At 41.1% G+C, this 144,179-nt stretch overlaps 1 protein-coding gene across 1 annotated transcript; it reads right to left on the minus strand.

The window, feature by feature from the left end:
• Nucleotides 1–55,981: 55,981 nt before the first annotated feature.
• On the minus strand, nt 55,982–120,917 carry htr1d (5-hydroxytryptamine (serotonin) receptor 1D, G protein-coupled). The gene is made up of 2 exons (XM_051646992.1): nt 120,661–120,917; nt 55,982–58,336 (listed from the first exon to the last, which is right to left on the minus strand). The coding sequence occupies exon 2, from the start codon at nt 57,604–57,606 to the stop codon at nt 56,458–56,460; it is 1,149 nt and encodes a 382-aa protein (XP_051502952.1). The 5' UTR covers nt 57,607–58,336; nt 120,661–120,917; the 3' UTR covers nt 55,982–56,457.
• Nucleotides 120,918–144,179: the final 23,262 nt, after the last annotated feature.

Here is a 144,179-nt window from a genome sequence, read left to right on the forward strand (position 1 = left end):
ACTTGTTGCCAGCCAACGTTACAGAATACCTGACCACAAAATGAACCCAGCAGTTCAGCTTCTTCATTTACCTCAGGGGAATCGTCCCCTGGAGGAATATGTAGAGGAGTTTTGTGCTCTGGCCAGCAGGGTTGATTTTAATGAGATTTCCTTCAAGGACTGTTTTCGCTTTGGGCTGAATGAGCTAATCTGCTCCTTAATGCCAGGCAGCCGGTGTAACTACAGCCTGACTCAGTTTATCAACCTTGCCCTACTGATATGTGGTTCATCGTTCACTGTGGGGGAGGTGGACGCCATGCCAGAGTCCCACATCATTGCCGCCGAGCCAGAGTTCCAAGTCATGGCTGCCGAGCCAGAGTCCCATGTCATTGTCGCAGAGCTTGCACCACCTTCTGCCCCTGATCCTGAGTCAGCTCCATGCCATGTCACAGCAATGCCTCGGCCTGCTCCATGCCATGTCACAGTAACACCTCGGCCTGCTCCATGCCATGTCACAGCAACACCTGAGCCCGTCACATTAACGCCTCAGTCTGCTTCACGCCATGTCACAGTATGCTCAGTATGTTCCATGCCATGTCACAGCCAAGCTTCAGTCTGCTCCATGCCATGTCTCAGCCAAACCCCAGACTGCTCCATACCATGTCACAAGCAAGCTTTTGCTCCATGGACCAGGCCTGCCTCTGCTACACAGACCAGGCCCACCTATGCTCCACGGTCCAGGCCCGCCTCTGCTCCACGGTCCAGGCCCGCCTCTGCTCCACGATCCAGGACCGCCTCTGCTCCATGGTTCAGGCCCGTCTCCGCTTTCCGAGCCAGCGCTCATGTCTGCCATGGCCAACAAGTCAGCATCCACGCCTACCATGGCCAAGTCAGGATACTGCCGTATCATGTTACCACATCATGCCATGTAGCCAAGTCAAGTCGCCACGCCCCCCACCCCCCAAGCTCCCTCTTGTGTTTTTGTTTTGGGGCATCGGGAGCCACCCCTAGAGGGGGGATATGTCATGTCTATATGTGTTTTGTTCTTGTTTTCATGTCTTTTTTTTGAAGTTTAGTTCCTGTTCAGGTCATGTGGTTCCATGTCATGTTATTTCCTGTTTCCCTGCCATGTCACGTAATTCCCTGTTTCTATGTCAAGTCATGTGATCATCCTGTTTCCCTCCATGTTCATGTGTCTTGTTTTCATTGGTTTATTATCAGTTTGTCATTGGTTTAAGGTTATTAGTCTTGTTATCTTGTTTATAGTGCTGTCTGTTCATTGGTTGTCTTGTTACCCTTGTCCATGTATTTATACCCTCATGTTTGCCATGGTGCTTTGTCAGGTATTGTGTTAATGTAATGTTTTTTTGTAATCAAGTCAAGTTTATGTTTTGTTCACGTTTGAGGTACGGGTTTTTGGATTTCACTATTGTTAATAAAACTGCACTTGGGTTCATCACACATCATCGTCTCTTCGTTTACCTTGTTGCCAGCCAACGTTACAGTGTTTTAGGAAACTTTACACCACACAGGAGACAGAATAGTAGATCTTTACTATATATGTTTACTGAAGAAGACAATTATTGCAGGGCAACCAGACTTCCCTGCTTTTGGTTGTCTGAAACTGTCCATTTAAGTTTCCCAATTTTTACTATGCCATGCCATCAACACAGTCTGCCATGTGAAATTATGCATCATGTGCTATATATTGCACATGCTTGTAAAAATAAATAAATACCACCATTGCATACCCCCCCCCCCCCGCCCCCAATATATATATATATATATAGGCCTCTATATACATATTTACGTTTACCAAGGAAATCAGTTTACAGCGCAAATTCTTGTTACTCCAGGGATGCTTGTGCATCTGATGCTAGAAATGTCCCGCCCCTTACTGAAACGGAAAATGTGATTGGTTAGCAAATATCCAATCGTGTCTGAAATGAACGTTCTGATTGGTGGATCAGCTTAGACGGACTGTCTGTCTTGCCAGTGCCATCGGTTGCGCTCCAGCCTCCCGCAGCTCCATGAGCGTTTAGAGCGAAGCTCTGTACACTTTAAAAAACACAATTCACTCAACGGTGCTGCGGCATCGCAGTAGTAGATTGAAAAATTCTACTTGTTGTTCTCTTGGCCATATGTATCATCACTTATTTTATGTGGGCATATGCAAAATCCTAAGAAAGATAGGTGTGAAGTCCAGGTGAGGCAGTGGTCAGGGTTTAGTGAGGAGAAGCAGAAATGTGCTAGTGTGGTCTTCTGAGCAGATTTTATGGCTGTCGTCAGACTTGTCTGGAAACTAGAAGCATCAGTATGATATAATTCAAGGTCCATACATTTTAAAACATCCATGGCACATGCATTTATTATATATCTCAGTGTGTGTGTGTGTGTGTGTGAGAGAGCGAGACAGAGAGAGAGAGAGTGAGTGTGAGTGCATGTGTCTGTCTGTGTACTCTCTTATATTTTCACCAAAAATCTGTCCCTGTTTTTCCCTGTCAGGATAATCATACCAGCTTTTGATAGCATATGCGGGTGTAGTCCTAAAAGCTGGCAAAATAAGTTTTAAGTAGATACACTTAAAGCAGGAAAATGGACCATACCATCTGTATGCACATTTTTTTATTTTTTTCAATGAAATGCTCTCTACAATACAAATGTCCAATACATCAATACCACCTGCAACAAACTAGCATTAGCAAAGTTAACAAATAATGTGTTTTTTTTTTTTTTTTTTTTGCAGCAACCACTAAACACCAACTATTCTGTCAAATCTCAGTTTCTCTGCCCCTTGATCTGCCCAGCAGCAGTGACACTAGCAAGTTTGCATAACACCAACACAACAACAGCACTATCAAACCAGCAACCTCTAAAACATTTCAGAATTTCACACTTTTACCTGATAATCTATCAACAACGCTCCTCTTTTAGCTGCCCAATCATGAAGCAGCCCAGGCACATGGACATCATTAGAAGGTAGGTACCACTAAACTGGTTTTAGACAGGCTACTAAGGCAGCATAATGTCACATCATTGCTAGCATACCAGCAACTGATTAACACCATCTGGTGTCCACTAAAGTTAATGTGTCAGCTTCATTTAATCCAACCACGCCGAAACTGTACTTGCTGCGGACTGTAGCGCGATGACGTATTGGATTTAAACCACTACGTAGTCGATTTCCGTGATGTATTGGATGTTTTTAATGTGCACGCCCACAGCTACATTACATTCTCTTTACAATATTATGTTATTTAGTGTTGTCAGTACTAGTGGCGGACAAATCGGCCGATATTCTGACTTTTTTAATTATCGGCTGCGGCAAAAAAAAATTCCCGTTTCGCCGATTTGTTTCTTGAGGGTGCCAGAAATCACCTGCTTGCATATGAAGTGACTGAGACATGTAAATGACCAGTCACATTTTATTGTTACATGACATTGTGTTACTACAATAATAGACCAGTGTGCAACACAGTCTCATTTAAATGGTCCACATATCAGAGCCGCGGCAGACACATTTGAGCTCATAATGTTAAAGTGCTCGTCTGTTTCATTCTCCCTCTCTCTCCTCAACAGTTCCCTGTAACATTTAACTGCCTTATCTAATGATAAAAAGGCAAATATCAATAAAACTTCTATTATATACTGTTTGCAAATATGCAGATATCTCGTTTAAACAGATGTATTTCATGAACCTCACGAAAATCCAGCGTTTTCTTCCCGTTGAGCACTCATCTAATATCTTCCTCTGAAGCGCGTATTCTATCAGTCAGAATCAAAACTTCAGGATCAGGATCAAAAGTTCCTCTGATTCACAAACCATGGCTGTCACTCCGTGACAACCCAAGCAAGCGATCCAGGCCGTTTAAACTGTCAGGTGATTGCGGCTTGTGCTGGATCCGCACAAGCATGTGAGTGCAACTTCTAAGTAAAAGCGCTTCATGTGTGCTATAAGTAAATGTCATATTCACTATGCATTGTATGTACAGTTGGTTTGATTCTGTATTTTTTTCGAGAGAGAATGCGATTGCTAACATGGACATGCCATCCATGGTTGCTGGACTGCTGTGTGTACTGTTATTTCCTTCTCCTAATTTATTAACAATTTCTTCATGTGCAAATAAATAAAAAAAGGTTTGATGACTAAACAGAAATCATAAGAAACTGCTATCTATTTCCGTCTTCCTAATATATTAACAATTTCTTTGTGCAAATAAATTACTAAAATTTTATGACTAAACAGAAATCAGAAAAAACTGCTATCTACCATTGAAAATACAATATAATTTTTCTCAAAAACTTTTTTTTGCAAAGTTAAAGTTTTGTGTTAAATTGAGTATACTTCGTGCTTAAGAAGCGTTTATTATTTAATTTTTTTGCAAATTTATGTTTATGTTATTTACTATATTAAACTGTGTGATGTATCATTGCATTGTATCAGCCTATCGGCCACCCTGCTCTCTGGGTATCAGCATCGACATCGGCCATTAAAAAACCCATATCGGTTGACCACTAGTCAGTATGGCATATAGCCTGTATGCAGTTTTGTTTGACAGGTTATATTAGCCTAGTGGCTAACTAAAAGTTAGTAGTTTAACTTCTGCATAGACATCTGTGTCTATATAAGCTTATTGTATAGCTTTAATGTTTAAATTCATCCATATAATAAATGTTATTTTCTCTCTGGCAGCTTCAGAGTTTGATGTTTATTTTAAAGACTGGATATATGCATTGTTTTGTATTTTATCTCCACGAAACTGCTCTACTTGTGCCTTATCGACCATTGCAGGATACATAAAGATTCTTTTTATTCTTGTCATCTTAAGTCATATTTTTTAGCAATATACTGTATGTGTTATCCATAATCCACATAATTTAAAAATCTACTAGCCTACACATTTTTATTTGTCCATCATGTTTTGCTGTCCAAAACGTAAGGTTTAGAGCATTGGTTCTCAACCTGTGGCCTGTCACGCATGGAAGTGCAACCCACGATATGCCACCCACATTGAAATAGTAACTTTCAGTTTTACAATTCCTTTTCATTTTTAAATTAATAAAAAAATGTATTAAATGTTTTTTCGTCATATAAAATAATTTGGGTGATCATATATTATTTTCAGACATGCACAGACCTACTATGTGAGCACATAACTCACACAATTACGCAGTTAATGAGCACATGCAAGCGCGCGCTTTGGCATAATTCAAACAGTCATCAGCAGCCATTAGTTTGGTAAAATTAGGGATCAAAATGGACAAATTTGTTATTAGGGGAGAGAAACGAAATGAGGAAAATGCCAATGCAGGAACACATGCAAACAAGAAGAGTCGAAGCATCAGCAGAGAAGGTAGGAGAGTGCTGGCAGAAGGGAAGAACCAGTTTGCTGTCACTGATCGAGATGGGCAGCCTTTCTATTTGCTCTGTAGCAAAGTACTGGGTGTATGCAAAACCTACAATGTCAAAAAACATTTTGATACCACCCATGCAACATTTGACAAGAAATACCTGCCTGGATCTCAGGACAGAGCTCTTAAGAAAACTAATTTAGAAGAAAATGCGATTGCTGAACTGAATATAATGTGAGCTAGTTTAAAAGTGTCCCAGGCAATGACATTAGCAACGTTCAAAATTTCATGGCTGCTTACCAAACACGGCAAACCATTCAGTGATGGGGAACTAGTTAAAAACTGTTTTCTGGTGTCACAATGTCTATTTTATGATCTGAGCAACAAGAGCGAGATAATCTGCCGGATAAAACGTTTACAGCTGTGTAATGACACAGTTACATGTCAAATTTCAGAAATGTCTAAGAACTTGACAGAACAACTAAAAACTAAGCTAGCCACTGCTTCAGCACTCAGTTTGGCAGCAGAAAAATTAACAGACATCGGAGACGTTGCTCAGCTTTGCATTTAGGTGAGATGTGTGAATTCAGGAATGTTTGAGTTTACGGAAGATTTATTGGCATTGAAATCGCTTCATGAATGAACAAGGGGTGAAGACATTCATAGAGCACTTAGTGAAGCATGCAAAGACATGAACATACCAGTAACCTCCGTCGTCTTCATCACTACTGATGGTGCACCCTCAATGACGGGAAAACACAAGGGTCTTGTTGCTGAAATGCAAAAAATCTCCCCTGAATTGTTGGCATTTCACTGTATTGTGCGCCAGCAAGCACTCTTCAGCAAGTTGGACACTGTGGTCAAGGTGGTCAACTTCATTCGAGCACATCTTCTGCACCGCCGGTTTGTTGGACGAATTGGACGGTGCATACGGAGACCTCGTTCTGCACATCGAAGTGAGATGGCTAAGTCGGGGAAAGGTCTTAAATCGCTTTCTGGCTTTACTCACAGAGATAGTTCACTTTCTTGAAGACATTGGCGAGGGAGAGAGATTTTCAGTCTTGAGAGACAAGGAGTGGAGAACCAATCTTGCCTCTCTTGAAGACATCACAGTTCACCTAAACAAGCTGAATCTGCAACTCCCAGGTGACGGAAAACACATTGATGACCTGTAGTGCTGTGTTGAGCGTTTCAAAATGAAGCTAGGACTGTACACTGCACGACTCAAAGATGGTGATTTAACTCATTTCCCAAAACTGAATGACACGAGTGAGGGTGTGTTGGACACAACAGAGAGAAAGATTTGTTGCAACTGTCAATCAAATGCAAGAAAAATGTATCTCTCATTTTTCAGATTTTGAGATACTTCAATTTGCTGGACATTTCATCAGAGAACCATTCACTTTCCCTGTGGAAATAATCAAAGACTTGGCTGCCACTTTCGGTTTTCCCTGCCACCCACTTGAAAATTAATTGATGGATGTTCAGGCAAGAGGAAACACCCACACAGTGCAGCAAGCATCCTCAATTACAGAATTGTGGTGAAACATCCCTGGACAGAACCTCAGATTATTACGTTCGAAAGTGCTTTCCATATTTGGATCAACATACATTTGCGAATGCACATATTCTGCAATGTCGCGCATCAAGTCACGCTACCATGCACGTCTTACAGACTGCAACTTAAGGTTGCAACTTCATTGTGCTGTGACTCCTTTCAAGCTGAATTTCACCAAATTGGTCAGCTCACGACAACATCAGGTGTCTCATTAATGGTGAGTGTTGTGTTTTTTACAAGTAATTATTGCTCACAAGATGGCACTGTGGTTCCATATGCTAGTGCCTATAAAAGATGAAGAACAAGAGTGTGTAGAGTAGAGGCTGCCTGTAATGTTACACGCTTGCATTGTTTGCTTGTCCTCCTTGACGTATTATTCAAATCTCTGAAACTTACAAGTGACTCTTCATGCTTACCAGGACTATACATAACAATGAGTAATATTATACACTCTGTTTAAATGTAATTGTCTAGGTATCATAATATTCATTCATAATATTAACTGCTAATACCATAATATTAAATCCGGTTGGTTTGCATTGATGACGTCATATGTAAATGATATGCGGCCCCTGAGACTTGCACTTGGACCATAGTGCGGCCCAGTGGAAAACAAAAGTTGAGAACCACTGGTTTAGAGACTGAACATATCTATCTGTAACTTTATAAGTATTCTCTTGTCTTATAAAGACTTTGTTTCATAGATGTGTAGAATCAGTAATCGGCATGTAATAATCATTAATGTATGAATCAAAAGGCTATATATTTCTCGGTTCCTCTGTGATGTATGTGACAGAGTATAGTACATGTTATATTAAAATAAGATTTGAATCCCAAATAAAATTAAAGAAGAAATTGGACTGTATATGTTCTCAAAACAGAATCAAACAAATAAAAATAAAAAACATATAATAGTCATCATCCATACCAAACAAATTCACTACAAATACTCAGCAACCTCTCATATTCTTTAGAAGACTAAAATCCCAGATGCTCAAAAGTTATTAGTATGCTATACTATACTTCAAATATATATATATATATAAAAAGTTTAAGGAAATACAATCATTTGTGCACTCTCTCACTTTTTATTTACACATAACGCAACATCCTGTACACGCTGAATAAAATGTTTGCATTAAAAACATCCAGTATAACATGGCTCCGAATGTTTTATATCCATAAAAACATGGATTTAATCCACTATGTACTGGATGTCCATGACGAAGTAGATGAGATTCACTATTTCATCGTGCTACAGTCCGCAGCGAGGACCTCAGTGACAGAACTCCAATGGTCTAATAATCTAGATCAAAATCAAGAGAGTTTTGGTGATAACCAAAGTGTATATTTAATAACTACAATACTACTTTCTCTACAAAACTTTTTTCTGGAAAAAGTTAATAAAAACGTACATTTATACACAAATTGTCTATCAACTGCCTCTTGGCCGGCTTTTTTTCAGCTTAACCGCTGTGTAATGGCATGCATAGGATTATGGAATTTCATAGGCAGCGAATGATACATCTATGCTGCCTTCAAAAATCAATCAGATGAAGGTATCTTAGTAGACAGGATGTGACACAAATACTGGATTCGGACGTGCCTTGATCCCTTCCTACCTCCGTATACAGCCTCCAGAGGCAGCATTTTCCTGGTTTCGGACGCAGCTGGAATTTCCAGCTTCCTACATGAAAAAATGCAATAGATTGCCACTTGAAGTCAGACATCAAACTTGGAAACTCATGAGGAATCCACAGCTCCGGTTTCACCAAGATTCAGGTGCATGACATCATGAAAACATGTCAGCAACCAGGAAGATTTACAAAGTTAACTAAGTTAATGAAGATAAAAAACAAAGCCAATAAAAAGCATTGATGAGTCACACTACTTGATAATAAAACTAGTTTATCAAACTTTTACAGGCGTTTAATATATGGTACTTTATACTCTGTTTTGATACTTATATTGATAGTTTGCTTATATTAAATATTTGGTTTCTAGGAGACATCTCTGTCATCAAGCAAACACCTGCTAAGCTATTGGGAGCATTGCAGTTTTGATTTTTATATGCCATTGTCCGAGCGTTAGGCATTGGAATGCCTTTATTTACCGGAGATCGGAGAGATCAAGTAGGAATATTCCACATCCATGTCGATCAGCATATCATTCCCAAACACAATCACCCCTGATCCAAGCCCTGCATAGTATTCAACAGAGGAAATTACCCTGTAGAAATCTCTGATTATGTGATCAAATAGGACATCAAAAGAAATTGAGAGTCCCTTTCATGTAAAAGGTAGATGTTTCTAAAAAATGTAAAGCAGATGACATCTAAAAAGTGTAAAATATTATGGTGAAAGAAAATCTGCATATCATAATCTTGCTTGATCTGTCGTAAAGAGCACAAGGTGACTGATTCACACTTGATGTCTGGCAACAAAGCCTTACTGTTGATGCATAAATGTCATCCACATATGCCAAACAGGTCAGAATTTGGCCAGAGGTATTCAAGAATTGCAGATGTGACTCTGATACCATGTGGTCTTACTTACTGACATTCGCCTGTGGCCCCCTACAAGAGTTCTCCAGGCATCTCGATCCTGGTCCAGTAGCTCCAGCTGTCCCCAAGTGAGTCTCATTTTCTTGGTGTAATCCTCCAGATCGTGGCACCAGGTGTTCCTTGGCCGACCTTTTCCCATGTGAGATAGCCTTGCTGTGCTGGATGCGGATCTGTGGAGGGTGTGGCCAATCCATCGCCAGCGCATTTGTAGGATCTCTTCGTCTACAGGCTGCTGTACTGTTCGCTGCCAAAAGTTTTGGTTACTGATGGTGTCAGGCCAGAGGATCCGAAGGAACTATCTGAGGGCAGGTGTTGATGAACGTCTGGATTCTCTTCATGGTTCTCCAGGTCTTGGCTCCATAGAGTAGCACAGACTTCACGATGGAGTTAAAAATCTTTATCTTAATGTTGATGGTCAGTTCATGAAGCCCCAGACATTCTTCAGCTGATGGAAAGCTGAAGATACCCTGTGGTCATTGGTGGAAAATTGGTGAACTACACATTGGATAAAGGTTGACTAGCCCTCGTTTTATAATAAAATCACAACTACTTAAATTAAAATTAAAGATAAATATGTTAAAAATGCTGACCTGATCACTACTCTGTTATAAAAGACATGTAAGACATATCCAAAGCAGATCAGCTGAGCCCAGTGCATAATTACATCACCATCACAAAGGATCATAATGAAACACCAATGTAGATCAAAAATAATGAGAGCTTGTCAAGTTTTCTTGCAGTACATGACCACTCTGTAGTGACTATGTCCACTGGGAAATGATGCAATTTGCTCATTGTGGTTTCGCTCTGTGAAGGTTTTGCAAGCGTTCCGTTAATCACAGTTCTCTTTTAAAAAACCTGGTAAGTATGCAGAGGTTAGGAGTTTTAAAAAAGCAATGGAGAAGTTTTAATTTGTCCCCATGACAGTAGTAGAGAGCGAAATACTGGAGAGGCTGTCCAAGGTAAGAATATCATACTGGCAAGCAAATTTCTAGGGAAAGCATAACAGCCTCCCCGAACTAAGAGGGAAGTTTGAAAGCCTAAGGGCCCCTGCATACTTCCTACGAAATCGAAGAACTAACAGATGTGATATCATTTAGAACAAAATCAGGCCAAAAAGGTGTTTATGCATTTGTTTCGGTGGTTTGTAACAGCTTGTCAGGGCGAACTTTTAAGAAAATTTCGAACCAGCTGATGAAGACCTTACTGCCATTAGGCCACGTCATCTGTAGGTGTGACCTGAAGCTCCACCTACTTTTAGGCCAACAGCTAATTCCTGTTCAGTCAAGCAGTTAAGATTAGTTAACATGAATACACCGTGTTTTTCAGAATTATTGGCGAGCTGGTGCAAATTTACCTACATCTTTACGATCATTCGCTTAGAGACATTTACCAAGACCATGTCATACTTTTTGGTTTAATTAGTCTACAAAAGGTATCAAATCTACTCAAATACTCTTAAGTGCCCATTCACTCATGTGCCGTCTGCAGCAAAAGCCATTCACACATCTTCCCAAAGAAATGATGCCTTTCATGATTCTTTTGTCTGTACTCTGCCAATTAACAGTCTTTTATACACCCATTTTTGCAGTAGTATCAGTGTCATAATAAAATAAAATAACATAGGGTAACAGGTGCATATTATGTGTATAGCGTGTTAGCGCTATGGTGTAATAGTGCATATAGCATGTTACCATGTATAGAGTGCTAGGGCATTAGCTCCATGAATTCAGAATGTAAACAAGACAAATGACACATTATCTACTGCATATATATTACTTCAAATCATCATTGAGTGGTTAAAACAGGTTCTTTTATTGATCTCATGTGAATTCTACTCATAAAAGTATAAAACGAGGCATGAAGTCATTGATAGCACATTTTAATGTCATACTTATGTTTTACATGTAGTCTTGAGTGTCCTCCTATTCAAATTTACCTCTAAATGCCTCCCCCAGCAGTGTGGCCGGTGTCTGAATGTTCAAAAACAGTATGTCGTTGCTTAGGTGTTTAAACTTCTTTTTACCTCTGAACGAAGAACTTCTTTGTAAGTATGTTGGGACCTTAAAGGCCACAACAGAGGCTTTGGCAGAATCGTGGGTCATTAGGACTTAGGACTTGTGCAGAGAACATTTGTAAAATATACAGAGGAAAAATACAGAGGAGCATTTTAGGGTGTCCATCTTCTAATTGTAGAACAAAACTAAAACATGGGTTTAGGAATAAACGTGGTGGCAAAGTCCTCTGGGTTTTCGTGTCCTAGGCCACTGCTGTGCTTTAACTGATGACAAACTCTTCCAAATGGCAAAGGCTTTAGCAGATTAATACACTGATACTTTGTTACCAGACTTGCAGTCTTTCAAAAATGCATTAATGCCTGCAGAACAGGTAAATGAGTGTCCAAGTAATTTCTCAGGAGAACAATGTAACAGAAAAGACTGACCAGCTTAGCTCTTCTGAGTACTGAGGAAAACATGCCCTTAAAATCGATATAAAGCTACAGTAAAGGATTTTCCAAAACTCTTGGAGAGAGAAAATTATTCTATTAAAACGACCACTTTATTTGTAGTTTCTTGCTCCTACATTTGTCTACAGTGTGGATTTAATGACTTTAGCTAGTAATCAACTGATGTACATTGGGACAAATGTGTAATATATTTTTTGTGTTTAGTTTATCCAGTGGAATACAATGCTTTTGTCTGACTGCAACAAATGTCCATTCTCAGTTCGGTACACCTCATGTTGATGCTGGGATACTGTCACGATGACCATTTGATAAATATGGTTGGTTGAAAAATAGAATGCATAGATATTAAGTAGGCTAAGTCCTCTCCAATGTCATCTGGTAATTTGAAAGTGCAAGAAAGGGGAATGTGAAGATGTGCATTGACCTGGAATGAATCAAGACATTGCAACAGTAGTCCCAAAATGGCCAACATGCATCAAATACTAATCCAATAATCCCAAGCAGCCACTCTAACCATATCCATTGCCATAGGCCATATCAGAAGGTGCAGACACATGCCAGATATGTCACTGTAAAATCTAACAGTGACAGACTACTACTCTATATACGGACATGTGTGTTTTGAGCACAACCACAGCGGAAAATGTATCATCATGTATGAAATCCATCTTTTCTAGACCAAGTTTGCCAGCTGAAGTGTTGACACACAGTGGCTTTTGCTGATGCAAGCTTCAGAGTCTTTGCAAAAAGTCAGTTGGTATTATGAAAACACTGATGCAAAAAGTGAAATATGGTGGAAGAGGTTTTTGCATGAGGCTGCTTCCTCAAGCCTGATTTATGCCTGATGTGTCCACACAATTTCAAGGGTGCACTGGCCAAAAGTGGCATCATCACAGTTTCTTCGGCAGTGAATATAACTCCACAGAGCTCCACTTTATGCAGCCGTACACATCCTAATTGTTGTTGAGCATACGCTGCTTAAATCTCAGTGTTTAAATTTGAGGACAGCCACTTTTAGCCACTTCTCTGGTATGTTAGTGCCCTCATGTGTACTTGATGTAAATGAGATCAGTTGACTGGTTGTTAATATGAATTATTACTTCTCTGGAATACTTGATTCTGATTGGTCAATTGTGCCATCTAGTGGTCTGATATTGCTCAGTAACAACTGCACATCCATGAATCAGAACGCTCATCAGGGTAGTGTGAGCCATCCTTCCTGCTTCTAGGATTACTTTGCAATCCATAAGTAAGCTAATAAAATCATTTCAGCACAAATCAATGTTTCATGTGCATTTATTTGTTTATTTGGCAAGTTGTCTTTAGTGGTGGTGATTTTGATTAATTTTAGTGACTTGATTCTTTTGATTCCGTTCACCAAAAAGATTAGTTCAGATTTGTTCATTGATTCGTTCACTGACCAGATCTTCAAGTTACGCATTTGCGCCTGCAGATGGCACCAAATGACCATCTTTTAAGTAACTGCATTGAACCAAAAGCAATAATTCTCAACCAGAACAAGTCTAATTATCCTTTATTAAAATTCTACTAAGAGACTTCACCACTGCAGTGTGTTAAAGCATCATAAACATTTCCCCACAAATGACAACAAAGCATATCTATCATACTGTGAACTGCTGAGCACGACTCTGTAATCAAGCTATACAAAAAAGACAGCAGTACCAGCCTAAAAAATTATTATGAGTTTCAATAACGTCCTCATTGTAATGTGTGATCATCACTTCCTTTTATTCATAACTCGTCTGGCCCCTTTTCTTGTTGAACAAGACTGACGATAAGAATGAACAATATGTAACTCTTCCCAGAGGAGGACTGGCCATTGGGAGAACCAGGACTTTTCTTTTTTGGATGAACTATCCCTTTAAGTAGGCAATTTTACTCAATGATGTTACTAATACAAATTATTTATAATACATTAGTTTTTAAAGTTGTGTTAGTATTTTTGAATTAGACTTAATGAATTGTGTAGCTAACTGTGATGAACATTTACAAAAAATCTGAATTTCATAAACTTATGTATCAGCAACAATGCTAAATGCAGTCGACTAGTAGACTGCAGGGGCAGGGCCAGAATTGTGGCACGGGGTGGCAGCTGCCACCCTAAATATGAGCTTCGCCACCCCACTTGCCACCCCAACTCGGACCCCATTTGTGTACTGGAGATGGTGCGCAACGACTTAACCTGTCTGTGCCATGCATGGTCCATGACAGCGTTCCACCCCCCATGAATACCTTGACACAGGGATGTTAGAATTACATACTAGTGACTTCATTACATGATGAAGACTGCTGAATCATTGTTCATTTAAACGAACAGTCCAAAAGAACCGGTTCACAGAAATGAATCGGACTTCCAGTCACTAAATTGGTGACACTATTAGTAAAAAAAAATGACACACTTTAGCTTTAAATCAGTAATATGTAATGACTGTCTTTGTTTATTTTTAAAGGCTGTGTCTTATTATGCATAATGCGCACTAAAAGTTATTTTCTGGTGATAGGTTCATACTTTTGTGTGTTTAATCCTTCAGCAGTATTTGTACATAATTTCAAATCAATGGGATGAGACTCAGTACTCAGGACTCTGGTCATCTTCTATGGCTGTCCATATTTCATTTATATGAATGCCAGTGAAATACCTGACAGACATATATCAGCTTTTGACAGACCCACTAAGGCAGGTCATGGTAGAAAGGAAAATCGTATTATCTCAGAATTGCTTTATGTATTATAGATCCAATGTGATGGCAGGGTTCAGCAAAAGTTTACAGAAAAGGTCCTTCAACTCAAAATATCACATATGCCTTACAGACAGCAACGATCCAGGTGAATTATGGGCTAACTGTCAACACGACATGTTCCTGTAAATAGCAAGTATTGGCATGGCAACATTGAAGATGGGTTGGTGCGGCTATCCTTATGAGGACTCTCCATAGACATAATGATTTTTATACTGTACAAACTATAGATTCTATCCCCTAATCCTACCCCTAAACCTAGCCCTCACAAAAAAAACTTTCTGCATTTTTACATTTTCAAAAAAACATTGTTTAGTATGTTTTTTAAGCAATTTGCGATTTTCCTCATAAACCACCCAAACCCGTCCACACACACACACACGCACACACAAACATATTTCACATATATGTACTTTCACATGTATTGCACATGTAAATTAAGTCTTGAGTTAAGGGAATAATTTAAAACTATGTGATTAATTTTCACTGTTCAGAATCAGTTTTAGCAGGGGAAGTTCTTAAATTGCTTGTTGCACATCTTTTGAGATTTGCACCCCAAACATAATTATTTACTAACCCTCATTTCTTTCCAAACTCATATGCCTTTCTGTCTTTTGTGGAACACACAAGGGATATTTTGTAATGAGTTATCTTCTAGCTAAAATTGGTTCGCGTGTGTCACATGACCAGTCACAACATCACAAATCTGAATATGCGGACGTGCAAATAAGATGAAAACTACCATGAATAGGAAGGTAATCAGTTAACAGCTTCAATTTTTATCTGTTTCCTTCATACCTGCCAACACTCCCGATTTTACCAGGTTTCTCCTGTTTTTCCACCCCTCAGTACTCCTGATTTACAATTTCTCCCGATAATCTCCCGATTTTCTGCATCTACATTTTGCTCATGAGAATGTATTAGACCTCCAGGTAGGGTTGCCACCCATCCCATAAAATATAGGATCATATTGAAATGATGCGTCCCGTATCGAATCAATAGGGGACGCGATTTGTCCTGTAAGCTAGTCAGATGGCGTAACGGAAAAATCGTTCCAGATCATTCATTTAACCTTAATAGAAGTTGGACATTTTTCATACAGTGGGTAAGGGGTCATCTGAAAACTCCACACATTGTGCTAAAACTGTGGATTTTTTTTAGGCAGATGCTATTTGCACACTGGTGCAAATAATGGTATATGCCATTTACACCCCAGTGGAAATAGTGGCAGATATTATTTGCACGCCAGCCCTGGTGCAAATAATGGTAGATACTAATTGCACCCTGGTGCAAATAATGTCAGATAATACTGTATTTGCACCCATATTTAAATACTAACATACCGTATAGGCATCACAGCAATGTGTTTATTGTGTTTACAGTCCCACAGACACACTACATTAACCCCTACCACTAAACCTAACCTTAACCAGGGTTGGGAGGGTTACTTTTTAAATGTATTCCACTACAGATTACAGAATACATACTGTAAAATGTAATTTGTAATGTATTCCATTAGATTACTCAAGGTCAGATTACGTATTCTAAATACTTTGGATTACTTCTTCAGCACTGGTATATTTTTTCACTTGTACTGACTATAGAAACTCTGCAGTACAGTAAGACAAAATACACATGTTAAAAATACATTCTCTGAAAAACCTAAATATCTTATGTGTAATGAGGTAAGAAATATACATTTTTATTGAAAGCAGATCCCCCCCCCCCCCACACTTTTTTGTGGTTAAAAGGAACTCTACTAATAGAATTTAACATGTGAGTATATCGCCACACCAGTAGGTGGCGCTTGAGTGCTCCTATGAACAGAAAAGAGACCCATTTCCCTTGTTGCAGTCTCAGTATTAAACTGAAGCACTCAGGGAAAGACGTTAACTTTGTCCGTCTCCTTTACTGTTCATCAGGTACACAGTGTTCCACTACTTGTGGACCCTTGCTGCTGGCACAGATTCCCCTAGGTCTGAGGCCGGTAACAACTGGGGGCTCGTCTGGGATCCATCCACACATATTCAGGGTGGGTAGTCATTGCACCGCTGACATCCAACATCTGAAGTGTCAGGGAAACTGCTGTATCCAGTGTCATCCAGCCGACGACAGCCACGGGTGATAGATCAAGATGACTACTGTAACGCCACATTGGACGCTAATCGTCCAGATCCAGAAGAAGCTCTACGATTTGAGTCTTCGTCAGCTGCAGACCACTGCAAGTTCAATCGATGATTGCCAAGAGACTTACCATGTTGAAGATGTGAGTGAACCAGAACTGTATGACCTCATTGTAGAATATGTTAGAAGCGATAAGCTTAAAGCTATGGATGATAAGGGCATGACGCAACTCCTCCTCCTCCTCGACCTGCTCCAGGATGTGTCATCAGCCTCAGATGTCCGAACCGCTGAACATGTGAGTTCCACACCTGCTTTGACAGGAGAACCACCACCACACTTGTCCCACATGGACCAAGACACTCATGCACTCCCCACATGCAGGAGCAGGGACTCAGAGCATACGCTTACCAGAAGGATTCACTCATCAGCGCTAGCTCCACCCAACTCCATCAGCATTGCCACGGCGGGTAGGGTGCACTCATCTGATTTTCCTGACCATGTTGTAAGATTGTCTGATGTTTCAGCTTTGTTACCACATAGAGAATTTAAACTATATGGGGGTCAAATCTCTGATTCAGGTTCTGATATCTCTTACACCAGTCTGAGTAAACAGATTGAGGTAGGGTTGCAGGAAGGCTTTAGTGAGTCTGAAATCATTAGGACTGTTCTTAAGATCACAAAACCTGGTACTTTCAGAGAAATACTGAGTAATAAAGAAGATCTGACAGTAGATGGTTTAAAGAGGTTTCTCCAATCACATATCAGAGATAAGAATGTAACTGAACTTTTTCTGGATCTGACTAATGCCCGACAACAAGATAAAGAAAGCCCACAGCAATTTTTGTACAGAGTTATGGGGCTAAAGCAACGGGTTCTTTTTGAATCCCAGCAACCAGGTGTAGACTTCAGTTATGATCAAAAGCTGGTTCAGGGCACATTCTTACATACTATCTACCAGGGGTTGAATGAGAAAAACAGCCATGTAAGATGTGATCTAAAATCTTTCCTTTCAGACATGCAGGTGACTGATGACTTTCTTTTAGAACAAATGACTAGGTCTACCACGGAGGAAAAGGGACGATTAAAGCGACTTGGTACCGTAGCTAAGACCAGACCAGTGACTGTGGGTTCAGCTCAACATGACCTAGGTGAACTAAATGACCGGACTAGTAAGACCAATGTTGACTCTGAGTTGCAGGCTAACCATGACACTATTAGGGAACTGACAGCCCAAGTGTCCTTGTTAACTAAGTATCTAGCTTACCTGATGACAAACCCTGAGTCTATGAAAAATGCTGACACAAATCCCCCTGTCACTCGTCCCCAACTAATGACTCAGACAAAAGGGAAATGCCATGACTGTGTACAAAAGGGCCAGTCAAGTTGGTTGTCTTCAACGGAAGCTGTCAAGAAATGAGAAGAGGTTGCTGGGGAGGGGCAATCAGTAACCTCAGACAGCGCAAGGCCCCAGGTAAAAGACAACGTATCAAAGCCTCCCCCGTCAAACTCTCTGTGTCTCACGAGTAACTCAACTCATTGGCAAATGATGTATGGTTTCTAGTTCGATCAACATGTACCCCTCCAGATGCTGTTGGATTCTGGTGCACAAGTGACAATGGCAGGAAAGGCCTGGATAGAGAAAAAACTGCCTAGTGTTAAAATCCAGCCACTTAAAACTCTCTTCACCAATCAGTCTCTGGAAATATCCGCAGTCAATGGCACTAAGGTACCACTTGCTGAATGGGCAGAAATTGACCTACAGCTTTGTAGTCAGAATCATGGACATGTTTCGACTAGGGTCCCCATTCTAATCAGTCACCACTGTAGCTGTCCCATTTTAGGTAGCAATGTTATAGCCGAGATCATCAAAGAAAATGCTGATTAGAGTGAAAAAGTTGATGTCTCTGCTATACTGAAAGAAGCTGGACAGATTTGGGAAGTCAAGTGCTGGATCTGAGGGTGGCCAGGTGGGGGAACAATGTTGTTTCAACCCAAGGCAGAGAATGACTGCCCCGAAAGCCTAGAGCTGTTCCTGACTTTAGTAGGTGTTCCTCGGGGTATGTAAAAATGTGTTCAGATCCCTGTTCAGAATCCAACTAAGCATGATATCTATCTTCCGCTAAGAACAGTTCTGGGCACCCTCGAAGACATGGCCGACCTTTACCTGGTTCAACAGCCCATTGCACGTCCTGGACCCAGGAACCAGGATATTGTCAAACTATGCTCAACTCAGTTGAATACAGATGAACAAACTAGCACAAGGAGAGTCAGAGACAAGCATGTCAAATGGCACCCTCCAGTTGACTTGTCACATTTGGAAGAAGATGAACAACAAATGGTCAGGGAGATGTTATTTGAACAGTCGGATGTATTTGCAAAGGATGATGCAGATATTGGTAGCATCCCCGACTTACAACTCAAAAAAAGACGATACACCTGTTCAAAAGTCTTACAATGCAATCCCCAGGCCCTTGTATAGGGAGGTCAAGGATTATGTTCAGAATCTGCTTGATCACGGATGGATTAGAAAGTCCAAGTCACCATATTCCTCTCCAGTGGTTTGTGTTAGGAAGAAAGACATGAGCCTTCATCTTTGTGTGGACTTCCAGGGACTAAACAGAAAGTTTTGTTGAGGAGAGCTCTCGACACTTGACGGCTTTTAGTACGCCCTGGGGATTATATGAGTGAATCTGTCTTCCCTTTGGCCTGATGAATGCTCCAGCAGCATTCCAAAGATGCATGGAAGGAGTACTGGGTGGTCTGAGGGATGAATGTTGCTTTCCATACTTAGATGATGTGCTCTGTTTTTCAAAATCCTTTCCAGATCATGTCAGGGACCTGAAAAGAGTGTTTTGCTGTTTACGGGAACATGGTATAAAGTTTCGCCAAAAGAACTGCAAACTATTTAAACGTCAAGTGAGGTACGTGGGTCGCTTAGTTACCAGTGAAGGTGTCAGAGTTGATCCGAAAGACCTGGAATTTGAATTTGTGAATCCAAGACACCAGTCCAGTGGACCCATGAACACAGTGCTGTCGTGGCTCGCCTGGTCGACATGTTGACCAGCTCTCCCATTTTGGCTTACCCCAACTTCAATTTGCCTTTTATTCTCCACACTGACATGTCTATTGAAGGCTTGGGAGCGGTGCTCTATCAGGAACAGGGAGGTAGTCTGCGTGTCATCGCTTAGGGCTCCAGAAAAATCACACCGGCTGAGAAGAATTTTTATCTCCATTCCAGCAAGCTGGAGTTCCTAGCCTTAAAGTGGGCCATCTGCGATACATTTTGTGACTACCTCTACTACGCACCCACCTTCACCGTGTTCACAGATAACAACCCTCTTACTTATGTCCTGAGCACAGGCAAGTTGAATGCAGTAGGACATCGCTGGGTAGGTGAGCTGGCTGACCTTCATTTCACCATCACATATAGGCCAGGCGAGACCAACACTGATGCTGACACTCTGTCGCGGTTTCCCGTGGCATTTCAGGATCACATCAGAGAGTATTCTGAGACTTTACCTCCAGATGTGATATCTGCTTTATGGCAGGGAGATAAAGCCAAGGACCAAGAGGAAGTACCTTGGGCTGCAGCTCTCCAGTTGTGTTCCAGTGATGTAGATCTGCCATCTAACAATACACTTGTGTTCACTCCAGAAGACATTCAAGCTGCCCAGAAAGGAAATGCATTGATCAGCGAAGTGATGACATTGAAAAAGAGAGGATGGAACCCCAAAGACAAAAGACAAATGGGATTAACTACATGACGATTGATACATGAATGGAACAAATTGAAACTTGACAAGGGAATCTGTACAGACAGACAAGATAACACAGACAACTGGTTCTCCCTAACATGCTGAAGTCTGTTGTGCTAAAACACTTTCACGACAACATGAGACATGTTGGGGCCGACAAAGTCATCCACCTTGCGAGGCAAAGGTTCTACTGGCCTTTTATGCAGCGTGACATAGAAGACTATGTCATCCGGCAGTGCCACTGTATTAAACAAAAGCAACCTAATATCCCTGAAAAAGCACCAATGGGCTCAATCACAGCCAGTGTTCCATTTGAATTACTGTCTGTTGACTTCCTGCATCTTGAAGCAAGTAAAGGAGGCTACGAGTACATTTTAGTCCTGGTAGATCATTTTACCCGCTTCACGCAGGCCTACCCAACGTGAAACAAATCTGTCAAAATGGTGGTGGAGAAGATTTTCTATGACTTGATACCACGCTTTGGGTATCCACAAAAACTCCACCATGACAAGGGTCAGGAGTTCAAGAATAACTTGTTCCAACACCTTCAACAGCTTGCTGGCATTGCTCATTCTCGGACCTCCCCCTGTCACCCACAAGGGAACCCTGTTGAATGTCTAAATAGAACACTACTCCAGATGCTCCGAACACTGTCAGAGGAAAAGATTTCTGAGTGGAAAGACCATTTACCACACATAGTACATGCTTATAACTGTACGAGACACGAAGCCACAGGCTATTCCCCATTCTTCTCCTCTTTGGAAGAACTCCACGGCTGCCCATTGATTTGTTGTTTGACTTTGAGCCTGAGCCACAGACTGAAACCCATCAGGAATATGCGCAGAAATGGGCTTCACGGATGCAGGAGGCATACAATAATGCCTTTGAAAACAGTAAAAAATGTTTTGCAAAAGGGAAAAAAAATATTACGATCGTGGTGTCAGAGGAATGGTGCTTAAGCCAGGTGACATCGTGCTCCTTCGCATTCTATCAGAGAGAGGCGGACCGGGAAAACTCAGTAATTATTGGGAGGACAAGGTTCACCGTGTTGTTGAAAAATTGGGAGATGGACCTGTGTATCGAATCCAAGCAGAAACAGGCAACCGTACTCTTTTTGTAATACACTGTAATCTCCTCTTGCCAGTGAATGACTTGCCACTTATACATGAGGTACCAAACAATCAGATGCAGAGACCACAAAGACGAGAACGACATCACACAACCGTCAACAACTAATTTCCGAAATGAAAGAGCAGGATTCTCAAGATTCGACAGATGAGGAAGAATATGTGTGTAACCCCATGTCATTGCCAGTGTTTGAAAGAAAAACAGTCACCTTTAGACAGTCCCAGACTGAGCCACACGGTGATCTCCGAGTTGCGGCACCAGAGTTTCACCCTGTAAGTCACAGGACCCCATTAGAGGACATACACCAGGACAGACAACACCTCCAGGGGAGTACACCAGAACCAGTGCAAACACCTGCGTATAGTCTGTCTATATCTGCAGAACCTCAGGAACTGCCAGATGACTGTATAGATGATGAAAGTCAGTAAGAGTCGGGAGTGGAAGCTGAGACGCCTCCAGAGCTACCAAGTGAAGGATTAGCTCTGCGGAAGTCTGCACGTACAACAAAGCCCAGTAATGTGTTCACCTATAGCCAGCTGGAACAACCCACATACCAACCGTGGGGACCAGGAATAAATGCAATGCATTTATGTGTACTGTATCCTATTCCTACGTGCCCTGCACAAACTGATATCCGCCATTATCCTTCACCAGTTGTGTGGGCATATTAGACTTAAGACATGACATAATAAACAATGCCAGACTCTTGACATTCAAATACGTAGTTGTGCTATAGCAAGTCTTTTTGCTGCTTCTCTTTTTTTTCTTTTTTTCCCAACAGACTTTAACTTATGTTTGCCATTCCATGAGCTTAGTTCCTGATGTCTGGAGACATCTAAACAAAAGCAGGGGAGAGTGTATAATAAAAATAAATTTTTATTGAAAGCAGATACCCCCTTATTTTTTTGTGGTTAAAAGGAACTCTACTAATAGAATTTAACATGTGAGTATATCGCCACGCCAGTAGGTGGCGCTTGAGCGCTCCTATGAACAGAAAAGAGACCCATTTCCCTGGATACAGTCTCAGTATTAAACTGAAGCGCTCAAGGAAAGACATTAACTTTGTCTGTCTCTTTTATTGTTCATCAGGTACACAGTGTTCCACTACCCGTGTGCCCTTGCTGCTGGCCCTGATTCAACCTAGGTCTGAGGCTGGTAACAACTTATGCAGTGTTGTTTCTAAAACAAGATAAATCAAACTGATCTAATTTTAAGGGTTTTTAGATATTTTTACAGGAAAACAATACAAAAATTATTATCAAGAATAAGATTTTTGCCCTAATATCAAAGATCTTACTAGAAAAAATAAATAAATTATGATCTAATGTGAATAAAAAAATATGATCGTGCCTGGTAATGTGCATGTAAAATTGCTAGAAATAGCATTTTAGCTTAGCGTAAAGCTGACAGTTTACACAAGGTTTATTTCTATTTCTTCTGCTCCAAACTTACTTCAAACTGACTTCTCTGTCTGCTTGTATGAATGTACAGTAATGAACAGTATCTACAAAATTAACCATGGTAACTATATTACCACCATATTACTGTACTAACATCATGGTTAATTGCATTAAAACTATGGTATCTGGCAAAAAAAAAAACAAAAAAAACAAAAAACAAAAACAAAACATGGTTATTACAATATTTGTAATACAGTGATGCAATCTACACCCAATCTATGCCAAGCCGCCAGATCAAACCCTTCTATTGTTTAATTTGTTGTATATTTATGTGGTTCCACCAGACCATTGGGGTGCAAATAGCTACACTGTTTGGCAGATGATAAAGAAGATAATCAAATAATAAAAAATAAAATAAAATTATATTTTTTTTTGTCAGGGGTCAGGAAAGTTCTCAGCATATCAGAATCAGAATCAGAATGAGCTTTATTGCCAAGTATCAAATCAAATCAAATCAAATCACTTTATTGTCACACAGCCATATACACAAGTGCAATGGTGTGTGAAATTCTTGGGTGCAGTTCCGATCAACATAGCAGTCGTGACAGTGATGAGACATATACCAATTTACAATAACATCAAATTAACACAACACAATTTAAACATCTGATATACACATAATTACACTCAACAATATACAAATAATAACATACAATAACAAAAAAGTATGCTTACACATACAAGGAATTTGTCTTGGTGACAGGAGCTTCCAGTACACAACAATACAAAACAGCAACAAGAATTTTAAAAAATAATAAAAAATTGAATTAAAAAAATATTGAAAAAAAAAAAGTATATATAGAATACACAATAGACAAATATATATATATATATATATATATATATATATATATATATATATATATATATATATATATATATCACACACACACACACACACACACACACACACACACACACATACTAGGGGTGTAACGGTACACGTATTCATCCCGAACCGTCAGGGTACTGACGTCACGGTTCGGTGCATGCAGTCAGACCAAGACTACGTCTGAGTCAGTAACAGGCGATCCACTCCAATCCAGAAAGGGGCACACGTGGTAATGCAACGCTGTTTGCTAACCACCACAACAGGAAAAAGAGCAGCAGAAGAAGAGACCATCTATGCACCAACCCAAAACAAGAATGGCTTGTCCTAATGCACAAGTTTTATTTTGCATTATTCTTTTCATTTTGTACTTTTATAACACAAGAGATGCTTTTTCAGTTTTGTAGCTGATTGTGACCAAATACCTTTTGTTTTTTATCAACCCTACAAAACAATATGGCCTATGCAAGAGTGCATTCTGTTTACTGCTTAGTGCTTAATACACTAAAGGAGGCTGTTATTGTATATCTTGGCACAGCATTTGGACATTACCATATAAATATGTTATTTCTAATAAAGTAAAAATAAATAATATACAAAATTATTCATAGATGTTATCCTGTAAATGCAGCAATTAGTAGATATATTCATACTGTTTGTGATAAATGTACTTTTTGTAACACATCATTTGAAGATATTGAACATTTATTTTTTATTGCCCTTTTTCTATTTCTTTTTGGCCTAACTTTAAAATAGATATGACAAAAAAAAAAAAAAAAAAATTAAGCAAAACTCTTAATTTAGAACTTTATTTTACTTTGTTTTCAAAACCCATATTTTTCTGAAAAAAAAAAAAAAAAAAATTACATTATGAATCTTTTATTTTGGCAAAGTTTTATATTCATAAGACAAAAATAACTCAAAAGAAACCCTCATATATTACCTTTTGTAATACTGATCTCACAATATACTTTGAAACCCTTTCAAACATGAGATCACAAAACAAAAAGCTTATAAAAACAATAAAAATGTTAAAGCTTTTCAAATTCATGTAACTGCCCTAATATTATATAGCACTTTTTTATCCCAGTATTTACATTTTTTTTAATTATTATTTTTACACACACACACACACACACACACAGATATATATATATATATATATATATATATATATATATATATATATATATATATATATATATATATATATATGTTTTAGTTGTTGTTGTTGTTCTCTGTTTCACATACTCTGAACTGTACCACAATGCCTTATATTTGCCTTGTACTTTTTGCATTGAACTTGTCTGTAATTGAACTAAATAAAAAAATAAAGGAGGCTGTACTGTACCAACTACCTCAGGGGGTACTAAATGCCACTAGGTGGAACAAACTGTAATTTGCACTATTGTCTGTTCAAAATAAATGAAAAGAAACCTAGCATTTGGGATTTGTTGATTTTTCCTGTTGTACCGAACTCGTATCGAACCGTGACCCCAAAACCGAGGTACGTACCGAACCGTGACTTCTGTGTACTGTTACACTCCTAATACATACACACACACATATATATATACATACATACACACACACACATACACACATACATACATACACACATACATACACACATACACAAACGTAGTGCAAATCTAAATACAAATCGGTTATATACAATGCAAGGGAATGTAATGGCAGAAGAGGTTGGATGTGTTGGATAATATAAAAAGACTAAGCTGTGTATTGCACATTAATTATTGCTCAATGGGGCAGTTTTAACTGTTCATGAGATGTATGGCCTGAGGGAAAAAACTGTTCCTGTGCCTGACGGTTCTGGTGCTCAGAGCTCTGAAGTGTCGGCCAGAAGGCAACAGTTCAAAAAGGTAGTGGGCAGGGTGAGTGTGGTCCAGAGTGATTTTTCCAGCCTTTTTCCTCACTCTGCAAGTGTATAGTTCTTGAAGGGAGGGCAGCGGGCAACCAATAATCCTCTCAGCAGTCCGAACTGTCCTTTGTAGTCTTCTGATATCCGATTTCATAGCTGAACCAAACCAGACAGATATTGAAGTGCAGAGGACAGACTCAATGACTGCTGAGTAGAACTGTATCAGCAGCCCCTGTGGCAGGTTGAACTTCCTCAACTTGCATAGGAAGTACAACCTCTGCTGGGCCTTTTTCACAATGGAGTCAATGCGGGTCTCCCACTTCAGGTCCTGTGAGATGGTAGTGCTCAGGAACCTGAATGACAGTGCTGTTTAGAATGGTGAGGGGGGACAGTGTTGGGGTGTTCCTCCTAAAGTCCACAATCATCTCCACCGTTCTGAGCATGTTCAGCTCAAGGTTAATTTGACTGCACCAGACAGCCATCTGTTTAACCTCCCTTCTGTATGCAGACTCATCGTCATCTCGGAAGAAGCCGATGGCAGTGGTGTCGTCTGCAAACTTCAGGAGCTTGACAGAGGGGTCCTTGGCGATGCAGTCGTTGGTGTAGAGGGAGAAGAGTAGTGGGGAGAGCACACATCCCTGGGGGGCACCAGTGCTCATTGTACAGGTGCTGGAAGTGAATTTCCCCTGTCTCACAAGCTGCTGCCTGTCTGTCAGAAAGCTCATAATCCACTGACAGATAGACGTGGGAACAGAGAGTTGGTGTAATTTAGTCCGGAGAATAGCTGGGATGATGGTGTTGAAAGCCAAACTGAAGTTCACAAAAAGGATCCTTGCATATGTCCCTGGTCTGTCCAGATGTTGCAGGATATGACGCAATCCCATGACTGCATCATCCACAGACCTGTTTGCTCGATAAGCAAATTGAAGGGGATCTAGAAAGGGTGCAGTGATGTCCTTCAGGTGGGCCAACACCAGTCTCTCAAATGACTTCATGACCACAGACGTCAGGGCGACAGGTCTGTAGTCATTAAGTCCTGTGATTTTTGGTTTCTTTGGGATGGGGATGATAGTGGAGCATTTGAAGCAGCATGGGACTTCACACTGCTCCAGTGAACTACTGAAGATCTGTGTGAAGATGGGGGCCAGTTGGTTAGCACAGGATCTAAGACATGCAGGTGAAACGCCATCTGGGCCCTGTACTTTCCTTATATAAGAAAGGATATACACTTTTTATTATTAATAACTCCAAAAGCATTTATTGCTAAAACTGGGAAGGATGTGTAAGGGACCATCTGAATACACGGTCAATTTCTTGGTATTATTCATACTCCCTACGGGGGCACCATCTTCACCAGCTGCTGTTCCTCGCACATACAAACCATGGTTTCCTTACACCCCCCGTCATACATTTTTGCATCAATTCAAGCATGAACACATTTCCCTCTAGCACAACCTCAGAGTCACAGGTACTGGTCCCGTGGAAACCAGAGACTAATCTCATTCACATAAACAATAGTAAGCATGATCCAGATGTTGCATTTTCACCCTAAACTTACACTTTTACTCCACTGATGGTTAGGTATAGGGTTGGGGTTAGGAGGGTAGAGTTAATAAAATATGCAGTCCTGTTGAGTGCTGTATATTATACCATACAGAACAACAAATACAAGTTATGTCACCACTCTGTGAACATTTTAACCATAAACTGGAGCTCACACATGCCCATATGTTCAACAACACTTGTGGAGTTTCATAGCAAAGTTCGTGAGGAGCATGTGCATTTAATCAGACCAATCACATTGCCAGAGTAAGTGTGTATAAACAGCGGCTTACATCCATGCTGTGACGATTTCTCCAGCATTTGGCGCCACCCACTTACCCACGACAGATCCATGCGACAGTTTGGATGACACTCTACTCTGCGCAATGCATTTGCCCTTATCAGATAAGCTCTTCCGTCGCAGTCATTACGTTATTCACCAAGCTGCCACAGTAGCCACTATTTATATTTTGTGGCAATGCTGGCAATCAATTTAACCATTGTTTTTGCACTGTCTTTCTTTTATTGTCATCTTTCCTCACCGAAGCAGACCTGGAATCCAGGCTGCCTCCGCACAGGCCACTGCTTCGTTGTAAATCTGTCGTACAGCCCCTTATAGCTGTACACAGGTCCTCACATCCTATTTTTCTGCCTGGAGCGGTCCCTATAGCGTGAGGCTGCCTCTGCAAATGGGCGCTGCGCCTGCTTCATGCCACTTGAGCTCTATTACAGCTTTAATTTAACACAAGGGAAACAAAAGATTAACAATTTAATTCAAACAGTATTCCAATGCACTCCAGCATTTCAATCAGGTTCTCCCACACAGGTGATTCCTGTCAGCCTGATTACCTCTCTGTGCAGCTCGTTTAGGGCATGTTCCATTCAGTGATCGTTCCTATGCCCTATTCCCTTTGAAGACTTTACCATCAACTGTGAGATATTTGGAGGGCTAAGAAGTGGGGGGGAGGGAGGGCTTAAAAACTTCGGAACTCAATTTTAAGCCATTGTTATCAGAAATTCCGTTTGGACTTATCTTCCAACATGAGTATAATGATTGTTCTCCCTTCAAAGTGCCCTTCGGAGTGTGATTTATTCCATTTGGAACACAGGGGTTATCATGCAACAAGCAAACATCCTTTCAAATGACTGCTACTCTATTTAAAGACATCTTTCCAAATCAGTGCAGACATTTTAGCGCGAGCTTGCTGCTGCAGCACCATCTGCTCTACAGCTCATGCTACAGCTCACTATGGCTATATACTGCTTCTGTCCAAACAGACACGAGCCAAACTCGGCTCCGCGAGCGGCGGGTTGAACTCCATGTCACAACTCGTTCATGAATCATTCCACAAAGCTCACCTCGCCGCTCCAATAACTATGAAGCAAGTGCTTCTACAAACTTCTATTCATCTCTAGACTATAACATGACTTTCTCTCCTCCTGCCTAGAACAAATGTTTCATGCAAGTGAAATCAATCCATCGTTTTAATTTTACAGACAAGTCTTCTCTACTTTTGCCCGAATCATTGGATTACAAACTCTTAACAAGCTTGAACATAGAACCTAATTTCTGTATGACTTTAAAGTGTTTCAACAATCTATCATAATCTTGCGCTCTACTCAAGCTTAAAGTAACGAGTTGAAATCAGTGCGAGATGATTCGGCTTTGCATTTTGCTTCATCCTCACAATATTTCAGTTTGCGATATGTGTCCGACCGCTTCAGGTTCCTTTGGCCACATTCACTAATGGCTCTAATACCAATCCACTGCAACTGCAAGTCCCTTTCTCCTCTAACTCATACGTACCACCATGTACCTCACCACAAATCCTCTCCTCGGGCAGTGCGCACAAGCTTGGTGACACTGTAACCGCGGTGCCCCTGTTATTGGCGCAATACTTCTCTGAAGCAGCGCAAACCAATCGGGCTGCATCTCTGCATCAATCAATTTCATTCTAATATAGCCTACCAAACGACCTCCCGTCAAATGCCATGCTTGATGACTCAGCCCATTCGTATCGCAGTGTGAGTTCTCATTTATATGCAGCGTAAACTTTTCACACAAAAACACGGGCTCTTCCTGTTAAATGCCATGTGGTCCCGTGCTCGAGGATTCAGCCTGTTCGTTTCGCATAAGGAGTTCTTTTAAAATGCAGCATATACTGTATCACTTTCACAAGAATCAAGTGTTCTACCGTCAAATGCTGTGTGGGCCCATGCCTGTGGATTCAGCCGCTCGCAGCACTGAGCGAGCTCAGTAAAATAAAGCATAAACCATTCTCACATGAATCATATGCTCTCCCACTGAACGCAGTGCAGCCCTGCTCTCGAGGATTCAGCCTGTTCATATCGCAAAGAGGGGGAGGGCTCTCGTTTTAAAGCAACTTTAATAACTTCATTTGAATGCAGCATGGGCTCCAACCACTCCAAACAGCCTCGTCTGTACACATGGAGAGCCCTCCCATTCGGATGCTGCGAGGGCCCCCTTGGCTAGACTGGAAGCCCTCCCGTTCATACCACTGTGAAGGCCCTCCCACTTACAGTACATGCATTTAAAGTCTCTCCCATTCGAATTGCAGTGAGGGTTCTCCCGTGTGAATGCTGTGTGAGCTAACTCAAGTTTATTTATATTGTGGGCTCTCCCATTTTACCGCTGTGAGGACTCCCCCTTTCGATCGCAGGATGAACTCGCCCGCACGAGCGGCAGCCGAGCCCCACACCTGTTATTCCCTGCGCTGGCCCCTCCTGTTGAATGACTTGTGTCAAGAGGTGGCATAATGTCAAGTCCAGGATGGGGCGGGCCCACCTATGGTGGCAGGGGACCGCTCTCACTACATTCAGACCTGCCCAAGCAGTGGGAGGTTTACCCCCTTTCCTCCAGAGAGGCTGGGGGAGTGGCCTTCCAGTCATGGGCATTGCGGAGTCCTCCAGTTCAACAGCAGCTCCTGTGAGACCTAATTTCCATGCGGCAGCAACCGCCACTGTTTATTCAGTGTTTCCACCTATTTTCACTCTACTCATTCTCTACCTATCATGTAGCTCTCAGTTTCTTATCCCCCAAGCAGAACCTAGCGTGAGGTTGCCTCAGCAAGCGGTAACTGCTTGTTCTATCATCTGTGGCACTTCTGGCCCTCTCACACACAGGCTCATCAGCCCCCCCCCCCACCGAATACCGAAAAAGAAATGAAGAATACTGCACACCGTTTCAAGGGTACAGCTCTTAGCGAAGCACAAGCTGAAGTCATTAGCTTGGATCACATCAAATTGTTTTCTTCATTGTTATAACTAACAGCTCTACCCAAGAATGAAATAGCCTATATGAAGCAGCAATTTAATAGTGACAGAAGACATTTGGAGCAATATGCACATCCTGCAATGCTTGTTATTCCTGTGGTCTACGTAATTCCACTCATCAGTGAAATTTTTTTTATGTCTGACTGCCTTAAACTTTTGTTCAATAATTATCTCCATCTCTGAATCAATGGCTACTGATCATCACAAGGTTCTCCCACTCAGTTCTGTGTGCTGGTGAAATATTTCTGTTGTCTTCATTTGCGACCCCCCCCCCCCCCTTCATCTTTATTTTTATATTTGCTGCCTAATCAAGTAATTTGTCAAGATAACATTGCCAGGCTCATGTGGTGTCCCCCTGATTGTTTGTAATAACTGAAAATGAGAGGGAGTCTTATTAGAAGCAACTCCAACCGAGAACCTCCCATCTGTCAGCCAACCTTCCTCAGCAGGATGACTCCATGATATGACAGATTTTAGACAATACCATCAACGCTGATCATCGGCTTTCTTGCACTTGATAATTAGCTGTTGTTTTGTTAGGATAGTTCATGTAAAATGCTTTCCTTGTCTCACAAATTCATTTCCCACTTTAAATCATAGCACAAGTTACTTTAAATGTAAAGTATGTGTTTTTTTTATGTAAAAATACCTTTGCCTATCCCAGCTTAAAATGTAAGGACAACTTTAAAGCTGAAGTGTGTAATTATTGCACTGTTAGCGTCACCAAATTGAAATGCCCATTGTACAAAGGTGTCATGGTTTGTTCCTAGCAGGCAGCCGATGTTGCTGTGTTGGGCTGGGTGGGCTGGGCGGGCTGCTAAAACAAACAGAGTGATGTTTTGATAGTGACAAAGAGCCATGCTGTTACACTTTTAGGTTATATTAACCTACAAATAGCTTGCTTAAGGCCCCTACACACTTCATACAAAATCGAAGAACGAACATTTCTGACATAATTTAGATCAAAATCTGGCCAAAACAAAGGTGTTTTTGGGTTAGTTTCGGTGGTCCGTAACAGCTCATCAGCACGAACTATCAGGAAAACTTTTCACCGGCTGCTAAAAACCTTCTTACTGCCATTGGTCCACATCATCAGTAGGTGTGATCTAGAGCTCCATCTACTTTGAGGCCGACAGCTATTTATTTTTTTTATCCCCTTTTCTCCCGATGTTGGAATGCCCTATTCCCACTACTTTAGTCGGTCCTAGTGGTGGTGCGGTTACTCACCTCAATCCAGATGGCGGAGGACAAGTCTCAGTTGCCTCCGCTTCTGAGACCGTCAGTCCGTGCATTTTATCACGTGGCTCGTCATGCATGAGATTCACAGCATTTGGAGGCTCATGCTAAACTCCACGATCCACACACAACTTATCACATGCCCCATTTAGAGTGAGAACCACTAATCGTGACCACGAGGAGGTTACAGCATGTGACTCTACCCTCCCTAGCAACCGGGCCAATTTGGTTGCTTAGGAGACCTGGCTGGAGTCACTCAGCACAGGCCAACAGCTATTTTACTTTCAGTCAAACAGTTAAGATCAGTCCATAGGTGGGTAGAGTAGCCAAAAACTTTACTCAAGTAAAAGTACAAAAATAAATATATAAAAAATGTATTACTCAAGTAGAAGTAAAAGTAATAATGTTATAAATTACTCGAGTAAGAGTAAGAAAGTATCCAATAAAAAGAATACTGAAGTAGTGAGTAACTAATTACTTTCACATATAACGTAATGGATGTTTACTCTCCAATATTCCAGTACATGATACACATTTAACATGCATTACAGAATGAATATTATTATTAATAATAATAATAATAATGCTGTTAATATTATTGTTAATAATGGAAATTGTCATCATTCACCACCATGTTGTTCCAAACCCATATGACTTATTTCTTCCATGCATCAAATTAAAAGGATAGTTCACCAAAAAATTATTTCTTCTGCAGAACACAAATGAAGATTTTTAGAAGAATATCTCAGCTCTGTTGGTCCATACAATGCAAGTGAATGGTGACCAGAACTTTGAAGCTCCAAAAAGCACATAGAGGCGGCATAAAAGTAATTCATATGACCCCAGTGATTTTCAGAAGCAATATGATAGGTGTGGGTGAGAAACAGATAAATATATATAACTTTATAATATATAAAGTCATTTTTTTTTACTATTAATTCTCCTCCCTGCCCAGTAGGTGGCAATATACACAAATAATTGAATCACCAAAAACACAAGAAGAATGTGAAAGTGCAGATTTATTAATAAAAAAGGATTTAAATATTGATCTGTTTCTCACCCACACTTATCAGATCCCTTCTGAAGACATAGATTGAACCAGCACCATTTGAATTCCTTTAATGCTGCTTTTATGTGCTTTCTAAACTTCAAAGATTTGGTACCCATTCACTTGCATTCTAGTATAAACTTACAGGGCTGAGATATTCTTCTAAAAATCTTGGTGTTCAGAAGAAGAAGAAGAAGAAGATGAAAAAAAAAAACAAAAACATGAGGGTGAGTAAATGATGTGAGAATTTTCAATTTTGGAAAAATTTATTCCTATAAGATGTTAGACAGAATGCTAACTGTAATCACCATTTACTTTCACTGCATGTTTTTTTTTTTTTTTTTCCTCCACATTTTGAAAGGGAGTGGTGACTGAGACTGTCAGTCCCTAACATTCTGTCTAACATCTTTTGGGTTCCACAGAATATAGAAAGTTTCACAGGGTTGGAAGAACATGAGGGCAGGGAAATTATGATATAATATTAATGAAAGGCTGAACTATCACTTTAAGGACGCTTCTCAGATTTGGACGAATCTGTCATTAGAAGAGAAGTTTGGAAACAAGTTTTCTAGTATTTATTATAGTGAAAAATGCGAACAATGTCAGACAGTCCCGAGTTATATATAATGTTTAATTATGCACTGGGGCAAGATCATTCTTTATTCATGCCTTCTGTCATTATTTCATAGCTTTTTACATCCTGCGTGAATATAGTTCAGTGACGGTCCAGCATTGTCAGTGTCTAAAAAATTTAGATAATTAATTCAGTACACTAAGTGTAAATTGCACTTTATCTCTGTGTTTGGAAGCTTGTTTTTCATAAGACAAAGCCACCCGCATCTGTCAAACGCTGTGCACGTGCCAACCTTGCACGTGCAGAAATGCTCACAGTCGTGGTAGGCAGGGCAATACATTTGCATTTAACATGGATGTTTAAAAGGATTTATACAGTGGGCACTGATATGTTGCAGTGCTTAAATAAAAAATGCAAACTTAGAAACTGAGGTCATAAGAGCCCACAGTTACAGATTCACCCTAAAAATGAACGAGTATCACCATGACACAGACAAGCCCACACTGTCGCAATCTCTAAAACTTACCTCATTGTGTTTTCTTAAGTTTTAATTTTTAAATATATCCTTGTCTTGGTGTAAAATGAAGGCATTGTGTGGAGTGAAGATATGTTTGTTTTGTGCTCTTGCTGCTGTAGTGTTGAATGCAACTCGAGTGACAGCGTGCAGCAGCTGTGGAGTTCTGCTGTCGTAAGAGTCCCATTCAAAAATCGCAATAAATTATGCATATATTAACACTTATTAAATTAAAACCAGTAATGTAACAACAGGACCGCTACCCACTGTAATGAAGTAAAAGTTAAAAATAAAATCATCAGAAATTTACTTGAGTAAGAGTGAGAAGTGCCCACCATGAAACATACTCATAAAAGTAAATTTTCCAAAAAGTTAGTCAAGTAAATGTAACGGAGTAAACATCAGTCAATATGAACACACTGGCATGCAGAGTTATTAGCGAGCTGATGCAAACTTACCTACAGTCAGAGACTATTTAGCAGAGATGGGCCACTTCTATTTAAATGAATGGGAGAAATTGGAACGCCCAACCAAGAAGCTCTAGCGCCCAACTGTTAATGAATGTAGAAAGGAAGTCCCGCCTTACAGGTAAAAGAACCAATCACCTTTTAGATACAGACATCACCTGTCAATCAACTTGCTAACGTGCATGCGCATTAGCTATACAAGCCTGGAAAATTGTGTATTTTAGCGTAATATGAGGTAAAGAAGCACAATTTATGATTCCAATATTATCAAATTTAATTGCTGATTTGAAATATGTTCTTTGATCGTAATCATGACCAACCATTTTTGAGATTAAGGTCTTTCCCCATTCAAGTAGATAGGAGCTGCACCGGCGGCGGTGTATTAGGTGTGTTCACACTTGTAGTTCGTTTCTCTTGGTCCAGACTAAAAGAGAAAATGATACATTTAGTCCTGGTTCGCTTAGTGTTCACACTGGCATTTTTAACACCGAACCTAACGATACAAAACAAAAGGCATCAGGAAAAAGTCACAACCTGATTGGACAGCTTTTATGATGTATATTTTGCGACGGAACTTGCCGAACATCCAAAACAATGCTGGCTGCTGGGCGAAATGCGCTCATTAGATTGATATATGTATATATGGTGGTATTTTTACCAGCTGAGAACAAACAAAGAGCTAATAAAATGTGTAACGGAGTCAAAACAGCACCAGGAATTCCTTTGTTGCACACACAAACAAAGATATGCTGCAAGGACGGCTGACGGAGGTTCTGACGCCTGTAACGAACTGTAATGGGCAACATAGCTCCTATGATGAGAAGAACCAGGTATGCTTGAGGTCAGTATTAGGCAAATTACTTCCTGTTTTTGGTCCGTTTAGATGTCTTTGGTCCATGTTGCATTCATATATCAATCGAACCGCACCAGAGTTCGTTTGGAAGCGGACCGAGACCCACTATTCAGGCGGTCTCGGCCCGCTTGCAGCGTTCCCACTTGTTCAAATGAACCGCACTAACAGAGCAATCGTACCAGAGTTCGTTTTAATCAAACCAAACCTGTCAAGTGTGAACACACCCTTAGTGTCCTCCACCTTGTAAATGTGATGCCAATGTTCACTCTTGTTTTACTCCGTTCTCTGTCTGTGTCTTTTAGCAAGTCTTCGAATTTTGGCTTTAACATCTGTAGACGAAGCTAAATTCCTTTTCCTCTGTACAAGTCTACCATGGTTGTTTATATTGAACAGCTAGTTCAAGTATCCAGGCCCCAAACTTACGCAATAGGCTGAGTTAGAAAGGGATGGGTGGAGCTGTGCGTGCCGCTCAAAATATAAACATCAATGTTTTGATAGTGCCTGGGAGGCTTAGTGTTTATACTTTTGGGGGAGGTAAACCCACAAATGGCTTACTTTATAGTTGTAAATGAACAATAAACCGGGAAAGTAGAACGTATTTTGACATCAAAAGATTCAATAGTATCCAGCTGCAGCCCTGCAGCGCCACACATGTTTCAGGACACACAATCCAGGCCACACGTCTCAGGCCGGAAGTGAGGGGAGGAGTTATTTAAACATAACAACATGGCAGAGAGCAAGGCGAGTTGTCTGTAATGTGTCTGTAATTATGTGGATAACAATTGACATATATTAAGTTAAGTGTTTATCTTCTAAATACCGATTATGTGCATGTCTTTCACATTTTATTATTGCAGCTTAAAATTGTTGTATATTATTTTCAGTATATTTCTGCAGACAGTTCGATTACTTTTTAGATTTAGTGTTGTAAATGGGCTTTGCGATGAAGCCACTTTATGTTTTGTATTTGTTATTTTTAATATATGTAATACTTCGTTCTTATTTTATTATATTTATTGTTTATGGGTTTATGGTACGTTACTCTAGTCCGCTTTAAATTGGTCAAAGTTGAGATAATATTCGTGTTATGCATTTTTCATTTCATCCTTTGTAGAGACATACTACAATTCAGAGAGGTAAAGAATTACCTCAACTGCAACCGTGCAAAACCTGTTGCAGCCTTTACCACTGCCCTTATTGCAATATATTTAAGCCAACCAGACTGGACCAATTAAAATTACATTTCCAGAGCCATTCCAGCAAGGCAGTTGTCCATGAAGGTATGAATATCTTAAGTTGTTTGTTTAATATATGTATTGTAGCATAATACTTGACTAATGTAATGATTATTTGTTTTAGATTTCACCACACATAGATGTGGACTAGCCTGTAGACCAGCACTTCATTATTACTGTCCATACTGTGCAACTACAGTTTTAAGGAGAAGGGATTTTGAAAACCATTTACAAATTTGCAAACATAAACGGTTTCCCACTTCAGACAAAAAAAAGTGAGAAAAATCCCAATAACATCCAGTGAAACGGTGACCACACCAGCTGTGAAAGAAGCCCCAAAACCAACCAATGAAACGGTGACCACACCAGCTGTGAAAGAAGCCCCAATAACAACCAGTGAAACAGTGACCACACCAGCAAACTTACCAGCTACTATTGTTTCTTCAGGCAGGGTTCGTGTGCAGCCCGTCATTAAAAAAAGATGCCCTATTTGCAGCATCCTTATAAATAAAAAAAGCTTAAAAAACACATTGACTGGAAACACACAGAACAACCAATGCAGGATATTAATGCCACATTCCATCTTACAAGCCAGTGTGTTGACAAGACCAATGGCATATTTACCTTTCTGAAAGTTACTAAAGGTCACAGTGTTCCTCTTCACATTCAGAACAAAACATGGGGAGAGGAACATAAGGTCCTTTTTTAATCAAATGAGTGTCAAGTCAACATGGCAGTTGCACGGAGAAGTGGGCTGTAATCATACCAGTGCAAGCATATTAGATCAGTAAGCTACTGCACATCATCTGCAGAACCAGTCTCTTTGAAAGAGGAGGTTTTAACAGATATGGTGAGAGCGAAGTGGTTCAGTGGTGAAAAGAAAAAAATATGTCTTACTCGGCAGCAGCTTGCTGACAGTCGCAGTACACCACTGTCTGTCCAAACTTCAACTGGCATTCCTCACACAAAAAAAAAAATATTTCAGTATTTGAACCCAATGTATCCTATTACAGCCAGTTAGGACATGTCATGGTTGTCTACGACACTAAAATAAATACATGGCACTGCCCCTGTGCCAAATCGAAATGTTCATGTGTGCACAAATATGTTGCAAAGTCGCACCTATTTTAAACAAAGCGTGAGCTATTTCGGACAGTCTTCAGCACAGAAAATTCACCAAACAAAAGGCCACATCCCCAGTCAGAAGAGGAGGATGACTCCACAAACGAGAGTCCTGTTTATCCACTGAAAGGTTTGGGACTAAAGAATATGATATCTTACATTCTTCAGAACATAAAGATACCCGCTCTCCTGCCAGATGATGTTCATGTACCATCACTGGAAAAAGATTACCCAAGAAACCTCTGTCCATATGAAACAATGTGCCAAAGATGTCCAGGTGTTGTCCCCCTCAGTGATCCTATTTTAATAACAAGGAGGGCTAAAATACTTTCAAACTGGTGCATAATTGAAGGTATGATGTTATTCTATGTTTGTGTGCTATGTGATTCTGAGTTTCTGTGTGTGTGTGTGCTAGCAAGCTATGTTGTCCTCTGATGTATTACTTATTTGCATTTTAGATGTTGCCACTTACAGTAAGCAGTGCCCACTGTGTGGTATGTTTTATCACTATCAAGAATGGAAAGATGGCTTGCATAATTTTAATGACCACATCATACTTGACATACCCTTATGCCTGACACTGAGAGGCCTTCTCCAGGTAACTTTCAACTTTATATGAGTTTATGATTTTGTAAAGAACATTGTGCATATAGTATGTGCATATAGTGTGTATGTTATTTTAAACACATTTTGTTTATTTCAGGTCCATACTGCTGTGAGCAGAGCAGTTGATTTTTTACAAGATTTGACAGGTTTGAAGTTTCCACCAGCAGACACAGTACTACATGCCTATTTACACTTTGAGGCCCTTACAGAACTTGAGTACAAGTATTCATGTGCTATCTGTGGTGATAATGGATCTACACAAAAAGGGTGTTTTCCAGTTTTCTGGTATGTTTATTGTAATCAGTTACTTTTTTAAATCTTCTTTTGACATGCTGTTATTGTCCGAGTGGAATATGCTTTTTTTGTTTTTTAGTAAGTGACATAGAAGAACCTCCAGAGAGCTTTCAAAGGGAGGTGAATCTGGAAACGTTCTGGGAGGCGTTGTCCAAAGAGATGATATGTCGAGGATTTGTTGCAAGTATGTGCAAACATATTGTGTTTAATACACTATCCCTCAGTTTCACAGACAAGGCTTAAGCCTAGTCCCAGACTAAAATGCATGTTTGAGCTGTTATAACTGAAAGTAACTTGCACTAACATATCTGAAAATATGTCAGTGCCATTGTTTTGTCTCAAGATGCACACCAGTAATGTTTTTTTCCAAGGCATGTTTATAAAAGCTACTTAAATGTCCTAATTGAACTCAGGCCTAATCCTGGCTTAATCTAAGCCCTGTCTGTGAAACCAGGACTATATTGCAAAGAAAGCAAAATAGTGCAACACCTGTTCTTTTAATGCTGCTGTTTTAGGTGGTGCACATAATCCATTTGCAGTTCCACCAGCATATCACTTCTGGGCTCCTTGGATTGGCAAGAACACACGTCATTCAAACATTGTGCTAAACACAGAGCTTGAAAAATGTCATGCTTCAAAATCTTCATCAGAGGTCTCAGAAATTATCATTACAGAGGAGAGACTCAAGGAAGAACTTCACAAACAAAAGGTTGGTTAGTTGAACCTTTATTTTGTTAAATATTTTTACAATATTTGTTATATGTATGATGTTCTTTTTGGTAGGTTAATGTCATTAGAAAATTATGCAAAGAATGTGGTTTGGACTCCACTGGATCTCACAATGACCTCCTCCTCAGATTGTCTAATGAGATGAAATCCAGGCAGACATAGGATAAAATCTTTGAAAAAATCTGGGGTGCCTCTGGTGAGCTTAATTTCTAATACAGCTTTGCTTGAAATTGCCAATATATGACATTGTCAATACATTACCTTTTAAACCCTTTTTGGGATGTTTTGTATTTGTTTTTATTGAATGATATTTTGAATGTAGTTTTGAATCGTCTGTCCTGTATTAGGAGGCTGAGGAGTGGTCATGTGCCCATGTGGAATAGTTTACAGTCTAAAATTCAATCTTCGAGCTGAGAGCCCTCAAGACTTTGCTGACTTGCTGTTATCATGGTTCCCTATCTGTCACTCACTCGACGTTGTGTCGATTTAGTGACACTAGGGGTCACTCTTGGGAGCCCAAAACACCTCTGATCTTTTTGAAAAAAGGCCAATGAGAATTGGCGAGTGGAATTTGCATGCCACTCCCCCAGACATATGGGTATAAAAGGAGCTGGTATGCAACCACTCATTCAGATTTTCTCTTCAGAGCCGAGCGGTTGCATTCAGTGCACTGAATACAATTCCTCTTAAAAGAACTCACCTCGCTAAAGACTGCTGGATTTGATGGCGCATTTCAGCGGCTTCTCCCCTCTGTGCCTGTGCAATGCAGAGAACGCCCCTGGGCGCTTCGGCAGAGCAAAAAAAAGAGTATATTCTGAAAAGAGTATATTTTCCATTCATAAAAGAGCGGCACACATGGAACGTCTTTTTAAAGATGCCTTTCCGTTTGTGTGTTATTCCTGGTTGCAGTCGCTATCTCTCCGCTTCTGATGGCCACGATCGCTGTCTTACGTGTCTGGGCGCTGCTCACACGGAGACATGATTCGTGGAACATGACCATGGCAACGTTGCGGTCGCGGCTTACATTCGTGAGAAAGCAAGCCACCCCAGCGGCTCCCTGCCTTGGTCCTTCTACCTACGGGTATGAGGCTGTGCCGGTTAGTACTGGGGGCGATTTGGGGACCTCAATGGGACAACCTCCGCCGGGTATCCCCCCATGGACCTCTCATTCCCCAGCATGCTTGCTTGCCCCAATCGGGCTCTCAGGCGAGATCGCCGGCTCGTCTCTGGGTGGGTTCGACATTTCATCCGGCGAAGATGATGAGTTATCAAGCGCAGCATCGGAGAGCGGGCTTGTCCGGTCTGACGCTGAGGCTAAGGCTGAGGCTTCGGCTGAGGCTTCGACTGGGCTTTCTCCTTCGGGAACGGTCGCCAAGTCTCAGGCCGACACGGAAATGACGGACATGCTTTCCGGCCGCGAGGTCGGGCTAGAGTGGAACCCTCCGCTCTCCTCTCGATGATTGGTTCCTGGGCTTGGGGCGCCGCCCACAGCCGCACCCCGCCCTGGTTCCTTTCTTCCCGGAAGTGCATGAGGAGCTGACAAGATCGAGGGAGGCACCTTTTACTGCCCGGTCCCGATCTTTCAGCTCCCCCGCTCTCGTTACCCTCGATGGTGGAGTGGCCAGGGGGTATTCGGTGATCCCCCAGGTGGAAAAGGCACTCGCGGTGCACTTATGTCCGCAGAGCGCTGGCGCGGGCGCCCAAAGCTCCCATCAAAGGGCTGTAGGTTTAGGTCGTCTCTGACGACTAAGGCCTACGGTGCCGCTGGACAAGCCGCCTCCACCCTGCACGCCAAATACACCAAGCCAAGGAGCTAAAAGAACTGCACGAGGGTAGTTCTGACTCGGGATTGATGCAGGAACTGCGCTCGGTGACCGACCTCTCTTGGACAGGCGATGTCTACCCTTGTGGTCCAGGAGCGCCACCTCCGGCTCAACTTGGTAGAGATGCAAAAGGCTGACAAGGCACGGTTCCTTGACGCCCCCATCTCCCAGGTTGGCCTGTTTGGCGACACTGTCAAGGACTTTGCCCAGCAGTTCTCGACGGTGAAGAAGCAGACGGAAGCAATAAAGCATATCCTGCCCCGGCGTGGCTCAAGATCCCTCACCCCATCTGCTCGTCGCCAAGGGCATCTCCCTGCAGCAACATCTCCAGCTCCGCTGCAACCCGCCCCCGTGGCCCGACCCCAGCGTGCAGCCAACCGCAGGAAGCAGACGCCACCCGTCTCACGGCCGGCCACCAAGAATCTGAGGAAGGCTTCGAAGCGCCCCTGAGACGGGTGACCCAGGGGCAAGGAGACCCATTCCTCTGGAGCTGGTGCACAGACCACTCCATCCCCCGGTGGAGGGCCGGGAGGAGAATCTTTTGTTTCTTTTTTCACCACATGCTCCAGAGGCTGTGGTACCCAAAGGTTCAGCAAAAGAGCAATTTTCTTGTTTCCTGGGTCACATGTCCGGTGTGCACAGCCGTCATCATGACTGCCGTCCACTGTTCCTTTTTAGCAGGGTTGGCACTCCAGCGGCGGACCCCCCGCCCCTGGGCGCCCAGCTGTGGCATGAATATCCCCACACGGGATTAGTGCCGATGGACCTCGGGGACGAGACTCCTCCTCCCCTCTCCTCGGCCAATCTCATGGTGGGCGGCAGGAGCCAGGAAAGTGCTTCGATGTCCCTCGACTCAGCATGGCCATGGGGCTCGAGTCCCCTTGACGTGCCACTTCGAGCTCTGCCCCACCGCGAGGCCCCACTCGCCAGTATGTACGACACGATTATCCCCTTGGTCCCCCTCGCCCGGAGTTTGGACACGTGGTTCGCGCTTTCAAACACGTCGTGATGGCTGATGCGGACCGTCCGACACGGCTACGCGATTCAGTTCGCCAGGTGCCTGCCCAGGTTCAGCGGTGTCCATTTCACCTCAGTGAAGGACGAGAACGCCGATACCTTGCATGTGGAGATCGCGACCCTCCTGAGCAAGGGCGCGACAGAGCCTGTCCCTCCAGCCGAGATGAGGAAAGGGTTCTACAGCCCTTACTTCATTGTACCAAAGAAAGGAGGTGGGTTGTGACCAATCTTGGACCTGCGAGTACTGAACCGGGCTTTGCACAGACTCCCGTTCAAGATGCTGACGCAAAAACGTATTCTAGCGAGCATCCGACATCTAGATTGGTTCACGGCGGTAGACCTGAAAGCCACTCACATCCTGGGCGACCTCAACACTGCAGCGGACATGCTGTCACGTCAGGTTACCCTCAGGGGAGAGTGGAGACTCCACCCTCAGGTGGTCCAGCTGATTTGGAGTCGATTCGGTCGAGCACAGGTAGACCTGTTTGCTTCCCGGGAATTCTCCCACCGTCCGCTTTGGTACGCCCTGACCGAGGCATCTCTCAGTATAGACGAGTTGGCACACAGCTGGCCCCCTGGACTACACAAGTATGCGTTTCCCCCAGTGAGCCTACTTGCACAGACCCTGTGCAAGGTCAGGGAGGACGGGGAGCAAGTCATCCTAGTAGCACCCTACTGGCCCACCCAGACATGGCTCTCAGATCTCATGCTCCTCGTGACTATTTGGATTGCACGCAAAGCTTTAGAAGCTCCGAGCAGCTCTTTCTCTGCTTTGGTGGACAGCGGAAATGAAGCGCTGTCTCCAAACAGAGGATCACCCACTGGGTCATTGACGCCATCAAGATGGCATATCACGCTCAGGACGTGCCGCCCCCCATAGGGTTATGAGCCCACTCTACTAGGAGTGTAGCGGCCTCCTGGGCCCTGACCAGTGGCGCCTCTTTGGCAGACATCTGCAGAGCAGTGGGCTGGGCAACACCCAACACCTTTGCGAGGTTCTATAATCTCCGGGTTGAGCCGGTTTCGTCCCGTGTATTGTCAGGTACGAGCAGGTAAGTTCCAGGACAGCTGGCCGGGTGAACCATTTGCGCATAGCACCTTTCCCCTCCCTTGAGGTGAAGACGTGCACTTTTGACCCCCAGTCACGTTCACAAGCTGTGATCCCTGGATGACTTTCCTCCTTAGCCCTGTTGCAGACGAGTTTGTGGAGAAACTCGCTGCTGGCCCAGTACGTGTGCTAATTAGGCCCTGTACTGGGGTAGGTGCTCCACATGTGCTGGTTCCCCGTAGGTGACCCCATGTGATATCTTCCACTAAATCGTTTCCCTGTCGGTAAACTGCTCTTCCTTGGGCAGAGGCCCCTCTGCCTCTGGTCACCATGTTTGTAGAAACTCCTCCCCCCTCGGGTAGGACCTACCATGCGACTTCTCCACATGACATACTTCCGACAAGACTCGGTAAGACCATGTGATGTATTTCCACTCAAAATACCCCCCCCCCTTCTCTGGGCAGGGTGTGGTCTCTGCGGTGTCTTCCCCTTGGGAGTGACACCCACCCTGACGTAGACATTTATGGCCCCCAGTCGGTTAACAAATTCCACTCTTTTTGGGGAGGAAAAAGTGGAAAAGAGGCCATGGCTGGGCTAGCCTGTCCCTATTTGTTGGGCAGTCGACTTGTTCCCAATGGACCGTTCGACGCTCATAAGAGCATTGGGGGAGGTTACGTGACGGCCTGGTATGCTGGCTACGAGGCACACAGTGGTCTGCCCGTCTCGCACCGCCAGTTCACGTATCACAGTTCAGCTAGTTGTGGCGTTTTGTATAGGGACCCCTAGTGTCACTACATCGACACAACATCGAGTGAGTGACAGATTGGGAATGTCCTGGTTACTTTTGTAACCTCCATTCCCTGATGGGGGGAATGAGATGTTGTGTCCCTCTTGCCACAACACTGAACTACCTGCTGAAATGGCCAGGACCTTGTCTCGGCTCCTCAGCACAAAACCTGAATGAGTGGTTGCATACCAGCTCTTTTTATACCCGTATGTTCGGGGGAGTGGCATGCAAATTCCACTCGCCAATTCCCATTGGCCTTTTTTCAAAAAGCAGAGGTGTTTGGGGCTCCCAAGAGTGACCCCTAGTGTCACTACATTGACACAACGTCTCGTTCCCTCCATCAGGGAACGGAGGTTACGAAAGTAACCAGGACGATAGCTGTCCAGTTCAATGTATTGACTGTATCAATTTGTTTCTCCTGGGATTCCAAAACATTGGCATTACCATCTTTCTTGCTCTTTTCTCTGAGTAAAAAAACAAACAAACCATTAAAAAATAAAATAATAATTTGCCCCATTTTAACTATGCATTTACTTTTTCTTGAATTTTTTTGTTTTTCAGTATGCTCTACACGTTGTCTTGGGAGCCCCCTTTGATTTTACATGTGTAAGTAATTACCAGCTCAAGTAATTGGAGTTCATGCTGTTTTTGCAGTTGATATTTAAAGATTTCTCTATATTTCTTTCTTAAAGCATGACCTGCCGAATATAAGGTGATGGTGGGCACTAATTCTCCTGGAGAACTTTGTGGTTTTCTCTGAAAGTTATCTCCTTATTTCCCTCCAGCTCGCACTACATTGCACCCTATTCCAACCAATACTAATTAAACCAAAAAAAAAATTATGTTACAGGACAGAAAACCTCCAAAAGACTACAAGCTATGACCAAGGAGAGCAACCTGGAGAACAAGCTACACCAAGCAGCTGTGAGGTATTTTTCAGTATATATGTGTTGTTGCAAATATTACATTTATATAAAATATAAAAATGTTTATTATTCTTTACCTTTTTCTAAAGAATGAACTCTGCATAATCAGACAATCAAAATTGGCTGTAAAATGGATTCATGCCAACAGACATGTGTTCAGGGGCCCCGTGGAAGAGCTCCTTTTCCTCCATATGGAAGAGGAGGACAAGGAAATGGCCTTCTAAAATCTCCTGAAACAAGTGGAAGGTTACAGAGAGGCATTTACATTTTGCTTTACATTCAGGGAAGACATGGAGTCTTTTTTGTCTGAATGCCATGACAAAATGAGACTGAGAGTAAACTGTTCTTTTAAAGAATATTAAGTTGATAATTTGCAATTTATTAGTTCTGTTAAAAATGTACTTCTGTTTAAGTTTTAAATTATAATTTTAGTTATATTTTTGTTGTTGAAATGACTTTTTATATGAGTACATGTTGCACTTTTTTCTTTAATGTTTATTTTGAATTTCAAAATATAAAGTATATTTGACATTAAATGTCCAATCTCTGTGTCTTTAAGTGTTTCAAAATGAACAAACTAAATATCTCAGAATAGCCTACAGTCAAATGGAATATACTGTGCAATATTACATTAGTTAAATACATTGATCAAAATTTATATAAATAAATAGTCAGATTATGTATTTTTAGTCATTCAGGTATTGTTATTAAATATTGTACATATAAATTCGATCAAAATCCATGTTAAAATAGCTCGTATTACATCTAACAAAAGAAAATTACGCTACAAAACTGTAGGTGGCACGACTCAAATAAGACCAGATCCACCATAAACCATATATGGTTCGCCTTCACTTCTGGCCTGAGACGTGTGGCCTGGATTGCGCTGCAGGGCTGCAGTTGGATATATCTCAAAGATTTGGCACTTCACCTTTAAGTGTTCATTCACACTTTTGTTTTATATGCTACTTCACTTATTTGCCATTTGCAGCCAAAAGCCATTAAAACATTTGCCCATGCAAAGTAAGATATACCCAGTGGCATCTCTACATTAAAGGGTTAGTTCACCCAAAAATGAAAATTCTCTCATCATTTACTCACTCTTATGCCATCCTAGCTGTGTATGACTTTCTTTCTTTTGCTGAACAAAATTTAAGATTTTTAGAAGAATTTCTCAGCTCTTTAGGTCCATATAATGTAAGTGAATAGGTTCCAAAATTTTGAAGATCCAAAATCCACAAATGGGGAAAATAAAAGTACTCCAGATGATTCTGGTGGTTAAATCCACATATTCTGAAGTGATTTGATAGGTATGGGTGAGAAACAGATCAATATTTAAGTCCTTTTTTTTTTTTTTACTATAAATTCTCCTCCATGCTCAGTCAATTTCCACTTTACTTTTACTTTCTCATTCTCCTTCTTCTATTTTTGGTGATTCACATCCTTCTTGCATATCACCCCTAAATGGCAGGGTGGAGAATTTATGACAAAAAATTACTTAAATATCTGTTTCTTACCCACACCTATCATATCATGTCTGAAAACATGGATTTAACCATTTGAGTCATATGGATTACTTTCATGATGCCTTTATGTGGATTTTGGAGTTTAAAAATGTTGGCACCCATTCACTTACATTGTGAGGACCTACAGAGCTGAAATATTCTTCTAAATATCTTAATTTGTGTTCTGCAGAACAAACAAATTCAGACATATCTGGAATGGCATGAGGGTGGGTAAATCATGAGAGAATTTTCATTTTTGGGTGAACTATCCCTTTAATGGCAAGTGTGGCTAAGCCCCACCAGATGTGGCGCTGTTGTGTAAAATGTGGCATAATCATCCATTTATTTCAGAAATAATGTAATTTCTACATCTTAAACTTGTTAAATGTCTATAATACCAGACAACAGTAGATATTCTTTTAAGAAATTATATAATTATTAAGGTCTGTTGCATTAAAGCCATTTAATTATTCTCTTTTGCTATGCGTGGGGCTAGCCTGTCATCCTCCATGTTAATCAACAGAGGTTTGGAGAACGTCATGCGCATGTGCAATGAGTGTTCAGTAATAGCCTGAGGGACAAGTTTGCCTTTGCCCCATAGCCAGTCAAAAGCTTTGATCAAATGTCAAGCTGACATGGTCGTCGTAAATGATCGCTCTCGACTGCAGACCTGCGTAGTGAAATTCATTGATAAGTTTTAAAAGCTAATTTTATTCTAATATGTTACTGGTTGGCTTAGTTAAAATGCATCATTTATCATTTTAATGAATTGTATGCAATTGCTTTGAAGTGTTTGTATTAAATAACAATAATAACAGCAGAATATTCAGACTTTAGTTTTTATTTATTTTTTAATTTTTTTATGCAAGTTAGTGAGATATTATGCTTGCACAGCCTCTGACAATGTGTTTATATCTGATTTGCTTTCACGGTCATTTGAGCTTTTTGACCTGGATGTGCACGTTTTGTGCTAAAAATTAAATTATTAGGTTTTATTAGGTATTAGGTATTATTATGTTTGTGCATGGCATCATGTTCAGAGCTTACACTAGAAAAAAACATGTATTCGTCACTCTGATGTACTGAGTTGTAAAATATCCATTGTGGTCTATTTTTATCCTTTATACTTGTTTTCATTTTATATGTACTAGGTCTACATTCAGCGGTGTAGCATCCATTATATTGGCAAATACATTTCAGTGGATAGGCTTATATAATAGATTTTTGACTCCTCATGCTTGACAGTTGTGAAACCAATGATTTCTAGAGTAAAAGTTGTAACCGCTGTGCTAAAAAATGTTTTTTAACTTTGCCGGTAACGTGCGGCTAATACAAAAAGCACATATATACAGTTGAACTCAGAAGTTTACACACACCTTAGCCAAATATATTTAAACTCAGTTTTTCATAATTCCTCACATTTAATCGTAAAAAACATTCCCTGTTTTAGGTCAGTTAGGATCACTACCTTATTTTAAGAATGTGAAATTATCTATTTCAGATTTTATTTCTTTCATCACATTCCCAGTGGGTTACAAGTTTACATACAATTTGTTAGTATTTGGTAGCATTGCCTTTAGATTATTTAACTTGGGTCAAACGTTTTGGGTAGCCTTCCACAAGCTTCTCACAATAAGTTGCTGGAATTTTGGCCCATTCCTCCTGACAGAACTGGTGTAACTGAGTCAGATTTGTAGGCCTCCTTGCTCCCACACGCTTTTTCAGTTCTGCCCACACATTTTCTATCAGACTGATGTCAGAGCTTTGTGATGGCCACTCCAATACCTTGACTTTGTTGTCATTAAGCTATTTTGCCACAACTTTGGACCGTCATTGTCCATTTGGAAGACCCATTTGTGACTGAGTTTTAACTTCATGGCTGATGTCTTGAGATGTTGCTTCAATATATCCACATCATTTTACTTCCTCATGATGCCATCTATTTTGTTAAGTGCACCAGTCCCTCCTGCAGCAAAGTACCCACACAACATGATGCTGCCACCCCCATGCTTCACGGTTGGGATGGTGTTCTTCAGCTTGCAAGCCTCACCTTTTTTCCTCCAAACATAATGATGGTCATTATGGCCAAAAAGTTCAATATTTGTTTCATCAAACCAGAGGAAATTTATCCAAAATGTAAGATCTTTGTCCCCATGTGCACTTGCAAACTGTAGTCTGGCTTTTTTATTGCAGTTTTGGAGAACTGGCTTCTTCCTAGCTGAGCAGCCTTTCAGGTTATGTTGATATAGGACTTGTTTTACTGTGGATATAGATACATGTCTACCTGTTTCCTACAGCATCTTCACAAGGTCCTTTGCTGTTGTTCTGAGATTGATTTGCACTTTTCGCACAAAACTACATTTATCTCTAGGAGACAGAATGTGTCTCCTTCCTGAGTGGTATGATGGCTGTGTGGTCCCATGGTGTTTATACTTGCATACTATTATTTGTAGATGAACGTGGTACCTTCAGGCATTTGGAAATTGCTCCCAAGGATGAACCAGACTTGTGGATGTCCACAATTTTTTATGAGGTCTTGGCTGATTTCATTTGATTTTCCCATGATGTCAAGCAAAGAGGCACTGAGTTTGAAGGTAGGCCTTAAAAAACATCTACAGGTACACCTCCAATTGACTCCAATTAGCAAATTAGCCTATCAGAAGCTAATTGGCTAATTGCTTAAAGGCTTGACATAATTTTCTGGAATTTTCCAAGCTGCATAAAGGCACAGTTAACTTAGTGTATGTACATTTCTGACCTACTGGAATTGAGATATAGTCAATTAAAAGTGAAACAATCTGTCTGTAAACAAGTGTTGGAAAAATTACTTGTGTCATGCACAAAGTAGATATCCTAAACGACTTGCCAAAACTAAAGTTTGCTAATATGAAATCTGTGGAGTGGTTAAAAAATGAGTGTGAGAATGAGAAAATGAGAAAAATGATTTCAACCTAAGTGTATGTAAACTTCTGACTTCAACTGTACATGAATTCTCAGAACTTATTCAGTGTGCCTGATACTTTATTATCATGCAGTAACACACTGAAGTAATGAAATCCGACCACAATTGGTCAAAAGAGGTGTAAATTGCGATGGCGCCTCTTAATATGCATCTTAATTCCAGGTAATAAACAGGGAACACACAGCGAGATTATGTGTGTGAGAGAGAGTGATGTCAAAACTGATGCACAAGGTTAAAATTATTTTCGTGTTTCTGATTTATCTGTCAAAATGACAGTTTCAAACTTCTCTGTTCCTCTGAAAGAAGAACAAATACAAACTTCTCTGTAAGTGTGATGGGGCCTTTAGTTGACTTTGCATATAAAGCTATCTGTAAATTGAAAGTGTAAACACTATGGCTTTGTAGCACCTTTAAATCATTGTATTGTTTGATCCCGACCAGCTCAACAATGGCGTGAGTGTAGGGCCGGAGTATCTGTTTGTCAAACCAATTGAAGACAGGAGATATTAGGAAATCTATTTAAAAACATTTTAAAGAAAATTCAGTTCTGTTTGGTGATGCTAATGGCACAGAAATAACACTCTTCACCTTTAATAAAACAGGTGAAGACACTTAAAGCTGAAGTGTGCAGTTTTTTAAATGTTAAAATTCTTTCTATTCCAGTTTAATATGTAAAGACAACTCTATGTTGTTTCAGGAAATGCGTTTGAAAATGCAGATAATGCAGAAATTACACCCTAAACTCAGCTTTAAATGAGTTTGAGAACAAGGTATAAAGACTTTTAATTTCTTGATTCACTTAATATTTTATATTTAATGCTTGTTTTTTCTCCAGCTGCAGAGGGTCATGCCTGATTGATATGCACTCAAAGGGAAAACCCATTTTTTTCTCTGCTGTGCTTTTTCTTCCTGTCTGTCTGTGTGTGTGGTGGTCCCTGATGCCCACTTCTTGTGCATGCGAATGTGTGTGAATGTTTGTTAATGCAGTAGTTTGTCCTCTTAAACTCTGCATCTCTCTTCTGTGGGTCTCTGTGTTTTGTTTGTTCCTTGTCTTTTCTTTCCACTTATCTCTTTTTCCTCTAAGTGCCACCCAGTGAGGTTAAATGCATGCTGAACCCCTTCTTCCTCTTCCACTGCAAACTTACCGTTATCTGAAACTCTTTGTTTATTTCTTCTAAAGTGAGGTGGCAGGCCATCTCACCCCCCCAACCATAACACCCGTTTTTAATTTACATTTCCATTTGTTTGAAATTGATTCAGTGATGCTGTCAATTTAAACGCTTTCTGAGGCTGAAATCAGGATATTTCAAGCTAATTGTATTTCAGTGCCACCTGTGATTACCTTTCACTTATTGAATGAGTGCTCTTTCACAACACCCTGCTTCAGCTGAAAAAGAAGGGAGAAAAAAAACCATTGAAAGCCTGAAATTAAAGGGATAATTCACACCAGAATGAAAATTCTGTTGTCATTTACTCATCCTCATGTTGTTCCAAATCTGTTATGACTTTCTTTCGTTCTTTCATGGAACACAAGAGGGCACATTTGTAATTTGTAGATGTAGATGCTGATCTTTTTTTTCTCTCCATACAATAAAAGTGAATGGCAACTGAGACTGTCGGTCCCTAACATTCTGCAAAAGTATTTGGACATTAAAGCAATCTTCACAGTGCAAAAGTGGCACAGAAGCTACATCTAAAGTGGCATTTAGGTGCTTTTAAAACAGACAGTTTAATGTTTAAGTTGAATGTATTTACACAGCAATAACAACTGCATAAATAATGTAATGAGATTAATGTTTTAAATATAACATAATGAAAACAGAAACATAAAACTACTGAGAATATGAAGTTATATTTTTAAATATGAAACTAAATTATGAAATATATGCTCTATCATTTACACAGAATTTAAGCTGCATCAGAACTGCCTTTGATACTTGGAGCTGGGGTGGGTCGGAGCAGGCTTAATTTTTTCTGGCTTTAACATCTTTACACTTTTGACTTAACTCTGTTGTGTAAAGACGCAATTACTTTTCTGCAAAAAAAAAATAAATAAATAAATAAAAATAATTACATGGCAAATACTTTTCAAGCAAAACATTTAACAAAAAGAGGTTTGTTAGGTTTCAAATGACAAAACAAAAGATATTGTTCACAATTATGACAAGACAGTTATGATGAACTTGAGGGGAACTGACTTCATACATCCACTAATGTAATTGAAGTGGTTATAAGAAAAGTGAAGCAAGTTCTGAGAAAAGGTCTAGCATTTAGCATATGTTTACAGATGCCACCTGCTGTGATATTTTGTATTTAATGCCATGACATTATGACTTTTTAAGTGTGACTGTTTAAGTGTCCAAATGTGTTTAAATACTTTTTTTTATTTATTTTATTTTTTTATTTAAATGCGAATAGATATTCATTTGATGTTTTTTTGTTAATTAATACTGTAAACTGATTTGTTGCTATGTTTTAGAGACTCTATTTACTACTACTGTTCCAAAATGTATGTCTTAATTTATGAGGCAGAAACATATATTACTGATGTAGCAATCCAATTTAGAAATCTGGGGTTAACCAAGGTGTGTATAAAAAATACAAAATAGTTCCCATGAAAAAGAAACATTTCAAATGAGATCTTTGTAAAACCTTTGTAATTGTTTCTCCCAGGCAACAATGCGATAAAACAGAGAGAGCAAAGGAAGACTTTTGCTTAAGTCTTATACTTCACAAATTTCTTAATGCCACACACTGTCCTCAGAACTGGTAAGATACCAACATCTGCAATTAAAAGTCATAGATTTCATTATGAATGCAAACATTTTTCATCAAATTCTTCCAAGACCGAATTATATGAGCTATGCTGTCCACATTCATTTACCTGTACTGCATGTCAACAGTTGTCTCATTTCGGTCTCTTTGTATTCCTCCTAAGAAATGTAAAGTTGATACTAAAATAATAATAATAATAATAATAATAATAATAATAATAATAATAATAATAATAATAAACAACAACACCAAACTCTGAGCAACACAATTTTCTCCTGAGTTTACTGCAATTTGATTAACTAATTCTACTTGTATACATAAAACAGAGAAATCATCTCTTGATTTCATCCCTCTTTCTCTCTCTTGGCTAAATCAGTGGTTCTCAGCTGGTGAGTCACAGTTCTGTTCTGATATAGGGTCATAGACAACAGAGGAAAAAATAATGATAAAATACAACTAATTTTTTAATTGTGCATTGTTAGGATAGCAAAATAAATAGGCTTTTTAAGGAGGAGGAAAGGCTTCCTATAATTTTTGTTGTTGACATCAAAGGTGGTTGCTGTGCATCCAGTCAAACTCAAACAGTATTTTGGCACAAACTCATTTGTCACTTGAACAAGCTAGCAAATTTGGCATTCTGGATATTTTGCATGATAATGCCCTCATCTTCAAAAACAATGAACAAAACTACTAGAGGTAAAAGAAAATATGACCCAGAGTCCATTAAAACGAGTTCACTTGCAATGTGGTTTGTGCTGTGAATTACTGGCTGCCGAGAGAATTGTCTGTTCGAGAAATGTAGAAACAAAACACTCAAAAAGATTTAAAAGTCAAAGTTCCTATTCAGCCTATGTCATCATAATAATTTTGCTAAATTTTTATAAATACATTTCAATGTTTGATTTTAAAGCCATTTTTGTTTACTCTTGTACGAAAAAGCAAATTAAGGTAAAGCACTGAAATAGAGTCTAAAGAATTCAGGATGAGGGCAGATGGATCAACATTCTGGATGCACCTCCTCTGCAACTCGCAAACACACACATGTGCATCAGTATGATCTTAGTCTGACCGACTAGTCACAGAAATTTTACAGTCCATTTATATTGACGACCGCACTCTGGTAAAGGCAAGCACATATCATATCACCCATCATGTACCAAACACGCTGATATACTGGTGAAAGTATGTACTTGTGTAGAATAGAATAGAACAGAATAGAATATCTTTATTGTCATTATATAAGTACAATTATCATTGCACAAGTACAACCAAATTAGGTTTGCAACTTCCTTACTCGATGCCATAAAACAATAAGTAAGGCAAAATAAAACAATATTTTTTTGTATTTAGATATAGTTGTGATGATTGTGAATGATAATGGATCTCTAAACATCTGTTTTATGGGGTGTGACCTCATCCTTGCTGTGTGCATAACTGAGAAGGGCTCTTTCTAAAATGTTAATCATAAAAAATGTTTGAAGCTTTTGTGAAAATATTTCTTCTTTCACTGCCAGACTTATTTTATTTTTTCCTAAATATGAGCTAAAGCTCCACTTGTCAGTTTCAACCAGTGTGTGAACTTTTGATCATTAAATGTTTTTTTCTACTGCTTCATGTTGTCCTTAAAAAAAAAAGCCCCTTAACTGACCAGTTCAATGTGGTTCATAAGTCCACATATGAATATCTGGAATCTATTTAAAACTTGGAAATAAACAAAAATTTTAGGAGATATTTAAGATTCTACACTATTTCTAATCACAAATCAAATAAGAAAATGTGTGACATTAACAATATGGAGTTGTGGAGTTTATGTTGAAGGATTGTGTATTTTAATTGTCTCTAGTCTATCCACCTTTTTCCTGGGAGTCTTACTTTGAAATGAATGTGGGTGCGACTTCCACCAGAAGCTGTTCTAAAGCATTTGCTAACTCTGGCTGCAGTAATTTAGACCCTGTTTACAGCTGGTATTAACATGTTTCAGATGAACTGATTGCAAATGGTCAGCACTATATATATATATATATATATATATATATATATATATATATATATATATATATATATATATATATATAGTTGCAAACAGGGTGCAAAACTTTTTGTGATTGGATCACAAAAAATACACATACAGAGGTAGTCAAAAAAGCATGTGGCCACATCAAATTTAAATGGCATTCTGATGTGTCCCAGATGGCAGCGAAGCACCACCTCTCACCTTTCAATCACCCTCGGGCTGCCACACAAAAGTTTAAAGTAACGTATTACTCGCACATTATACTTTCTTCAAGGACCCGGTAGTAGTCGCGGAACACAGATTATTGCCTCGCGCTCACCCCCATGCAGTTTATTATCATGCAGTATTACGCTGATATAGTGAGTGATGTACAGTACTGTGCAAGTCTTGGGCACATAAGATGTTTCACAAAAGCATTTGTCTTAAGATGGTTATTTATATTCTTCAGCTTTAGTGTGTCAATAGGAAATATAAATGTTAGACTCCCAAACATTACTTTTGCAAATAGAAAAGATTAGAATAGAAGAACAGGGAGCCCTGCAACAGATGTCATGGCCCCCACAAATCCCCCCACTGAACAACGTGTCAGTCTGAGATTACATGAAGAGACAGAAGCAATTGAGACTCAATTGAGAATCTTCTAATAGACAGAAGAACTGTGGCGAATTCTCCTATTCTCCCAAGAAGCTTGGAACATCCTGTCTGCCAACAACCAAGAAAAACTGTGTCCAGGTGTACTTAGGAGAATTGGTGCTGTTTTGAAGGCAAAGGTGGTCACACTGAATATTGATTTAGCTTTTTTATGTTTACTGGACTTTGTATGACATTAAGTGATAAATGAGAACTATTTATGTCATTATTTTTGAAGACAACCTCACTATGCAATATTTTTCACAAGTGCCTAAAACTTTTGCACAGTACTGCATGTCATCATGAAATCAGACACCCTTTCCTCAAAATCCCAACACCACAATGAAAGAATGAACGGATTTACACCTCAAAAACAACTGTTTACTTGATAACGGAATTTGCGCCCACATTTCATGCTAAGCATCACGGGACATAGGCAAAAGGTGGCCAGAGACTCAATTAACCCCACCCAGGAGGAACATTTGGCGATATCCTGTATGTCTGGTTTACTGGGAGCCTTCCAGGGAGGTGCTAACACTATTGTTCTCCAGGTATAAATGGTCTGTCACACAGATAGAGCTTTGGGTTAAGATTAAGAAGAATGCTACAAGATCGACATCAATAAACTCTTTTCCCCATAAGCACTTAGTATTGCTTACTCTTCTTTATGTATTAGAAGAACTCTAATACTTTGGCAACCCACCCGATATCTGGTCAGCCAAATACAAGAATATCTAACAATGTCGAGTGCATGCTGTCATTAAAACAAAATGAGGACATACCAAATACTCATAAATTCTATAATTCATCAAAATTTTTCAATGCAACGTTTTCTCAAATTGTTATGCTGATACCAAAATTTATAATAGAATTTGTTTTTAATTAGAAAAATGCATCAGCAATCAAAGCATTTTCACAAGTGGACTTTTGAACCCCAATGTATACGGACATAACCCCTGCTAAAATGAGCCTGTTATTCATGTTCAGGATATTAAACCTCATCAAACTCTGACAGAAAAAATATTATCAGGAAACTCACAACGAACCTCTTTCACACAAAACTTGAAAAACAAGAAATTTAAGGCTGTTTTTATGTTATGTAATTAATTCATATTTTTATTCAGGAAGTCTGTGCTAATGTCCATGAACTCTCAGCACTGTCCTCAGAGTCGCACATAGTGTATTTCTTGTTCCTAAGGGAACAGCAACCATAAAGTTTGTCTTTCATTTTAATTTCACTTTCTGGTAAATAAGGCAGTTTATAAATATCTATTGTTTACAGAGACAGTAGAATGTCACTTTCTGGTCCAGGAATGAGATTCTTAGCATGCATTCATAAACTACAAGGAAGCATTAACAATATGGCACATGATTTTACAAGCTGTCTTATAAGATTTCATGAAACAGTATTCTAGAGTGACCAGACACTATGAGTATGTTGAGAAGTTCACTGACAATAAATGCAGGAGAATGAGTATTGAAAGTAATGAAAGTCCTCCACGGCTGATGCACAACAAAAGTTACACTATATTTTCAGGAGAAATCAGCTAATTATGTCATGAAGTTGTCAAAACACAGGGAGCAGATTTGCCATATTCCCTTAGTAACATCTTTTGAACTTAGTGAGTTTGTGGAAGGCTTGTTTGAAGTCATCATTAAAGGCAGTGTAGATGACTGGATTGATGAGGGAGTTCAGGTACCCCAGCCAAGTGAACACATCAAAGAGCACAGGGTGGAACCAGCAGTCTTTACAGATCCCCATCACCAATGTAACCACGAAGAACGGAAGCCAGCACACGATAAATGCACCCAAGATAATCCCAAGAGTTTTGGTGGCCTTCTTCTCCCGAGCGGCACAAAGACGCTTTCTTTCCAGAATGCTATCGGCTAATTTCACTTTCACACTGTTCACAAAAATAGGAGACCCCCCTCCTTCACCACCACCTCCTCCACCTCCAGGATGAAGATGGCCTTCCTGGTTAGTGGTGGAGTTTATTGAGCAGAGCGAAGAGCCTGCCGAATTCTGGATGAGCTGAGCGGCGGTGAAGCGTTTTCCGCTCGTTGCTGGCGTTTTGAAGATCCTGGAACGAGCCGCCACATAGATTCGTCCATAAAGAATGATCAAGAGGACTGTTGGGACATAAAAGGCGCCAAAAGTGGAATAGAGTGTGTAAGAGATCTGGTCAGTGTTGACCATGCATTCTGTAAGCTCTTCATGGGCCTTGGCCTGCCTCCAGAAGAGAGGTGGCATGGAGATTGAGACAGATATCACCCACACTACACCGATCATCAGTCCCGCTCTGCGCATGGTACGTCGCTTTGAGTACTCTAAGGCATCGGTTATGGCCCAATATCGGTCCAATGCGATCACACAAAGGTGCAGGATTGAAGCTGTGCAGAAAGTTATGTCGGATGATAGCCAAATATCACACACTATCTGGCCCAGAGTCCAAGTCTTACTGACCGTATACACAATGCTGATTGGCATGACTAAAATAGACACCAGTAAGTCTGTCACTGCTAGAGAGCCAATCAGAAAGTTGGCAGGTGTGTGTAGCTTGCGTGTGAGAAAGATAGTTGCAATTACGAAAGCATTGGACAGAGCAGTGGCTAAAGTGACGATCGCTAGCATTGCAGAGAGGGAAATCTGAAGGCTAAGGAGCGTTGTTGCATCCCAGGATGCCAAGGTTGTGGGACTGACCGTAGCGTTGATGAGGGAAAACTCATCTGTGCTGTTGACCTGATCCATATTGCATTGTTCACCTGCTGTTAGAAGTTAAACACCAGTGCTCTGTCAGCGGTTCTTTTCATCGGTGCTGATTCTGTTGGCATGAACGCTAAATTATTCCATTAAAACTGTCTTGCAATGAAAGAGTTAGTTGATTTTGGAGTAGATATTGATGGTGCTTCCCCATTGCGAAGATCATGAGTCAATGTGAACCATAATTCATGTTTTATTCCACTGCATGAACTGGTTATGATTTCTATTTTATTTTTGTGCAATATTCAGATGCACAGAAAGTTAAGTGCCACAGAACAAACAAGAAACCTGTATTACCCTTTGTGCTCATCATTACCCTTGTTGTAAAAAATATTTATTCCTTTAGCCCTTAAATCAGTGCCTTGATGGTCTTATCCCCTCATTATTGTGTTAAGTGTCCCTTAGTCTACCATAAGAACAGGATATCCCTCAATTTCTGCTCCTACGAAATGCTAGAAAATATTTTAATATATTCTCCTGTGTTTCAGACTACTGGGTCAGAATATTCCTTTATTCCATTGAAGTTCCATTGATGGCTGCAGTTGGTTTTATAAAGGCAATTCTGCAGTTTTCCACATGACATAAAGAGTCTTTGGTTTTGAATATTGTCCACAGGGAGGAGTTAGTCCAGGTGAAAGTTGCCAAGCTGAGAAGCAGAATCTGAGTGTAGTTCTGTGGATGCAACTCTGCTTAAGGTGAACTCAATCCAAGTGGATTTCTGCAAAAGAGAGTAGAAGAGAGAGAATGAATTGTGAGAACGTTAGGGAGTACTTAATGATTCTTTATGTTCTTCTGGTCTGATTACACTTTAAATTGCACTAGTGGAAATGTATTGAGAAGTTCTGGAAAGAAAGCATTTTAATAATATGCAAATGCAGTTATCACCACTCTTATTAGCTGATATAATGCAAAACCCATATTCACACATTCACACACACAATTTACCACACAGATTTTGATTAAGGTTACAAACTAAGCAAAGGGTCTTGGTCCTGCCTCATTTTACATTCATTAATTAACATATATAAATTATTGGTTATTGCTATAAGACAGCATGTGTTAAATGGTCATGAATCCAGAAACTCAATGTTCTATTTTATATATAATTATTACTTATTTAAATTAGCCTACAACACTGAGAAAATAACTATAGTCGGAGTTAGTGAAGAATAGCAGCTATTTCACCCTAAAAAGGTTTCTTTATCCTGGGGGATCCAAATATTTAAGAAGCACTGAGTGAGTCTGTCAAACTTGTGTGTAAAATATTGAAAAGGGGGTCCCTTCAAATACTGAGGATATGTGCATATTTTGTCTGGCATCAACTCACAATCTTTAAAAGTAAAACGACAGCATTTTTTTTTTTTTTTTTTGAGAAGGCAGCTGACCTCCAGGCAAACGCTCCTATCTTTTCAATGTTATTTTCATGATTTCTACAAGGTATAAAATGTAAAACAAAAGCAATATTTTAGAAAAAATAAATACAATAAATTTAACATGGAAGTGTATTATGTGGGTATTATGTGTATTATATGGGTTCTAATGGAAAATAGCAATTAATTAATGAACCTTTATATGCTCACCCTTTTTAGGGTTAAGCAATAGCAGGGTCAGATGTAGGCATGGGCAGGGGTGGGCTGGTGGTGTCTCCAGCAGTGACCATGTGGCTGCTGTTAATGTATCATAGGCTCCCTCTTATCAAATATCTCCCTCTCCATCCATATCATCCAAAATCCGACTAGAATTATAAATTAGAGGTCTGCGCGGGATGGATTTTTCAGACCCGCTCCCGCAAAAAAACACGTCATGTTTTGTCCTGCTCCTGCCCGCAAAAGCCTACAGGTAGAGGTCTACGCAAGTGTTTCATTCCTGCTCCCCTAAGATTCTGTCCCACTCTGGTATCAAAGGCTATTTTTTTAAATTGCTAGCTGAAAAATAAATAAATAAATAAATAAAATAAACTGAAAGAGAGAGAAAAAAAACAAGTTTTGTTAACAATCTAACATTGTCAAATATCTGATTGACCTTTGGTTGGTTGCAAAGTTCTGTTTGTACTTTTCTTTAATAAAGCATTAACAACCATAACACAACTTTCCGCCGCATGGAGCACAATGAAGAATTTGTATGAATTAGCCACCAACCCTGCGCCTGTAAATTGTTTATTTTTTTGTTGCTCTGGTGCAATTAAGGAATAAAACAAATAACATTCTGTACCTTAAATACATAAAATACATTTGAGGAACATATATTTTATTTTATAGATATTTATATTTTACGGGAGTCATGCGAGTTAATTCTTTTTTGCAGACCTCTATTATAAAGCAAAATCCCAGCCAAACTTAGCTGATAGTAATGGTCGCGACCATGGCTGGATAAAGTGTTTTGCGGGACGTGTGCTTCTGTTTCCCCTGTTGTTAGTTCGGTGTCGCTGAGAGATTCTGTCTGTCTCCTCGTGCCTTACATCTCTTTTATATACATCTTTTATACACTGCTGAGATAGTTTGTTGTTTATTGTTTGTCATTGCACTTTAAACTACTATGTTTTTGCCATGAAAATAAACTTTGGTGCTTACATGACTTTACATTCCATCCATCCATCCATCTAAATTCCTGTATATTTCCCTAAATGACTACATGTTTAGTTTCACTGGTAAAAATATCAATACCCTTTACTACCCTACAAAGGTCATACTCATTAACTAAGAAAAATGGCTCGTAGTTACTTTGTAGTTACTGCATTTACACACAATGGTTTCTCTGAATTTCTGCATATAAGACAGACTCATCTGTCACCGAACAGATCATAAGAGACCTGTTTCAGTCATAACTCAATTTTGCATTTTGTCTTTGTAGGGCAGTATAATTGCTTATTACATTTCTGTTAAACATCATTTAATATTATATAATTACTTCTTTAAGCAATTCCTATCTGTGTCAAATTTTAGGTTCTTAATCTTATATATTATTGATCTCTCCATCTAATATATTTCCTTTCACTCCATCCATATTTTTATCCTTGATATTATTTCTCTCCACTCCATCCTTGCATACGTGGGGATTCTGATTTGTCTCTGTAATTTGCTTATAGGCTATAATTCTAATTACTCTGAAAGTGTATTACTTTACTTTATTTCTTAGTAATGAGGTAGTATACCAAGAATAAGGTACCCACTTCAATCTTATGATTATATACAATGTTTATCAGTTTATTTATTTCAATCTATTTTTAATATGGGGAATAAGTGTAAAATATAGTTATATTGGCCTTATGATTTTAAAAATTACACCATGTTACAACAATTAAAGACATAAAATTAGTATTCTGAGTACTCATTCCGGTCAAAAATCAAAGATGGCGATATTCTGAATAATATGAGCGAGAGAGACATTATATTGTATATATCAACACGGCTTAGATTTGGCCGCAGGTCATCATTACAGCAATTGCAAGTATAATATTGCTTTTATACAACAGTTCTATAAACAAGAAGTTAATGTCCAGTAACTTACATTTTAGACACAATAGCCAGTTAGACAATTATTTTGTCTATTTTGCTCTGTTAAAAAAAATGTTCCAAACAAAACCAAAACAGGATTAACAGTTGCATGTCACTGACCATGCATAGACTGACAATCTGTCTGGAATGCCGCGAACACAGACAAGCAGAGTAAGTCAGTCAAATTTAAATTCGAAGTTCAAATATTCACTGAAAATATTATAAAAATGCATATTCGAATACAAAAACTGTGCAAATGTCGAATACCCCTACTCCCTGGGAATTTTACTACTGTACATACTACTGTAATTAATGAAAAACACTGTGGTACTGCTGGTATTTTAAAGCTTGAATATTGAAGTAAAACTATGGCACCATATGCCGTGCAACACTAAGTTAATATAGAACTGATTATTGAAGTGTTTCTTTTCTCGTTTTACCATTTTACTTAAGATTTGAGAATATGAACTGGCTAAATATTTTGATTCAATAAATGTATGCAATTTAAAATTAAATGCATTTTGTCAACAGCCAGGGATGTTCTTTTCAATAAACAATATGACATGGTTCTATTTTGTTTATATTTCCTGTATTTTTTGTGCCCTCGTGTACTTACAGTGGGAGAAAATAGCTAGGTTTCCATCCACATATTTTTTAGCACGTTTTGGGATATCACATAAAAACTGGATATGAAATTGGTTGGAAATACGAAGATGCTAATAAAACCGCCAAAATGTGCATAAAAACCTTGTACGCTTGCTTGAGGTGGATACATTTTTTATTCTGTAAGAAGAAATGTGCATAAACTATGATGGAAACACATTTACCGAATAAACTCCTGTTGAATTTATTAGGAATACAAGATGTGCATAAAAAAAAAGTCATGTGACTGAATAATTTGTTTATAATAGGGCCGGTTGCATAAAACTGCTTTAGACTAGTTGGCTAAAATTTTGGTCTTAACATTTTTAGTCAGTTGCATAAAAACTTCTAATTTACTTGTAATTCTAATTTAATGGTGCATCCACGTCATGTCGGAATTACCGCAATTACGAGATTCTGACTTGTAAAAAGTGTTCACGTTTTCGAAGAACTCATAATTACAAGTTGTAAACTCGGAATTCTATGAAAGCTTCAAATCAAATCAAATCAAATCAAATCACTTTATTGTCACACAGCCATATACACAAGTGCAACGGTGTGTGAAATTCTTGGGTGCAGTTCCGATCAACATAGCAGTCGTGACAGTGATGAGACATATACCAATTTACAATAACATCAAATTAACACAACACAATTTAAACATCTGTTATACACATAATTACACTCAACAGTATACAAATAATAACATACACTGTAGAGTATACAATACACACAATATAGATACACATTATTCAATAAAAATAAAAATATATAAAAAAGTATATATATATATAGAATGTACAGTATTGTACTGTATTGACATTCAGGCTGTCGGTTGATAGTCAGTTGTTAAGAGAGAACATAATATAATAATAATAATATAATTTATGACAGTCCGGTGTGAGATATAAGAGTAAGGGTAATAAAGTGCAGTGCTGATGTATTTGATCGTGGGAGATCAAGAGTTCAAAAGTCTGATTGCTTGGGGGAAGAAGCTATCATGGAGTCGGCTGGTGCGGGTCCTGATGCTTCGATACCGCCTACCTGATGGTAGCAGTGAGAACAGCCCATGGCTCGGGTGGCTGGAGTCTCTGATGATCCTCCGAGCTTTTTTCACACACCACCTTGTATATATTTCCTGGAGGGAGGGAAGCTCACTTCCGATGATGTGTCTGGCAGTTCGCACCACCCTTTGCAGTGCTTTGCGGTTGTGGGCGGTGCTATTGCCGTACCAGGCGGAGATACAGCCAGTCAGGATGCTCTCCACAGTGCAGGTGTAGAACCGTGTGAGGATGTGGCTGTTCATTCCAAACTTCCTCAGCCGTCTCAGGAAGAAGAGGCGCTGATGAGCCTTCTTCACAACGACTTCAGTGTGGATGGACCATGTGAGTTCCTCAGTGATGTGGACACCCAGGAACTTGAAGCTGCTGACTCTCTCCACTGGTGCTCCATTGATGGTGATGGGACTGTGTTCTCTGTCTTTTCTTCTTAAGTCCACCACAAGCTCCTTTGTCTTACTGACGTTGAGGGAGAGGTTGTGCTCCTGACACCAGTGTGTCAGAGTGTGTACCTCCTCTCTGTAGGCTGTTTCATCATTGTCAGTGATCAGACCTACCACCGTCATGTCATCAGCAAACTTAATGATGGCATTGGAGCTATGTGTTGCCACACAGTCATGTGTGTACAAGGAATACAGTGGTGGGCTGAGAACACAGCCCTGCGGGGCTCCAGTGTTGAGGGTCAGTGATGAGGAGATGTTGCTGCCTATTCTAACCACCTGGCGTCTGCTTGACAGGAAGTCCAGGATCCAGCTGCACAGCGATCTGTTTAAGCCCAGAGCCCGGAGTTTCTCATCTAGCTTGGAGGGCACTATGGTGTTGAATGCTGAGCTGTAGTCTACAAACAGCATTCTCACATAAGTGTTCTTTTTTTCCAGGTGGGAGAGAGCAGTGTGTATTTTAGATGCAATGGCATCATCAGTGGAGTGGTTGTTGTGGTAAGCAAACTGCAGCGGGTCAAGAGAGAGTGGCAGTACAGAGCAGATGTAATCTCTGATTAGTCTCTCAAAACATTTGCTGATGATGGGGGTCAGAGCAACAGGATGCCAGTCATTTAAACAAGTTATTTTTGATTGTTTTGGAACAGGCACAATGGTGGATGTTTTAAAGCATGTGGGGACTACAGACAAAGAGAGGGAAAGGTTGAAAATGTCCGTAAAAACACCAGCCAGCTGGTTCACGCACGCTCTGATGACGCGGCCCGGAATGCTGTCTGGGCCAGCGGCTTTGCGGATATTCACCCGTCGGAAGGATCGTGTTACATCCGCTACAGAGACGGAGAGTGAACTAACCTCTGTAGCTTCAGCCGCGAGAGCTCTCTCCGCGAGGGCGGTGTTATTTCCCTCGAAATGAGCATAAAAAGTATTTAGCTCATCCGGTAGAGAGGCAGCGGTGTTCATGGCGGAGTTTTTATTCCCTTTAAAGTCCGTGATGATGTTAATTCCCTGCCACATGCTTCTAGAGTTGGTGGTGTTAAACTGTCCTTCAATCTTGCTCCTGTACTGGCGTTTTGCTGTTTTGATAGTTTTTCGGAGGGCATAACTGGCTTGTTTATGCTTCTCCGCGTTCCCGGAATTAAAAGCGGAGGTCCGCACATTAAGTGCAGCGCGAACATCGCTATTGATCCAAGGTTTCTGATTCGGATAGATTCGTACAGTTCTGGTCGGAACAACATCCTCTACGCACGTTCTGATGAAACACATTACGCTATCAGCGTAAAGGTCGATGTCGTCATCAGAGGCGGACCGGAACATCTCCCAGTCCGTGTGATCAAAACAGTCTTGTAGCGTAGAATCTGATTGGTCCGACCAGCACTGGATCATTCTGAGGGTGGGTGCTTCCTGTTTCAATTTCTGCCTGTAAGCGGGCAGAAGCAGAGTGGAAGAGTGGTCTGATTTGCCAAATGGTGGGCGGGGGAGGGATTTGTAGCCATCCCGGAACGGAGAGTAGCAATGGTCCAAAACCCGGTCCTCTCGTGTGTTGAAACTAATGTGCTGGTGATATTTTGGTGCGACTGATTTTAAACTGGCTTTATTAAAGTCCCCGGTCACAATGAACGCGGCCTCAGGGTGCGCGGTTTCCTGCTCACTTATACTCCCATACAGTTCCTTGAGTGCCCGGTCTGTGTCGGCTTGTGGCGGGATGTACACAGCAGTGATAATGACCGCTGTGAATTCCCTCGGTGGCCAGAATGGTCGACACAGAAGCATAAGAAATTCCGGATCAGGAGAGCAGAAAGACTTGATAGAATGTACGTTCCTCTGATCACACCAGGATTTGTTGATCATAAAACATACACCACCACCTCTGCTTTTACCTGAGAGGTCTTTCACTCTGTCCGCTTGGTTCACGGAGAACCCCGCGGGTTCAATGGCTGAGTCTGGACTCTCCGCAGACATCCAAGTTTCTGTTAGGCAGATAATGCAGCAGTCCCTTGTATCTCGTTGGAAAGAGATCCGCGCTTTCAGCTCGCAGAGCTTGTTATCCAGAAACTAAACATTTGCCAGTAGAATAGTGGGTAGCGGGGGTCGATTTGTGCGGCGTCTTACTCTGATGAGAACGCCGGCTCTGTTTCCCCTTTTCCTCCTGCGTTTCCGCGGCTGTGCTGCCCAGACAAAGGGCTCCGCTTGCGTGTTTGTAAACAGCGGGTCGGCATTGAGGAATGTGAAGTCCGGTTTATGGTGTGAGATTGCTGAACCAATGTCCAAAAGTGTTTGTCTGTTGTAGACAATTAGGCAGACAACATCCAAGACAAAAAACATAAGAAATGTTAACAAAACAAACAAAACATTACTATGTTGTTCGCAACGCAGCAGCCATACTCGGCGCCATCTTCAGCTTGACAGTCATGATATCATGTGAAAAGAACCAATATGGCAACAGCCTCAACAGTTAAAGGGAGTGAACACATACAGTATTTCTGTTTAATATGCAATCTTATTATGCCAATGTTACCTGGAGTGTTTTCTTTGTTCTTAAACATTTTGCAACAACATATCAAGGTGAGTTAATGAATTGATGTAGTGATAAATATTTTGCTGTTATTAATAATAAAGCCATTTTCCCAAGACGTCAATGGCTCTGAGTAGAACTCTGAGTTGTCATCTCGTAATTACAGTAATTACGACATGATGTGAATGCAGCATTAGACCAAAATGTTAGACAACATACACCTAGGCTAACTTTTTGTGTACATTCTATCTTGCCATGGCAAATAACTGTCTGCTGAGCTAGTGGGGGCTTCATTTGAGGGATGAAAGGGGCTTGAGTTGAGACCACTTTGAAGAAGACTTTGACTTCTACGATGGTGACAAAATTCTTTGAGTTTATTATTTGGGTTTAAATCACTAAATTGCACATTAGAATATATAGTGCATTCAGAAAGTATTCAAACCCCTGCTTTTAACACCTTCATTTTTTACACATTTTGTTAAGTTGCACCCTTGTGATAAAATACTTTAAATTCTTATTTTTTTCATATCAATCTACACTCCATACCCCATAATGACAAAGAAAAAAAACTGATTTTTGATAACTTTGCTAATTTATTAAAAGGAAAAAACTAAAATATCACATTGACACAAGTTTTCAGACCTTTGAAATTTAGCTCAGGTGCATCCCATTTCTCTGGATCATCTTTGAGATGTTTCTACACTTTAATTGGAGTCCACCTGTGGAAAATTAAATCGACTGGACATGATTTGGAAAGGCACAAACCAAGCCATGTGGTCAAAGGAACTGCCTGCAGAGCTCAGAGACAGGATTGTGTCATGGGACAGATCTGGGGAAGGCTACAAAAACATTGAGAACAAGATTCTCAAGAGCACCGTTGCCTCCATAATTCTTAAATGGAAGAAGTTTGGAACAACCAGGACTCTTCCTAGAGCTGGCTGCCTGGCCAAACTGAGCAATCGGGGGAGAAGGGTCTTGGTAAGAGAGGTGACCAAGAACCCCATGGTAACTCAATTGAGCTCCAGAGATCATGTGTGGAGATGGGAGAAATTTGCAGAAGACAACAATCACTGCAACACTCCAACAATCTGGGCTTTATGGCAGAGTGGCCAGATGGAAGCCTCTCCTCAGTGCAAGACACATGAAAGCCCGCTTGGAGTTTGCAAAAAAGCACCTAAAGGACTCTCAGACTATGAGAAACAAGATTCTTTGGTCTGATGAAATGAAGATTGAACTGACTGGCCTCAGTTCCAAGCATCATGTCTTGAGGAAACCAGGCACTGCTCATCACCTGTGCAATACCATCCCAACAGTGAAGCATGGTGGTGGTAGCATCATGTTGTGGGGGTGTTTTTCAGCGGCAGGGACTGGGGGATTGGTCAGGGTTAAAGGAAAGGTGAATGCGGCAAAATAGATATATCCTTAATGAAAACCTGGTCTAGAGTGCTCAGGACCTCAGACTGGGCCAAAGATTCACCTTCCAACAGGACAATGACCCTAAGCACACAGCCAAGACAATGCAAAGTGGCTTAGAGACAACTCTGTGAATGTTCTTGAGTGGCCTAGCCAGAGCCTGGACTTGAACCCAATCGAACATCTCTGGAGAGATCTGAAAATGGCTGTCCACCGACGGTCCCCATCCAACCTGACAGAGCTTGAGAGGATCTGCAGAGAAGAATGGCAGAAAATCCCCAAATCCAGGTGTACAAAGCTTGTTGCATCATATCCAAAAAGACTTGAGTCTGTAATTGCTGCCAAAGGTGCTTCAACTAAGCACTTAGTTAAGAGTCTGAATACTTATGTCAATGTGATATTTAATTTTTTTATTTTTAGTAAATTTGCAAAGTTATCAAAAATCTGGTTTTTGCTTTGTCATTATGGGGTATGGAGTGTAGATTGATGAGAAAAAAAAATATAAAACCAGATGATTATGATATCAGGGGCGTGTTTACGATTTCTGAGGCCACAAGCAACCGACCAGCCCCAATTTCTAAAATTTTTGCTTAAAAAATTACATAAAGTTGATTTTAAATAATAATTTTAAATTCATCCTATCAGCCATTGTAGTCAAGTACATTCAAAATGTTGATAATGAAATAAAAAGCTAGTTAAAGATAATTAATATATGTTCCCTATCTGTCACTCACTCGACGTTGTGTCGATGTAGTGACACTAGGGGTCACTCTTGGGAGCCCGAGACACCTCTGGTCTTTGATAAAAGGCCAATGAAAATTGGCGAGTGGTATTTGCATGCCACTCCCCCGGACATACGGGTATAAAAGGAGCTGGCGTGCAACCACTCATTCAGATTTTCTCTTTGGAGCTAAACGGTCGATGTTTACTGAGCTGACTGTTCATTCACCTCTGCTGGATCTGACGGCGCATTTCAGTGGCTTCTCCCTCCTCTGCACTGGTGCACTGCAGAGAACGCACCTGGGCGCTTCGGCAGAAAAAAGAGAGTATATTTTTCTAAAAGAGCGGCACACACGGAACATCTTTTTAAAGACGCATCTTTTTAAAGATGCCTTTCCATTTGTGTGTTATTCCTGGTTGTGGTCGTTATCTCTCAACTTCAGATGGTCACGATCGCTGTCTTTCGTGTCTGGGCGCGACCCACACGGAGACAGCGTTCGTGGATGGATCATGTACTCACTGCGAGAACATGACCATGGCAACGTTGCGGTCACAGCTTGCTTTCATAAGAAAGCGAGCCACCCCAGCAGCTCCCCGCCTTGGTCCTTCTACCTACGGGTATGAGGCCAATGCGGCTAGCACTGAGGGCGATTATGGGACCCCAATGGGACCACCTCTGCCGGGTATTTCCCATGGACTTCCCATTCCCCAGCATGCTTGTCTGCCCCGATTGGGCTTCCGGACGAGTCCGCCGGCTCATCTCATGGCGAGTTCGACTTCTTGTTCGGAGCCCGCGAAGCTGATGAGCTCTCGAGTGCAGCATCGGAGAGTGGGCTTGTCCAGTCAGACGCAGAAGCCTCAGCTGAGCTCCCCCCCTCAGGGGCAGTCGCCCAGTCATGGGATGATGCTGAAATGACGGACATGCTTTCCCGGGCGGCCGCGAGCGTTGGGCTAGAGTGGAACCCTCCGCTCTCCCCTGAAGGCTCGCGGCGCTGCTCAAAGCAGCCACGCCCCGCTCCAGTACCTTTCTTCCCGGAAGTGCACGAGGAGCTGACAAAATCATGGAAGGCACCTTTTACTGCCCGGTCCCGATCTTTCAGCTCCCCCACCCTCACTACCATCGATGGCAGGGCGGCCAGAGGCTATTTGGCGATTCCCTCGGTGGATAAGGTGCTCACGGTGCACCTATGCCCACAGAGCGCCGCCACCTGGCGCGGACGCCCTAAGCTCCCGTCCAAGGCTTGTAGGTTCACGTCGTCCCTGACAGCCAAAGCCTACAGTGCTGCTGGACAAGCCGCCTCTGCCCTGCACACAATGGCTCTCCTGCAGGTCCACCAAGCCAAGGCGCTAAAAGAACTGCACGAGGGTAGTTCCGCCCTAGATTTGATGCAGGAACTGCGCTCGGTGACCGACCTCACTCTCCGGGCGACGAAGGTCACAGTACGGTCTCTTGGGCGGGTGATGTCCACCTTTGTGGTCCAGGAGCGCCACCTTTGGCTCAACCTGGTCGAGATGTGTGAGGCCGACAAGGCATGGTTCCTTGCTCCCCCTATCTCCCAGGTTGGCCTATTTGGCGACACCGTCGAGGACTTTGCCCAGCAGTTCTCGACGGTAAAGCAGCAGACGGAGGCTATCCAGCATACCCTGCCCCAGCGCGGCTCAAGATCCCACACCTCGCCTGCTCATCGCCAAAGACGTCCCCCTGCGGTGACTGCACTGGTTCCGCTGCAGCCCGCCCCTTCGGCCTGGAGCCCACCGCAGGAAGCAGACGCCACCCATCTCACAGCCGGCTGCCAAGAACCCACGAAAGGCTTCGAAGCGCCCCTGAGATGGGCAAACCAGCGACGACAAAACCCACCTTGGAGCTGGTAAACAGAGCACTCCATCCCCCGGTGGAGGGCCTGGAGGTGAATCTTTCATTGCTTTTTCATTTAATTTCACCGCATGTCCAAGTGGCTGCGGTACCAAACAGCTCAGCAAAAGAGTGGTTTCCTCCTTCCCTGGGTCACATAACCGGTGTGCATGGTCGTCATCACAACCACCATCCTTTTTATCCTTGCAGGATTGGCGCTGCAGCGGTGGTCTCCCCGCCCCTGCGCGCCCAGCTGTGGCACAGATCCGCCCCCGCTGTGACAGTCTCCATGGGTTGCGAGGACAGGCCTCTTCCTCCCCCATCCCAGGCTGTTCCGGGGGTGGTCACAAAGAGCCAGGTAAGGGCTTCGATGTCCCTAGACTCAGCACGGCCATGACATTGTGTGGCACCTCGAGCTCCACCCCGCCACGAGGCCCCACCTGCCGATACGTCCGACGAGATTGTCCCTTTGGTCCCCCTAATGCGGAGCTTGGATGCGTGGCTTGCGCTTTCCAATCCGTCACGATGGCTGAGCCGCACCGTCTGACTCGGCTACATGATTCAGTTCGCCAGGCGTCCGCCCAGGTTCAGCGGTATCCACTTCACCTTGGTAAAGGACGAAAACGCTGCTACCTTTCACGCAGAGATCACCACCCTCCTACAGAATGGTGTGATAGAACCTGTCCCTCTGGCCGAGATGAAGAAGGGGTTTTACAGCCCCTACTTCATCATACCGAAAAAAGGCGGTGGGTTGCGGCCAATCCTGGACCTGCGAGTACTGAACTGGGCTTTACACAGACTCCCGTTCAAGATGCTGATGCAAAAATGCATTCTGGTAAGCGTCCGGCATCAAGATTGGTTCGCAGCAGTAGACCAGAAGGACGCGTACTTCCATGTCTCGATTCTACCTCGACACAGACTCTTCCTGCGGTTTGCATTCGAGGGTCGGGCATATCAGTACAAGGTCCTCCCTTTCGGTCTGTCCTTGTCCCCTCGCATCTTCACGAAGGTCGCAGAGGCAGCTCTTGCCCCGTTAAGGGAGGTGGGCATTCGCATTCTCAACTATCTCAATGATTGGTTAATCCTAGCTCACTCTCGGGACATGTTGTGTGCACACAGGGACCTGGTGCTCTCGCACCTCAGCCGATCAGGGCTTCGGGTCAACTGGGAAAAGAGCAAGCTCCTCCCAGTTCAGAGCATCTCTTTTCTCGGTTTGGAGTTGGACTCAGTCTCGTTGACAGCGCGCCAAAAATGATGTCAGACACTGTAATATGCTCTGGCCCCCTCTCTGCTAATCATGGTGACGAGGTTTATAGTAGATTAGTGTCACTGAATGGCTGGATGTCTGAGTGGTGTCTGGAGAATAGCATAGGATTTATAGACAATTTGAAGAGTTTTTGGGGTAGACCTGACCTGCTAAAGAGAGATGGACTCCATCACTCCAGGGAAGGTGCCGCTCTCCTCTCTAGTAATTTGGCTCATAGTCTTAATAATGACAGTATCTGACTAACTGGGACCCAGGTCAGGGAGAAGACAAACTGGTTAATCTGAACGTCTGCTAGCTGCCTCGAGAAGTCACATAAACTACAACACTTAGAGACTATATCACCTAGATATCACATAGAGACTGTGTCTTCCCTAAATTACCAAACACAAAACTCTCACTAAATCATTTAGAAAAATGTATTAAGGTCAAACTTGAACAAAACAAAAAATTAAAGATAAAAATCATGTGAAGGTAGGGCTACTAAACATTAGATCTCTTTCTATCAAAGCACTAATTGTAAATTAAATTATTACAGATCATAGTTTGGATGTGCTCTGTTTGACTGGAACCTGGCTTAAACCGGATGAATATATTAGTTTAAATGAACTACTCCCCCAGGTTATTATTATAAACATGAGCCTCCTCTGAAGGGTCGAGGAGGAGGTGTTGCTACAATTTACAGTGAAGATTTTGGTGTTACTCAGAGGACAGAATATAAGTTTAAGTCTTTTGAACTAATAATGCTTAATGTGACACCGTCAGATATAAATAAAAAACTCTGTCATCTTTTGTCCTTGCTACAGTATATAGATCACCCAGGCCTTATTCTGATTTTCTTGGTGAATTTGCTAATTTTTTACCGGATCTTGTAGTTACTGTAGATAGAGCTTTAATTGTTGGTGACTTCAACATTGACATAGATAATGAAAATGACACACTGGAATTAGCATTTATCGATATTCTCAACTCTCTTGGAGTCAGACAAAATGTGACAGGACCAACTCATCGCCATAATCACGCACTAGATTTAATTCTGTCATATGGAGTTGATGTTGATACTATAGAAATTCTACTGCAGAGCGATGACATCTCAGATCATTAACTCGTCTCTTGTGTCCTGCGATCAGCTAATATTACTCAATCTACACCACGATATCGTTCAGGTAGAACTATTCTTTCAACCACTAAAGATAGCTTCACTAATATTCTTCCAGGTCTATCTCATACACTCAGTAAGCCCCAAAGCCTAGAAGAACTTGATGAAATAACAGAAAATATAAATACAGTCTTCTCTAGCACTTTTGATAGCATCAACCCCCTTCGATTAAGGAAAATTAAAGAGAAAAGCCCGGCACCATGGTACAATGATCACTCATTCTCTCAAGAGAGCAGCTTGGAAAATGGAGCGCAAGTGGAAGAATACAAAATTAGAGGTATTTCGGGGTGCATGGAAGGATAGTGTCTGTAACTACAGACAGGCACTAAAAGCTGCCAGGTCAGCATATTTGAGCAAACTCATAGAAAATAACCACAACAATCCTAGATGTTTATTCAGTACTGTGGCTAAATTGGTTAGGAATAAAGCCTCAATTGAACCAGATATTCCGTCGCAGCACAAGAGTAATGACTTCATGAATTTCTTTACTGACAAAATTGAAATAATCAGAAATAAAATTGGAATTATGCAATCATCTGTCACAGTACCTCAGAAAACAGTGTCTCATAATTTTCCTCAAGTACAACTTCAATCCTTCGCTGTCAAAGGTCATGAAGAGCTAACAAAATGTATCGAAACATCAAAAGCCACAACATGTATGTTAGATCCAATAACAACTAAGCTCTTAAAAGAGGTATTCCTAGTAATCTCAGAACCTCTTCTTAATATTATTAACTCCTCACTATCCTTAGGACATTTCACAAGAAACTTTAAAATGGCAGTTATCAAACCGCTGATTAAGAATCCACAACTTGATTCTGAGAACTGGCTAATTAATTATAGATCAATTTCAAATCTCCTGTTTATGTCGAAAATTCTAGAAAAGGTAGTATCCTACCAACTATGTTCATTTCCACAGAGAAATAGTATATATATGAACAATTTCAGTCAGGATTTAGGCCCCATCACAGTATAGAGACTGCACTTATCAGAGTTACAAATGACTTGCTCTTATTAACTGACTGTGGCTGCATTTCACTTCTAGTGCTTTTAGATCTTAGTGCTGCATTTGACACGATAGATCACAACATTATCTTGAATAGGCTAGAGAATTATGTTGGCATTTGTGGACTTGCATTAGCATGGTTTAGGTCCTATTTAGCTGACCGCTACCTCTTTGTCTATGTAAATGAGGAATTGTTAAACCAAACAAAAAGTAAAGTATGGAGTGCCACAGGGATCAGTTTTAGGGCATCTGCTTTTCTCCTTGTATATGCTTCCTTGGAAGATATTATCAGGAATCATGGAATAAGTTTCCACTGTTATGTGGTTATACCCAACTTTATATTTTTTCAAAACCTGATGATATTTCACAATTCTCCAAATTAGCAGAGTGTATCAATGAAATAAAAGATAGGATGGCCAGAAATTTCCTTCTACTCAATTCTGGCAAAACAGAGGTACTAATTATTGGACCAAAAACCTAAAAAAAAGCCACTAAAATATAATTTGACTCTATGAATGTACTGTTACATCGTCGTCAACAGCGAATAACTTAGGTGTTATATTTGATACCAATCTGTCCTTTGAAAATCAAATTACCAATGTTTGTAGAACAGCATTCTTCCACCTATGAAATATTGCTAAATTACGACACATGCTCTCTGTTGCTGATGCCGAAAAACGAATTCATGTGTTCATGACCTCAAGACTAGATTATTGTAATGCATTACTGGGAGGATGTACTGCAAGTTCAATAAATAAACTTCAATAAGTTCAAAATGCAGCTGCCAGAGTGCTGACTAGAAACAAGAAATATGATCATATTAGCCCCATTTTATCGTCATTACATTGGCTACCTGTTAAATTTCGTATTAATTTTAAATTTCTGTTAACTACGTACAAAGTTTTGAATGGTCTAGCTCCGCAGTACTTCCTTTTCATATTTGGCTCCAAAACTATGGAATAGTCTCCCTAACACTATTTGAGATGCAGACACACTCACTCAGTTTAAGTCTAGACTAAAGACTCATCTATTTAGCCAGGCATATACCTAATTTATCCTTCAACTCACAATTAGTCTGCTTTAGTTAGGTCTGCCGGAACCAGAAACCAGAAACATTGATCATTATCAATAACTCTGCAATAAATTGAATGGCATCAATGCTAATAGTATTCTATTTGTTTCCCTGTCTCAACCTCGGGACTCCTATCCTGAGGTTACCAGAACCGGCTGGATCCAGCTCCATTCCTGCTTCGTGCTGGACTCCACTGCTACGTGTCTCTGAGTGATGATGACTAATAGCAGCCAGTGCCATCCAAACATCACTTCAGTCTATTACGATGGACTTCAGAGGATGAACTGATTCCAACTCCAACCGTAAGATATGGGATACATCATATGCCATTGCCTGAACCTTGGATTTAGGATAGACCCCACCGAAATTACCGTCTGGTTGAACTGCGATGCACCTCACTGATCTCTGCCTACATCATCTCGGTCTAATGATGGAGTACACTCTTATAATGGAATACATAGACTATCAATTAATTGCCAACAAAACCCTTCATCAGCCAACTAACAAGGAGAATGCACCTATGTGAACTTCTGCAGTTAATCCAGGATGGACTTCAAAGACATTAGTCATTAATCTTAGCGGCCGTTTTCATGACAACGTTTTCAACTAAAAACCGAAAACTTTTTATGCATTTTGCCTGTCGTTTACATGACAACGGCGTTTTCGGGCCTGAAAACGGGGAAAAAAACTTTTGAAAACGGGTTTCAAAGTGCATGTTTTTGAAAACGACGCTGTTATCGTCTCCGTGTAAACATACAAAAACGCAAATTTGTGAAAAAGATGACATCTTGCGCACGCGTATTACGTGTTATATAAAGAATGATGGATTGATAGGCATCAATTTGAGATGTATAATTATCAATATGAATACTGGTGTCTGTGCAAATAACAATAATCAACAATTTATTCATTTGGAGTGTTTTGTATGGAGTGTGAACATTGTAGAGTAGGCAGAACCAACAATTTGAAAATCTTGAAATTAATGTATGGATTCAGATGGGAAAAATGTATTTGTATTTTATATGTTATTTATATACTTAATTTTATTTGCTGTACCTTTACCCTGCAATTCATTCACCCACCACTTATGTATATAGAGATGTGATGCCATGTACAGTATTCAATGATATGCTTAGAATATGAAAACATGAGGCAGTGAAAATGCATGTTAGATCCAGTGTACACAAGACCTCTCTCTTCATCAGAAGATATCCATATATCAGAGTTCTGTCTGATACAAAACCAGTCAACATCAACAGCTTGTTATGTTAACTTATTCTCCTATCAGCCCAAGAGTCAGCAGGGGTAATACAGAAGAAGGCAGGAGATGAAGTGATGGTAAAAATGAGTTTATTGAATAATCTTGAGAGTTCAGTCTATAGTCATGCGCGCGAGTACTTCAAAACAACAATGGCGGACTACAGGACTGTGTTTGTGCTGCTCAAGATTTTGAGTTTATTGACGCTTCTCCAGCAAAATAATTGTAGTAATAAAGCAACCTCATCGTCCGTCCAGACAAAATTGCTCGATGCTTTTGCCATCTTCATTGATTGTACTCACCGGTCTGTGGATGAATGCTTATGTGCGCAGGCGCGTAGTGTTTCTTTGCAAAGTGACATCGCCAACTACTGGCCTGACATGCATAATACAGCATTTTTAGTCATTTTCGCGGATCCGTGTGAATGGGGATCGTTTTGACAACATTGTTGTCTGTACGCGAAACTTTTCAAAGACGCAAAGGAAAAACTTTCCGTATTTAGTACATCGTTGTCGTCTAAATGTACCCTTATATTTCATACAATATCTTTGTTTAAACACTGACCTTTAACACTTACTTAGTTTAATCATTTTAAACCATGACTTGCACTATACATAAGTAATATTGGCATTATATTTATGATGTTAGCCAGAGGGGAACTGGCCCCCACAGTGAGCCTGGTTTCTGCCAAGGTTATTTTCTCCATTAACCAACATCTTATGGAGTTTTGTGTTCCTTGCCACAGTCGCCTTTGCCTTGCTCACTGGGTTTCTAAATACATTTTATTATTTAATTACTTATTTTTAAACACAATTCACAATCATATTTTATCAAACTACACAATGATGACTCTAAGGCATTATAGATATTACAGTTTCATTTTCTGTTAATGCATGATTTTCTGTAAATCTGCTTTGAAAAGATGTGTGTTGTGATGAGGCAGACGAGGAATGAGGATCTAAACACAGCTTTTAAAGAAACCAAAGATAACAAGGTAACTCAGAATAAAAGGAAACAAAACACAGGGAACCAGGCACAGAACATGACAACACATGTGCTTAAATACACAAGGGCAAACAAGGGAACAAGGAACACTTTGGGAAAACAATCAGAAGAAAACCAATCATGAAAGGAAACTACAAAGGACTACAAAACTAACAGGAAACAGGAACGGGGAACTAAACAAGAATTTCAAAATAAAAGTCTAAGCACAAAAAACAGGGAATATGTGACACTTGTGAAAGGTGCTATACAAATAAAAATGACTTGACTTAATAGTGGTGTTTATCTTATTACATCACGTGTTGTTCTGAAAGCAAAAAGAAACAAATGAAACACGGAATGTAGGCTCTCATCCACGCAGCCTGACCGAAGCAAAGAGGGCGCGTTTACTCGTGTGATTAACCGAAAGTGAAGCGCTGCCGGCTCATGATGCGCTAATGGCTTGCATGCGCTGCACAAGTCTGTTGGGTATACTGCAGTCTCGTCACATTTTAACTTTTTGTTTGGCCTCTCATACAGCTCATGAAAACATGCTGCGTGATCATGAGGAAGGATTACATCAAGATGTAGATTGGAATGCAGGTGCGGAATTTATATAAATAAAATAGTCTACTTCTCTCTCACCGTTGCTGGCGTGCCAGTGATTACACCTCCATAGGTTGCCATAAGTTGCCGACCCCTGCACTAGACCAACAGAATCAATAAAAAAAACAAAACATTCATTTTATCAATGTATTATTTTTCATAAATAAATAAATGTAATTTAAGTGTATAGGCTAGTTATTGAGACATTTCAGCCTATGTTGCTTTAATTTAGCAAATAATATAATTCCACTTGCGATTTACTGCTCTGACAAGTGTAATCACCAGTTCCAATTCAAACCAATGTCCCACGTTAACATAGGAAACCATGGTACCACTCTTAAACTGAGTCAGATTCATTAGAACAGACATCAATGAAACAAAGCAGGTTAATACTGATACCAAAAATGTTGTATAATGTGCAAAACATCTTTTCTTTGCTCCTTGGCAATTCACATTGAACAAATCTGTGGAAAAGTCAAGTTAAATTATTCGCATCCCCAGTTATACACCCCCAAATTATACATCCAGTTAACATGATTACCAGTTGATCCATAACACCTGTCCTGCTTTGCCCTAATAAAAATGCGTGGGCTGATGCTGTGGTGTGACGTCATTGCGTACAAAAACATCTCATTTCATTGACTAGGCATCAACCAGGGGTGTAAAAAGTACTCAGAAATTATACTTAAGTGAAAGTATGAATACTGAATGAACATCTTACTCAATTAAAAGTCCAAGTATCTAGCCAAAAATATACTTGAGTGAAAGTAAAAAACAATTCACATTAAATTGTACTTAAGTATTAACAAAATAAAAAGTAACTTTTTCTTAGCTTGAATGAAAGCAAGAGAGGAGACTGTGTGAGAGAGGATGTTGTTAAATTTGATTTGTTTTTTAAGTTGCCTTTTAACTGTCTCTGACGACTGTCATATTTCTCCCCCAGTGTTATTCGCAACCTGGTCATAGAATTATGTTACAATAACTACATTTTTGCATAATGTTTTTTATGTGTCCAGTTGTACATAACATGGCAATTTCCTGGTGGAATGAACACTAGAGGTGCAAAAACAACAATGGATTTTATCCCCTTTTACTCAAATCATGAGTAAAATGGCAGATTAGCAGTTAATAAACACGTACTTTTCACTATGTTCCTCACACAGTGCTATCTTATGACATCTAAACACGTTTACTATAGCGCATGACTCATTTTAAATCTTGATAGAACACTAACCTTAATAATTTTATTTTGCAAAAATGTTGCCACAGTCATGCAATGTTTGTTGCATGGGAGAAGGCACTCACAAATTGTTTAATTTTTTTTTAAATTATAATTTTTCTCCCCAATTTGGAATTCCCAATGCACTCTAAGTCCTCGTGGTGGCATAGTGACTTGCCTCAATCCGGGTGGCGGAGGACGAATCTCAGTTGCCTCTGCGTCTGAGACCGTCAATCCGTGCATCTTATCACGTGGCTTGTTGAGCGCGTTCCCACGGAGACAATAGCGTGTGTGGAGGCTTCACGGCATTCTCCGCGGCATCCACGCACAACTCACCACGCGCCCCACCGAGAGTGAACCATATTATAGCAACCACGAGGAAGTTACCCCATATGACTCTACCCTCCCTAGCAACCGGGCTAATCTGGTTGCTAAGGAGACCTGGCTGGAGTCACTCAGCACACTCTGGGCTCAAACTCGCGACTCCATGGGTGGTAGGCACTCACAAATTGTGATGTCAGAGCACCCAGCCCCTTGAGACATAGAGAAAGATAAATAATAATAATAATAATAATAATAATAATAATACAAATAAAAACAAGCTTTGAAGAAAGTTAGTAATGTTGTTGGTTTTGTGCATTGTTTTCTGAGGTTTGCTACCAAACCTTGCTGTTGAGCAGATGGATGAATTTAATAAAATGTATAGTAATTATTTACTCAGATTCCATTATTTTTACTGTCATTATTATTATCATTATCATTGCTGGTTTTATAGTTTTTATTATAATTAATAGTTGCCTAACAACAACAACAACAACAATAATAATTCAGCAAATAGGGAGTAGAAATGTATAGATATGATTAAAACTGAAGGCAAGTGTAGGAATAAATGACATACACATTTAATTACAAAAGCTTTTTGTTTTTTTATATATATACACACTGCCTGGCCAAAAAAAAAGTTCAATACTCTAATATTTCATTGGACCACCTTTAGCTTTGATTACAGCATGCATTCGTCGTGGCATTGTTTCGACAACCTTATGCAACGTCACAACATTTATTTCCATCCAGAGCTGCATACATTTTTGGCCGAGATCTAGTATTGACGATGGGAGAGTTGAACCACTCCGTAAAGTCTTCTCCAGAAAATCCCAAAGACTTTCAGTGGGGTTAAGGTCAGGACTCTTTGGTGGCCAATTCATGTGTGAAAATGATTCCTCATGCTCCCTGAATTTCAGAATTTGAGCCCGCTGAATCTTGGCATTGTCGTCCTGGAATATGCCCATGCCGTCAGGGAAGAAAAAATCCATTGATTGGATAACCTTGTCATTCAGTACATTCAGGTAGTCAGCTGACTTCATTTTACTGCCGCATAATGTTGTTGAGCCCAGATCTGACCAATTGAAGCAACCCAGATCATAACACTGCCTCCAGAGGCTTGTACAGTGGGCACTATGCATGATGGATGCATCACATCATGCACTTCCCTTCTTACCCTGACGCGCCCATCGCTTTGGTATAGGGTAAATCTGGACTCATCAGACCACATGTCCTTTTTCCATTGTTCCACAGTCCAATCTGTATGCTCCTTAGCAAACTGAAGTCATTTTTTCCGATTAGCCTCACTAACAAGTGGCTTTCTTGTGGCCACACAGCTGTTTTGTCCCAATCCTGTAAGTTCTCATCACATTGTGCATGTTGAAATGCTCTTACTTTCACTATTAAACATAGCTATGAGTTCTACTGTCGATTTTTTACAATGTGACTTCGCCAAGCCTTTTAGTGATCTCTGATCACGATCATTCAAGATTTTTTTCCAACCACATTTTTTCCGCAAAGCTGACGGTTAACCATGATCCTTCCAGATTTTAATAATGTGTTGGACAGTTCTTAACCCAATTCCAGTGATTTCAGCAATCTCCTTAGTTGTTTTCTTTGCTTGATGCAGGCCAATAATTTGCCCCTTCTGAAACACAGTAACATCTTTTCCATGACCGTGGGATACATCTTCCGACATGGTTGTTTAAGAAGCTGCACACTGCATCATTTAGGGTTAAAAGAATTGTTGCCAGCTGAAACATATTGATCACTACAAAAATTATCCAATCATAGGCTCTTAAGTATCTGCATATTTAAATCCAAACGGCAACTTTTTTTTGGCCAGGCAGTGTATTTGCAATGTGACTGATCATTTCTAAATTTATAACTATCCAATCTGTAGAAGTAGCAGGCATTTAAAATAAAGTTTATGACAAAAACCGTCAGTGTTTTTTTTAACTTCGTGCTCATAGTTTTGAATGAATACATCACATTCAGTCGGGCAGTCACATATGGTCTAATCACACAAATATTTCCACGTATCCGAAACTCAAATCAGATCCAAAATTCTGCCTCTGCAGACCTGAACTCCACACAGCCGCCATGCAACAGTGCATTTTAAATGATTGACCTCTGGTCTGTCATCTGTCATTTGTCGGCTGCAGTGAAAAGACGGCTTCAGTCCAGTAAGACGAAAGAAAATGATCTGCAAAAATGTAAAAAGTACTTATCAAGTTTAAATAAAATTGTAAGGAGTAAAAAGTAAAAAATGTTTCTATGGAAATGTAAATAAGTAAAAGTATTCTGTTAAAAATTGCACTCGAGAAAAGAAAAGATCCCTAAAAATAATACTTAAGTATAATACTTAAGTAGTTTTACTCAATTACTTTACACCCCTGGCATCAACCAAAAAAATTACTACATTGCCCCCTCCACCTCCCCCACCAAAGACTGGTCTTGCTCTCTCGCATCAGGATTTTACAAGTGCACAAGTGAATTTTGCTACAGGTTTTTCGCAAAAGTAGTTGCAAAAGTCAAGGCGTGAAGATTTAAAGTTGCAGTGCCAGATTTGAGAGGTTGTAAGTGCCGATTTCTGGTTGCACTGCGAAAATGAATTAAAGTACAAAAGTTAATGTTCAACACAAGTGTCTGGAGTTGTATTTATGTGAATGTCATTTTACACATTTGTGACCATTTGGGATTACCTGTGGGTGGCTGTGGCTCAGGTGGTAGAGCAGGTTATCCACTAATCACAGGATTAGTGGTTTGATTCACAGCCCATATGACTCCACATGCCAAAGTGTTCTTGGGCAAGACATTGAACCCCAGTCTGACCCAATGGCATGGCAGCTCTGCTGTCATTGGTGTGTGTGAATGGGTGAATGAGACACAGTGTAAAGTGCTTTGTAGAACCACTAAGGCTAAAAAAGGTGCTATATAAGTGCAGACCATTTGTCTGCAATTGTGAATTCAGAATACAAGCTTTGAATTATTGTCTGTGATTGCAACATTCAATTTCAAATTTTTTTACATCGGTGCTGTAAGTGTAAATTTCAACTTACAAGTACAAATATTTATTGTACAAGTTCTCAAATCCAAATGTGCAAGCTCTTGAGTTTTGCTCTTGATTTATCTTCATATTGATAGAAGCATGGCTTGTCAGTTTTCATCAAGAATGTGGATGCACATTAGCTGAACCAGCCTAAAAATTAGCGTTTATTTATTTATAAAATTTTTTGCATAATCTGAGCTAAAGAAGCTCAATTAATGATATGGTTGTTGTCAGATTTTATTTCTTGTTTGAAATAAAGGAGCTGTACTTGTATCCATAGAAAATAGTGTCCTGCAGTTAAGTTTTTATTTTATGTTATTTAATTTGAATGTGATATAATTCAAGTATGTTTTAATGCCATAAAAGAAATGCAAGTTGTAACAGTTTCAAATTTTATAAAATACTTTGTATCAAAAACTACAATTAAGTTGTGATCATTTTTAGCCTATTTTATTTTAGTTTAGGTTTTGAGTCATGAAAATATATGTCTGTTTTTCCCATGATGTTTTTTATGTTTATGTCAATTAATTAAAATATTTCATTTTGTTTTCATGGTCGGCATGTTCTGCAGACCACATTTACCATGCTGAAACCCCCTAAAAATATTTCCGGAATTGTGCAAATACTTACTAATGTATGATTCACTGGCAAATGACTGGCAGACAAAAGGGGAATAATAATATAAAAATAAAGGAAAGAATGTTGTGCTGTTGTTCTGGCATGTATCTCTGTAAAACAGTGTCATCATTAGCATAAACTTCAAGTGCGACGGCAGGAAACAACAGCGGATTATCTTCACACCAGCAGATCCAATGGTCTGCACGCTAATGAGGCCAACTCGAGGGTATTACCATGCTCCAAATGTTAGACCAATATTGTCTCTACTTTGTTTGGTTCTGGGTAATTGGTGAAAGTCAGGAAAAACAAAATTAAAAACCCTGATCAATATATGAAGAAGGGGAGACTGTGAGGCTGTCAGGTTAATTAAACAGATGTTCAGAAAGCAAAAAATGTGTTGGCACCAACAGTATCGCCAGTATTGACAGAGTGCTCACACTCAAGCCAGTGGCAAATTCTCAGGGCCAGCAAAGCCTTCTCTGCTGGCCTAACATGCAAAATAAATTAATATTTTTCATCCTTTCATTCTCAATCACCTTTTTGCCTATGTATTTTTAATCGCTTTCCACTTTTAATTAATCTACAAACAAATAGAGAAAAACGAAAAGTTTATCAAGTCAGAATTTATACCTTGATGCTTACAAGCGAAGCATGACAACTGTTTCACAAATCGCATGCCCAAAGCAGCACGTGTGTCTGAGCTCCACCCCCTCAGGCCTTCAGAATTTCTACAGAATCCCTCAACAGTGCAAATGAATGGGCAACTAAGTCAGATTGTCAGATTCATCAGCCAATCAGATTAATTTATTTGTTCTTGGTGGGTGTGATCTTTAGGATATGTCCCGGTCGAGGCCTTCTAACTGGCCTTGAGTGACGCAATCACACTTTAAACGATGTACGTAATTTGAAAGCGAAGAGCGCGAGATCTTGCTGACGAGTCGACGATCATTACTGCCACTATTGCCATTGAGAAAGAGATCTTTATGGATTTAAAAACACATGATGTTCTGCATGACCGTGTGATTGCTTAATTTATTAATCAGGAAAAGAGGACTGATTTTCACTTCAAGCAAATTGGTAAGTGCTTTTTGTATTGTTATAGCAACATCAGGAGTTTTGTAAGTGTAAATTGGGCTGCTGGAGCATTCCCGGAAAGTCGGATTTTACAACTTCCTACTCGGAAAAGTGCAATGGAATGCATCTTGAAGTCAGAATTAAAACTTGTAGGCTCGTGCAGAAATTCTCAACTCCGATTTCGCCGTGATGCAAGGGCATGATGTCACACAAACATGTCGACACTCAGGGAGATATACAGTACAAAGTAAGTGATAAACATTCACTTTATTAAGTAATATTGATAAATGAGTTCGTTTCCACATTACATGATATTAAAGAGCACCTATTATGGTTTTTAAACGTGCCTAATTTTGTTTTAAAGGTCTCATACAATAGATTTACATGCATCCAAGGTCAAAAAACACATTAATTTGCTCATAATTTAAATTGCAGCATTATCTTTTTTTTTTCCAGTGTCAAAAACAACTTGTTCAATGATCCGTTCCTAATAGGGTGACCATATTCTGGTTTTCCAATAAGAGGACACCTTTTTTTTCGCCGGGGGGGGTGGGGGTGTATAATAGGGTTCAAAACAGTATTACTATGAATGCAAACTTTAATACAGTGAAAAAGACACTCTATTAACATAACATAAATATATATAAATAAATACAAATTTCCAACATTTTTTTGAATGCACATGTACTAAAATAAAATATTTGATGCCATGAGTGTACCATAATTTACTATTACTATTATTTTGAATGGCCATGGAAAATGAAGCAATGTGATAACAATTTTACCTGGTCGCAAAAAGTAGTCTGTTAATTTACCTGATTTCACCTTTTGCTGACCCTTTATGCTTCGCAGAGCTAATGTGTGCTTCTAAATCACTTGCACCTTTATTAGCAACTGACACATAAGTGCCAGCTTTACATGTCATACATTCTGCTTTCCACGGATTTCGACCTGGACGAAAGCAAGGGAATTTTTTGTGTGAAATCTTCTGTAAATTTGCACTTTCGTTTGGGCATTGTTTCCACTCAGCTGTCATTTGCTGTTACTGTCAAGCAACTGTTTGATGCCAAACACAACAGCGCTTCGCGCGTTCGTGAAGAGATTGACAGGCAGGAATTTGGCCAAAAGTTGCTGCAAGCCTCTTATAATCGACCAATTGATGTGCGAGAAGGCGGGACTTACAAAGAGGGGTTAAAGCAATACAAATATGCGCGCACACACAATGAAGTATTAGGCCAGATGCACATCATAATGCTACTAAAGCCGAATCCCGGACATTTTCGCAAATATAGAAATCCCGGCCGGATGCGTTTTTAAGGTCCGAAAAAAAGTCATGTCCGGGATTCCTAAAGATTCATTCTAAACTCCTCCTTTCAGAGAGCCTACTCTGCTCTGATTGGTCAGATGTCCCAGTCTGTTGTGACTGATCTACCGCTTAGTGTAGTGTTTGAGGTCAAAGCCGTTCGCGAGCAGCCACTGAAGACCAGAGGCGGGTTTTTTTGTTACCAAATTACATAGGTTAGTACAGGAAGTTGGTACTGGAATTACTAACGACTCGTTTCAGGTGTTCAGAATCGGTTCTTTCTTTTGGGAGTCAATAACTCCATTTGTCGTGCACTTTGATTTTTGAAACTTTGCAGACTTTTTTACATTCACAAACAGCTATATAACACACACGTGAAAGGTAATATTTGAAAACCATAATAGGTGTTCTTTAAAGCTTGTTTAACAAATGCCTGCAGAAACAGGTGTATAAAACTTTAATCTCTTTTGATAATCGTACACCTGTAGCACAAATGCTAGCACTGCAGCATTGTTTATCAGTTGGGTTGCTAGGAGACATCTCTAATGAGAGTCAAACCCTTACTAAGCTAACGGGAGAGTTGCAGTTTTGTTTCCTTACACGTCATCTTCTGAATATCGGGGAATGGAATGCATTTATGGTTGGAGATATGAAGTAGGAATATCCCACATCCAACTTGAATGGAACGCAGCATAACCGTGTACTCTGACGAAACGAAATTTATTGCAAGCAACATTTAAATCACAAATATTATTAGACAGATTTTTCCAGGTATTACAGACCTCCTTGGTAGATTCATATGAAAAATTATGATTTTTGAATGTCTGTTCGGGAGACATTCATTAAAAAAAAACAGTCATGCTGCAGTTAAAATTAGGCTTGCTTGAGCATTAAGTGTCGTTTCAAGTTCTGGCTTTCATGCGTGGATGTGTTTTTAAAATGTAAATTGGTATTACTAGTTAGCTGCGACATAATGTATGATGCCTAAAGGCAGAAGGTGTCTTATTCATTGTGAAACTGTGTTTTCTTAATGGCATGAATCACACTGAAGGTCTAGACTTTTAATGCACGGCCCGCCACTGACTCAAACACACATAACATATTACAGTTCTCTTGTAATCTGTGATTGTCAACGTGGCACATGAACTTACCTGATGTTTTCAATAAACAGTTTAGCACACATCCTTATTTTTAAAGCACACCCTCATTTTTAAATACATACGACTTTCATTTTATTTTTCTCTTCTGTGGAACAATGAGGGAGATCTTCAATCACCATTAACTTTTATTGTATGGAAAAGAATGCAATTAAAGTGAATAGTGACTGAGCCTAACATTGTGCCTAATATCTGTTGTGTTCCACAGAAGAAAAAGAGTCATGCAGATTTGGAACAACATGAGAGTGTGTCAATAATGACAGAATTTACATTACTGGGTGAACTATCCCTTCAAAATTACATGTAAGACAGTACTGTAAGGTTAAAACACACATCAAGCATTGCAACTACCCTCTTATAAAATAACAAATACAAACACAGTGCCAATACTATTACAATCCTGAGACAAATACAATGATGCATTAAGTGAAAAGTATTGAGTTCAAACCATGAAATGCTAAAACATAAAAATATTTAAAAAAATCCAGTTGTAGCTGATGGCATAAAATAAATATTTGTTCTGTGTGGAAAATGGATGGGGACAAGGATTTATATTTATTATTATTATTTATTTATTTTTAAATATTTTTAGTTCCAACACACCCAATTTGTCCACCTGCAGTTATAAAATGAACAAATGAAATAGACCGCAGCCATGGTAACAGAGCAGTCTGGCTGTGTTGGATTTGGATATTATTGAATGATGTCAGTCTTGTGTGTGATAAGATGTGTGTCAGTGGAGTGTGATTATGGCATATCATGTATCAGTACTCGAAATTCCTGTAAAAATAACTCTATCCCCACCTCTCTAAACCCTACTGAGAGATAACAATCTCTCTTACACAACAGTGTCAAAGTTTGGCTGGAGTAAGAGTCTTCTTTCTTCCTAGCCCATCAGTATTCCATTAGCCTAAATCGAAGTCTTCCAATAATTTTTTTTTTTTTTTTTTTTTTTTTGATGTGACAAATTGACGGACTTGTGAACCATTTAGTCAGTGTGACATATTACTTCAAACAACTTTTTGTTTTGAAGGTTTCGGAGGGAAAGCCCTTTTCCCACCCTTTATTACAGCTGCAGACAGCAAGCCAAAATAACTCAGCAAAAGTTCCCTTGAAAAAGAGCCAAGCCTTATACTGATGTCCTCAGAAAATGTTATCAAAATGTGACAAAAGCCTGAGCTGTGTCCTATTTTAAAGGGCAAAACATCTGAAAATAAGGTTGCTTTTTTTTTTACAATAAAAAGAAAAGAAAAAGAGACAAAAAGCCATTATTTGGTGCATCATTCATATTAGGTCTGCCTCATATTTGGATGGGGGAAAATGTACCTGAACAAACACTTTGTTCAGTGTATTTGTTCAAAATCTGCTTTGATAAGGGAGTAGACCCAAGTTTATTTTAAATCTCCTTATCATGCATTCCTTTGTGACATCTTTCAGTGGACGCAAAGCTAATGCACATACGTCATAAATGACTCAGTCCCCTATCTTTGTAGATGCAGGTCCATTGTGTGGGAGGAACATTGGTCCAGATTTTTAAAAAAAAAAAACATTGTACTTTTTCTACCACTCTGAATGACTCATCAGGTAAGTATCACAATCTTACACTTCTTTTATGAAGCACCTTTTATGGGCAGAACTACTTGCAATTGTAGGAGGTTTTGATGGAATAGAAACTTTTGATGTATTCTGGAAAGTACAATTAAAGTTGCTAAAGCTTTCAAATTTCAGCCCTTCAACTCTTGTGTCTCTGTACTCTCTGTGTTCAGGCAGATGTTGTGATCTGACGGGATTTGGGTTGTATTTTATTAAGTGAATTCTGACTGACAGTTCCTACATTTCAAATACAGACTTTGTCCTTTTTGAAGATTAAGTTGTTGTGGGCGCGACTATGGCCTAAGGGTAAATGTCAGTTTAATGAGGTGAGATGGTGTGAGAAGAAGGGCAAAGGCTGAAATATATATGCAGGCAAAGGCTGCAATATATATATATATATATATATATATATATATATATATATATATATATATATATATATATATATATATACACTATATTGCCAAAAGTATTCGCTCACCCATCCAAATAATTGAATTCAGGTGTTCCAATCACTTCCATGGCCACAGGTGTATAAAATGAAGCACCTAGGCATGCAGACTGCTTCTACAAACATTTGTGAAAGAATGGGCCGCTCTCAGGAGCTCAGTGAATTCCAGCGTGGTACTGTGATAGGATGCCACCTGTGCAACAAGTCCAGTCGTGAAATTTCCTTGCTACTAAATATTCCACAGTCAACTGTCAGTGGTATTATAACAAAGTGGAAGCGATTGGGAATGACAGCAACTCAGCCACGAAGTGGTAGGCCACGTAAAATGACAGAGCGGGGTCAGCGGATGCTGAGGCGCATAGTGCGCAGAGGTCGCCAACTTTCTACAGAGTCAATCGCTACAGACCTCCAAAGTTCATGTGGCCTTCAGATTAGCTCAAGAACAGTGCGTAGAGAGCTTCATGGAATGGGTTTCCATGGCCGAGCAGCTGCATCCAAGCCATACATCACCAAGTGCAATGCAAAGCGTCGGATGCAGTGGTGTAAAGCATGCCGCCACTGGACTCTAGAGCAGTGGAGACGCGTTCTCTGGAGTGACGAATCACGCTTCTCCATCTGGCAATCTGATGGACGAGTCTGGGTTTGGCGGTTTCCAGGAGAACGGTACTTGTCTGACTGCATTGTGCCAACTGTGAAGTTTGGTGGAGGGGGGATTATGGTGTGGGGTTGTTTTTCAGGAGCTGGGCTTGGCCCCTTAGTTCCAGTGAAAGGAACTCTGAATGCTTCAGCATACCAAGAGATTTTGGACAATTCCATGCTCCCAACTTTATGGGAACAGTTTGGGGATGGCCCCTTCCTGTTCCAACATGACTGTGCACCAGTGCACAAAGCAAGGTCCATAAAGACATGGATGAGCGAGTTTGGTGTGCAAGAACTTGACTGGCCTGCACAGAGTCCTGACCTCAACCCGATAGAGCACCTTTGGGATGAATTAAAGCGAAGACTGCGAGCCAGACCTTCTCGTCCAACATCAGTGTCTGACCTCACAAATGCGCTTCTGGAAGAATGGTCAAAAATTCCCATAAACACACTCTTAAACCTTGTGGAAAGCCTTCCCAGAAGAGTTGAAACTGTTATAGCTGCAAAGGGTGGGCCGACATCATATTAAACCCTATGGATTAACAAGGGGATGTCACTTAAGTTCATATGCGTCTAAAGGCAGATGAGCGAATACTTTTGGCAATATAGTGTATATATATATATATATACATACACAGTACTGTGCAAAAGTTTTAGGCACTTGTGAAAAATGTTGCATAGTTAGGATTTCTTCACAATTAGTGCCATAATTAGTTTTCATTTTTCAGTTAACATCATACAAAATCTCGTAAACATAAAAAAGCTAAATCAATATTTGGTGTGACCAACTTTGCCTTCAAAACAGCACCAATTCTCCTAGGAACACCTGGACACGGTTTTTCTTGTTGGTTGTTGGCAGATAGGATGTTCCAAGCTTCTTGGAGAATTTGCCACAGTTCTTCTATATATTTATGCTGTCTCAATTGCTTCTGTCTCTTCATGTAATCCCAGACTGACTCAATGTTCAGTGGGGGTCTCTATTCTATTATGAATGTTTGGGAGTTTAAAATGTATATTACCTATTGACACACTACAGCTAAAGATATAAATAACCATCTTAAGACAAATGTTTTTGTTAAACATCTTATGCGCCTTAGACTTTTGCACAATACTGTATATATATATATATATATATATATATATATATATATATATGTATAATGACAATTTACTCTGAATGTTTCCAAAAACAAAAAACAACCAGTGAGCGGCAGTTCTGTGAACGGAAATGCCTTGTTGATGAGAGAGGTCAACAGAGAATGGCCAGACTGTTTTGAACTGACAAAGTCTATGGTAACTCAGATAACCGCTCTGTACAATTGTGGTGTGAAGAATAGCATCTCAGAATGCTATTCTGAGATGCGGGTTGGCGCTGTTTTGGCAGCACAGGGGGGACCTACACAATATTAGGCAGGTGGTTTTAATGTTGTGGTTGATCAGTGTATATATATATATATATATATATATACACACACTGTATATACATCTTTCAATTAAAAATTCTGTTGTTGAACATACTGTAGTTGTTGAAGGGCATTTGGAACAAGCTTAACTGCTATACACAAGACAGATGTTTTTAAAATGCAAAAGGAAGTGTGTGGTACGAATGTGGCACAATGGTAAATGGCACCCCAAGGTGACTTTGCAGCTGACTGCATGTCCTAGACTTGTCAGAAGATGTTTTTGTTATACTTCTTCGCTTCTTACAATAAGTTATAATCGGGTCACGTCCTCGCACTTCCCCAAGGACACGTCTTTTTTATTTTCCTTGTTGAAATGATCCATTTTCATTGTAAGCCTCTGCTCAGGACATAATTGTAAATATGAAATGTAAATGTCTAGCTGAAACATGTAGGTCATAAAATGTAATACAAATCAACCCAGAGCCCAACTAAGAGCTTCGACTGACCTTTCTCCTCTCCTGTCAGGTCCGATAAGAGTTACATTTGCACACACACACACACACACACACACACACACACAAAACGTCTTTAAAAAACAAAACAAAAAAAACTTGGTGTGAAGTTTGCCACCAGGCTTCACATGTCTCTTTGATATATTTTGACCTCCTCCTTGATGACTTTCAATATCTCTTCCCCTTGCTCTTGTGTTTGGCTTTGGGTCTGAAGTTTTTCAACAAGAGATGACCAGTGACTAGAAGACAAGAAAACAGGAGTTTGTGTGTGTTATAGCCTGCCAATGCAGATACCTTTATAAGCAGACCTGGAGGCTTGAATTAAATAGCTACCTCTCACAGAGCAACATATGGGTTCAGAATTAGCCTAACAGAGTTACAAGAGGAATAAGGTAATGAATATAGGGAGAAGCATGATTCAAAAACAGACTCCAACAATCAACTTGCGGTCTGGTATTGTAATTGACACACACACTGTTCAATGTAGGCCTGATGGAGTGAGCTCTGCATTTTGTGTATGGAGCCAGTAAAATTTATTTTCAGTTCCAGTAGCATTGTCTTCTCTGAAGGATGTGGATTCTAGCAAGCAAAATGCAGTTTTCAAGCAATGGAGTGCATCAGGAATGAGGACCCAAAAGTAGGAATGAGGCCCCAGGAGGCTGGGCAGACTGGATGGTGACCGCTGGTGACTGCAAAGGATCGTCGATGGTCACAGGGGACTGGACAGGATTGTGGACTGTGACAGGGGACTGGACAGGCTCGTTGACAGCCTCAGTGGTCGGGAACACTGGCAGTGACTGGGGAATGGCCACCTTATTCTGCTTCCATCTCCTCCTCCTCCAGAGAGTCGGAAACACTGCAGTAGTAATGGCCTCTGCCTCCTGCTAGTCAGCAGTGGCCTCCTCTGCCTCCCGGCGGTCAACAGCAGGCCCCTCCACCTCCTGGCGGTCAGCCGCATCCACTGCCAGTGAGGGAGTATAGCTGACCTTGGGCTGGGATGAAGGAAGTCCTCCGAGGCACAGGCTGAGATAAACTCAGCCCATTTCAAGGCAAACTTGATCGTAGCGGCAAGACTTCCCCCTTCACCCATGTCTTTGACACAAGACCTGATGGGCTTATTCAGACCAGCCCTAAACAATTTCATAAGGCTGGCCTGATCATGAACCAGACCCGAGGACAGCACCAAAAACTCCTGCCGGATTCTGAAGAGTTTCATGGCCTGCTTGGCTCTGCATCGTGTGGGAAGTAGTGAAGAAAAAGAAACACTCATTTCTGCTGGGTCCAGGATGGTCAGATCGTTATGTCACGAAATGCGTCAGGAATGAGGACCCAAAAGTAGGAATAAGTGAAAAATAAAATATATTTTATTATACAACTGAAAACAAAACAGGTAACACAAAACTCTCACAGGGAAAGAAAACAAAACAACGCATGAACTAGAATAAGGAATAATAACAAGGACCGACCTGGAACAGGAACAAGACAGGAACAGGAACAGACTGACTACAAACAAAATTCACAAAACGATCGACAAACACAAGAGGAAAGAGGGCACAATATATAGGCATGACACACAAGGAACAATTGAAGGCAATTAACATAACAAGGACTAAACGAGGGAGAGTGACAAGGGTAACAAGAAAGCGGGGACAGAGAAGCACACAGCTAACAGAAACAGACAAAACCAATTACACATACAAATGACAAACACACACAAGCAGAAAACAGACAGGGACCGGAGGGCAGACAGAACAGGATCATGACAATGACTTATTGCTATGCAGTAACAGTATTTCCCTATCTGTCACTCACTCAACGTTGTGTCGATGTAGTGACACTAGGGGTCACTCTTGGGAGCCCAAAACACCTCTGATCTTTGAAAAAAGGCCAATGGGAATTGACGAGTGGAATTTGCATGCCACTCCCCCGGACATACGGGTATAAAAGGATCTAGTATGCAACCACTCATTCAGATTTTCATTTCGGAGCCGAGTGGTTCTATTCATTGAAGCTGAATTCATCCGTGAGTTCATTCACCTCATCTGCTGTATTTTACGCCGCATTTCAGCGGCTTCTCCCCCTCTGCACCCTCTGCACTGGAGTGCAGAGAACGCCCCTGGGTGCTTCGGCAGAATAACAAAAAGAGTATATTCTAAAAAGAGTATATTTTCATTCTAAAAGAGCGGCACACACGGAACTTCTTTTTAAAGATGTCTTTCTGTTTGTGTGTTATTCCAGGTTGCGGTCATTATCTCTCCGCTTCTGACGGTCACGATATCTGTCTTACGTGTCTGGGCGCTGCCCATGCGGAGACATTTTTCATGGATAGGTCTTGTCCTCATTGCGAGAACATGACCATGGCAACATTGCGGTCGCGGCTTGCATTCGTAAGAAAGCAAGCCACCCCAGCGTCTCCCGGCCTCGGTCCTTCTACCTACGGGTACGAGGCTGTGCCGGTTAGCACTGGGGGCGATTTGGGCACCTCAAAGGGAGCACCTCTGCCGGGTAAACCCCCACGGACCTCCCATTCCCCAGCACACTCGCTTGCCCTGGTCGGGCTCACGGATGAGACCGCCGGCTTATCTCACGGCGAGTTCGACCTCTTATTCAGAGCCTGGGAAGACGATGAGTTATCAAGCGCAGCATCGGAGAGCGGGCTCGTCCACTCTGATGTAGACGCCTCGGCTGGGCTCCCTCCTTTGGGTGTGATTGCCCAGTCTCAGGCTGACGCGGAGATTATGGACATGCTTTCCCGGGCATTTTCCGATGATTGGTTCCTGGGCCCAGAGCGCTGCTCATGGTAGTGCCCCGCCCCGGTCCCTTTCTTCCCGGAAGTGCATGAGGAGCTGAAAAGATTGTGGGGGCACCTTTTACTGCCTGATCCCGATCTTTCAGCTCCCCCGCTCTCACTACCCTCGATGGTGGGGTGGCCAAAGGGTATTCAGTGATCCCCCAGGTGGATAAGGCACTCACGGTGCACTTGTGCCCGCAGAGCGCCGCCACCTGGCGTGGGCGCCCGAAGCTCCCGTCCAGGGCCTGTAGGTTTACATCATCCCTGACGGCCAAGGCCTATGGTGTCGCCGGACAAGGCACGGTTCCTTGATGCCCCAATCTCCCAGGTTGGCCTATTCAGTGACACCGTCGAGGACTTTGCCCAGCAGTTCTCGGCAGTGAAGCAGCAGACGGAGTCCATTCAACACATCCTGCCCCGGCACGGCTCAAGACCCTGCACCCCATTTGCTCATCACCAAGGGCATCCTCTTGCAGCAACAGCACAGGCTCCGCTGCAGCCCGCCCCCGTGGCACAGCCTGGCGTGGAGCCTACCGCAGGAAGCAGACGCCACTCATCTCACGGCCGGCCGCCAAGAACCCTAGGAAGGCTTCGAAATGCCCCTGAGACGAGCGACCCAGGGACGAGGAGATCTGCTTCTACAGAGCTGGTAGACAGACCACTCCATCCCCGGGTGGAGGGCTGGGAGGAGAATCTTTTTTCGCCGCATGCCCAAGATGCTCCGGTACCCAAAACTTCAACAAAAGAGTGGTTTCCTTGTTCTCTGGGTCACATGTCAGGTGTGCACGGCCGTCGTCATGACCACAGTCCACCGTCCCATTTTCGCAGGTTTGGAGCTCCAGCGGCGGACCCGCCGCCCCTGCGTGCCCAGCTGTGGCACAAACATGCCCACACCAGGTTGGCTCCAACAGACTGCAGGGACAATGTTCCTCCTCCCCCTCCTCGACCAATCTTATGGTGGGTATCAGGAGCTAGGTAAGTGCTCCGATGTGCCTGGACTCAGCACGGCCATGGGGCTCGAGCCCCCGCGATGTGGTGCCTCAGGCTCCGCCCCGCCGTGAGGCCCCACCCGCCGGTACGTCCGACGTTATTATCCCCTTGGTCCCCCTTGCCCAGAGTTTGGACGCGTGGCTTGCACTTTCCAACCTGTCGCGATGGCTGACCTGGACCGTCCGACTTGGCTATGCGATTCAGTTCACCAGGCGACCGCCCAGGTTCAGCGGTGTCCGCTTCACCTTGGTGAAGTGTGAGAGCGCCGCTACCTTGTGTGCAGAGATCAAGACCCTTCTGCGCAAGGGCACGATAGAGCCTGTCCCTCCTGCCGAGATGAAGAAAGGGTTTTACAGCCCTTACTTCATCGTACTGAAGAAAGGCAGTGGGTTGTGGCCAATCTTGGACCTGCGAGTTCTGAACCGGGCCTTGCACAGACTCCCGTTCAAGATGCTGATGCAAAAACGCATTTTAGTGAGCGTCCGGCATCAAGATTGGTTCACGGCCTGAAGGACACGTACTTCCACGTCTCGGTTTTACCTCGACACAGACCCTTCCTGTGGTTTGCTTTCGAGGGCTGGGTGTACCAGTACAAGGTCATCCCCTTCGGCCTGTCCTTGTCTCCTCCTGTCTTCACGAAGTTCACAGAGGCAGCCCTTACCCCGATGACTGGCTGATCCTAGCTCACTCTCGAGAGTTACTGTGCGCACACGGGGACCTGGTGCTCACACACCTCAGCCGTCTAGGGCTTAGGGTCAACTGGGAAAAGAGCAAGCTCTCCCCGGTTCAAAGCATCTCTTTTCTCGGCTTGGAGTTGGACTCAGTCTCCATGATGGTGTACCTCACGAACGAGTGCACACAGTCTGTGCTGAACTGTCTGAAGGAATTCAGACAGAAGACAGCGGTTCCACTGAAACTTTTTCAGAGTCTCCTGGGGCATATGACATCCTCTGTGGTTGCCACACCACTCAGGTTGATGCATATGAGACCGCTTCGGCACTGGCTTCAGACTCGAGTCCCGAGATGGGCATGGTGCTGCGGGACACATCGCGTGGTCGTCACGCCGATCTGTCGCTGCCTCTTCAGCCCTTGGAATGACCTAGTATTTCTACGGGCAGGGGTTCCCCTAGAGCAGGTCTCCAGGTGCTTCGTGGTTACGACAGATGCCTCCAAGACGGGCTGGGGTGCCGTATGCATTGGGCACACAGCCGCCGGCTCCTGGAGTGACCCGCAGCTGCGTTGGCACATCAACTGCCTCGAGTTGTTGGAAGTATTGCTCGCCCTGCGGAGGTTCTGGCCGTAGATGGTCCGGATGGACAACACGGCAATGGTAGCGTACATCAACTGTCAAGGCGGTCTACCTTCCGTTGCATGTCACAACCCGCCCGTTGTCTCCTCCTCTGGAGTCAGCAGCACCTCAAGTTGCTACGAGCCACTCACATCCCGGGCAACCTCAACACTGCAGTGGACGCTCTATGAGGTGCCTGTATGCTTAGAATTGGCATCTGTTCGCTAAGTGGTGTTCTTCCCGATGCGAAGACCCCCAGATGCGTAGTCGGATCGGTGTTTTCCTTCCTGCAGGAAAGGCTTGAGGGGCGGCTGTCCCCCTCCACCTTGAAGGTGTATGTAGCCACTATAGCAACACACCACAACACAGTGGGCAGTCCTTAGGGAAGCACGACCTGATCATCAGGTGCCTGAGAGGCGCTAGGAGGTTGAATTCCACCAGACCGCGTCTCATCCCCTCATGGGACCTCTCTGTAGTCCTCCCCTATGGGGAGCCCCCTTCGAGCCCCTGGAGTCAGCTGAGCTTAAGGCACTCTCTTTGAAGGCTGCCCTCCTGACTGCACTCACTTCCATCAAGCGAAACGTGCCTGGAGTTCGGTCCGGGCTACTCACGTGAACCTGAGACCCCGACCGGGCTATGTTCCCAAGGTTCCCATGACCCCATTTAGGGATCAGGTGGTGAACCTGCAAGCGCTGCCCCAGGAGGAGGCAGACCCAGCTTTGGCGTTGCTGTGTCCGGTTCGTGCTTTACGCATATATTTGGATCACACGCAGAGCTTTAGAAGCTCTGAGCAGCTCTTTGTCTGCTTTGGTGGATAGCGGAAATGAAGCGCTGTCTCCAAACAGAGGATCGCCCACTGGGTCATTGACGCCATCATGATGGCATATCACGCTCAGTATGTGCCACCCCCCATGGCGCTATGAGCCCACTCTACTAGGAGTGTAGCAGCCTCCTGGGCCCTGACCAGTGGCGCCTCTTTGGCAGACATCTGCAGAGCAGCAGGCTGGGCGACACCCAACACCTTTGCGAGGTTCTATAATCTCCGGGTTGATCCGGTTTCGTCCTGTGTGTTGTCAGGTCTGAACAGGTAAGTTCCGGGACAGCTGGTCGGGTGTACCATTTGCGTATAGTGCCTTTCCCCTCCCATGAAGTGAAGACGTGCACCTTTGACTCCCAGTCTTGTTCACAAGTTGTGATCCCTGGATGATTTTCCTCCTTAGCCGAGAAACTCGCTGCCAGCACATTACATGTGCTAACTAAGCCCTGTACTGGGGTAGGTGCTCCGCATGCACTGGTTCCCCATAGGTGACCCCATGTGATATATGTTCCGCTAAATAATTTCCCTGTCGGTAAACTGCATCTACCTTGGGCAGAGGCCCCTCTGCCCCAGTCATCATGCTTGTAGAAACTCCTCCCCCTCGGGTAGGACCTATCAGGCGACTTCTCCACATGACATACTTCCGACAAGAATCGGTAAGACCATGTGACATATTTCCACTTGAAATACCCCCCCCCCCTTCTCTGGGCGGGGTGTGGTCTCCACGGTGTCTTCCCTTTAGGAGTGACACCCCCCCGATGTAGACATTTATGGCCACCAGTTGGTTAACAAATTCCACTCTTTTTGGGGAGAAAAAAGAGGAAAAGAGGCCACGGCTGGGCTAGCCTGTCCCTATTTGTTGGGCAGTCAACTTGTTCCCGAAGGACTGTTCGATGCTCATAAGAGCATTGGGGGAGGTTACGTGATGGCCTGGTGTGCTGGCTACGAGGCACACAGAGGTCTGCCCATCTCGCACCACTAGACATCGTAACACAGTTCAGTATTCGTGGCATTTTGTATAGGGACCCCTAGTGTCACTACATCGACACAATGTCAAGTGAGTGAAAGATAGGGAACGTCCTGGGTACTTTCGTAACCTCCGTTCACTGTTGGAGGGAACGAGATGCTGTGTCCCTCTTGTCACAATGCTAAACTACCCGCTGAAATGGCTGGGACCTTGTCTCGGCTCCTCAGCACAAAACCTGAAGAGTGGTTGCATACCTGCTCCTTTTATACCCGTATGTCCGGGGGAGTGGCATGCAAATTCCACTCGCCAATTCACATTGGCCTTTTTTCAAAGATCTGAGGTGTTTAGGGCTCCCAAGGGTGACCCCTAGTGTCACTACATCGACACAACGTCTTGTTCTCTCCATCAGGGAATGGAGGTTACGAAAGTAACCAGGACAATTACGTTTCTACGATCCGCTGGTCCACTGCAAGCTTTTTTTTAAATGGCTAAATCTGTTAAAAAATGCTCTGACTAAAATGTAGGGCTATCAATTGATTTAAATAAATAAATACATTTATGAATGATATTCTGATAAATTATATGAATTACAATTAAACTCATTTATCAATATTTGCTAAAAATATTGATATAATATTACATATAATTAATATAATAATCAAAATAACTGTAAATATAATCATTCAGATAATTAAAAGACATCACTGTGGTAGACAAGTATAGCATTGATTAATCAATATAATGTTTGTTTTATTTCCATATCATTGAGAAAAAAAAAACCTATCACTAGACAATAGTCTTGTAACAATTCAGACTGCTATGTTCCCTCCTCACTATAGGAGGTCCTCATCTCCTGATTTTTGAAAATCATGGACTCATTGTGTTCACCTGTGTTTCATTACTACACTGGCAGCCAAAAGTTTGGAATAATGTACAGATTTTGCTGTTTTGGAAGGAAATAGGTACTTTAATTCACCAAAGTGGCATTCAACTGATCACAAAGTATAGTCAGGACATTACTGATTAAAAAACAGCACCATCACTATTTAAAAAAAAGTCATTTTTGATCAAATCTAGACAGGCCCCATTTCCAACAGCCATCACTCCAACACCTTATCTTTGAGTAATCATGCTAAATTGCTAATTTGGTACTAGAAAATCAAGTGCCATTATATCAAACACTGCTGAAAGCTATTTGGTTCGTTAAATGAAGCTTAACATTGTCTTTGTGTTTGTTTTTGAGTTGCCACAGTATGCAATAGACTGGCATGTCTTAAGGTCAATAGTAAGTCAAAAATGGCAAAAAAAAAAAAAAAAAAGAAACAGCTTTCTATAGAAACTCATCAGTCAATCATTGTTTGAGGTATGAAGGCTATACAATGCTTGAAATTGACAAAAAAATGAAGATTTCATACAAAGGTGTACACCACAGTCTTCAAAGACAAAGGACAACTGGCTCTAACAAGGACAGAAATAGATGTGGAAGGCCAGATGTACAACTAAACAAGAGGATAAGTACATGTAGGGCCTTGGCCCACTCAAAATGGCAGCAGAGACTGCATGGCCCTTTGTTCTATAATCAAAGGAGAGACATTGAACTCAGTTTCCCAGGATCCTTCACAAATTCACAACTGGATGCGAAGTCCCACCCATGGACCCAGTCTCAAATGCCACTGGTCGAAAGCGGCCTACGACCGATGACGTCATCTTGTCAATAAAACCAGCAGACAGATGTAGTTCGGCCTCTCTGTGCTAAGCTCTGGCTGGCTGTTAAGGGACATCTGTACCGTGCACGTACTGAAGGAGTTTTCCCTCCGTTTTGGACTGAGAACAAAGAGACTATGTTTTTCTAACCTCACCATTTGGCCACGGTAGAGTAAGATTAACTTAGCTTTGTTCAAGTCTTATAGTATACTTATAACAACTGGTTCAGTTTCACTGTAAAGCAACAGTGAATTTATTTAGAAAAACAAAAGGGCGACCAGTTTCCCTTCTCCCTCTTTTTCATTCAACGTTGACTGCCTTCTGCATTCTTCTCCACCGCTGGATCTGAAGAATAAAGCAGAGACGCGTCTTTTCGCTGACGAGCGTAAGACAAGGGACCATCCAGACCGTTTCTCCAGACCGCTCAATGCAACAGGATTTCCCAAGTAAGGCTTGATATCTGGGCAGATTTAGTTTAGAAACTGTGATTTTTCTTGCGCAACTAAATCGTATATTTGATTCTAAATGCTGATGTTTTGAGTATATTTGTATGTTAAACTCTGCTTGCTGTTTGCTGTTTTGAGTTGGGAGATTTGTATTTAATTTTTTTGGGGGTTACATTTGTTTTGTTGAGTGATTTGAACTAGTAATTCAGTTCCGCTGTTACGAGCGGTTACCCTCAATTAAATTGCATGCACTTTTCCTCTCTCTCTCGCTCTCATTCTCTTTCTCTCTCTCACTGATATTGTCATCTCACTGATGAGTGAGCGGCGCCACGGTTTATGTTCGACTCAGGCTGGTGAACCAAATTCTCCCACCTGTTTCGTCAGTTCCTTTTTGTGTTAGTTCCATTTTGGTTCCAACCCTCCATTTTGAACCTGATCCTCCATTTTGATTCCTTTGTTACCGCATCTGGACACACACACACACACACTCATACACACACACACACACTAGCATATAGCTCCACTGTTAGTTTAGGATTTCCTTGATATTTTTTTGGATTATATTCAGCTAGTATTGGCTGTGTTCATTACTGCTTGATTATAATAAATCTTGTTATATTATAAGTACTCCTGTTTGTTTTTTGTTTGAATATTGTGTTGAAGCCAGCCTCTGCCACGTCAAGAACTCCCAAGTTACTTCAGAGTACTGTTATTTTATTGGTGTTAGAAACTAACTGTAATTAGATTACTATTAGATTTGTATAACAATAATTTAACTAGTTTCTCCCCTTTTTGATTATTTTGATTAACAATTAAGGTACTCAGCCTTCAGGGTAGATTTTGTTTTTATGAAACTCGATCAGTAACTTGCTATCATTTTTCTCTTGTCAAAGAGTGGTGCCCTGAGAATAGAATTGAATGAGTTAAATTCTATTATTTAATTATTCAATAATTAATAACAATTCATTATTGATTATTTCTGATAGTAAAACTGATTTAAACAACCAGTAGCACCTACATACATCAGAGTCTCTAGTATGAGAAATAGATGCCTCATATGCCCTCAGCTGACAGCTTCAATGAATTCTACCTGCTCTACACCAGTTTCATGTACAACAGTAAAGAGAAGACTCAGGGGTGCAGGCCTTATGGTAAGAATTGCAAGTAAAAGCCACTTTTAAAACAGAAAAAAAAGAAAAGCTTAGAGTGGGCAAAGAAACACAGGCATTGGACAACAGATAATTGGAAAAGAGTGTTATGGATCTTAACCACATTGAGCTTTTGTAGAATCAGCTAGACTGTAAGGTGCGCGAGAAGTGCCCAACAAGACAGCCACATCTATGGCAAGTGCTACAGGAAGTGTGGGGTGAAATGTCAACTGTGTATTTGGACAAACTGACAGCAAGAATGCCAAGGATCTGCAAAGCTGTCATTGCTGCACATGGAGGATTTTTTGATGAGAACTCTTTGAAGTAGTTTAAGAAGTTCTGAACATTTTTTTCAAATTGTAATAGTAATTTTTCATGGTATTAATGTCCTGACTATACATTGTGATCAGCTGAATGCCACTTTGGTGAATAAAAGTACCAATTTCTCTCCATAAGAGCAAAATCTGTACATTATTCTAAACTTTTGGCCACCAATATACAGTTGAAGTCAGAAGTTTAAATACACTTAGGTTGAAGTCATTAAAACTAATTTTTTAACCACTCCACAGATTTCATATTAGCAAACTATAGTTTTGTCAAGTTGTTTAGTACATCTACGTTGTGCATGACACAAGAACTTTTTCCAACAATTGTTTACAGACAGATTGTTTCACTTTTAATTGACTATATCACAATTCCATTGGGTCAGAAGTTTACATACACCAAGATAATTGTGCCTTTAAGCAGCTTGGAAAATTCCAGAAAATGATGTCAAGCCTTTAGACAATTAGCCAATTAGCTTCTGATAGGCTAATTGGAATAAATTGGAGGTGTACCTGTTGATGTATTTTAAGGCCTACCTTCAAACTCAGTGCCTCAAAAGAAATCAGCCAAGACCTCAGAAAACAAACTGTGGACCTCCACAAATCTGGTTCATCCTTGGGAGCAATTCCCAAATGCCTGACGGTACCACGTTCATCTGTACAAACAATAGTACGCAAGTATAATCATCATGGGGCCACACAGCCATCATAACGCTCAGGAAGGAGATGCATTCTGTCTCCTAGAGATGAATGTAGTTTGGTACGAAAAGTGAAAATCAATCCCAGAACAACAGCAAAGGACCTTGTGAAGATGCTGGAGGAAACAGGTAGACAAGTATCTAAATCCATCCATAAATAATGACCATCGTTATGTTTGGAGGAAAAAGGGTGAGGCTTGCAAGCTGAAGAACACCATCCCAACCATGAAGCATGAGGGTGGCAGCATCATGTTGTGGGGGTGCTTTGCTGCAGGAGGGACTGGTGCACTTCACAAAATAGATGGCATCATGAGGAAGGAAAATCATGTGGATATATCGAAGCAACATCACAAAACATCAGCAGGAAGTTAAAGCTCGGTCGCAAATGGGTCTTCTAAATGGACAATGACCCCAAGCATACCTCCAAAGTTGTGGCAAAATGGCTTAAGGACAACAAAGTCAAGGTATTGGAGTGGCTATTACATAGCCCTGACCTCAATCCGATGGACAATTTGTGGGCAGAACTGAAAAAGTGTGTGCAAGCAAGGAGGCCTACAAACCTGACTCAGTTACACCAGTTCTGTCAGGAGGAACGGGCCAAAATTCCAGAAACTTATTGTGAGAAGCTTGTGGAAGGCTACCCAAAATGGTTGACCCAAGTTACACAATTTAAAGGCAATAATACCAAATACTAACAAAGTGTATGTAAACTTGTGACCCACTGGGAATTTAATGAAAGAAATATAAGCTGAAATAAATAATTCTCTCTACTATTATTCTGGCATTTTACATTCTTAAAATAAAGTAGTGATCCTAACTGACCTAAGACAGGGAATGATTTCTACGATTAAATGTCAGGAATTGTAAAAAAAAAAAAAAAAAACTGAGTTTAAATGTGTTTGGCTAAGGTGTATGTAAACTTCTGACTTCAACTGTATGTTCTTATATATATATATATATATATATATATATATATATATTGCTTGGCTTGTTTCACACTCTGTGTGAAGTATTGTTGGCCTGAACATCAATTCTGAGCGTTCCTTTATCAGTTTACTCTATATATGTACATCTGGTTCTGGATTTTGGACTGTTCCCTTGATTCTTGTATTCAGTGTTTGCGATTGGGATTGTTTTCCTGATTGGACTGCTTATCTGTCTTGTGACCTGTATTCTGTTTATGGATTTATGGATTTGTCTGACTCTTCTGAATTTGTTAATAAACCTCTGCACACCAGCCCTCAGCATCAGCATCGTGACAGAATACTTTGCCCCACCAAGATCCAGTGGAGGTTCAACATTTGCATGACCAGGTAACTTTTCCGTTTATGTTGAAAATACTAGAAAAGTTAGTGTCCTCCCATGTTCATTTCTACAGAGAAATAGTATATATGAACAATTTCAGTCAGGATTTAGGCCCCATCACAGTACAGAGACTACACTTATCAGAGTTACAAATGACTTGCTCATATCATCTGATCGTGGCTGCACTTCACTTTACTGCTTTTAGATCTTAGTGCTGCCTTCGACATGATAGATAACGACATTCTCTTGAATAGGCTGGAGAATTATGTTGGCATTAGTGGACTTGCATTAGCATGGTTTAGGTCCTATTTAGCAGAATGGTACCACTTTGTCTATGTAAATGAGGAATTGTTAAACCAAACAAAAGTTAAGTATGGAGTGCCACAGGGATCAGTTTTAGGGCATCTGCTTTTCTCCTTGTATATGCTTCCCCAGGGAGATATTATTTGGAATCGTGGAATAAGTTTCCACTGTTATGCCAATGATACCCAACTTTATATTTCTTCAAAACCTGTTGAAATTTCACAATTTTCCAAATTAGCAGTGTATCAATGAAATCAAAGATTGGATGGCCTGAAATGTCCTTCTACTCAATTCCGACAAAACAGAGGTACTAATTATTGGACCAAAAACCTCTAAAAACAAGCCACTAAAATATAATTTGACTCTCGATGGATGTACTGTTACATTGTCTTCAACAGCGAAGAACTTAGGTGTTATATTTGATACCAATCTGTCCTTTTGAAAATCAAATGACCAATGTTTGTAGAACAGTATTCTTCCACCTAAGAAATATTGCTAAATTACAACTCATGCTCTCTGTTGCTGATGCCGAAAAACTAATTAACGCGTTCATGACCTCAAGACTAGATTATTGTAATGCATTACTGGCAGGGTGTCCAGCAAGATCAATAAATAAACTTCAATTAGTTCAAAATGCAGCAGCCAGAGTGCTGACTAAAACCAAGAAATATGATCATATTAGCCCCATTTTATCATCGTTACATTGGCTACATGTTAAATTTTGTATTAATCTTTAAATTCTGTTAACTACATACAAAGCTTTGAATAGTCTAGCTCCGCAGTACTTAAGTGACCTTCTACCATGCTGTATTCCATCATGTTCATTACGATCACAAAATTCTGCCCTGTTAATAGTTCCTAGAATATCAAAATCCACAAAAAGAGGTAGATCCTTTTCATATTTGGCTCCTAAACTATGGAATAGTCTCCCTAACACTGTTCGAGATGCAGACACACTCATTTAGTTTAAGTCTAGACTAAGACTCATCTATTTAGCCAGGCATACACCTAATTTATCCTTCAACTCACAATTAGGCTGCTTTAGTTAGGTCTGCCAGAACCAGAAACACTGATCATGATCTATAACTATACAATAAATTTAATGGCATCTATGCTAATAGTATTCTATTTGTATCCCTGGCTCAACCTCTTGACTCCTATCCTGAGGTCACAAGAACCGGCTGGATCCAGCTACATTCCTGCTTCATGTTGGACTCCACTGCTACATATCTCTAAGTGATGATGACTAAATGCAGCCGGTGCCAGCCAAACATCACTTCAGTCTGTTACGATGGACTTCAGAGGATGAACTGATTCCAACTCCAACCATAAGACATGGGATACATCATATGCCATTGCCTGAACTTTGGACTTGGGATAGACCTCACAGAAATTACCGGCCGGTTGAACTGCAATTCACCTCACTGATCTCTGCCTGCATCACCTCGGTCTACAGATGGACTACACTCTTATAATGGAATACATAGACTATCAATTAATTGCCAACAAAACCCTTCATCAGGCAACTAACAAAGGACAATGCATCTATGTGAACTTCTGCAGTTAATCCAGGATGAACTTCAAAGACATTAGTCATTAATCTTATAGTTCATACAAAATATTTGTTTAAACACTGATCCTTAACACTTACTTAGTTTAATAATTTTAAACCATGACTTGCACTTGTGACAAGGAGGAGGGCGGGGCTGGGCCATGACTACGCACGCCCGCCCCCAATCGGGCTAATCAGCCGAAGAGAGGTATAAGTGCAATGAGATGTGGCAGTTCGAGAGAGAGAGAGAGCTACAGGCAGCTGCCCTGTATGCGTTTATGTTTGTGTGTCTTTGTGTTTAAGTTTATTAAAAACATTACTTGTCCGGTTCCTGCCTCCTCCTTTCCACTGAACCCTGTTACAACATTATACATAATTAAGTAATATTGGCATTATATTCATGATGTTAGCCAGAGGGGAACTGGCCCCCACAGTGAGCCTGGTTTCTCCCAAGGTTATTTTTCTCCATTAACCAACATCATATGGAGTTTTGTGTTCCTTGCCATAGTCTCTTTCGGCTTGCTCACTGAGTTTCTAAATACAATTATTATTTAATTACTTATTTTTAAACCACTGATTTTTGAGATAAGGGACAAAACATGTCTTACATACAAAAGTCATCTTTATTTTAAAAATCAAGAAATTCATAACAAAAATACTGGAAAAGTTAAATCTAAAGGAAATGTGTATACTCAGGGCATTTTTTTACTTATATTTTAAAATAATTTCTTTAGAATTTTTTAAAATGCATGCTCTATACTTGGAAGCATATGTAACTTAACCTGTCCTCAGCAAGAGGCCACAATGTTAAACTACTAAACAAAGTGTTTAAAAATGCAACAAATTCATAAATATATATATCAAATGAAAGGTAGAGATCTGTAAGATACAAACAATACATTAAGAAAACTTTAAATTATATTTTCCATAAAAAACTGCCTGTTAAAGTTGTGTCCTCATTTTACGTAATTTTTTTTTATCCTGAATAAATCAGAAAATGTCCTGATCAGCTTTAACTCCGAGTACGCCTTTCCCACTTCCTGCTTATGGTGGATGCAACAGTAGGACACGTGGTCTGGTACGTTTGATATTTTTCATATTTTAAACAAACAATGTATAAGTCTCTGTGGTCACAACTTCAACTTGTTAACTACGTCATTCTCATTATTATAATTTCTGTTAAAATTGTGGGATAAATTTTGACATTATAGTTTAGTTTATAGAGGCATCTTCATCTGAGGGGAAAAAATGGCTCCAGTGTACAATACATGGTTAAGATGGAAAAATATTACATTTTGTCAACTCCGTCGGAATTTTCAGAACAGTATGAAAACAGAAAAATAAATAATAATAATATCGAATGTATTTTATCTCCTTTACTGAACAATATTATTAGATAATTAAAGACTTTACACTTGTTGGATGAATCAAATTAAAATAGCACGCTTTTTGGTGTGTCTGACAAAGTCGACACAAATGGCAGTAAGATGCAAGTTATGAAGTGAATGTCAATTTTCAGAAGGAAAAAAAGAAACATTTTTATAAAAACCTGTTCCCTTACATCGTTCATTAGCTGAGACCTTTGTCTACAAATATATCCATTTCAAATTAATTTAGTATTAATTTTGTCCCTTATCTCAAGAATCAGACAATTCACAATCGTATTTTATCAAAATACACAATGATGACTCTAAGACATTATAGATATTACAGTAAAATTTTCTGTTAATGCATGATTTTCTGTAAAGCTGCTTTGAAACGATGTGTGTTGTGAAAGGTGCTATACAAATAAAAATGACCTGACTTGACTTTTCAAACAGAACTGTTAAAACAGAAGCAGCAATTGCAGAGTTTACGAAAGGCTAATGAGAAGATGGCAGCATTTCTGCAGAACTTACCACCCACTCCCACAGTAATGGTTTCTTCTCCCCCTAAGATGGCGCTGCCGGATAACTTTGATGGCTCACCAGAGCAATGCTGAGGATTTTTGCGTCAATGCAGTTTGTTTATCTCTCCACAAGGTGAATCCTATCCAGATGTCAGATAAATCCAAGGTGGCATTTATTATATAATTACTCTTTTGTATGGCTTTGGAGTGGGCCAGCGCTGTCTGGGAGAATGATTTGGAGGCAAGAAACTCTTACAGCCAGTTCCAAACCCTCTTTGGTGAGGTTTTTGAATACACAGCTGGCGGAAACAATGTGGCCGTCCAACTATTTCATCTTAAGCAAGGCAATCGATCTGCTGCTGATTTCTCTCTTGCCTTTCCAACACTGGCTACACAAACACAGTAGGATGACAATGCATTTAAGACTATATATCAAACGTTTAAATCCTTCTCTGCAAGCTGAATTGGTGTGTAAAGATGATACATTTGGACTGATCCAGTATATTTACTTATCCATTCGCATTGATAATTTGATTCTTAGTACTCGTCACCATCTTTCTCGCTACTCTTCAAGACCAGTCAATTATTCCTCCACCAAATATGCTCAAGAACCCATGCAGCTGGGAAAGATGCATCTCTCCATCGAGGAAAGAGATTGCCGGTTCAGGGAGAGCTTGTGTCCATATTGTGGACAAGCTTGTCATAGACGTGCTTTCTGTCCTAAACACCCACCACATCCCAGAGATACCAGCTCACGGGTGAGTGCATACCAAGACAATTCAATTGAAAACAGACATTTATCAGTGCCAGTCAAAGTAGTTCATTACCATTGTGAATTTCTTGTCACATCATTGATTGATTCTGGAGCTGCTGTTAGTTTTATTGACACTATTTAGTTGAGAAGCTAATACTTAGGAAGTTGCCCTGTCTACCTTGAATCCATATTACTACCAATAATAATCAACCCACCTGGAATGGACTTATTCAACATGTCACTTCTCCATTAAACATCAAGATTGGGCTCCTGCACCTGGAAAAGATGCAGTTCTATTTCATCTCTATGCCTAACAATCCCAGAGTTTTGGGCTACCGTTGGCTCACCCTGTATGAACTCTTGATATACTGGACCACAGGTGAGATTGTACAATAATCTGAATATTGTAAGCCACACTGTCTAACAAGTATCACAAAGCTGTCCTGTCAGTAGACATACTGACTTCAATTCCTTCATGTTATGAAGACCTGGCAGAGGCTTTCCTGAAAGAAAGTGCTACTCAACTCCCTCCTCATCGTCAATGAGACTGTGCCATTGATCTTATACCTGCACTTCCCCCACCTAGAAGCAAGGTATATCCACTTTTACAGCCGGAGAATAAAGCTATGGAGGTGTACATAACTGAGGCACTGAATCTGGCATTCATTAGAAAAGAAGGATGGAGGCCTAAGGTCTTGCATACACTACAGGGGTTTGAACAACATGACCATAAATTATAGATATCCCTTGCCATTAATTCCTACTGCTTTGGAACAGAGAAGCAAAGGTTTTTAGTAAACTTCGCTTGACCAGTGCTTATAATTTAATAAGGATCTGGGAGAGTGATGAATGGAAGACTGCTTTCATAACTAGCTCAGGCCACTATGAATATACCGTAATGCAGTATGGGTTAGCCAATGCCCCTTCTGTGTTCCAGTTCTTCATTAATGAAGTACTTCATGAAATGATAAACCAGTTTGGCCTCCTCCCAAGATGGTAAAGGAGCTGTAAAGATTTCTGGGGTTTGCAAACTTTTATCATCGTTTTATCCATGATTTCAGTTTTGTTGCAGCACCCCTTAACCAAAGAAGTTGCATTGGCCTAAAACTGCCACCAAGGCCTTCCAAAAATGAAAGGAGTGCTTCACCTTTACACCTATCCTTAAACATCCAGATCCAACAAAACCATTTGTGGTGGAGGTGGATGCCCCTGATACTGGCATTGGAGCTGTCCTCTCCCAATGTCAAGGTAATCCTCCCAAACTATTACCATGTGCCTTTTTCTCTCGTAAGCTCAGTTCATCTGAATGAAATTATGATGTGGGCAACAAGGAGCTCTTGTCCATCCAGTATGGCTTTGGCTGGAGGGTGCTCAACACCCCTTTCAGGTTCTCACAGATCACAAAAACATATTATAGTAAAACTGCTAAATGCCATAATCCTAGGCAAGCTCGATGGGCTCTCTTCATTTCGCTGTCCCCTTCTGCATATTGTGACAATGCTTCACGGAGCCAAAGTCCCAGTTCTCCCTATGGCCCGTCTGCCTCTGGTGGGTACATACCTCCCTGAGTTCAGGACATCCAGGTATTCAATGCACCATTTCAATTTTGAGGAATAAATTCTGGTGGCCCAATCTAATTAGTGATGCAACAAACTTTGTCAACTGTTGTTCTGTCTGTGCCCAGACACACACCCATAGGCAGCTTCCAGTAGGACTCTTAGAACCCTACCTGTGCCTAACTGACCTTGGTCTCATACTGCTATCAATTTATCACAGACTTATCAACATCTGAGGGGTAAACCACCATTCTAGTCATCTCTCGCCTGATTCCTATGAGGGGTATGTGCACTGCCATGGAGACAGCGGAGGCCATCTTCCACCAGGTATTCCACATATGTGGTTTCCTGAAGATATTTTATAAGACAGAGGTTCTTAATTCACCTCCAGAGTATGGCATGCTTTCTGTCAGGAGCTTAATATTAATGTAAGTTTGACCTCAGGATACCATCCTCAATCCAATGGCCAAATCGAACATGTTAACCAAGAAATTGGGAGGTTTCTGAGATCATACTGTAGTCAAAATCACAGCAATGGAGTAGATTTCTTCCCTGGGCAGAATATGCACAAAATTCCCTGGTCCATTCCTCTACTGGCTTAACCCCTTTCGAGTGCATCCTTGGCTATAGACCCCTGCTGTGGTTGATTGGTTGTGTCGGAGTGAACAAACCTGGGATGCTGCACACATAAGGAACATTGGTAGTGTTTTGTTTGTTTTGTTTACAATTCTTATGTTTTTTGTCTTGGATGTTGTCTGCCTTATTGTCTACGACAGAAAAACACTTTTGGACATTGGTTCAGCAATTAAACACCGTAAACCAGATGCATTGTGCTTCAAAAGTGCTGTTTCCCTCTACATCAGACTTTGCAGTTCACATGTGCATTCTTCAATGGGTGCGTTCCATTCAAAACTGATTATCACTATGCCCTATTCCCTTCAAAGTCTTTACCATCCACTGTGAGAACACTGGAGGGCTGAAAGATGTAAAAAAAAAAAAAAAAAAAAGAATTTTAAACTTATTTTTAAGCAATTTTATTGAAAATTCAGTTTGAAGCAATCTTACAACATGCCCATTATGATCCCTTCAAAGTGCCTTTCGGAGGCTGATTTATCGCGTTTGGAATGCAGCCAAGAATGCCACTTATGCATTAACATTATGGACGCAAGCCATGTTCTCCAACAGAAACAGTGTATGAAAGAGCTTTCTCTTTACAGTTTTTAATCCCTTAAACTGCGTAAGGAAGGCTGCATTCTCGTTTCCATTACATTTTAAAACTACACTTTTTATAAACACCGAAATAAACACTTTTCTTAAATGCTATTATTAAAGTATTACATAGTGAAATATATAAATTGAATTAAAGATATAGAAGCCTCAGTGAAGCCAAATGATGCCCACACAGCAAAATAATAAGCAACTATGCATCTAACTACAGGTGGAGAACTATGGTTTAGGGAAACACCAAATCAGTGAACTATGTTGGTAACGATGGAACTTGCGATCATAGCTGGCTAATGATGTGTAACAAAGTTCATAATGGGGTTGCTAGGAGGAAGCGGGAGACGGCAAATCCAACTCAAACGATATTTATTTTATAAGACAAAATTGGCTTTTCAGCACTTCACTCAATAATCACGCTTTTCAGTGCACACAGCTTAACACAGTCTTGGGGTGTGTGTGGTAGCTCTCTCTCTCTCCCTCTCTGGTGTCCGGCTCACTCTTAAATCCATTTCCAACTCTCACTGCAATGACAAACAGCTGTTAGAGACAATCATTGCCAGGTGGTGATCCTTACCATTCTCATCTCCTGATCTCGCTCTCCATTCACAAGCTGGCGCTCAACCACGCCCCCACCCTGCGATTCAGGCCAGGGAGCCATCTGGCCTGCCCATTCCCCCCCCCCATTTCTGGAGAGGAAGTCCACAACAGCCATCTGCGCCCCAGGCCTGTGGACCACCTGGAACTTAAAAGGCTGAAAAGCCAGATACCAATGGGTGATCTGCTCATTGGTATCCTTCATGCAAGGAGCCAATGGAGCGGGGCGTAGTCTGAACAGAGGGTGAAAGCCCATTCCAGGAGGTAGTACCGAAGGGTGAGGACTGCACACTTGATGCATCGGTCTGTACAACTGGACCAGTTCTGGGGCTCCCTTTTTAGTGAGATCGGTCAGCGGGCTGGTGACGTTTGAATAATTAGGCACAAACCTTCTATAATAGCCAGCCAGCCCCAGGAACTGTCTCACCTCCTTTTTGGTCTAGGGTTTTAGGCAACCACTGCGGTCTTATCAATTTGGGGACACACCTGCCAATGACCCAAGTGGAACCCCAGATACTTTATCTCCACCCATCCAAATGTGTACTTGTTGGGGTTTGCTGTGAGTGCCGCCCATCACAGTGGCCTCAGAACCGCCCTCAGATGCTGCATATGCTGCTGCCAATCTTTAATGTATATAATGATTTTATCTATATAGGCAGCGGTGTACCCAGGGTGTAGTCCATAAAGCACTGAAATGTAACCGGGGTCCCAAACAAACCGAATGGAAGGGTCACATATTGGTGTAAGCCAAACGGTGGAGAAGGCTGTTTTCTCACGGGACATTGGTGTTAAGGGGATCTGCCAATAACCCTTCGTTAAATCCAGTGTCAAATAAAAGCAAGCCATGCCCAACCAATCGAGCAGTTCTTCAATACGAGGCATTGGATATGCGTCAAATTTAGACACCGTATTGACCTTTCTATAATCCACACAAAACCGGACCGAGCTGTCGCTCTTTGGAACCATCACCACCGGGCTTGCCCAGTCACTGTGGGATTACCCCCATATCGAGCATGGCCTTTAATTGTTCCCGAACCACTTTTTTTGTGCCCGGGTAATCGGTAGGGACGACTGTGTACCACTACCCCTGTGGTTGTTTCGATATGGTGTTTTATGAGGTTCGTACAACCAGGAAGGGGTAAGAATACGTCCAAGATTTCTCTTTGCAACCGGGCCACATCCGTGATTTGCGACGGTGAGAGGTGGTCTCCGCAAGTGACCAGGATTCCGTGAGTGGCTTTTAAGATCACCGCCGGCCAAGGTCCTCTCTCTCCGGAACCACCATCGCCAAAGCCACGGGGACCACCTCCCTCCACTGTTTTAAGAGGATGAGGTGGTAAATTTGCCGTACTCCCCTCCTATCCATTCGTTTAACCTCATAATCGACTTCCCGACTCGCTGTGTGACCACAAAGGGCCCTTACCACTTTGCGAGTAATTTAGAGCTTGATGTGGGTAGTAATACAAGGACTTTATCTCCCTGTGTAAATTCCCATAGCCGAGCTCCCCTGTTATACAGCCAGGACTGATATTCTTGAGCCTGTAGCAAATTCTCCTGTGATAGATGCCCCAATGTGTGGAGTTTTGCTTTCAGGTCAAGAACATATTACATTTATCTTTTGCTGTTTGAAAGTCCCTCCTCCCAATTTTTCCTCACGATGTCTAAGACACCGCGAGACTTACACCCATACAATAATTAAAATGGGGAGAACCCCATGGAGGCTTGCGGGACCTCTTGAACTGTGAATAACAGGGGTTCAAGCCACATCTTCATGCATGAACTTACAAATCATGTTTTTCAGGGTTTTATTAAACCAACCAAGCCGTCCGTTTGTGGGTGATACATGTTCGTCCGAATCGATTTAATACCCAATAATTCGTACAGCTCGCGTAGTGTACACATGAAAGTAGTGCCTTGATCAGTGAGGATTTCTTTCGGAATCCCCACTTGGGAGATAATTCTGATGAGTGCCTCCACAACACTATGTGCTGAAATGTTGTGTAGAGGCACTGCTTACGGATATTGCGTTGCATATCCACCAGAACCAACACAAAGCGATGCCCACGTGCTGTCAACTCTAATGGCCCGACGAGGTCCATGCCAATTCTTTCGAAGGGAACCTCGATCAAAGGAAGTGGGTGCAAAGGTGCTCTTGGGGTGGCCGGCTGATTCACCAGCTGACATTCACAGCATGCTGCACACCATCTGTGAACATACACACGAATGCCCGGCCAATAGAAACGTGCCATTAGACGGTTCAGTGTCTTTTCCTGCCTAAGTGACCAGCCATCAGATTATGATGAGCCATCTGGAATAACATTTCCTGATGGATCTTTGGTATCAACAACTGGGTTGTATCTTCTTATGCCTGAGCATCCTGCGTCACTCGATACAACTGGTCATTTATAATAGAAAAGTACTGATATAGGAGTGTAATGTCTGGCTGAAGTCACTGACCATCAATGACCCACGAGTTGGGCTTCCCCAGACAACAGTGGTATCCGCAGGCCCCCACCATCTGCTCAAAGAGCTCCAGGAAGGCATCCGGATCATCTTGGGGGCCCGTGTTGATTTGTGGAACATGGGGCGTGGCTCAAGGATGTTTTTAAAAGTTTTGAGTGTACGTTTTTAAAGAGTTCCAACCTTGAAATTGAAATGGGTTCTGATGAAATCTGATCAACATCAGTTGGTACCCTGGGAGGTGGAGATAAAATATGGTGTGATTTTCTATAGTTCTGTGTATAACATGTATCTTGCTCTCAGTGATATGAATATTTTGGCTCACTGTTACTCCTCAAAGACTGGCTGAAATCCCATTGTCCACTGTTATTTCTACACCGAAAGGCAGTGATGAAACGATTTACTGAACAAAGTACTGATTTTTTCTGTAGCACCAAACTCTCTCCCTCTCTCTTATTCACACACATGCATATTCAGCATCTCAAAAGTCCTCAAAGAAATCAGGTTCACACCATGCAACAGCAAGTTGCATCAAATGTGTTGGAAGAAGGCTCAAACTGAAGTGTTGAAATGAGAAATTAAGAAACATTTGTGAAACAGCAGGGGTGTTTCTGGGAATGAACAGTAAAATGGGATAGGCTTTGATTTCAGACACGTTCCTTAACACTCTATACAGGTGTGTCATTCTGTGTACATGTTCATGCCAGAGAGTGTGAACTTGTGTGTGCTGACTTTGTGTGAGATAAAGACTGTGCTGAAATTATCTGTGTTTGTAATTCTGAGAAAGGAATGACTGCACTGCAAGCACAATGGAAGACTGAGATAAACCCTCAGAAGTCACCTTAGACTCTTCACTTAGACTCTTCACATGAGAGTCTTGCAGCAGTGCACGTATTATTCAGAGACTTTTCTCAGTGGTGAGGGTGATCTGTTTGATATTTAATTTGCTGTTGTTCTATATCACCCAGACTTAAAGGCCAATGAGGATGAAATCACAAGTTGAGCCTTGACATAGAATGTATGACTACATCATTTTCACACCCTCTGCACTTTATCACAAAGAATCAGAGCTCAAAATTTGTAATTAGATAGCTCAGTGTCATGCTGTGTGAATAGGGACCATGGAGGGGGGAAAAACATTCAGTTATGGTGAACAACTTATGACCTCACATTATAATGCTGCGTTCCATTAAAAGTTAGATGTGGGAAATTCTGATTTGATAGTGTCTCGTTTGGAAGGCTGCGTCCTCCGGAGGTCGCATTTGTCGGCCGCATACTTCATCGAGGCTGTCTCGTTTCAGAAAAGTGAGTAGGACACTCGAATGTAGCCTTCGAATGCGACCTTCTTTCATGGGAATTTGGAGGATACATGAGGTGTGTCCTTCGTGGGCACTCATAACCCACAGTTCTTTGCTTCAACGGAAATGTCTAAAAAAATGACACCAATTTGCCCGTAAATATGACGTTCAAACACAAGTAATGTTAATTCCCAAGTTGAAGTACCTCAGTAGATGGTTGCAGAGTATATAATATGTATAATTATATTAATATATAATTAAAATAAAGTATTAGAATAAAAGTACACTTGTAAAATCTATTTCTTTTCTCTTTACATCATTATAACTCTCCTAAAATGTACCTCATACATTCCCTTGCAGAGGGACTTTGTTCCCTTCTTACTCAAAGCGCTCGCGCTTGTTAAAGAATGGCATGCTGTCATTGCAACCATGTTACGTTCCGTTTTCATTTGTCCTACGAAGGCCGTCTCATTTAAACGAGGCTTGTTTAAAGGAGGACACTCGGTATACTGCAGCCTTTTAAGGACGCGTCCTACCTAGCATGCAGCCTTCCAAACGAGACACAGCCAATAAATGCATTCCACTGCACGATGCTCGTATAAAGACACACAATTTCAACTCCCCCATTAGCTTAGCAGGTGTTTGGTTGTCAACAGAGACATCTCATAGCAACCAAATTGCAGTTACTCACATGCTATGCAATATATGCATTTGTACAATTATCAACAAGAGTTTTAAGAATTCATCATATTTTACACACCTGTCTCTGCAACCGTTTAAACAAGTTTTATTATCATGTAATGTTAGAACTTTAAATCATTTAAGCATGCTATTTATAAAAGTAACATTTATCAGTAACTCTGTAAATCTCCCTGGGTGCTGACATGTTTGGTTGGACGTCATGCACCTATATCTTAGCAAAATTGGAGTTGTAGATTTCCGTACAAGTTTCCAAATTAGAAGTCCTGATAGGAAGTTAGAAATTCTGACTTTCTGAGTTGAATGGAATGTAGCATAACTCATATACATCATATACTGTAGCATGATACTGTACATTTAACCCTAACCCTAAAATATAGTAACTTAAGCAGAACAGCAGAATCTACTAAGCAGAGCGTAGATTGTCTTATGGAAAGAAATTGGCTTTAATGACCAGACAGAAATAGAACAGTGAGGCAGTAACTGCTAATGATCTAGAGGAAGATATTATGTAATCAGAGCAATGAAGTCACACACTCGAGATTATACAATTAGAAAATCTCAAAGGGTTGAGAGAGATAAACTGTCCACAAATATGAGTTCTAATGAGTGGAAGGTAGAAAAAATGAATTACACAAATCTACATCTAGATTTCTTTTCATATCCAGATATCTCAATGAATGTGGAACAACAGAGAACCAGAAACTTTATCAAGGAACAACCTGGCTTTTAGGTAAATATATTAACGTACTGATAAGAGAAAGAGATTCAGTGGACAGAATGCATTTGTATGCGAGGTAATATTGCATTTATCTCATTGAGTACACTCTTCCTCTACAAAATCCCAGATACAGATTATACTAATGGTAATATGGATTATTTATTTATTTTTTTTATTTTTTTTTTTTGCGCAGTATAATATATAGGGCTCTAGAATGACCTCAGCTAAAGACAGCTGTGATGTACTGTTGATGAATTAAGAAGAAGAAAAAAAAAGAAAAACTGGATTATATCAGATTGAACAGTTTTGTTTTTTGCCTTACTACTCTATATGTGATGGCAGATGTAAAATATCCATTACACTCAGCCCCCTAAACCGCACTCCTATCCGGGTCACGGCACCACTGTAACCGGTCCTGCTCGGCCCGCTCCGAATTGGACTCGACCGGTGTCTCCGGCATGGGAGGCGGGCGCGCTAACGAGGAGGCTAAAGGCTATAGCCTCTAGCGTCAGTCGCTATAGCACCTCTTGTGGCCAGGGGAGTGAGGTTACACATAGAAGATTTGCATAGAGGAGAGTGGGGCACAAACTAACACCTTTAAGTTTTCTTAAATTTGTGTAAATGCACTTGGGGTTTAAAGTATTTTTCTTTTTTCACATAAATTTTACACATGTCTGGTACAAATATGTGGTCTTGTTTCATAAATACAGTATAAACTTTTTTCACAATCTACCTGAAAAGATGGAAAATGAAATGTTACATGTTACCCATAGGCAGGACATGTTGTAACATATGACAACTTTAAATCCCCCTCTAACAATTGTATCTGATGCAATTAAAATACCTAGAATATTAACTAAAATATTATGTCAATAAAAGCCATGTATTAACTTTGTCATAATGTAATATAGCAACAACTGACATTTGACAATGAATACACAACAAGCCACAGCATGGATTAATGACACAACACAAACACACACACACACACACAAACACATGCAAAATGCATGCTTAAATGAGTTAAAGTTGCATGAAGTTGCATAAAGTTTGTTCTAACTGGGGCACGTTGTAACAGTGTTACTACGTGCCCCATTAGCACAACCGGGATATAAACCTGGCTAGTTACTTCTGCTGACTAGCTTGGAATTAAAAGGCTATGCAAGATGGCAGGTAACAGATTGGAGATTAAAATTATACCAAGTATTCCTCGTTTTAAATAAAAAAAAAAAAAAAAAATTATTTGATGATGATGATGATAATTATGAGATGAAAATTAACTTTTGTGTGAAAAGTTTACTTTTGCTACTGTAAAATCGTCCAAAGTTTTTTTTAATGAATTTTGCTGCAATTTTTTCTCTACACAGTGTTGATATGGCAACAAGTAAACAAATTTAGATTTTCTTATCAGTATGTGTGGAAACGTTTAAACCATGTGTGTTACAACTAGCCCCATGTTAATTTGTGCCCCGCTCTCCCAACTGTATTTGGTACAAAATCCCAAAATAAAGGAATATTACAGGTTCAGTACAAGTTAAGCTCAATCGACAGCTTTTGTGGCATAATGTAATTTACCACAAAACTTTGACTACGTTTTTTTTTTTTTTTAAAAAAGCTCAAATTTGGGTTACAGTGAGGCTCTTACAATGGAAGTGAAAGGGGCCAATTTTGTAACATTAAAGTATGAAAATGATGATTTAAATAATAAGTTTTAACTGACAAATTAATATGTGCTTTTGTAAAATTATAAGCTTCACATATCTGCCTTTGGACCCTCCAAAAATTGAGACTATTCAACTTCCATTGAAGGTGCCTCACTGTAACCACTTTTTTTTTTTTTTTCAAGTAAAGGAAAGACAAGTCAAAATTAATTTTTGCAAACATTGTGCCACTAATACTGTCGACTGAGCTTATCTTGCAAAGAACCTAGAATATTTGTTTACCTGGCAAAAATCAAAGAGATTAAATGCTCTTCAAGAACACTAAATAAAGCACACAACTGCTAATATACACCCATGTCGACAAGCTCAACCCCTCTATGATAAATCCAAGAATACATTTCCGTGTAGAACCGCTGTTTCGTGTCCTTGATCGGCAGAAATCCAAATACCTTACACATCTGCACTGCTCTTACTCTTTAGTTTAGAACGGCATGAGCACAAGTGGGGTGATATAAACAGTGAAGTGTCCGAGTGCTGATGTTCTGAGACATCAGTACTCATGGAATGTCTCTCGTCCAGTCAGATTTGAGGACTGGAATTAACTGTGTCGCGCTATGGAGGATGATTTAGGACAGTTTAGGACTGTTTTTTTCCCTTGGTTTTACTCTGCTAACATACAGCAAAGACACGGATTATGTCGCAAAAAATTAAAGTAAAGAGAACAAGGTGAGAGGTTTACCATAATTTGCTGAGGCTTGTGTTTGCCACCAGTCACGAACATGCAGAAAGGTTCCCAGACTAGCTAAAAAATATATTTATTGACAAAATGTTCTGAGTATTAAATGAAAATAGTATATGAGAATATATTGATGTATTTTGAGCTAGTAATCTACTTCCCTGATGAAAAAGGCATGTAGAAAAATAAATGCAGGCTACAATAGTTAGTTAAACCATCATAATAAAATCATGAAGACACACTAAATGAGTCGCTACATACTAAAGTCATTCCACCAGCACGGTTGAGTACAGTTAGCTAACCGTGAAAAGCATTCCGGGCCGAGAACGGTTTACAATCGTGCCGTGCCAAACCGTGCTCAAATGGAAATGCTACTGTAACCGTTCCATGGTGCTCAGAATGTTCAGCCCGATGGTGGAAAAGCGGCTAATTTTAATATGGGTATCACATATTGATAGGATATTTGTCTTGGGGAGGTAGATCTGTTAACACTGCTGCTGCTGCCAAAAGTCAAAAACTTTTTATGTGGTAATCAACATTATGCCAAAAATGCTATCGACTGAGCTTAACTTGTATTGAATTCCTTGAATATGTTAACATGTAAAAAAAGGTTTCTGTGAGGGTTAGGTTTGAGGGTAGGGGACTGAAAATAGCAATATTGTTGCTCAGTATAAAAACAATATAGATCAATGGAAAGTCTCCATCATGATAGAAAAACAAATGTGTGTTTCTGTGTCTCAGGTTTTACCTGGACCAAATGTGCCCACAAGGATTGTAAAATCACCTACAGTACACTGTGAGGACCAGCCGGAAAAAAAAATGCATGTCTGTGTATTTGTCTAAAAACATTATCAGGCGACTGAAGCTGTAATGAGTTTAAATTGAAACTGAAAATTGATGTTATACAATAAACAAACCACCCTGAGTGAAGCTCACAAGCATGGTATGAGGAAAAAGTGAGTTTGAGTCATTACAGTAAAATAATGATGTTGTTTTTTTTTTTCTGCTCTGGATGATTTCCCACAAAATCAGGACAGATCAGGCCATACATACAAATTATCAAACAGATTATTATTATTATTTATTTATTTTTTTTCAGAATTCCTCTCTACAATCATTTGTTCCCCTGACATCAGACTGACAGTGCGGTACTATGGCTGGTCATTCAGTGGCAGTTCGGACAAAGGATTTACTCTGAGAGGTCACGGCTATCTGCTGACGCTTCATGCTGGCCATCCAAAGAGCCTGCGCATATGCTTCCCTTTCACACAAACTATCTGTCTATCTCCAATGCTGCAGCTGTGCTCTGTAAGTGTGTGTGGGGGTTTTGCATGAGAGAGAGAGAGATAAGGGAGAGTGACAAAACAGAGAGGAATGGTGCCAGAGAAAGGTGAAGAAGCGAGAGAGAGGAGAAGAGAACAATTATGCATATGTGATTGTGTGTGTTGCTGTTCCGCTGTGCAGTTTGTAACATCGCCTGGTTGTGCTCTGCCCTTCATACATTGTCGCACTGCCTGTAACACTTTATACATTCTGATAGACTGTAAAACTCAAATACAGACATTCACACACTGTAGGATTCTGTTCATGACCATGACCTTTAACAAGATTTGATCATGTAAGGTGGTATCCATTTAAAACAAAGCCTGACAGAATCAGCAGTCCTGGTAATTAAGCCTGATTATTAAACATTGTTGAGGGCAACATTCATTTTACTGTAGTAAACTGCACTGATGGTGTTGGTGGGGCGCTAGTAGAGAAAAAGATAAGACGGGAATGTGCTATGAGCTTTGGGTATTTTAAACCAAACACTTTTGGATGTTTTAATCTTCAACACATCTTATAAGCTGCTTATTGATGGTGTTCTGCCTTACATTAGTGTCAAGGGCTGATGTTTCCTACATCTGCTATTTTTCTCAGGGGGTCTGAATTAATTTGCTGTACAAATCACCCTACTAACTGGTTACATATTCTGGTATCAGACCTCTTTAGGACAGATAAGACAAGACAAGATCTCACTTACTTTTAATAATACATTTACGTTCATCTTTCCCCCAAGAAACATTTGCTTTCTGTGGCGTAATAGTTTTTGTTATCGGAATTAATATACAGCAATATTTTGATTGAACAACTTACACATAAATGGAATAAATGTTGTCTGAGATTTTAACGTTCGGAAATATAATCGAGACACATTGTATAGACCCTACATTTACTGTGATAACATTGTATTTTGAGATATTATTAACACTCACAAATCACATATATTTCAGATATCGTCAGGTGTTTCAAAAACTTACCAAACTGAACAGAAGTCGCAGATTTTCTGTCTGTTCCCGGAGAAATATTGTCATGCTTGAGACTTTAAATAAAAGTCAACATTCCGCTTAAAGTCAAGTATCCAAAAGAACCGTTACTTTTAAATCGCAACGTTCGAACTGTCGGCTGCACTGGCTCGTTCACGCGCACCTGTCACTCAGCAGAATTTACATGGTTAAAGAAAATGCATAGAAAAAAATGCATCCAAAGCCGAAGTCACTTGAAAACAGAGCTAATAGAGTCGAATATCTATATCCAGAGAGGGGTTTAAAAAAAAAAAAAAAAAAACCTTTCATTATCAAAACACATTTAAGATTCGTAGCTATTAAGGGAACGCGCAAAAAAGCTAAATAAATAATGTGGTCAACACCTGAAATGAAACATCTGTTTTTCAGTAGTTACTGTGAAGCAACATATACTCTGTGTACAGCCAGTACACTGTCCTGTTTCGCGCTGCTCTCTCTCTCTCTCTCTCTCTCTCTCTCTCTCTCTCTCTCTCTCTCTCAGTCCTGCTGCAGCGTTCCTTCTCAGCTCGAGGTGAGTCGGTAAACGTCAACAAATTATTATTATTATTATTATTATTATTATTATTATTATTATTATAGTTTTTCTTTTGAAAGTGTTTCTTTCTGATGGCCCAAGTGCAGTTAAAGAATAAAATATTAACCGTATACGCAGTTTCCTCGATGCTTTTAAGCTTAAGACGCACAACTGCTTGCGAGGAACAGCTGCAATTGTGCCCCCCTCTCTCTGTCACAGACATGCTGTAGTGCCGCACTGTTGTCTGTGTGCAGGCTATGGTGTAACTTCAGCTGAAGTCGGCGATTAAAGATTTTAAAAAGCCTAGTGTGAACATGGAGGTTTATAGCATCCAATCTTTCAAGACGAGCTCAGGTAAACTGCAGTGCAAAGTCTGAGGCTTTCAAATGTAAATGTTTCTTCTAAAATATGGGCACTTTTGGCCCTGTGCACCAGAAAATAAACTCTAAACCCCACTTTTTACACTCTAACTAGTTTATTAAATGTGTCCTCTAACTCCTACTATATGACTGAGACTTGTAATTTTTTTCAGAACTTGTCATTTTTTCAACATCTTAAATTATCATGTATTTCGTTTGAAATGATCCAGTGATGAAAATTATATTTTAAATATGTTCGGAATAAAATTGCATTTTGTCGTGCTAAGGCTAACTTCATAGCTTGCACTTTATATGGTAATATAAGTTAGGGCACTACGGGGCAAGTATTTGGGTAAAGTCCCCCTGTTGCAGGGGCTAAAGGCCCCCATTAAACACATTGTTTTTCTTAAGTGGGGGGAAATTTGTTATGAAGAATGTTTAAAGTGGGCTCACATTGACTGATCCAGAATACTTGAGATAAAATGAAATGTCAAATGTGATTGAAATGAACAAGATATTGTGCACCCTTTTCTAATGTGGTTATTTTGAATAAGCAATAAACATTATCTTAATTTGATACTCAAACAAACATCTTGCTTGTCTTAAAAGTATTTGCATAAGCTGACACATTTTGCCCTTTAACTATTGCCCCTATATCTACTCTATATCAATATCACCCCCTGGGGGCCTTTAACCTTTAAATGAGTGAGCCCTTTACCCCACACCTGCTTGCCACAAGAAAAAAAGAAAATATTTTTATTCAAAACAACTTTCTGTTGTTGTTTCTATTCACACAAATTATATTGCTTGATCAATATTCAATAAAAACCAATGTATTTCTTGAATCTTGATGCACTTTGTGACCAGACAAAAAAAAAAAAAAAAGAATCGTTAAGATGTGCATTTAGCCCTGTTGTGCTCTACTATTTTCACACTTGCATATTGCATAATTTAACAAAATGTACAATTTTATGCACAAAAATATTCTGCTAACAAATTACATTTACTTTGATTTTCCTTTGTTTTCTTCACACATCATTTTCTCATGTCTCATATTTTATCCCAAGCATGCTCTTCACTGACACTGTTGTATCATTAACCAGCCAACAATTACTTAAAAAAAAACCAAAAAAACTACAATCAAACTTTATTAGTAGATTTGTTGGTAGAGGTGGAATAACACCAAAAACTGAGGGACAGTGGTATGTAGAGTATATGATATAATATGTGTAAAAATGTATATAAATAATCTTCAGAGGCTAAATATTAAAATCTTTTCAGACACCCTGCTCCATTGGCATACTGTTTTGAGCATACTAAATACTGGAGGGGGGGGTGGGGGAGAGAGAAAGAGGAAACAAATATACCAAAGTCAGGTTATTCCAAAGCTTTCTAATAATTTAAATAATTTAGTGGCATTCTTCTTCTTAATAAATCTCAATGAACTAAAAAAAAAAAAAAAAAAAAAAAAATGTACTTCATTAAAAAAGACTGAAAACATGTTGGGTCTTCATAAAGTGTAGCTTTGTGTATAAATACCATATATATATATAGTTGAAGTCAGAAGTTTACACCTTAGTCAAATACATTTAAACTCAGTTTTTCACAATCCTGACATTTAATCGTAGAAAACATTCCCTGTCTTAGGTCAGTTAGTATCACTACTTTATTTTAAGAATGTGAAATGTCAGAAAAATAGTAGAGAGAATGACTTATTTCAGTTTTATTTCTTTCATTACATTCCCAGTGGGTCAGAAGTTTACATACACTTTGTTAGTATTTGGTATCATTGCCTTTAAATTGTTTAAATTGGGTCAAATATTTTGGGTATTCTTTCACAAGCTTCTCAAAATAAGTTTCTGGAATTTTGGCCCATTCCTCGAGACAGAACCGGTGTAACTGAGTCAGGTTTGTAGGCCTCCTTGCTCGCACATGCTTTTTCAGTTCTGCCCACACATTTTCTATCGGATTGAGGTCAGGGCTTTGTGATGGTCACTCCAATACCTTGACTTTGTTGTCCTTAAGCCATTTTGCCACAACTTTGGAGGTATGCTTGGGGTCATTGTCTATTTGGAAGACCCATTTGTGACCAAGTTTTAACTTCCTGGCTGATGTCTTGAGATGTTGCTTCAATATATCCACATAATGTTCCTTCCTCATGATGCCATCTATTTTGTGAAGTGCACCAGTCCCTCCTGCAGCAAAGCACCCCCACAACATGATGCTGCCACCCCCATGCTTCATGGTTGGGATGGTGTTCTTCGGCATGCAAGCCTCACCCTTTTTCCTCCAAGCATAATGATGGTCATTATGGCCAAACAGTTCAATTTTTGTTTCATTAGACCAGAGGACATTTCCCCAAAAAGTAAGATCTTTGTCCCCATGTGCACTTGCAAACTGTAGTCTGGCTTTTTTATGGCAGTTTTGGAGCAGTGGCTTCTTCCTTGCTAAGCAGCCTTTCAAGTTATATCGAAATAGGACTCGTTTTACTGTGGATATAGATACTTGTCTACCTGTTTCCTCCAGCATCTTCACAAGGTCTTTTGCTGTTGTTCTGGGATTGGTTTGCACTTTTTGCACCAAACTGCGTTCATCTCTAGGAGACAGAATGCATCTCTTTCCTGAGCAGTGTGATGGCTGCATGGTCCCATGGTGTTTATACTTGCGTACTATTGTTTGGACAGATGAACATGGTACCTGTAGGCATTTGGAACTTGCTCCCAAGCATGAACCAGAATTTTAGAGGTCCACAATTTTTTTTCTGAGGTCTTGGCTGATTTCTTTTGATTTTCCCCTGATGTAAAGCAAAGGGGCAATGAGTTTGAAGATAGGCATCCACAGGTACACCTCCAGTTCAGTCCACCTCCTATCAGAAGCTAATTGACTAATTGTCTAAAGGCTTGACATCTTTTTCTGAGCTGCTTAAAGGCACAGTTCACTTAGTGTATGTAAATTTATGACACACTTAAGGCCCACACTCGTTGACGCGCACAGTCCTGTTATACCTATTGATCTTCTGAATCTGTCTCAAGAGGACATGTGGCTGGCACCTAGGGCCTGGCTGGGTATCCTGTCAAGGGTAGAGTGTGTGGACCGTTTGCAGCATTGTGAGTAAATATGGCAGTATCAGTTTATGCATAGATTACCAGAAACTGAATCAAAAGACCAAAAGGGATGCATTTCTCCTACCACAGGTAGATGAGAGCTTCGATGCTCTGCGGGGAGCACAACACTTCTCAATGATCGATCTAGCAAGCGGTTATCACCAAGAGGCCATGGAAGAGGAAGACAGGCACAAGACCGCATTTTAAACACCCTTCGGGTTATATGAATACTTGCGGATGTCGTTCGGGGTCTGCAATGGTCCAGCCACCTTCCAAAGGTTAATGCAAGCCAAAATGAACGATCTGGTCTTTCAAATTATGTTAGTCTACCTAGACTAAGTGTACTCCTCTACATTTCAGGAACACTTCGGCTAGACACGGTGCTGAAGCGGCTGCAATAAACTGGCCTCAAGGTCAAGTTAGAGAAATGTCACTTCCTTCAGTCAGAATTTGCGTTCTTAGGCACCAGGTATCTGCAAATGGTATAGAAACAGACCCACAAAAGGTATCAGCTGTAAAACAGTGGCCAGTTCCATCCACTCTAAAGGATTTGAGATCATGCCTTGGTTTTTGCAGCTACTATTGCCGGTACATTCAGGGGTTCTTAAAAGTCGCCAGCCCACTACATGATGTGGTGAATTTGTGTGTGAATGCTGGGAGTCCTAGTAAAGCCATTTTTTGCTGCAACATCTGTAGAATCAAGAATGCCAAACTGCTTTTGACACACTCAAAGATAAGCTGGCCAGTGCGCCTATTTTAGGTTTTGCTGACTTTACAAAACCATTTATTGTAGAAACGGATGCCAGCAGCCAGGGGTTAGGAGCTGTTCTGTATCAGCAGCAGGGAGACACAAAACGGGTTATCTCCTACGCTAGCAGACGGTTAAGAGATGCAGAAAAGAATGACAGGAACTACAGCAGTATGAAGCTGGAGCTTCACGCTCTTAAGTGGGCAATTGCTGAAAAATTCAAGGGGTATTTGTTGGGTTCCAAATTTACAGTTATAACTGACAGTAACCCGTTGTGGCACTGGAGAACAGCCCAGTTTGGAGCAATTGAGCAGAGATGGATTTCACAGCTGTCCATCTTTGATTTTGATGTCCTGTACTGTCCAGGACATCAAAATGTAGTAGCTGATTCACTCTCTAGACAGCCATTTACAGGGGAGCCCGAACCTGCCTCAGAGGATGTCGAGTATGATGGGTGTGTGGCTGTATGCAGTCTGATTGACTGAGGCACAGCCCTAGACCCAGCATTGGTTGCGGCTGGAGTACGCAGTTGTAAAGTGAGGCAAATACGGACCCTGGAGTCCAATTCAGATGATCGAAGTGAACTGAGTCAAGGGAATACACCCACCTTTCTGGGTTACTCAATTGATGAACTACCTACCTTCCAGCAGCAGGATCCTGTTCTCAGTATATTTCAGAAGGCTGTGGGAGCAGAAGCAGAGACCAACTGGTAAGGAATGGCAAGCTCTGGCTAAACCTGTTCGGTCGATGTTAAAGCAGTGGAACAACATCAAGGAGTTCAAGGGTTTGCTGTATCATGTGGATGAGGATGTCAGACACAGAGAACATTATCAGCTCCTGTTACCTTCCAGTTTAAGAAACCAGTCCTGGAGTGTGTACACAACTCAATGGGCCATCAAGGCATTGAATGTACCCTGCACTTGTTGAAGGACAGATGTTTTTGAGTGGGTATGCACAATGACGTGGTACACCATAGACGACTGAGTGATGCGCATACCAGAGCAAAGGAATATTCTGAACAGAAGGCTGCCGAGCGCATTGACTTGCAGAAAGATAGAACTCGCTGTCCAAGAATTGAAGTCGGTGCTCTGGTGTATCTAAGAAAGAGGACGTTAAGCCGCAACAAGATCCAAGATGTGTGGAGTCCAACAGTTTATTGGGTAGTAGAGATCCTTGACAACACCTACACAGTGGAGCCGTTGGAGGGGGGACCTACCAAGAGAGTTACCAGAGTGGACGTTAGGCTTTGTGTGAATCCTCCTATTCCTGCACCCAGGAGGATGCAGAAGACCCTGGAAAACAAGTCTGACTTTTCAGATGAAGTGGAGCTGGAAGACTCAGATGCAAGTATGGTTCTTGATCTAAGCTCTCTGCCCAGCTGGCCACCAAGAGTAGGCTCAAAGTCTGTCGTTGAACTGAGTAGAGAACCAGTCGATTCTGTCCCTGACAATAGCGTGCCTGAGCCTGCTAAGGTCTCAGAAACTGAGGAGGTAATGGATGCGGCTCCTAGCATGTTAAGTCCCCCTGTTGCTGTACCTCATAGGAGTACAAGGTCAAATGTTGGACAGCATTCTAATGTGTATCATGAACCCAAGTCTGTCCTGGACTCTACTTCTATAAGTCCTGCAGCAGTTTCACAAATATTAGCTAGTTTGAGTTCTGTTCTTTTCCAAGAAGCAGTAAAAGAAGTAAAGAGTACCCTGGTCCTGAATGAGTGATCGATGGCACTCACTCAGATGCAGGGGAGAATGTTACCAAGTGATGGTTAGAGGCATTAATTCCTGTAATATAACTAATACACACATCTGTGCGATTATTGGGTGTAGGGCCCTTTAAGAGTCATTTGGTGACATCATTACACATGCGAGTGGCTCACAGTGCTCAAGCGTATGGGAGAGCAGGGTCGTGAAGGGGATATACTTCATGTGTAGAGATCTTTGGGTGAATAATCAGACATTTATCATCTAAAAATATATGTAAAACCTTTCGATGAAACTGTGAATGGCGATATTCCAGTCTGGTTTGTAATGGAGTTCTTAGGCAGGTTGTATTTCTCTACAGAAAATTGCCACTGCAGTATTATTGTTACTGGTGTTTTACTGTTAAATTTATTTTATGCTGCACAGAAAGAAACAGTTTTTTTTTATTATTTATTTTTTTTTATCCCTTTTTATTGAATGGTGTAACGCTTTGGATTTCTTTCCAAGACACTTTGATTTTATAATTTGATTTTATTGATCATCTTACTACAGAAAACATCTAAAACAGATTAAAAAAAAAGCAATAAACAACCACAAGTTTCTATTTGCAGGTCCATGTGTACTTTACCAACAGCTATATGTGTAATATTTTTCAACATCTGAAGTACCTTATTTTGTTTAGTGCAAAATTTGTAGAGGAAGACATAATAATATAGTGAATGCTGTGGCAAGCTCGTATTTATTTATTTTTTTGGGGGGGGTTTGTGGATGCAAGTGAGAAAGACTAGGTACAAGCTCCAGAAACTGGATAAATGCTTGATCAAATAGCTGAAAATGATGAAAAATGGCTTGAAATTGTTCATTGATTTAGCTATTTTAGCTATAGTTTTTCCAAATAAAATCACTATTCATTCCAAAGCTTTGTATAGTTGGCCATGGGGACACAACACCCATTGAAGCTTTCCCATTAGCTGTGTCTGTCACGTATAATTCACAGACAGACCAAATAATGGCATTAATCATATAGGGTGTTGTGTGAGTGTATTTGTGTGTGAGCAAGTGTGTGAATGAATATGTGCTTGTATTAAGCTGTGTTTTGATTGAATTGGGCGGAAAATTTGGAACCATTCCACTCAATCTTTGCCATCTGTCTGCACTGGATAGATTTGTCTATGGCATTCAGTCAACACACAATAAATTCCATTCCAAATTTCTGGCAGCCGTGAATGTAGTCAGAATCAGTATAGATTCAAATATTTATAATACCTGATGTTATGATATGTTCTGACAAGTAGATATTGTTTCAGTCTGGTAAATTGATAGGACTGGTTGTCAAAAGAGAAATACCCTCCAGAAGGAGGTTTACCATAATTTACTGATGGCTTGTTTGCCACCGGACATGAAAATGCAGAAAAGTAAAAGTTCCCAGACAGATTAAAAAGGATATTTATTGACAAAATATTATAAGTATTATATGAAAATAGTATATGAGAATATATTGATGTATTTTGAGTTTAAATGAGCTAGTAATCGACTTCTCTGATGAAAAAGAGTAGAAAAATAAATGTAGTCTACAATACTATTTAAACCATCATAATAAAATCATGAAGATACACTGAATGAGTCGCCAGGTACCAAAGCCATTCTACCAGCACGGTTGAGAGCAGTTGAGTACGGTTAGCTAACCGTGCCGAGAATTCCGGGCTGAGGATGCTTTGTAACTGCCGTGCCGAACTGTGCTCAAGTGAAAATGCTACTGTAATCGTTCCGTACCGTGCACAGAACTGTTCGACTAGATGGTGGAAAAGCAGCTATTGATTTCAAAACACACATGCACTAAGCCACATCCTAACCCTTAAAGAAAACACTTTGCATTTAAAAAATAAAACATTATTATTATTGTAAATAATATTATAATAAAAATGATTCCATAAACAAGTCCCTCCTTTTCCAGTAATGTTTCTGAGGCACTGAAGGAGAAATATTTGTGCTTTTGTTTATGCTCTGGTTGAGTACATCACCAACATAACCAGACAGCACAGCTTGCCCTGCCTCAAATCCTCTTGCATCACACACATACACACACACACGTTTTGTTTTATATCATCGTGGGGACTTTCCATAGACTTCTATGGATTTTATACGGATCTAATGATCATTTCTATCCCCTAACCCTACCCCTAAACCTAACCCTCACAGAAACCTTTTTGCATTTTTAAATTTAAAAAAAAAAAAACATAGTTTAGTATGTTTACTAAGCCATTTCCCTCGTGGGGACTGCTGGCTGTTCCCTACGATGTAGGTGATCTCAGGTTTTACTATCCTTGTGTGGGCATTTGGTCCCCACAATGGAGGTTAAACCTGTACACACACACACACACACACACACACACACATGTTGGTGCGGCTATTCTTATGAGGACTCTCCATAGACATAATGATTTTTATACTGTAAGAACTATAGATTATATCCTCTAACCCTAATCCTACCCCTAAACCTAACCCTCTCAAAAAAACTTTCTGCATTTTTACATTTTCAAAAAAACATTGTTTAGTATGTTTTTTAAGTGATTTGAATTATGTGGACACTAGAAATGTCCTCATAAACCACATTTATATTATAATACCCTTGTACTTACCAGTTTGTAACCTAAAAAAAGTCCTCATAAACCACCCAAACCTGCCCCCACACACAATAACACACACAAATCTTCAGGCAGTGTGTGTGTGTCTCAGAAATTTCAGTTCTTGCTCTAAGAAACCAAGGCACAGTGAGGATTCTCACCGGCAAGATTCAGTGATGTTAGATATAGAGTGTATATGTTGGTGGGTGGATATTGTGGGATTGCATAGTACTATAAAATTTATTTTTGGTCTCAAGCTTGTCTTTTCTGTCCAAAGTTGTTCTGTTCCTCTGCTTAGTCATTCTAAATTTATTTTTGGCCCCAAGTCTGTCTTTTCTCTTCGATATTGCTCTTGTTCCACTGTGCTGGTTAAGAAAAACCAAATTTGATGTGAGTTTTCTCTAAAGGTGAGTCAGATGTAGCATCAAATGATCTCATCAAAGTTATATTGAGAAAGTAAGAAGAAATGTAGCTCATCTTGTCTTTATCTCTTTTTAATTAGAGTCGTTTCACTGCTGAACAAAGAAAAAACAACACAAAGTGCCCATTTATCAGGACATCACTTGAAATTATCCGCAAAGGAGAATGTGCTTGCTGAATATATAGCAAGTTAATTAAATATCCTCCCAGGAACTATTCCAAATCATATGTCACCATTAATCACACGAGGCACACCCTGCTGGGAAAAAAAAAAAAAAGTCTGGTTGCCTGGTTTTATAGAGGGGTTTGGGGCACCTTTAAGCTGCAGGCTGGAAGACAGTCTTAAACCAGCTATGACCAGCTTAAACCAACTACGACCAGCCAACCAACTTAGTTTCAACAGGGCAAGTGCAAGGGATCTCCAGACCGTATCAGATTGTATGAGATTTAATACCATGGAGTGTTTATTATTCATTCAATGTTCGTCAGTTTCCTAATCAGTTGCTCTATTTTTGCTCTTTCTAAGGAACAGAAGAACATTCAGAGATTAATGATAGTATCTAAAAGGACAATGGACATCAAGCCTAAACATGACAGCCAGCCCACAGGGTAATCGGACAATCTCAGAAAGTATGGAGCCTCATAGATTTCACTGTGATGTCTGGCTTCTTTATCCACTCATTCATCCCACTCTCTATTTTCCCACGAGGCACTATTGTGTGAATCGCGCTGACAGAGCTGAAGTGTTAGGCTGGTATAAACTCAGAGCCAAGGCATTCCTGCACATAAGGAACAGCAGTAGTTGAGGTCGGGAGGGGGACTGTGTTTACAGTTGTTTGTTGTTGTTTTGTACTCCACATCACAAAGATAATCATCAGTGATTTATTTCATTCTGACCTTTAAAGGGCATCTATGAATACGAGTCAGTTAAAAACATAAGCGGGCACCAGAACATAAACTCATCGTATTCCAGCATATAGAATGTTGCATTCTCATGTCATGTGCTGACTTGAAGAAGATTTCGAGAGAAGAGAAGAACTGAATGGAAGACACTTTTGTCACTATTTTGAACATCTAAGTAGCATCTCAATTAGATTAAAACTTGATTCTGAGCAGATCATGCCAGGACAGATCATTTCTCTTTCCTGGAAACTTTGTAATGTGTAAGAACTACTGATTTAATCTGAAACATCTGTACAGCGTTCTTTCTGCTCTGTGTGTCTATGATCAGCTCAGGAATATCTATAATTTCAGTGCTGTGAAGAGCACATAAGATAATTTTCAATACCTCTACCTTCTACCTTCATGTAGTTTGTTTTGTCCTTGGGTAATCAAAATGTTATCAGTTGTTTTATTGTTCTTCTGCATGGTTAATACAAATGAAATTGAGTCAATTGTTGTTTCCCGCAGGTTAAACACTGTGTTAGTCTTCAAGAGGATAAGAAAACTGGTCAAATTATTGAGCTATAATTATACATTCTCTTGCATGTTCATTTCAGTTTGAAAAGTGTGTCACTATAAATCTTATTGCATTTAAAATGTACTCCAAAAACTATTAAACAAAAACAAAAACAGCAATTTATTGTCATTTAACCTATTGGGATAAAATATTTTATACAATTTATCCTGTAAGATGCCTTGTTTTCTTATATGATGGTCTTTCTGAATGCTTTAGCTGACACCTTCAGCTTCTTTAACAATGTCTGACATTTACGTCTAGGTAAGAAATAAAAACATTATAGTTACAAAAGCTTTTATATACACTGGCGGCCAAAAGTTTGGAGTAATGTACAGATTTTATTCTTATGGAAATAAATTGGTACTTTTATTCACCAAAGTGGCATTCAACTGATCACAATGTATAGTTAGGACATTAATAATGTGAAAAATTACTATTACAATTTGAAAAAGAAATGTTCAGAACTTTTTAAACTACTTCAAAGAGTTCTCATCAAAAAATCCTCCACATGCAGCAATGACAGCTTTGCAGATCCTTGGCATTCTAACAGTCAGTTAGTCCAGATACTCAGGTGACATTTCTCCCCACGCTTCCTGTAGCACTTGCCATTGATATGGCTGTCTTTCAGGCACTTCTCACGCACCTTACAGTCTAGCTGACCCCACAAAAGCTCAATGGGGTTAAGATCCATAACACTGTTTCCAATTATCCGTTGTCCAATGTCTGTGATTCTTTGCCCACTCTAACCTTTTCTTTTTGGTTTTCTGTTTCAAAAGTGGCTTTTTCTTTGCAATTCTTCCCATAAGGACTGCACCCCTGAGTCTTCTCTTTACTGTTGTACATGAACTGGTGTTGAGGGGGTAGAATTCAATGAAGCTGTCAGCTGAGGACAGGTGAGGCATCTATTTCTCAAACTAGAGACTCTGATGAACTTATCCTCTTGTTTAGTTGTACATCTGGCCTTCCACATCTCTTTCTATCCTTGTTAGAGCCAGTTGTCCTTTGTCTTTGAAGACTGTAGTGTACACCTTTGTATGAAATCTTCAGTTTTTTGGCAATTTCAAGCATTGTATAGCCTTCATTCCTCAAAACAATGATTGACTGACGAGTTTCTATAGAAAACTGTTTCTTTTTTGCCATTTTTGACCTAATATTGACCTCAAGACATGCTAGTCTATTGCATACTGTGGCAACTCAAAAACCAGCACAAAGGCAATGTTAAGCTTCATTTAACGAACCAAATAGCTTTCAACTGTGTTTGATATAATGACAAGTGCTTTTCTAGTACAAAATTAGTTATTTAGCATCATTACTCAAGGATAAGGTGTTGGAGTGATGGCTGTTGGAAATGGGGCCTATCAAGATTTGATCAAAAATGACTTTTTTCAAATAGTGATGGTGCTGTACTTTGTGATCAGTTGAATGCCACTTTGAATTAAAGTACCAATTTCCTTCTGAAACAGCTAAATCTGTGCATTATTCCAAATGTTTGGCCGCCAGTGTATATGATAATATTTCTAGTGCAGCATATTCACAGCTCAGATGAAATTGCCTCTTACCAATAAACCGATGAATTGTGGTTCTCTTGATGCCAAAGATAAGTAAATACTTAGCTAAACAAATGGATGAGACTCTGACAGTTCATAACGGGTTGCCATGGTTTTGCTTGCGATAATCAGCTGCATAAACTAAGGGATCACAAAGACTGAAATACTACACTGGCACATTGTGCATGAAAACAAAATGCACTTTCAGTGACCCCAAAAAGTATATGTACACTTACAATGTTAATTTCACATCATTAGATAAAAGAAATATCAAAGCAAGTGTCATCTGCAAACAAATGAATCACACATCATTGTGGCAAACATCGAGGTTACATTGAGGCATTTACAATGGAAACGAATGGGGCCAATCTTTGTTTAAAAACTTGTGCATTATTTGAGCTGTAAAGTTGTTTTAATAGTTGTTTACCAGTATAACAGGGTTTATGACAATAAAACCATATCAACACACATACTGTTTACATCTTGTGGCGATACTTTTGAGACAGTATTTTAAAGTTTACTGATTGGCCCCATTAACTTCCATTGTAAGTGCCTCACTGTAACCCAGATTTAGCTTTTTTTTAAAGAAAAGGAGGGAAGTCATAATTAATTTTTGTTGTCATCAGCATTATACCACAAATGCTGTCGATTGAGCTTACAGAGAGATATTTACTTGTATTTGCAGACTGTTTTGTTTTCTGCGTAGTTATCTTTCTCCAAGTTCTGCTTTTGCTAATAATGTGTCTCTTATGATCTGAACTTAAGTACATTTCAGTAGAATCTGATAAGATGTCACTCACTGAGCTTTTGAGGCAAGAATGGGAGCCCAAGTGTGTTCTTGATTCGCTATTTCAAATAAATTTTCTGAAAATGCCCTCAGAAATGTAATAAAATCTCTTAAATCTGCTTGATTACTTCAAGAAAATAATGTCTTTTCTCCTAAAAAAAAAAAAAAAAAAAAAAAAGCCACAAGGTTAGGGGTTGGGTTTGGGATTAGGGTAGTGTCTGTAGTAAATACAATGTAGGCTTATTAGTTTTATTAGGTATATGTGGACTTATTTGTATACACCAAATTTTTGAAGGACAGGCTGCCACTCTCCTTGTGGAGGCTTTAAACAGATTCAAGCTGTCACCCCAGCTAATCACCGCGAACTACAGGACCTTATAAAAGCTGGCGAGCAGACTAAGCTTGTCAAAACACTCAATGACACACACACATACCCAGACAATTATACACTTATGTATACAGACGGAGAACCTTCTGATATCAAAGCCACCCCTCATGTAGTCTCATGAACCAACACTTTGTCTGTGAAATATGTCAATTTGAACCACTTTGTGTTTTCTAATATTGAGCTAATTCTGTCAGAAGGGTCTTTTTAAGTTGAAGTGCTCAAATTAGAGTTCTGAATGAAATGGAAATGATGGTGAGCATGTGAAAGCTCCTAGGGCAACGCTTATGATGGATACCCTGCTGATGACAGAAGCGGTCAGAGATGTAGCTCAGAGTTATCTGGAGAATACTAATGACCAGTCCCCAGGCAGCAGAGACCTCATCAGAGCTCAAACTCACAGGGAATTAGAGGAAAGTTATGGATTGCTGTTTGTTTTGTGAATAGCTATGTAGGGAATTATAGGTGGATGTGTACAAGAAGACATGGGGTTCATTTAGTCCCTGGGTTCATCTAGCTTAAATGGTAGAGCATAGTGCTAATAATACCACAGTTATGGGTTTGAGTTGAAGAAAACACATAACCAGGAAATGTATACCTTGAATTCATTGTAAGTGTCTGTTCATATCGAACACATTTTTGCATCAGTCTGCACTGGATGGACTTCTTTGACTGTTGTGCCCCGTCTCACTGATTTTCCAGTATCTTGCAACAAAAATCATAATTGACCATTATTTTCTCAATATTGAAATTGTGATTAATATTGATAATTAGGATTTACATTAAAAAACATATTTTGGGTAGATCAACTGCATGCTGTTTTCTTAATGTTGGCTACACATCCACAATAGGCTGATAATTGTGTTCCTGAATTACTTTATTGCTGTTTTGAAGATCAAGGTTAGTTGCCTAAATAGTGAACTTCTCATTGGCCCTCTTAGAAGCATAAAAAAACAAAGATGTTATTCAAATTTCTAATTAATTATATGGGAAGCGAACAATGAACTTATCTGTGATTGGTCACAGTGCTCAACCACTGCAAAAACACATTGTAATGGGGTAAAAGGGAAAGGAGGAGGCGAGAACCGGCTTGACAATATAAAAAATCATTTAATGGTTAACTTCAAACAAAAGAGATATAACACAAACGAATACAGGGCAGCTGCCTGTAGCTCTCTCTCTTCTCTCTGCTAAGACTCTACTACGGCACATCCCTCCTCCTTTCCCTTTTACCCCATTACATTGGTGCCGAAATCCGGGAAGGAGGAGGGATGCGCCATAGAAGAGTCCTCGCTACTACCATCCACACCAAAGGAGCAGCCGCATCCATCCGCCGGGGGACTGAGGAGCCCGGCCGCCTGAAAGCGGAGGAATGACTGCCGACCACCAGGGGAGGAGGGGCTCCAAACCGATCGCTGCCAGGGGCGGAGGAGACCCCTACCGGCCGCTAAAACGTGGCGGGGTCAAAGGTAAGACCGCCGTCCGTGAGCGGGGAGGGGCTCACTGCCGACTGCCTGGTGTGGGAGAACCGCTGCCAGGGGCGGAGAAGACCCCTACCATCCACCAAAACAAGGCAGGGCGTTCCGTCCACCAGGGGTCAGAGGACTGCCTCCGATCCACCCGGGGAGGAGCAGCTGTCATCCACTAGAGGGTGGAGGAGGGACCAAGGTCCAGGCTACGGCATATCAGAGAACTGGCGAGTAAGTTTTTTTTCTCTCTCTCCTCTCTCTCTCCTGTTGTTGTTTTTCCATCGCCTTGTCTCCCTCCCAGGTCCAAGAAGGCGGGGAAGACCTGCTGGCAGGCGGGGCCGGAAGGGCATGCCCGGCCCCTAATCAGGCTAATCAAGCCGACGAGAGGGATAAAGGCGGCCGGAGGTGGAACTACAGGCAGCTGCCCTGCATGCATTTGTGTTTGTTTTGTCTTTATGTTTTAATTTATCATTAAACATGTTTTTGATGCTTAAAAAAAAAAACGTACTCGCCGGTTCTCTGATATGCCGTAGCCTGGTCCTCGGTCACTCCTCCACACTCTAGTGCAGGGGTTGGGAACATAAGTGGCTCTTTGTTAATTATCAAGTGGCTCGCCGGGTGTCTCACCATTCACCAACACATGATCATTTAAAACTTTCTAGAGAAAATTTTCCTGCAGAAAGTGTGGGTGCAATTGCAACTGCTTTGATTTCCTTTCTCCCGAATTTGTCATACAGCCTTCTCCTGGTGAACAAGGTTTGAAATAAACACACACCAATTGCGGATTTTGCTGATGTACCAGCCACTGTGGAGGGCAACCTGTAAGATTTCTTGGAGTGATATATTACAAGAAATTAGACACAAAGACGTGCGTTTGATGAAACGTGATTATATTTTGAAGAACAGATGAAAGAAAAGCCGCTGATGTGCGTCTGATTTGATACGTGTGTGCAGTGAATGCTGCTGTTCATGAGTGCAATGAAAGCGCTTCTCCAAGACACACACATTCATTTCCCACTAACTATTGATCTTAGCTGTTAAGAGCATTTTCTAAGAGCGATTTTATGAACGTTCGTTATTTTTCATGTGCGCCCAGGGTGTGAAATAGAACCCACCACACTCTAAATGTGACAAGGCTCAATCTAGTTCATAAGCTCCTCGTTCAAATGTAGGTATTTCATGCGCGAGTAATTTTGCTCATCTACCCGCAACAGGCGGGCGACCTGTAAGATGTCTTGGAGTGTCACATGACAAGAAATTCTGTTAGTCAAAAAGACACGCGCTTGAAGAAGCGTCATGATTACTTGTGTAACCTCCATTCCCTGATGGAGGGAACGAGACATTGTGTCAATGTAGTGACACTAGGGGTCACTCTTGGGAGCCCGAGACACCTCTGGTCTTTGATAAAAGGCCAATGAAAATTGGCGAGTGGTATTTGCATGCCACTCCCCCGGACATACGGGTATAAAAGGAGCTGGTATGCAACCATTCATTCAGGTTTTATGCTGAGGAGCCGATATAAGGTCCGGCCATTTCAGTGGGTAGTTCAGCATTGTGGCAGGAGGGACACAACGTCTCGTTCCCTCCATCAGGGAACGGAGGTTACACAAGTAACCATGACGTTCCCTATCTGTCACTCACTCTACGTTGTGTCTATGTAGTGACACTAGGGGTCCCTATACGAAATGGCACAATTGGCTGAACTGTGTTACGTGAACTGGCGGTGTGTGGTGGGCAGACTACTGTGTGCCTCATAGCCAGCACACCAGGTCAACACGTAACCTCCCCCAACATAGTTATGAGTGTCGAACAGCCCTTTGGGGACAAGTCGACTACCCAAGAGATAGAGACAGGCTTAACCCAGTTGTGGCCTCTTTTCCCCTTCTCTTTTTTCCACTCCCTAAAAAAGAAGGGGGATTATCCGACTGGGCCGCCAGGTCTAGTCGGGGGGTGTCCCTCCCAAAGGGAAGACACCGCGGAGACCACACTTCGCCCAAAGAGGGGGGGGGGGTATTTAAGTGGAAGAATATGTCACATGGTCTTTCCAACCATGTGGAGAGTCTTCAAGGTAGATCCTACCCAATTGGGGAGGAGTTACTACAAACATGGAGACTGGGGCAGAGGGCTCTGCCCAAGGAAGATGCAGTTTGCCAACAGGGAAACAAATTAGCGGAAGATATATATCGCATGGGGTTAGCCTTACAGGGAACTGCCACATGCGGAGCACCTACCCCAGAACAGGACTCTTAGTTAGCACATGTACTGGGCCGGCAGCGAGTCTCTCTGAAAACTCAACTGACACAGGGCTCGGAGGAAGTCAACCAGGGAACAAAACTTGTGAACACTACTGGGAATTAATGGCGCATGTCTTCAGCTCAAAAGGAGGTGGAAGGCGCTATGTGCAAGTGATACACCCAGCCGGCGGGGTCTCAGGATCACGTGAGTGTAACCCGAACCGAACTCCAGGCATGTTTCGCTGACAGAGAACGCTTGCAGGTCTCCTACCCTCTTGATGGAAGTGAGCACAGTCAGGAGGGCAGTCTTCAAGGAGAGTGCCTTAAGCTCGGCTGACTGCAAAGGCTCAAAGGGGGCTCTCTGTAGACCCTGAAGAACTACAGAGAGGTCCCATGAGGGAACGAGACGCGGTCTAGAGGGATTCAGCCTCCTGGCACCTCTTAGGAACCTGATGATCAGGTCGTGCTTTCCTAAGGACTTACCGTCAACTGCGTCGTGGTGTGCTGCTATGGCGGCAACGTACACCTTCAAGGTGGAAGGGGACAGCCTCCCTTCCAACCTCTCCTGCAGGAAGGAAAGCACTGATACGACTGCACATCTCTGGGGGTCTTCCCATCAGGAAGAACACCACTTAGCGAACAGATGCCACTTAAAGGCATACAGGCACCTCGTAGAGGGGGCCCTAGCCCGAGTGATCGTGTCTACCACCGCAGGAAAGAAAGAAGGTCGTTCCTCAGGGGAATTCGCCGGGGGGGGGGCTGTCACGAGGAGCGTGAGGTCCGAGAACCACATCTGGGTGGGCCAGTAGGGTGCTACCAGGATGACCTGCTTCTCGTCCTCCCTGACCTTGCACAGGGTCTGTGCAAGTAGGCTCACTGGGGGAAACGCATATTTGCGTAGGCCAGGGGGCCAGCTGTGTGCCAGCACGTCTATGCCGAGGGGAGCCTCGGTGAGGGCGTACCAGAGCGGGCAGTGGGAGGATACTTGGGAGGCGAACAGGTCCACCTGTGCCTATCCGAATCGACTCCAAATCAGCTGGACCACCTGAGGGTGGAGTCTCCACTCTCCCTTGAGGGTAACCTGCCATGACAGCATGTCCGCTGAAGTGTTGAGGTTGCCCGGGATGTGAGTGGCTCGCAGCGACTTGAAGTGCTGCTGACTCCAGAGGAGGAGACGGCGAACGAGTTGTGACATACAACGAGAGCGCAGACCACCTTGGTGGTTGACATATGCTACCATTGCCGTGTTGTCTGTCCGAACTAACACGTGCTTGCCCTGGATCAACGGCCGAAACCTCCGCAGGGCGAGCAGAATTGCCAACAACTTGAGGCAGTTGATGTGCCAATGCAGTTGCTGGCCCATCCGCAGGCCGGCGGCTGCGTGCCCGTTGCAAACAGCGCCCCAGCCCGTTTTGGAGGCGTCTGTCGTGACCACGACTGGGCTGGGAAAGACTACCGCTGGAGCGCCAATCCTGCAAGAAAAAACCCACGGACGATAGTCATGTTGATGACCGTGCACACTGGGTATGTGACCCAGGGAGGAAGGAAACCGCTCTTTTGCTGAACTGTTGGGTACCACAGCCACTTGTGCATGCAGCGAAATCAAACAGAAAGGCAATAAAAGATTTTCCGCCCGGCCCTCCACCGGGGGATGGAGTGGTCTTCTTACCAACTCCAGATGAGTGGGTTCCTTCGTCCCTGGGTCACCCGTCTCAGGGGCGCTTTGACGACCTCCATGGGTTCTTAGGCGCCGACTGTGAGATGGGTGGCGTCTGCTTCCTGCGGTGGGCTCCACGCCAGGGCCGGGCCGAAGGGGTGAAGTCACCGCAGGGGGATGCTTCTGGCGACGAGCAGACGGGGTGCGGGATCTTGAGCCGTGCCGGGGCAGGATATGCCGGATCGCCTCCGTCTGCTGCTTCACCGCCGAGAACTGCTGGGCAAAGTCCTCGACGGTGTCGCCGAATAGGCCAGCCTGGGAAATGGGGGCAGCAAGAAACCGTGTCTTGTCAGCCTCACCCATCTCGACCAGGCTGAGCCAAAGGTGGCACTCCTGGACCACTAGTGTGGCCATTGTCCGCCCGGGAGACCGTGCTGTGATCTTTGTCGCTCGGAGAGCGAGGTTGGTCGCCGAGCGCAGTTCCTGCATCAAATCTGGGGCGGAACTACCCTTGTGCAGTTCTTTAAACGCCTTGGCTTGGTGGACCTGCAGGAGAGCCATGGCATGCAGGGCAAAGGCGCCTTGTCCAGCAGCACTGTAGGCTTTAGCCGTCAGGGACAACGTGAGCCTACAGGGTTTGGATGGGAGCTTAGGGCGTCCATGCCAGATGGCGGCACTCTGCAGGCATAGGTGCACCGTGAGTGCCTTATCCACCGGGGGAATCGCCGTATAGCCCCTGGCCGCCTGCCATCAAGGGTAGTGAGAGCGGGGGAACTGCGGAATCAGGGCCAGGCAGTAAAAGGTGCCTCCCACGATTTCGTCAGCTCCTCGTGCACTTCCGGGAAGAATGGCACTGGAGTGGGGCGTGGCTGCTTTGAGCGGCACCGCAAGCCCAGGAACCAATCATCAAGCCACGAGGGTTCAGGGGAGAGGGTTTCCACTCTAACCCGACGCTCGCGACCGCCCGGAAAGCATGTCCGTCATTTCGGCATTGGCCTGTGACTGGGCAATCGTCCCCGAGGGGGGAATGGGAGGTCCGCGGGGGGATACCTGGTGGGGGCAATCCCACTGGGGTCCCCAAATTGCCCCCAGTGCTAGCCGTGCTGGCCTCATACCCGTAGGTAGAAGGACCGAGGCGGGGAGCCACTCAACATTGCCATGGTCATGTTCTCGCAACGAGGACATGAACCATCCCCAAACGCTGCCTCCGTGTGGGTCGCGCCCAGACACGAAATACAGCGATCATGACCATCCGAAGTTGAGAGATAATGACCGCAACCAGGAATAACACACAATCGGAAAGGCATCTTTAAAAAGACGTTCCATGTGTGTCGTTCTTTTAGAGAAATATATACTCTTTTTGAGGAATAAAGCTCTTTCAGAAAATATACTCTCTTGTTTTCTGCTGAAGCGCCCAGGGGCGTTCTCTGCAGTGCACCAGTGCAGAGGAGGGAGAAGCCACTGAAATGCGCCATCAGATCCAGCAGAGGTGAATGAACAGTAGAATTCAGCTCAATGAGCATGACCGTTCGGCTCCGAAGAGAAAATCTGAATGAGTGGTTGCATACCAGCTCCTTTTATACCCGTATGTCCGGGGGAGTGGCATGCAAATACCACTCGCCAATTTTCATTGGCCTTTTATCAAAGACCAGAGGTGTCTCGGGCTCCCAAGAGTGACCCCTAGTGTCACTACATCGACACAACGTCAAGTGAGTGATAGATAGGGAACACACTTTATTATATTTTTAAGAACAGACAAAAGAAAAGCCGTCAATGTGTGTGTCTGATTTAATGTTTTTTCAGAGGCGTGCAGCACGAGCCTGTCATGTGGAACAAGCGCATGTAAAGAGTTATCACCTCCTTTTTCTTGGTTTCATTCGACTGAAAACTGTTTGGAAGAATAATGTAATCTATGAGAATTCTGCAAATGATCTCCGATCATCTCGTGAGGTGCTGTGAGTTTAGTTTTATTTCCATGGAGCAGTTTGCTCTTACACATTGTGAATGCAACTCTGCAGGTTCAGTAATATATGCAGGTATCTTTGTATTAAAGAAACAAAGATGAAAGTGAATAAATCATAAATTAATACAAGACACGTTCACCTTGAATCTAAAATTGAGTTCTATTTTATTTTCTTTAGGCAGCATTAACTGTATTAACAAATGCAATACAAACACATTCGATAATAACACATTTGGCAGCATTTTTTGGGAACACAAGGGAATTTATAAAGCTTATTTATTATGATGATGATTATAATTATCTTTAGATTTATAATTGTCTTTAGTTCTTAATTTGTAGGCTGTTAGTAATTTTTCACCTGGTGTTGTTGACGGATGCTTGCATGATAGCAAATGGGGCCATTGGTGACAGTAAATGTTTGGATCTGGGGAGGTGGTTATATATAAAAATCTTTAATCACTTTGTTGTTTTAATTGCTTTTTTCATTTCATTTAAATTGCAATTTGAATTTAGAAATGTCTTTTGTTTAAGTTTTTCGTGTTTCAATAAATTAATTAAATTTTTAAAGCAAAATCAAAATCAAAAATATTCACCGACCCTTGGCAGGGGGGCTGACCAAATAATCGGATATCGCGATATTTTAAAGGCGATTACCGTTACATTTTTTTTTACATATCACCCAGGTACTCAATTCCATATTGCAACATGTTACCTATTCATTTTGCATATTTGTTTGTTTTTGTGTTTTTGAGTAGTTTATGGGCAATATAAACATTTTATTTTATTGAAAATATTAAATTATTAGTTTGTGCTATGGCTCTTTCGAAAAAATGCATCAACCAAAAATTTAAAAATTGTCTCCTTAGTGAAAAAAAGGTTCCCGACCCCTGCTCTAGTGGATGACAGCCACTCCTCCCCGGGTGGATCAGAGGCAGTCCTCAGGCCCCTGGCGGACGGAACGCCCCGCCGTGTTTTGGTGGATGGTAGGGGTCTCCTCCACCCCTGGCAGCGTTTCTCCTACTCCGGGCAGTCGGCAGTGAGCCCCTCCCAGCTCGCGGATGGCTGTCTTCTCTTTGACCCCACCACGTTTTAGCGGCCGGTAGGGGTCTCTTCTGCCCCTGGCAGCGGCTCGACCGCCTGGAGCCCCTCCTCCCCTCGCGGTCAGCGGTCATTCCTTCGCTTTCAGGCATCCAGGCTCCTCAGTCCCCCCAGCAGATGGATGCGGCTGCTCATTTGGGGTGGATGGTAGTAGCGAGGACTCTTCTACGGCACATCAGGCTAATCAAGCCGACGAGAGGGATAAAGGCGGCCGGAGGCGGCTGTTCATGAGAGAGAGAGAGCTGCAGGCAGCTGCCTTGTATGCATTTGTGTTATATATCTTTTGTTTTAAGTTAACCATTAAATGATTATTTATATTGTCAAGCTGGTTCTCACCTCCTCCTTTCCCTTTTACCCCATTACATTGGTGCCGAAATCCGGGAAGGAGGAGGCGAGAACCGGCTTGACAATACAAGACAGCTGCCTGTAGCTCTCTCTCTCCTGAACTGCCACCTCCGGCCGCCTTTATCTTTCTCGTTGTCTTGATTAGCCTGATTAGGGGCTGGGCATGCGTCATCATGGCCCGGCCCCGCCCTCCTCCTTGCCACACACATGTTAAATATAACTTTTTGACTCAACATGAGTAGACTTACATGGACTGCTAGAATTGACACTTTTAACGATTAGTTAATTGTGGCAGCTGTAATTGTAATATCAATTATTTATTTGATTAATTATGCAACCCTAACAATAACTTCTATAAATGCATCCAGAACTGTGCTGCATCTAGCTTTTTTAGCGCATGAACACGTTCTGTCTGAATGGCATTTTGGTAAAAGTGTCTGCCAATTGAATCGATATAATTTGAAGGCATATGAAAGTGAACCTGCAATACTTATATAGTTACTGAACCAGTCAAAGTTTTCACTGTTTCTATGATCTACAGTACTTGTACCCCAATTGCCTATGCTGTCAAATTTACTGAGTTATTTCCCTTTGGGTTTAAAAGCAATCAGGGCAAAATCTCCCAAAAGCTTCAGCTTCATTAAGAACATTATCTCATTTCTCTTATGAGAAGAGCATAGCTGTGTTTGATTTGCCATTAAACAGTCAGCATTGTCATAGATCACTGTTGTGAAAAACCTATTCTGGATCAGGACACTGTGATATGGAAGTGACATTGTGCAATAAATAACGCCTGAAGAAACATTTGATTGCCAACATTCATAAATCAAATTTTCTGAGCACCATGACTATGACTTCTTGCAAAGACTATTAGCACGGCAGTCAGTTACATTTAAATTGAAAGTGCACATCTTAGCATTTAAATCAAATACTGAGCTGTGATTGGAATTTAAATGAACTAAAGCTAATGAACCTTGTGCAGGTCTCTAAGGAAAGACCCTTCATTGTGCAGTTTGTGACGTGGAATCAGTAACTGGACTTCATGGACTTGTGACCGATAG

This window comes from Myxocyprinus asiaticus, chromosome 20 (genome assembly GCF_019703515.2).
Source record: "Myxocyprinus asiaticus isolate MX2 ecotype Aquarium Trade chromosome 20, UBuf_Myxa_2, whole genome shotgun sequence".
NCBI lineage: Eukaryota > Metazoa > Chordata > Actinopteri > Cypriniformes > Catostomidae > Myxocyprinus > Myxocyprinus asiaticus.

Coding starts and splice junctions, on each gene's coding strand:
- htr1d (XM_051646992.1), bottom strand. CDS start 57,606: ATGGATCAGGTCAACAGCACAGATGAGTTTTCCCTCATCAACGCTACG.